Source organism: Cetorhinus maximus, chromosome 1 (genome assembly GCF_964194155.1).
Source record: "Cetorhinus maximus chromosome 1, sCetMax3.hap1.1, whole genome shotgun sequence".
NCBI lineage: Eukaryota > Metazoa > Chordata > Chondrichthyes > Lamniformes > Cetorhinidae > Cetorhinus > Cetorhinus maximus.
Genome location: NC_135879.1, coordinates 239,151,316 through 239,295,494, shown reverse-complemented (window position 1 = coordinate 239,295,494; position 144,179 = coordinate 239,151,316). Strand labels below are relative to the sequence as shown.

General features: G+C 44.2%; 1 protein-coding gene across 2 annotated transcripts; it reads right to left on the bottom strand.

The window, feature by feature from the left end:
* Nucleotides 1-27,279: 27,279 nt before the first annotated feature.
* LOC144688219 (nucleophosmin-like) lies at nt 27,280-125,893 on the bottom strand. Of its 2 annotated transcripts, none has more exons than XM_078554712.1 (10): nt 125,790-125,893; nt 117,460-117,542; nt 108,513-108,632; nt 105,281-105,374; nt 96,884-97,005; nt 90,835-90,980; nt 89,471-89,567; nt 34,441-34,551; nt 29,023-29,097; nt 27,280-27,882 (listed from the first exon to the last, which is right to left on the bottom strand). In XM_078554712.1, the coding sequence occupies exons 1-10, from the start codon at nt 125,845-125,847 to the stop codon at nt 27,832-27,834; spliced, it is 957 nt and encodes a 318-aa protein (XP_078410838.1). In that variant the 5' UTR covers nt 125,848-125,893; the 3' UTR covers nt 27,280-27,831. The 2 variants fall into 2 exon arrangements, with proteins under 2 accessions (XP_078410838.1, XP_078410837.1); XM_078554711.1 differs by having other exon boundaries at nt 108,513-108,635; nt 125,790-125,887.
* Nucleotides 125,894-144,179: the final 18,286 nt, after the last annotated feature.

Below are 144,179 nucleotides of genomic sequence, written 5' to 3'. Positions count from 1 at the left end.
CACCCCACCAGCCTCCGCATTCAAAGGATCATCCTCCGCCATTTCCGCCAACTCCAGCATGATGCCACCACCAAACACATCTTCCCTTCACCCCCCCGGCGGCATTCTGTAGGGATCGTTCCCTCCGTGACACCCTGGTCCACTCCTCCATCACCCCCTACACCTCAACCCCCTCCCACGGCACCTTCCCATGCAACCACAGAAGATGCAACACCTGCCCCTTTACTTCCCCTCTCCTCACCGTCCAAGGGCCCAAACACTCATTTCAAGTGAAGCAGCATTTCACTTGCACTTCCCTCAACTTAGTGTACTGCATTCGTTGCTCCCAATGCGGTTTACTCTACATTGGAGAGACCAAACGCAGACTGGGTGACCGCTTTGCAGAACACCTTTGTTCTGTCCGCAAGCATGACCCAGACCTCCCTGTCGCTTGCCATTTCAACACTCCACCCTGCTCTCATGCCCACATGTCCGTCCTTGGCCTGCTGCATTGTTCCAGTGAAGCTCAACGCAAACTGGAGGAACAGCACCTCATCTTCCGACTAGGCACTTTACAGCCTTCCGGACTGAATACTGAGTTCAACAATTTTAGATCATGAACTCTCTCCTCCATCCCCACCCCCTTTCTGATATTTCCCATCCTTTTTGTTTTTTCCAATAATTTATATAGATTTTTCTTTTCCCACCTATTTCCATTATTTTTAAATGTATTTCCATCCATTGTTTTATCTCTACCTTTTAGCCTTTTTCGATTACTTCACCCCACCCCACCCCCACTAGGGCTATCTGTACCTTGCTTGTCCTGCTTTCTACCCTTAATTAGCACATTCCTTAGATAATATCACCACCTTCAACACCTCTTTTTGTCCTTTTGTCTGTGACACCTTTTGGTTATCTCCACCTATCACTGGCCCTCTGTCCAGCTCTTCTTGTCCTAAACCCCCCCTCCCCACCCCTTAAACCAGCTTATATTTCACCCCTTTTCTATTTTTCCTTAGTTCTGTTGAAGGGTCATTCGGACTCGAAACGTTAACTGTGTTCCTCTCCGCAGATGCTGCCAGATCTGCTGAGTTTTTCCAGGTATTTTTGTTTTTGTTTACTTATTAATGAGTTGGTTTAAAGGGCAAAAAAAATGCATCCAAAAATTCCTGAGCGATATTTAGATTTGTACTCAGAGTTTAGCACAATTAAAGAGCTTATTGCAGGCTATTTAACACTGGATATGTTAAATATTCAGATTAAACAGGTTGTTTGAACAGATTAACATTTACAAGAACTCTAAACACTACTGTCCCTCACCTTGATTGAGAAGAAATATTAAGATTAACATTTGGAAAGGGTAAGAATGGCACTGCTAATCTGCTTTTAAAATGAGCATTGTGTACGGAGAATGGAAACAATTAACTGAATAAAAATAACCTGTGGGGGGATGTTATTTACAGCACATGCAGCAGGCATCCAAAAAATCTTGAGATATACCTTATATTCATACTAAACATTTAGCACAATTAAAGAGCCTATTGCAGGATATTTAACACTGGATGGTTTCTAGAATATGTTAAATATTCAGATTAAATAGGTTGGTTTAACTGATTAACATTTACAAAGACTCCAAACACTACTGTCCCTCACCTTCATTGAGAAGAAATATTAAGATTAACATTTGGAAAGCCTAAGAATGACACGCTAATCTGCTTTTAAAGCAAACAATGTGTACGAAGAATGGAGACAATTAACTGAATAAAAATGACCTATCGGGGTGGGGTGGGGGGGTGGGGGGGGGATGTTATTTACAGTGACGTGCAACAGGCTTGCACAGAAATGAAAAATTGTATTTTGTTAGAAGCAAAATACTGTGGATGCTGGAAATCTGAAACAAAAACAGAAAATGCTGGAAAAACTCAGCAGGTCTGACAGCATCTGTGGAGAGAGAAAAATAAAGTTAACGTTTTGAGTCCGTATGATGGACATATTTCCAGTTTTTTCTGTTTTTGTTGCCTTTTTTTGAAGTTTGCTCAAGCAAGATCATCTTTCATTTAGTAAAACATGTACAGGTACTTCACAGGAGTGTAATCACTCAGATAATGTTTGACACTAAACTGCGTAAGGCAATATTGGGACGGGTGACCAAAAGCTTGGTGAAAGATAAGAGTCATAGAGTTATCGAGATCTACAGCACAGAAAAAGGCCCTTTGGCTCATCGAGTCTGCGCCGGTCAAACAAGTACCTAACTATTCTAATCCCATTTTCCAGCACTAGGCCCATAGCCTTGTATGCCATGGCAACGCAAGTGCACATCCAAATACTTCTTCAATGTTATGAGGGTTTCTGCCTCTACCACCCTTTCAGGCAGTGAGTTCCAGATTCCCACTACCCTCTGGGTGAAACAATTCCTCCTCACATTCCCCTAAACCTCCTGCCCCTTACCTTCAATCTATGCCCCCTGGTTATTGATCCCTCCACCAAGGGGAAAAGTTCCTTCCTGTCTACCCTATCTATGCCCCTCATAATTTTAGACACCTAAAAACCATTAGACTTATAACTCCGGATTTTTATTGAATTCAAATTCCACCATCTGCCATGGCAGGATTCAAACCCAAATCCCTGGATTACTAGTCCAGTGACAATACCACTACCTCATCTTCACTACCGCTTCTTCAGAGCTCTGAAGAAGAGTCATGCAGACTCGAAATGTTAGCTTGGTGAAAGAGGTAAGGTAACAGGCCGGGAAGGATCCTGCTCTCTGCACTCAGTAGAATTCTGCAGGGACAGATGATGACATAGTGGTAATGTCACTAGACTAGTAATCCAGAGGCCCAGGCTAATGGTCTGGGGGCATGGATTCAAATCTCCTCCATAGCAGCTGGTGGAATTTAAATTCAATCGATTAAATCAATTTACAAATTTGGAATTAAAAGCTAGCCTCAGTAATGATGACCATGAAACTATCATTGATTGTCATAAAAACCCATCTGGTTCACTAATGCCCTCGAAGGAAAGAAATCGGCTGTTCTTACTTGGTCTGGACTTTGTAACTCCAGACCCACAGAAACGTAGTTGATTTTTAACTGCCCTCTGAACTGGTAAGCCACTCAGTTCAACGGCAATTAGAGCTGGGCAACAAATGCTGGCCCTGCCAGTGACGTGCATATCTCAAGTAAGAATAAATACAACTGGTCCCAGGACTATTGAGAAGTTAAAAGTCAGCCAGGCTTCATGCCTGGTATCAGTGAAGTAAAATATAGCTGTCATTGTCATTAAAACACAACTTCCTTTAGGGAAGGAAAGACCAGAGGTCCTTATCTGCCTGGCCTCTAATTGACCCCAGTTCCATAACAATGAGTCAAAATGATCAGGATTACAGAGTTGGCAACTGTGGAGGGAGCAGATTAAAGAGTAACTTTCAAAAGGAAATGAATAAATAATGCAGGGGGAGAAAACCACAGGGCTATGGGGAAACAGCAGGTGCGTGGGACTCATTAGATAGCTATTTCAAAGAGCTGGCACGGGCAGGAGTGGCTGAATGGCCTCCTTCCGCGCCGAATGATTCCATGATTCTTAAACGCCTGGCAAGTCACTCAGTTGCATCATAGAATCACAGAAAGCTTACGGCACAGAAAGAGGCCACTTGGCCCATCATGTCTGACCAGCCGAAAAACCAGCCCCCCAGCCTAATGCCACTTTCCAGAATTTGGTCCATAGCCCTGCAGGTTACAGCGCTTCAGGTGTATATCCAGGCATCTTTTAAATGAGTTAAGGGTTTCTGCCTCTACTACCCTTTCAGGCAGTGAGTTCCAGACCTCCACAACCCTCTGGGTGAAAAATGTTTTTCTTATCTCCCCTTTAATGCTCCCACCAATCACTTTAAATCTATGCCCTCTAATCACTGACCTCTCTGCTGAATAGGCCCTTCCCATCCACTTTATCCAGGCCCCTCATAAGCTTGTACATCTCAATCAAATCAAGAAACTAGGAAAGCTAAAAGAATATTATCATTTATTTGCAAGGGGAATTGAATACAAAAATAGGGAGGTTATGCTTTAGTCGTACAGGGCACTGGTAAGGCCACATCTGGAGTACTGTGTACAGTATTGGTCACCTTATTTAAGGAAAGATGTAAATGCATTAGAAGCAGTTCAGAGAAGATTTACCATACTAATACCAGAAGTGGGCAGGTTGTCTTCAGAAGAAAGGTTGGACAGGTTAGGCTTGAGTAAGAGGTGACTTGCTTGGAATCTTTAAGATCCTGAGGGGTCTTGACAGAGTGAATTTGCAGAGGATGTTTCCTCTTGTGGGGGAATCTAGAACTAGGGGTTACTGTTTAAAAATAAGGGGTCGCTCATTTAAGACAGAGATGCGGAGAGATGTTTTCTTTCAGTGGGTCGTGAACTTTGGAACTCTCTTCCTCAAAAGACAGTGGAAGCAGGGTCTTTGAATATTTTTAAGGCAGAACTAGATAGATTCTTGATTAACAAGAAGCCGAAAGGTTATCAGAGGTGGGCGGGAGGGTACAATTAGATCAGCCATGATCTTATTGAATGGCGGAGCAGGCTTGAAGCGCCGAATGGCCTACTCCTGCTCCTAGTTCGTATGTTCATATGTAGCTTTGTAGGCCTTGATAGAGTGGATGTGGAGAGGATGTTTCCTCTTGTGGGGGAATCTAGAACTAGGGGTCACTGTTTAAAAATAAGGGGTCGCCCATTTAAGACAGAGATAAGGAGAAAATTTTTCTCTCAGAGGGTAGTGAATCTTTGGGACTTTTTTCCTCAAAAGGCAGTGGAAGCAGAGTCTCTGAATGTTTTCAAGGCAAAGGTAGATAGATTCATATGGTTATTGGGAATAGACAGGAGTATACTGTCAGATCAGCCATAATCTTTTTCAATGGTGGAGCAGGCTGGAAGGGCCACATAGCCTATGCTTGATCCTAACTCGTATGTTCATATGCTATTTTTCTGCCCACCCAACCCATCCACTGATAGCTTCCTGCAGTCTACAGCTATCCTCCTCATTATCAACCATACAGCCAATTTTTGAGTGATCTGCAAATTTCTTGATCATAATCCCTACATTTACATCCAAATCATTAATATGTATCAAACTGCTATAAAAGCAACCCAAAAACTTCCATGCAGACTACAGTGGTTAAGGAGACTCAGGGCAACTAGGGATGGGCAATAAATGAGAGTTTGCCAATGATAACCTTGTCCAGAGAATGATTCAAAAACAAGGAAAATTAATTAATTGATTTTTTAAAACTTCATCACATCTCAGAAATATCCCCAAGTCCTTCATGTGCATATGTATTACATTATCTCTTAATACCCCAACTAACATTCCTCCTTACAAATAGTCATACAAATAGTACAGAACTTGAGTATTGCTGATAAGAGTCATGCTGTTGAAGCTTGTTGTCTTGCATTCATCAGGACAGACTCAAGAATGCGAGATTTCAAATTTATACCACATTAGAATAACTCTGCTGATTGGTTGGCAATTCAGCTCTGATTGGTCAAGGTGTTGCCATGGTGAATGTGTCGGGAGTTATTGTCCCCCATGATTTTGTTTGCTCAAAAAAGGTACAATGTCTGGACATATTGCAGCATTACGGGGGTAAGAGTGAGGCAGTGGGACTAAAAATCTAGACGTGATTCTCTGTTTGGGCAGCAACTGCTGAACAATCCTGAGTGTGCTAATAGCGACCCTAATTTGCAAACAAATGGAATATGTTCAAGCCTTGTGCCTTTTTGAATTTCCCAGGAGCTTGGGGAGCCTATAGTTTCCCATCGCGTTCTCCATGGCAACACCTCAGCCCATCAGAGTTGACTTGCCAACCAATCAGCACCCCTCTTTTCCTATGGTGTAAATTGTGATCATTTGAAATTTGGCATTCTTGGGGTTGTCCTGATTGGCAACATGTCTCTCTTTTCAGCAATAAAACGATAGTTCAGCTGCGGCTGAGGTATTGAATCCAATTCTCGGCATTACAGGAAAGAAGTGAAGGATTTAGGAACATAAGAACATAGAACTGTGTCTCCTAGTTCTAGTCTCTCCCACAAGGGGAAACATCCTCTCAGTGTCTACCCTATCAAGTCCCCTCAGGATCTTAAATGTTTCAATAAGGTCATCCCTCATTCTTCTGTTCTGTAAGATTTTATGATAACTGTGACTATACCCTAAAAGCAACTCAATGGATATGAAGCACTTTGAGGCATCCAGAGAGCTATGAGAAAGCACAATATAAAATTTAAGGAGATCTAAATCTAGTTGCACTTTCAATTTTTGGTCAATCTGTAATCTGCCTTAAACATTCCTAATTTTTATGGAGAAAAACCCTGAAGTTTTAGAGCAATGAATGTCCATTATTTTTTAGTGCATGTTTTCTGGATTCTTACTTAAGCACTATACCTATTATTACTAAAGATTGTCAGCTGTGGCTCAGTTGGTAGCGTTCTTGCCTCTGAGCCAAAAAGTTATGGATTCATGCCCCACTGCAGGACTTGAGCACAAACATCAAGGCTAACACTCCAGTGCAATATTGAAGGATTGCTGAACTGTCAGAGGTGTCATCTTTCAGATGAGATGTACCTGTTCTCTCAGGTGGATGTAAAAGAGCTCAGGGCACTACATCGAAGATCAGAGGGAAGTTATCTCCGGTGTCATGGGCAGTATTTATCCCTCAATCAGCAACACAAAAAGATTACCTCGTCATTATTACATTGCTGTTTGTTGGAGTTTGCTATGTGTAAATTGGCTGCTGTGTTATCTATGTTGCAACGGTGGTTAAACTAACTGCTTTGGCACATCCACTGGCTGTGAAAGGAACTACATAAATGCATTTTTTTTCTTTTTTCAAAAAGCAGCAGTCTGATGGTCCTTGCTTGACCAGTCCAAAATAAACCCTCAGAGTTACAGAAATTTACTAAGCCATTCAGCCCATCATGCAATTTGCTAAAGCAATCTAAAACCAATGTTTGCCTCTTCCATTGCCCTGCATCAAAAGTTTATCCATTTTTACCTTGAAATATTCAATGGTCTCACCTCAATTATTCCCTGTGGTGAAGCTTTTCATGCTTCAAATAATCCTTAGTGCAAATAAATTTCCCCTAATTTCTCGCCACACTCTTAGTGATAATTGGTGGCCTCTTGTCATTGACTCTCTAACTAGGAAAAATTATCATTTTCTAATTACTTTATCAAAAAGCCATTCATAATTCAACAAAATCTCAAATTACTCCTTGCCTTCTCTGCCCCAGTGGAACTGGTCTCAATATCTCAGGTTTACATAGGATATACGGCACAGAAACAGGCCATTCGGCCCAACCAGTCCATGCCAGTGTTTATGCTTCAGTCCATCTTCTCCCATCTTTCTTCATCTAAATCTCCTCGCTGTATTTTCTCATTCCCTATAAAACAGCCTGGTGAATTATCATCACCAAAACCGCAGACCATATGTTCATTATCACATTGCTATTTTTGAGACTTTGCTGCAATCAAATTAGTTGCTACGTTTTGTGTGTGACAACAGTGATCTGTACATTATTGGCTGTAAAGAGCTTTTGAATGTTCTGAGGTTGTGAAAGGCACTATAAATGTAAGTCTGTCTTTCTTACTTCTTTACTCCTGAACTCAATATTCATTAGTGTTTAGCAGAATGAAAAGTGGCCTTATTGAAGCGGGGACTTGACAGGGTGGATGCTGAAAAGATGCTTCCTCTCATGGGGGAATCTAGAACTAGGGGGCACAGGTTAAAAATAAGGTGTTTCCCATTTAAGATGGAGATGAGGAGGAATTTCTTCTCTCAGAGCACCTTTAGCCTTGTGAATTCTCTTCCCCAGAGAGCAGTGGGGGCTGGGTCATTAAATATATTCAAGGCTGAGTTAGACAGATTTTTGATTGAGAAGGGAATCGCTGGTTATGGGGGACAGGCAAGAAAGTGGCGTTAAGGCCACAATCAGATCAGTCATCATCTTATTGAATGGCTGAGCAGGCTCGATGGGCAGAATGGCCTTCTCCTGTTCCTCTTTCTTATGATCTCTACAATTGTAATGGCAAAATTGCAAAATTAAAAGGCCTGTACGTATCATCCTTCACTTGTCAATTGTCTCGCTGATTTCTCAGTCATCCAAGAAGCACTCAAGCACTTTAGCAGATTAGCAAGAGTTAGCCTGAGGCAATTCTGAGGATAACTGAGCAGACTGTGGGATTCTGCACTTGGCACTTGGATTATGCATTGCAAATCGTACTCAACCGCAGCTACTGCCAGGAAACTCTTCTTAAATCAATGTTTTGGTTGAGTAAAATTATTACTTGAGGCAAAGCTAAACTTTCATCGGTGTTAGTTGGTGTTGGGTTCACCTTCTTGGTCTGGCTGGGTGTAGGGGTCAGTCAACACTTGTTATTATCCTGTGCCAGACCCCCATGTTTTTAAGACAGGTTAGGGACCAATAATGTTTCATTTAAAGTAGACAAAGTTTGAGACCCAAGTCACTTGCTAAGAGAATAAAGCCACAAGATTGCACAATTCTTGAACAAACAACAATAAACTTTACTATACAAGGTCAGAAAAATAAAATAATTCACAATATTTATCTTATACTCTAACATTCAGGGTTAGTATGCAGGTACATGTGAATTAACAGACAAACTGTGGTTGAACACACCACGCTGCACAATAAATGGCAGACACGACCAAGACAGTTCCCTCGGATTTCTCAACAACCCACTCAGATGTCAAAATACTGAGAGTCAAACGATTTTGTTGAAACTCTATCTCTCTCACGAGGGATTCCAGACTTCACCTTTGAAGTTCTAGGCTTGGAATTCTCTCCAAAAGTCACTCTGAATTGGAATGCCTCAACGATGGCCCACCTCGCAGGGTTTCACTCTCATGGCCCGAGACTCCATTCCCCTGGATTCCCGAATCTGCACTCCACCACCAAATCACAGGCACAACTTTTGCTCTTCAGCCACTCTGCACAGAGCACTACTGCTCCAAAGGATTACCTTTGCCCCAGTGGTCCGCAGCCTTCTGCTATCTTTTCAGATCTTCAGGGCTTCTTACAAGCCCTCATTAAAGTCTGCCAATCACAGCACTTCTACTACTCTTTCTTAGCTCCTCTCTCTCTCTCTCTCTGTAACTGGGACCTCTCCCTGTCCTCTGTCAGGGACTCTTCTCCGATTATGGCACGCTCCTGGGTCACATGATTTGGTTTTCACACCGTCCTTCTTTCTTTCCTTCACGCAGGAGCACTGGCTCCTTGTCCTCGGCCCAGAGAAGTTCAAACGCCGGGCTGCGCATGCTCAGCCGGCTACTGATCCTCGCATGGGCGGAAACCCCCAGAGGGTCTTTCGGGACTTGCAGTTCCCGGCCCCCCACGCGATGTTATGGTAAGTCAGATCTCGTAACACACCATCGGTGTCCTGTAGGGGCCATATCCCAACAATAGGGAAGGTTGGGGAGAGACTATCAAAGCTGAGAACCTCACTACGGGAGCACTTGAGGTGGTTTCTCTTATGATTAAAGGTGGCTCCAAGGTAATGTGCCTAAGGCAAGTATAAACTGTGGAAAGCTGATAACACTCTCACCGCTGAGTCCCGTTATGCAGTGCAAAAGACAGCGTACTTCTCACCTTGCTCATTATAGTACAGTACAACAGTGTCCAAAGAGGAGTTTCACAGTTCATTCACTGCTCTGCTGAAACTGTATTAAGAGTTCTAAAATAAAAGCAAAATACTGCGGATGCTGGAAATCCGAAATGAAAACAGAAAGTGCTAGAAAAACTTTTCCAAAGAGGAGTCATATTTATCTCAAAACGTCAACTCTGTTTCTCTCTCCACAGACGCTGCCAGACCTACTGGGTTTTTCCAGCACTTTGTTTTTATTTAAGAATTCTAAACTTCACTCACTGGGAGACTTCTGGCCTTAATAACACGACTAACTAAAAAAAGGGGCCTACAATGCCCAACTCAAACTGCAGCCATATGGGAAAATTGAGCCCCTGGCCTTAATCACAGGGGTAGACATCACCGAATTACATTGAATATAAAGCACAGAAAGAGTCCTTTCAACCTAACCAGTTTACGCCGGTGTTTGTGCTGTACTTCTTCCTTCCATCTTCTTTATCTAAGTCTATCAGCATAACCTCTCTCCCTCATATACTTATCTAGTTTCCCCTTCAATGTATTGATCTTATCTATGTTAAGCACTCCTTTTTGCAGCGAGTTCCATATGCTCACCACTCTCTCAGCCATGCTTCAGTGGGTTCTGATGAAGAGTCATACGGACTCGAAATGTTAACTCTGTCTTCCTCTCCGCAGATGCTGTCAGACTTGCTGAGTTTTTCCAGCAATTTTTGTTTTTGTTTCAGATTTCCAGCATCCGCAGTTGGTATCACTCTTGCATCTGTGTCAGAAAGTTGTGCGTTCATGTTTCACTCCACGACTTGAGGAATGCAGGCTGACACTCCAGGGAATGCTGCACTGTTGGAGGTGCTGTCTTTCAGATGGGATATTAAACCGAGGCCCAGACTGCCTTCTCAGGTAGATGTAAAAGATCCCCCCAGCACTGTATTGAAGAAAAGCAGGGAGTTAACCCTGGAGTCCTACCCAATATTTATTCCTCAAGTAACATCACTAAACCGAGAAGAGTGCAGAAGAGTCGTATTCGACTCAAACGTTAACTCTGTTTCTCTCTCCACTGATACTGCCTGACCTGCTGAGTCTCTCTAGCATTTTTTTATTCCAAATTTCCAGCATCTGCAGTATTTTGCTACTATTTATCACTAAAGCAGATTATCTAGCGATTTTCTTTATTCATTTATAGGAGTGAGGGTTGTTGGCAAAGCCAGCATTCAATGTGCATCCCTGCCTTCATGAACAACTGCAGTCCATGTGGTGTAGGCACACCCACAATACCGTTAGGGAGGGATTTCCAGGATTTTGACCCAGCGACAGTGAAGGAACGGCAATATAGTTCCAAATCAGAATGTGGCGTGACTTGATGGGAAACTGGCAGGTTGTGGTGTTCCCATGCGTCTGCTCCCTTATCCTTCATAAGGATTGCAGGTTTGAAATATGCTGTTAGAAGAGGCTTGGCAAGGTACTGCAGAGAATTTGTAGATGATACACGCTGCTGGTGAAGGGAGTGAATGTTTCAGGTGGTGGATGGGGTGTCAATCAAGTGGACTGCTTTTGTCTTGGGTGGTGTTGAGTTTCTTGAATGTTGTTGGAGCTGCACTCATCCAGGCAACTGGAGGTTATTCCATCACATTCCTGATTTGTGTTTTGTAGATGGTAGACAGACTTTAGGGAGTCAGGTGAGCTATTCACTGCAGAATTCCCAGCCTCTGACCTGCTCCTATAGCCTTAGTATTTATATGCTTGTCCAGTTCAGTTTCTGGTCATTGGCAACCTGCAAGGATGTTGTTTGTGCCATGAAACTAACATTTATTCATTATATTATTGTGGCTTATTGTAAAGTGGGTTTATGGGTGTGAGTGTAGAGGGTTCTGTCTGTGTGATGTAATTGAATTGGAGTCAGATAGACTGCAAGCTTGAAATTATCCAAATATGTTCGGAGTAAAAGACATTTGAAATGCTAATGAGTAAGCATGGATGAGGGCAGCATGCAGGGTGCGAAGGAAATTTACATTTTTAGATAAGTGAATGGGTTGTTTGGGTTTTAAACGGGTGATAGGATGTTTACAACTAACAAGAATGCAAGGCCAAGCAATATGTTTATTTTTTCCCAAAGGTACTGACCATATTGGCAAACTGAAAGATTTTTATATAACGGGAAAAGTAAATTTGCAAAGACATATAGAACAAAGGCATTTACAGATTAAAGAGAGAGAAACACATATAAAGAAGTAGGGGAAGTTATGTTTTGGGGACACGTGAGATTAAAAGGACCATATAAAGCAGTCTTGGGGAAGCCTCCAGCCACTTTTGCAGAAGTCTGCTGTATCCAATGACCAAAGGTGGAGGAAAGCCTATGAAATTCCACTGTCAAGTGGGTGCTGTGGTAAACTTGTTGGCTTGCCTATCTAAATTTAAAATCTATTTTGGACTGTTGCCTTAAAGGGGGTGTGTATTTGGGAGTCAGATTAATTAGAGATTTTGGGATTTGTTATAGTATAAAGTAACTGTAATGTTATGTATGTGCTTAAAATCTTGTCTTTTGTTAATAAATGTTTTAATTTAGTTTTTAAAATCTCTAAAGGTGTTAGTGGGCTCATTACTTCAGAATTTAGTACACAAATCTTCTCGTAATAAATACCAATTAGAAAACCGTTGTGATAGAGTCTCAAGTTTCCCTTGTGGATTTGGTCCGCCTGGCACATGTCACCTGTCACGTCATAACATTTGTAGGAACCTGCAGTGTGAAAATTGGTAATCGTGCTTTAAAATATTGACTACATTTCAAAGGTATTAAATTTGTGGTGAAGTGCTGAGGTCAAGAAAGGCACTATTAAGGCACATCTTTCTTGAACACCCACTTGTTTGTCTGCTTGGCCATCCATGACACACATAATATCCATCTGAGCCCTTTCATTTCAAATTTGCTTATTCGAGCCTCATCACTCTTCATCATGGTCTAAATTTCACAGCCATACATTGTCACCGGTCATACATGGGCTTTCAGATGAATTTCCATTGTAATCGAGATGCTGTGGCCACTCCATACTCTTGAGTTCACAATGTATTGACCCTTGTTAAGTCTAACCCACATTTCTTTGGTAGACTCTGCCTCTTCCGTGATGAGTGACCCAAGATTGTGGAAGGCATCAACCTGTTCAAACTGAACACTGTTAATCAGAATCTTGCAGGTCTTCCCACCCATCCCCATCACCTTTGTCTTGTCAACACTGATCAGGGTTTAGGACTTCTAGGGGAGTCCTGAGTATGAAAATCACTAATAAATCCAATAAGGAATTCAGGAGAAATTTCTTTACTCCGAATGATGAACTGGCTACTCAAGGTGAACAGCATCACTGCATTTAAAGGGATGTTAGATTAAGTACTGAACAAGAGAGTAGAAGGGTATACTGATAGTAGATAAATTAGGATGGGAGGCTCCTGGGGAGCACAAACACCAGTTTAGAGCTGATGGACCAGAATGCCTGTTTCTGTGCTGTAAATTCTAAGTGAAATTCTTGCTTTATTCATTCCTGGAACTTCAAGAACATGGAGCTCCTGTCAGTGTTCCTCTCTCCCTACAATCTATCACTGGTATTATTTCATTATTTTCAAAATATCTGTTTTCTCTTCTATATTCAACAAAGGTTTACCCTGCTATTCAGGAGTAGTTTTTTTAAAATATTTAAACAGGTGGAGGAAGGGAACTGGATGAAAGTCTTTTCATCAGGAGCTATTACACAAATGACTGGATGATAGAAACAAAGGTCCTGGATGCAGAGCACCTGCTGAGTAATCCAGTGTAAAATGACAATGATTACAACACAAAAGGAAACCATTCAGCCAATTTCTCTGTCCTGTCCCTCTGCAACACAATTTACACAATCCCACTTCCTCACCTTTTGCCTGCAGCCCTGCAATTTCTTTTCTCTTCAGATAATTATCCAATTCTCCTTTGAAAGCCACAATTGAATCTGTTGCCACCACACTCTCCGGCATTGCATTATTCGTATGTATGTAACTTCAACATCCTGGGGTTTACCATTGACCAGAAAATGAACTGGACTAGACATGTAAATACTGTGGCTTCTTCTTATCATGTCCACGGACAGTCTATACATGGCCCAGCCAGAACTGGACACATTTTTGCGCCTTGTTGTTGAATTCGGCAAGATCTGCAACAGTGCAGGGTTCCTCTAGCGATAGACATTGCAGGAGATGTTGCATAGTCTGTGGCTCAGTTCCACATTCACAAGTTTTCGGGCTGGTTGTATATCCCCATCTGCTTAGTGACACCTTTGAACGACCTATACCAGTCCTAAGTCTGTTAAGGCACTTCCAGGTTGTCCAGTTGCAATTAGCTCCTGGGGGAAGGCTTTCATCCGGTAGAATTTCCATTGCTGGGGGTTGTTCGAGACTGGTGAGCCGGTCTTTCCACAAGGCGATGCGGGCTTCAGATGGGGTTGATTGTAATGGAACAACACTGTTCATGAAGCTCTTCCTTGACTTTACATAGTCATACACCTACACCCAGCCGCCTAGAGGGCGCCTCTCATCTGATATTTGACGGAGTCGCTCTTTCTTGCTGGCTACCGTTCTTATATCAGGGGGAGCGATAACTGCCAAGGTAGAAGTGTTCATGTCGCGGGCCTGTTTCAACCAATTCTACCACCACCACGCACAGCAAGTAGTGTACACTGTGGCTACTAGAGCAGTTCAGAGGCTAGGAATTCTGTGGCGAGTAACCCATCTCCTGACTCCCCAAAGCCTGTCCACCATTTACAAGGCACAAGTCAGGAGTGTGATAGAATACTCCCCACCTGCCTCAATGAGTTGCTGTAAATTTATAAAGCATATTATTTTTAAAAGAAGTAACTATACTTGGATTTAAGTGAGAAACACCAGGAATAAGGGAAAGCCAGGGCCAGTATAATAAAATAATGTAAATAAACCAAAGTGAAATAAAGTTAAGACATGGCAGGGCAGTTCGGTTGAGTGGAATGTGTGTCCCATAATATGTGGGAAGTCATGAATGCTACTGCTGTCCGAGACAACCACATGTGCTTCCAGCTGCAGAACCTTCCAGGTTTCAGAGCTCGAGTGGCAGCTGGAGTCACTGTGGCGCATCTGTGAGGTTGATAGCACGTTCAGAGAGGTAGCCTGGAGGCAGAAAGGGAATGAGTGACCACCAGGCAGTGCAGGAGTCCCCTGGGGTCCCGCTCACAAATTGGTTTTCCATTTTGGAAGCTGGTGAGGGCACTGGTTCTTCAGAAGAGTGCAGTCAGAGCCAGGTTTGTGGCACCACGAGCGGCTCGGCTGTACAGGAGGGGAGGAAGAATGAAGGAAGAGCTATAGTGATAGGGGATTCATTAGTTAGGGGAACAGACAGGTGGTTCTGCAGCCGTAGATGTGACTCCAGCATGGTATGTTGCCTCCCTGGTACCGGGGCCAAGGGTGTCACCGAGCGGCTGCAGGACATTATTCTGGGGGAGGGTGTTCAGCCAGAGGTCATGGTCCACATTGGTACCAATGTCTTAAGTAAAAAGGGGGATGTGGTCCTGCAATCAGAATTTAGGGAGCTAGGTCAAAAATTAGCGAGCAGGACCTCAAATATAGTAATTTCTGGATTACTCCCAGTGCCATGTGCAAGTGAGTGCAGAAATAGGCAGATTAATGTATGGCTGGAAAGATGGTGCAGGAGGGAGGGCTTTAGATTCCTGGGACACTGGGGCTGGCTTTGGGGAAGATGGCACCTATACAAGCCAGATGGGCTGCACCTGAACAGAGCTGGGACTGATTTCCTTGTGGGGCGTTTTGTTAGTGCTGTTGGGAGGGCTTTAAACTAACTTGGCAGGGCTATGGGAACCAGGAGATAATATGAGAAAGGAATACCAGGGTGCACAAAATACTGAGAGGGACAGATAGCACTAGTATAGAGAGTAGTAAGTTAATAGGTAAAGTCAGGGTGAGGGAGAAAGTAACAAAATCTAAATCAGGGTTACTGTGCATGTATGTGAATGCACGGAGTATAGTAAATAAGATTGGGGAGTTACAGATGCAGATTGCCATGTGGAAATATGATGCTGCGATGATAACAGAGACCTGTTCAAGGAAGGGCAGGACTGGGTGTTAAATATTCCTGGGTACAAGGTGTTCAGAAAATATAGGTAAGGAAGAAAAGGAGGAGGGATAGCAGTATAGGTTAACGAGAACATTGCAGTGCTGGAGAATGGATGTCCCAGAGGGTTCAAGGACAGAATCAATTTGGCTGGAGCCAAGGAACAAAAAGCATGCAATTGCATTGCTCAATGTAACCTATAGACCGCCAACTAGTGGGAAGGATGTAGCGGAACAAATCTGCAGGGAAATGACAGAGAGATGCAGACATTATATAATAGTTATAATGGGGGACTTTAATTACCCAAATGTAGACTGGGGCAGTGGTAGTGCAAAGGGTGGAGAGGGGCAAGAGTTCCTAGATTGTGTTCAGGAGAATTTTCTACAGTGGTATGTCTTCAATCCAACAAGAAAGGATGCACTGTTGGACCTGGTTCTTGGAAATGAAGTGGGGCAAGTATATCAAGTGTCAATGGGGGAACATTTAGGAGTCAGTAACCATTATATCGCAAGGTTTAGGATGATGGTAGAAAAGGACAATGTGCAATCCAGAGCAAGAATAATTAACTGAGGGAGAGCCGACTTCAATGGATACAATACTTGGAAGCATTGTAAACTGAGAGTAGTATAGAGCTTCAAAAGGACAGAGACAAGTTGATGGAGTGAGCAGATAGATGGCTTGTGAAGTTCAATGCAGAGAAGTGCAAGGTGATTCACTTTGGTAGGAAGAACATGGAGAGACAAGGCAATATAAAATAAAGGGTACAATTCTTAAGGGTGTGCAGGAGCAGAGAGACCTGGGTGTATATGTGCATAGATCACTGAAGGTGGCAGGACAGGTGGAGAGAGAAGTTAATAAAGCGTACAGTATCCTGGGCTTTATTAATAGGGGCACAGAGTACAAGAGCAGGGAAATTATACTTAGCTTATCTAAGACACTAATTAGACCTGAGCTGGAATATTGTGTACAATTCTGGGCGCCACAATATCGGCAGGATGTGAACACATTGGAGAGAGCGCAGAAGAGGTTTACAAGAATGGTTCCATGGACGGGGATCTTCAGTTATGAAAATAGATTGAAGAGGTTGGGACTGTTCTCCTTGGAGAGGAGAAGGCTAAGAGGAAATTTGATAGAGATGTTCAAAATCATGAGGGGGTTGGATAGAGTAGAAAGGGAAAAGCTGTTCCCACTTGTAAAAGGATCGAGAATGAGGGCACAGATTTAAAGTGATTTGTAAAAGCAGCAAATGTGATGTGAGAGAAAAGTTTTTCACACAGCGAGTGGTTCGAGTCTGGAGTGGACTGCCTGGAAGTGGTGGAGGCAGGTTCAATCGAGGCATTCAAGAGGAAATTAGATGATTATTTGAATAGAAACGATGTGCAAGGGTACGTGGAAAAGGCAGGAGTATGGCAGTAAGTCATTTGGGTGGCCAGTGCAGACGCGATGGGCCAAATGGCCTCCTTCTGCTCCGTAACATTGTGATTCTGAGTGCAGCTCCAGCAACACTCAAGAAGCTTGACACCATCCTGGACAAAGCAGCCCACTTGTTTGGCGCCCCATTCACAAACATTTACTCCCTCCACCACCGACACACAGTGGCAGCAGCTTGTACCATCTACAAGATCCACTTCAGAAACTCACCAAGGCTCCTTAGGCAGCACCTTCCAAACCCATGGCCACTACCATCTAGAAGGACAAGGGCACAGATATATGGGTACACCACCACCTGGGAGGTCCCCTCCAAGCCACTCACCATCCTGACTTGGAAATATATTGCCATTCCTTCACTGTCGCTGGATCAAAATCCTAGAACTCCCTTCCCTAACAGCGCTTTGGGTGTACCTACACCGCATGGACTGCATCGGTTTAAGAAGGCAGCTCACCACCACCTTCTCAAGGGCAATTAGGGATGGGCAATAAATGCTTGCCTAGCCAGCAAAGCCCACATCCTGTAAATAAATTTAAAAATGATACACCAACTCCTGTAGCTCCATCACTGAGTTAGCAAGCAGAATATGTCATCAGCATCTCTAAGATTTGAAACTCGCCACACACTAATCGGTATCCCACTTTTGTATCCATCAAGTGACTTCTCGTAACATAAAAGCAAAATACTGCGGATGCTGGAAATCTGAAACAAAAACAAAAGTAGCTGGAAAAACTCAGCAAGTCTGACAGCATCTGCGGAGAGGAGGACAGTTAACGTTTCGAGTCCGTATGACTCTTCATCAGAACTAAAGAAAAATAGAAATGAGATGAAATATAATATTTTTATATTTCAGCTTATATTGCAGCTTATATCTCACCTCATTTCTATTTTTCTTTAGTTCTGATGAAGAGACATTCGGACTCAAAACGTTAACTGTCTTCCTCTCCGCAGATGCTGTCAGACCTGCTGAGTTTTTTTCCAGCTACTTTTGTTTTTGTCTTCTCGTAACAGTTCTGCTTGGATGTTGAATAAATATGGTGAGAGGACGCACTCCAGTCTAACACTCCTTTTGACTCTGAACCATTCTGAGACAATGCCAGCAACTCTGACCCCAAGTTGAAAGCAAAATACTGCGGATGCTGGAAATCGGAAACAAAAACAGAAAATGCCAAAAAACTCGGCAGGTCTGGCAGCATCCACGGAGAGAGAAACAGAGTTAATGTTTCGAGTCCGCACGATCCAAGGAGGTTTCAGTTTTCTGTTTTTGTTTCTGACTCTAAGTCATTGCTTACAAAAAAAGCCTAGCTAGCAAATTGATTAAATGCGGTGGGTATCCCATATTTAACATTGTCAACAGGAGTTCCGTGTGTGAGACCAAATCAAGTGTCTTCTCAAAATCAATGAAGCACACGTATATTGGCTGCTGATGTTCTCAGATTAGTGGCTTGATCTCTGGTTCCACTTCCGTGTTGAAATCCAGCTTGTGTATCAGCAATCTCAATCTGTCTTTATTTCAAATCTGTTCCAGGATGATCCTGAGCAAGGTTTATCTGAGCAAGATTGTACTGGCATGGGAAATCAAAGCAATTGTTCTACAATTTGTGCAGTTTCAAGACACCTTTCTTTGGAAGAGGGATAAAGGTGGAATCAGTCCAGTCCTGCAGCCAGTTGCCGGTCTCCCACAGTGCCAGACATATTCTCTAATATAACCTGTCCACTACCGATTCTCCTCCCACCTTAAGTAATTCTGCTGGTATATTCGTCTGGGCCCATGGTCTTATGGCTGGCCACCTGATGAATGGTTCGCTTTACCTCAGCTTGAAGTGGAGGAGGCTCACGTTCAACTTGGTCTTTAAATTGCGACTCGGTCATCCTTGTAAAGATACTCACAATATTCATGCCATTGTGCAGCACGAAGGGAGTGCCAGCTGATATTATGAAGAAATTTCAAGTTTTGCAGTACAAAAGGAACCAGACAGCGTACTTTGCACCTTGTTCAATATAGTACCTGTAGTACAACAGTAGCCAAGGTGGAGTTTCACACCTCATTCACTTCTCTATTGAAACTTGAAAAAGAATTCTAAACTTCATTCATGGGATGACTTCTAGTTTTAATTACATTACCAACTAATCCCCCTTGACTCAAATTAAAAACCCAAACTGCTGAATTTACAGAGAACTCTGAAAACTCAGTCTCTGAAAAAAAAAGTGGAACTGGTTTTATCTTCCACGGGCAGCCTGCTGATGGAAATCCTATGAAGGTTAGCTGCGATTGACGTGAATTAGTCCCAAGGCCTTAGCAGAAGAAAAAGGAGGAAGGTACAAAGCTCAATGCAACTTGAGCAAAGTTGAGCCCCAGGCATCTACACAGAAATAGACCTCTGCAAGAAAATGTTTCACAGGGGCTGAATTGCATAGACAACTCTACAATAATATTTATTCTATTCTGAATATGTATTTTGGGGCGATTTTTAAAAAAAAATCATTCAAGCGATGTGAGCATTGCCAACAGGCCAGCATTTATTGTCCATTTTTATTCTTATGAACAGGTGAATTTTTAGCTAGTGGAATAATATAAAAATGGCAGTCAAAGCAAGATCATTCTTTTGAGCAATTAAATTAGCCAATGTCTGTTAAGAGCATTAGAAATTGGAGGAGTAGACCAAATGCCCCTTAAGCCTGCTCCAACATTCATGGCTGATCTGATTGTGACCTCAACTCCACTTTGCTGCTAGTTCCCCATGGCCCTTGACTCCCCATTAGTTCAAAGATCTGTCAAATTGCTTTAAGATGTTCACAGATTTGTTAACTTATTTGCCAGCTGTGGCTCAGTTGGAAGCACTCTCACCTCAGTTGGAAGGTTTTGGGTTCAAGTCCCACCCCAGAGATTTGAGCACAAGATCTAGGCTGACACTTCAGGTGCAGCACTAAGTCGAGTGCTGTACTACCAAAGATGTCGTCTTTTAGATGAGACAATAAACCAAGGCCGCGTTCTGCTCATTGGTGGGCATATGAGATTCCATTTTGAAGAGAAGGCTTGGAAAAGAGTGCAGTTTTACAGGAATGGTTTGAGAGATGAGGGATTACAGCTGGGATTGTGTTCTTTAGGGCAGAGAAGGCCAAGAGGAGGTTTGACTGAGGGGTTTAGATAGAGGAAATAGAGAGAAGCTATTTACAAAGGCTGAAGGGTTGATGAGAAGGCACAGAGTTAAGGTAGTTGGCAGAGTTAACATAAGGAGAAAACATTTTTACACAAGTGGATAATTTGGAATGCACTCCCCGATTGGGTGGTGGATACAGGCTCAATAGAAGCCTTCAAAAGGAAATTGGGTAAATATCTGAAGAAAAAAAAACTGCAGGGATATTGGGAAAGAGTGGGAAGTGGGACTAACACGATTGCTTTGAAAGAGCTGGCACAGACTCAAATGGGCTGAATGGACTCTTTCTTTAGACTTAGTTCCTCTGATCCCATGTGGGACAATGGGCAGCAAGACTCCACCACCAGCCCTGGTCCATCACAATCTCTTTCTCTCCAACCCAGATGGTGTCCCACTCTTGAAGGTCCTCCTTAAATGTACTTCACCAGGTCTTCTTTATCTTCTTTTTTCCATCTGGTGGTGTCCATTCTACTGCCACGTCCCAGAGGTGAAATTCATGTCCTGCCAGCTGGAGTCAACTGTCACGATACCCCACAGGCATCTCTGACTAGTCCTCTGTGGCACCACTTCATTGGTGGTATTGGCTCTCCATGTGATGCCCATGATCATATGTAGGCAATGCTGGTGAAAGACATCCAACTTACTTTGCTATTCTCTTCCATGTCTTGCTAGCATTGATTGCAGTTGGTATTACTAAGGACATGTAGAGTTGCAGCTTTATGGCTGTGTTGATGGTGTGGATGCCCAGACCATGTGGAGCCACTGAAAGACCGATGCTGCTTTGCCGATTTGTGTGTGAACATGGATCTCTACATCACCCTCCCAGGAGATGTTGCTTCCTAGGTAGGGAAGTGGTCTATATCCTTGATGTTCTGTTGCCCAATGGTGATGGGAGGGCCTTGTTACCATCCAGTCATCATTGTCTTGGTCTTCTCACAGCTGATGTGTAGACCAACCTAGGTGCCGCTACTCTCAAGACTGGTGGCCATCGAACACGCACGATTCTTTGGCCAGTAAGGCGAAGTTGTCTGCAAAATCCAGGTCTGTGGACCGGTGGCGAAGTTACAGAGTGCCAAAGTCTGCACCCACCATCGTCTTCCTCATGATGAAATCAATACCAAGAGGAAAAGGAACGGGGAGAGTATGCAACCTTGTTGTACTCTGTGATGATGTTGAAGGAGTCTATGGTGCCCTTGCTGGTCTGGATGCAGTAGTTGGAATCACGGTTATAAGGCTTTGAAGATGTTAATATATCACTGCAGGATGCCGTACTGTCTTGTGATGTGCCAGAGTGGCTGCTGGATGCTATTGAAAGCTTTCTTGAAATCAAAGAATTTGAATACAAGTGGTTTCAGATACTCTAGACTCTGCTCTATGATGTTCCTGGGCATAAAGATCTGTCACCCCAGGAACCTGCCTATTCTTCACAAAGGGTACTCTCTCGTTCTGGTTTCAATCTATTATATGATTCTATGAGTGTTTTCTGCTGTCAACATTCAAAATGATAGTCCATCCAAGCAACAATGATCAAGTTATTCTCGCATTCCTCTTTTTGGGATATTGCTGTGCGTAAATTGGCTGCCACGTTTCCTACAACCATGACTGCACCTTGAAAGTGCTTCTTTGGCCAAAAAGCACTTTGTGATGTCCTGAGATTGTGCTCTCCTGGTTGAACCAGGGTTCTTCCCTTTCTTGATGATAATTGTCGAGTAAGGGATGTCAGGCCATGAGGTTACAAACTGTGGTCAAATAAAATTCCTCTGCTGTTGGCCCAAAGCACCTCATGGACATAAATTCATCACAAGGGCTAAGTGGTGGTCATTCCTACCAATTAGTGAGTGAGAGGTCAAGTAGGTTTTCCCCTTGTATTGGTTCTCTGGGCATCTGATGCAGGTCCATTCTGGCATATACACCCTTCAGGACTCGGCCAGTCGTGGTTATGGACATTGAAGTTTTCCCAGCTAAAGTACACTGTTTGTCCTTGCTATCCTCAGTGATTCTTCCAAATGATGTTCAACATGGAGAAGTACTGATTGAGGGCAGTGGGCAGTAGATGTTTCCATGCCCATGTTTGACTTGATGCCATGAGACCATAGAGTCCAGAGTCAGTGTGAAGGAGTCCTAGGGCCACTCCCTCCTAACTGGTATCTACCACTGTGCCATCACCTCTGGTGGGTCTGTCCTGACAGTTGGAAATGACATACTCAGGGATGGTGCCAATGTAAGGTGGCTGAAAGGTACGACTCATTGACTATGACTATGTCAGGCTGACGCTCGACTAGTCTGAGAGACAACTCTCCCAATTGTGGCACAAGTTCCCAGATGTTGGTGAGGTGGACTTTGCAGGTCGACTGGGCAGTGTGTACCTTTATCGTCTCCAGTGCTTAGGTCATTGCTGGCTAGTCCTTCCAATTTTATTCAACTTTTCTGTGGCAGTTTGGTGCAACTAAGTGGCTTGCTAGGCATTGCAGGGGGAAGTTAAGAGTCACCACATGGCTGAGAGACTGAAGTCTGCAGATTTTCTTCCCTAAAGGACATAATGGGAGGATTTGACTCCCAGATGTTCGACTACATAGACAGAAATGAACACATTATAAGTAAACAAGTCTGTTCTTTATTCAGAGAACTACATACGGAATTAAACTTGTTATCCTATTTACAAAGATACCTTGCGTTCAGACATGGAGCAATGCACAAGAGCAAACTATTTATAGCGGTGACACCTAGCACTATCAGAGAACCACATTCTCTTGGTCCCGTTGCTGTTGTTGGCTCTCCATTCGCTTAAACAGTACTGTAATATTTATTTCAGCATTAACATAAACAAATGTTACACAGAGGGCTGAGTGTCTAAATTTAACTGGTACTCTCGAGGATACATTTATAGAATTATAGAATAACTATAGCACAGAATGGGGTCATTCAGCTCGTTAGGTCTGAGTTGGCTCCAGTTAGTCCCAATTCTTGACTCCTTTTCCATATCTTTAATTTTTTTCTCCTTCAATTAATTTAATGTCAAATCACCTCTAGAGGCAGGATGGGGCTTTAAGGGGATAAGAGACAAAATGACAATTGAGAGTATGCCAACATTATATATCACACTTGTTCTACTCTACAATTGAAGTCATCTCCATAACCTTCAGGACAGAAGTTCTGAGACAGGCTCTACATTGACTGTTGACAATTAATTTTCATTCTGATGAACGGTCCACGAGCCAACTGTAGACCGCCTGTTCTCTCCGTAGATGCCCATTTAACTCTTTTGTGTTTGCTTCTCTTTCAGATGCTGACTGACCCACTGCAATTTTGTTTCTGGTCTCGATTTCAGATTTCCAGCTGTCATCTACCCTTTTTTAAAATTCATTCATGGGATGTGGGCATCGCTGGCTAGACCAGCATTTATTGCCCATCCCTAACGTGGTGGGATTCTAATCTGGGTCCCCAGAGCATTACCTTTCACTCCCTTTTAATGTGCAATATTTTGTTTGGTATATAAGAGCTAAAGGATAAGGCAAAAACTGTAAGTCATTTGAATTACAAACTTTTTTTTATGCATTCATAGGATGTGAGTGTCAATGACCTATTCCTAATTGCCCTTGAGACTGAGGCCATTTCAGAGGGCATTTAATAGTCAACCACATTGCTGTGGGTCTGGAGTCACATGAAGGCCAGACTAGGTAAGCAGATTTCCTTCCTAAAGGACATCAGTAAACCAGATGGTTTTTTTTTTACAGCAATTAGCAATGGTTTTATGGTCATCATCAATTCCAGATTTTTATTGAATTCAAATTTGACCATCTGCCGTGGTGGGATTTGAACCCAGATCCCCAGAAGCATTACCTTGGGTTTCTGGAATACCGGTCCAGTAACAATACCACTATGCCACAGCCTCATAGGTAAAAGCCTGAAATAATAAAAAATACACAGTACCTTCATCCAAACCCCTAAAGAGAAAAGCAATATTTTGGGTATAACTCAAATAGGAAAAGTATTAGAGTTAGGACAATTCAAAATGACTGCAAACATTTTCACTTCATGCCCCTCATTCTGTAATCCACTTTACTGTCTTTTCACCAATTAACTGATTTAGTCTTTGTAGATCAGCGAGTACCTTACTGCTTCTTTTCAACTTTATTTTTACATATAAAAAACGACTCTCAGGCCATTAAACCCTATGTACTCAGTAAGAATAAGCTTCCTGTCTCATGTGAAAAATGACATGACTCTGCCAATAACTACATTGAAATATCAACCTGGATTACTGCTGGATTTTGGGGCAGGCTTGGATTGACCAGCTGGTTTTTCCCTATCCCTCAACTTAAACGCTTATGTGTGCTAATGTCCACAGTGGGGCTTGAACCCACAACCTTGAGTGACACAGTAGAGCCAAAAAAAAACCTGACACCAAAAACAGTTGGATGCTGTGATTGGAGATCAGGGGATGAACTGTAATGCGCTTCTAAATGAATGAACAAAGACAGAGCTACTGGCCTCTCTGAGCCAGCAACTCTCATCTCATGAAAGATACAAGGAAAGAGCAGAGGAGTGCAATGAATTGGATAGCTTTTTCAAAGAGCTGGCATAGAAACTTTGGGACGAATGGTCTTCTATGATTCTGAGGAGTAAACTGGAGGGATATTTCACCCGACATCCTACTTTTAATCACTTATGTCATGATTGACTAAAATGGTGTAACAGATCGAATGGATGAATAGGCTTCACCCATTCCTTCTCCCCTACTGATCAGAGTTAAACATTATGGCAGCAGGTCTCCTTATACTCGGGTGAGGGAGTTGCAGAGGGGAAAATCTTCCTACCTCTGGATAATAGTCTGGCAATTCCGGCTGGGAAGCTCATATGAACTGATTACAGGCAGAATCAGGCCAGGCAATGATGTTATTCCACTTTCATGGCCAAATCATGATTGCCAGCACTCTATGTCGAAGCTCAGGTATGACAAATGATGATCAGAGTGAGATATCAAGGGGCAAAGGGTACTTTCAGGCCAATACCTTCAAGGTGGAAGGGGAAGAAAATGCATCACCGGGTGACTACAGCTGTGGGATCTCTTATTTCCACCCGAGGGGGCAGCAACAGAACTACATTATGGGATGAATTCTTGTTGCAATGCTCTCTGACATTGCTAGTTACTCCATTGCTATCACCTGCAAGTCACTTATGCATAATGATAAGTATACAAACTTTTTGTTTTGCAAAAACACTACAGCAACATAAGAGAAAACTACAAGTTTGAAGTAAAAAAAAAACAAGGAAATGCTAGAAATACACCCAGCAGGCCAGTCAGATAAATGGAAAAGGTAAATGGGAAAGGGCAGAGATAGACTGTGGCCACAGTCTGTGGTCTGAAATCTAATTGTCTCGATCCTCATTTTATGTACGTGACGCTGTTGGCTTTGAAACATTACGATTTTTTCTGGGCACTTCCGCAGTGTTAACGTTCTTCCGTATCAAAGCCTTTCGAGGTGCTGCCTGGTAATCTGATCATAGCCTTCTCTTTTTAAAAAGAAACGCTAATTCGAAGTAATTATTCTCAATAAAGTAAGAGGATTTACCATGCAAAAGCACAGTAATCAGACAAGCTTAACTAGTCTTTGTGCTGGCATTAAGATGCCACACAGGCTGTCTCCAAACTATTAAAGGAGTGGTATCCTCAATATTTCTCTCTCAAGATTACGTTGAAGGAAAAACTTATAGCTGAATCAAAAAAAAACTGCTTCACTTGGCACTGAGTTGCTCAGCTATAAAGACCATGATGGGCTCAAGGTTCAATCCTACGGTCAGTGCTAAGTCAGCTGATATCAGCTACATTATAGGAGCACTACAATCGGCATCTGCTCCCTGTGCTAAGGTGCAGATTCCTGTGCCTGACAACCATCTGATAATCTGTGCCAAAAGAGTGCCCATGTGTAAAGCTCAGGTTAGGATAGGGGAAATTTGAGTTCCACTATGATGCCCCCTACAGCGGAACAGCCTGCCAGCTGATGCCATCAAGACGCAAACAAAGAATAGCCACAGGGAACAAGCACTGGAGGATTTCCAGTCCCATGAGTTTGCATCTGCGGGGTGAAGGGGATGGAAGAGAAAGAAAGAGTGATAAAAACTAGCAGAATAAAAAGGAAAGGACGTTTAAAGCAGTGCAATTCAAAACACGGAGACAAATATTCCAGGCAATAGGCCTTTGACAGATTAATAATATCATTTTTGTTTCCATTGCAGAAGTGTCAAAAGCGAAGTTGATCCAGGCCTCAATGAATGGGCACACACATACACTGTGCAGCAAGACACAGGGCGAAGGGAGAAAGGCAGGCTTGCATTTTTATAGCGCCATTCATGACCTCTATCAAGACAATGTCTAGAAAGGAACCGCACTAGCTTCCCAACTACCTGATACTGCCGACAGACTTCTTGAAGCGAAAACATTGGTGTTTTCTCCAGGCAAAATATGTTTCACCGCAGATCCTTCAACAAGCTGCTTTAGGAAAAGAGAGCTCCAATTATTCAAAGGTGGTAAACAAGTCACTTGAAATCTCAAACGCATCTTTTAAGCGTAGACAGTCAACAGCAGGAACTTGGCCAATTTTCCTCCATCCCTTGATTCCATGGTTCGAGCCATGTGTTGCAACCCAGCAAAGATTAACCAAGCCAACAGAGCAGGGTCACATGCCTTTTTTTAAAAAAAATTCATTCATGGAATGTGGGGATCGCTGGCCAGTATTTATTGCCCATCTCGAATTGCCCTTGAGAAGGTGGTGGTGGTGGTGAGCTACCTTCTTGAAGCGCTGCAGTTCATGTGGTGTGGGTACACCCACAGTGCTGTTAGGGAGGGAACCTGGGACTTACCTTTCTACACCACGCTGGGTGATCTATGTGAATTGGGGCAACATTTATACTGAGTTATAATTGTGACATGGAGAAAATTTTAAGTGGAGTTCTGAATAGTTTAATTAAAGAAAAAGTTACTTTGAATTTTTGTTAGGTTCCACGGAGTTTATTGGCTGCTGAACTACATAACCAATGAGAATAAAAAAAGAAGGAAAACCGCAAATGTTAGACATCTGTAATGACAATGCTGAAAATATACAGCAGGCATTACAGCATTCATAGGAGAGATAAGGGAGGTTAACGTTATGGGAGTAGATTCTTCTCAAAAGGTCTGTAATGTTAAACTACCATTTTACACACACTACACACCTGCTGTACATTTCCAGTGTTTTCGGGTTTCAAGTCGTTGTGAATGGACTCAATCAAGGCAATCTTTTAAAAGGATTGCACAGGCTCACTATCTACCAAGCCTCACACTATGCTGTCAACAGGCTTCTTAAAATAAAGAAACACTGAGGCTGTCAACTCGAAACAAAATACGTTCAGAAGACCTGACAAGAAAATAAACATCTTTTAGGAAAAAGAAACTCCACCGACTACTCCAAATGATCCATTAGAAAAACTCATTGGCAGCTTTCAGGTGCCCCTCATTTGGTCTGCTTCAATGTCTGTCCCCAGGTCCACAGCTCTCCAATTACCTGCAAGCAAAGAGAATGATGTTAAAGTAGAAACATATTCCACATTGCATTCCACATGCACTGCTGTAAAGTACAGCACATGACAGCAAATGCAGAATGTTTCCACACTGAATTGATATTGCTAAGAGTGGAGTTCAGAGATTAACGTATCAACATGTCTAATTACTGCACAGCAACCAACAGAGCAAACTGAATGCTGAGCTACGGAGCCTATAACAGTAGAGTACAAGAGAGAGGAAGTAAGTCGTGTTTAAACTGTACAGTGTACGGTGGAGACCCATCTTGAATTCTGTTCAGTGTGATGCAGGAAAGAGCCATAGGACTGATTCTCATTACCAGGGTACTTGAGGGAAGAGAAAAGATTGGAGAAGTGTATTTGTTGCAACCTGGCAGAGATGACTGAGTGGTACCCTTGTATCAGCAAGTGATCACTGCTTCAAATATACTGGGACAGTAGGACAAGGGGCACAGTTCTTGTCTCATTGCACATGAAAGCTTGCTGGATTGGTTCCTGGGAATAAGAGATCTGTCCTATGAAGAGAGATTGAGTACAATGAGCCTATATTCTCCAGAGTTTAGAAGAATGAGAGGTGATTTGATTGAAACACAAAATTCTTCAAGGGTTTGTCAGGATAGATGCTGAGGGGTTACTTCCACTGACGCCTATCAGTGATGGGACAGGAGGGAACTCTATGGGTCAGTGCCTGTCTGTGATAGGACAGGAGGAATTCTATGGGTGATACCTAGTGGTGAATTAATTACCCACAGATGTCATTTTGGTGACAAGCCAAATTGTCTCCCTAATTCTCCTTAAGGAACTGATTGCTACTGGGATTAAAAAAATACCAGCAGCTATCTGGAACCTTGCTCATGCCCATTCTGTGTGTTAGACTAGACAGCGAGCATTATTAGGCTATCTGGCTGTATGGGAAGAGGCATCACAATCGAAGTCTTATTCTGTCCTCATGTCCACACACATATGTATAAGGAGCGCGAACGTAGGCTGCTTGCTCCCTTCCTGAACCCTAGTGTGCTTCGGCCCACTGCAGCACCCATACCATGACTAGCTAATACACAGGAGTCCATGGCTATGATCTGGGACTTTCTTCAAATTTTCATTTAAATGCTTCAGGCACTCACTTTTAGGTCTTCAAATCGTAATGAGCTTTTTATAAAGTTTTGAAACTTCTGTTTCGTCTTCGGTAAGTGCTGCCCCTAGGAAACAAGAATACACCAGCTGAGTGTTGCAGAAAGGAAATTTTTTTCCACATTTTATTGAATGTCATAAGATTTGCACTAAAATACAATCAAAGATATATATATACTTTGTCAAAAAAAAAGCAGAAAGTGCCAGACAGCATGTGGGCAAGAGAACATACGAGCATTCGAATTAGGAGCCGGAGTAGACCACTCAGCCCCTTGTGCCTGCTTCGCCATTCAATATCATGGCTGATCTGATTGTAACCTGAACTCCACGTTCTCTCCTACCCCCGATAACCTTTCACTCCTTTGCTCAACAAGAACCTTTCCACCTCTGTCTTCAAAATATTCAGACTCTGCTTCTACCACCTTTTGAAGAAGGGTGCTCCAAAGACTCATGATGCTCAGAAAAAATGTCTCCACATCTCTGTCTTAAATGAATGACTAATTTTTAAACAATGACCTAGTTCTCGATTCTCCTACAACAGGAGACATCCTTCCCACGTCCACCCGGTCAAGACCCATCAGGGTCTTACATGTTTCAATGAAATCACCTCTTGCTCTTCTAAGTGCCAGCGAATACAAGCCTAGCCTGCCTAACCTTTCCTCATAAGGCAACCACCCCCCACCCCATTCCAGGTATTAGTCTAGTAAACCTTCTCTTGAACTGCTTCCAACGCATTTACATCCTTCCTTACATAAGGAGGCCAATACTGCACACAGTATTCCAGATGTGGTCTCACCAATTACCTGTATAACTGAAGCATAACCTCCCTACTTTCCTAATTATTTGCTGTACCTGCATACTCGCCTTTTGCGATTCATGCACTAGGACACCCAGTTCCCTCTGAATCTCAGAGCTCTGAAGACTCTCATCATTTAGATAATACGCTTTTTTATTCTTACTGTCAAAATGGGCAAGTTCACATTTTCCCACATCATGCTCCATTTGCCAGATCTTTGTCCCCTCACTTAATCTATCTATCTATATCCCTTTGCAGCCTCATGTCCTCTTCAGAATTTACTTTCCTACCTAACTTTATCCCTTCATCAAATTTAGCAGCCATAGGTTAAGTCCCTTCATCCAAGTCCATTTATGTCGACTGCAAAAAGTTGAGGCCCCAGCACTGATCCAGTGGCACACCACTCGTCACATCTTGCCAACCAGAAAATGACCCATTTATGCCTAATCTGTTTCCTGTTAGCTAGCCAATCTTCTATCCATGCTAATATGTTACCTCCTACGCCATGAGCTTTTATTTTCTGCAATATCCTTTGATGTGGCATCTTATCAAATGCCTTCTGGAAATCTAATCTTTATGCACAGGGGGAGGCAATGGCTGTCGCTGGCCTAGTAATCCAGAGACCCAGGGTAATGCTCTGGGGACCTGGGTTCAAATCCCATCATAGTCGAATAATGACCATGAAACCACTGTTGATTGTTGTAAAAATCCACCTGGTTCACTAATGCCCTTTAGGGAAGGAAATCTGTCGTCCTTACCTGGTCTGGCCTACATGTGACTCCAGGCGCACAACAATTTTGGGCACTCAGCCACCCAGTTGTATCAAACTGCTACAAAGTCACAAAAAAGGAATGAAACCAGACCTAGGCATTGGCATCGATCTAGACACTGGAAACAACAATGGCAAAGTCCTGCTAACGTGTGCCAAAATTGGGAGAGTTGTCTCACTGACCAGTCAATGACATAATCAGAGCCTGACACTGTCTGTAAGATATGATTCCGTGACTATGTCCCAGACACCACCATCACCATCCCTGGCTATGTCCTGTCCCACCAGCAGGACAGACCCAGCAGAGGAGGCAGCACAGTGGTGTACAGTCGGGAGAGAGTCACCCTGTGAGTCCTCAACATCGACTCCGGACCCCTAGCATCAGGTCAAACAAGGGCAAGGGAATCTACTGCTGATTACCATGTACCGCCTTTCCCCCACCACTGAGGGTGGCAAGGGCACAGAACGTACTCTGGATGTGGGGACTTCAATGTCCATCACCAAGAGTGGCTCAGTAACACCACTACTGACCAAGCTGGCAGAGTCTTAAATGACATAGCTGCTAGACTGGGTCTGTAGCAGGTGGTGAGGGAACCAGCAACGGGGAAATATATACTTGACCTCATCCTCACCAACCTGCCTGCCGCAGATGAATTTGTCCATAACAGTATCAGTAGGAGTGATAGTTGTGGAGACAAAATCCTGCCTCACATTGAGGATACCCTCCATGGTGTTGTTTGGCACCACCACCATGCTAAATGGGACAGATCTCGCAACTCAAGAATGGGCATCCATGAGGCACTGTGGGCCACCAGCAGCAGCAGAACTGTACTCAAACACAATATGTAACCTCATGGCTCAGCATATCCCCTACCCTACCAATATCATCAAGCCAGGGGATCAACCCTGGTTCAATGAAGAGTGCAGGAAGGCATGCCAGCAGCAGTGCCAAGCATACCTAAAAATGAGGTGTCAAGCTGGTGAAGCTATAACACAGGACTACTTGCGTGCCAAACAAAATAAGCAACAAGCGATAGACAGAGTTAAGCGATCCCAGAACCAACAGATCAGGTCAAAGCTCTGCAGTCCTGCCACATGCAGTTGTGAATGGTGGTGGGCAATTAAACAACTCACTGGGTGAAGAGGCTCCACAAATATCCCCGTCCTCAATGATGGAGGAGACCAGCACATCAGTGCAAAACATAAGGCTGAAGCATTTGCTGCAATCTTTAGCCAGAAGTGTCAAGTAGATGATCCATCTTGGCCTCCTCTGGAGGTCCCCAGCATCACAGATGCCAGTCTTCAGCCAATTTGATTCACTCCACATGATATTAAGAAACGGCTGAAGGCACTGGATACTGCAAAAGCCATGGGCCTGACAATATTCCAGCAACAGTACTGAAGACTAGTGCTCCAGAACTTGCTACACCCCTAGCCAAGCTGTTCCAGTACAGCTACAACACTGGCATCCACCCGGCTATGTGGAAAATTGCCCACAAAAAGCAGTACAAATCCAACCTCGCCAATTACTGCCCCATCAGTCCATTCTCAATCATCAGTAAAGTAATGGAAGGGGTCTTCAACAGTGCTATCGAGCGGCACTTGCTTAGCAATAACCTGCTCACTTGACGCCCAGTTTGGGTTCCGCCAGGGCCACTCAGCTCCTGATCTCATTATAGCCTTGGTTCAAACATGGGCAAAAGAGCTGAACTCCCAAGGTGAAGAGAGAGTGACTGCTCTTGACAACAAGGCTGCATTTGACCGATGTGGCATCAAGGAACACTAGCAAAACTGGAGTCAACTCTCCACTGATTGGAGTCATACCTAGTGCAAAGGAAGATGGTTGTGGCTGTTGGAGGTCAGTCATCTCAGTTCCAGGACATCACTGCAGGAGTTCCTCCAAGTAGTGCCCTCAGTCCAACCATCTTTAGCTGCTTCATCAATGACCTTCCTTCATCATAAGGTCAGAAGTGATGATTCCACAGTTTACTTTCGCGACTCCTCAGATACTGAAGCAGTCCATGTCCAAATGCAGCAAGACCTAGACAAAATCCAGCTTGGGCTGATAAGTGCTAAGTAACATTCGCACCACACAAGTGTCAGGCAATCATCATCTCCAACAAGAGGGAATCCAATCATCAACCCCTTGATGTTCAATGGCATTACCATCACTGGATCCCCCACTATCAACATCCCGGGGGTTACCATTGATCAGAAACTGAACTGGACTAGCCATATAAATACTGTGGCTACAAGAGCAGGTCAGAGGTTAGGAATCGTGCAACGAGTAACTCACCTCCTGACTCCCCAAAGCCTGTCCACCATCTATAAGGCACAAGTCAGGAGTGTGATGGAATACTCCCCACTTGCTTGGATGAGTGCAGCTCCCAAAAAACTCAAGAAACTCGACACCATCCAGGGCAAAGCAGCCCGCTTGATTGTTTGTGGATGTGGTGCCATTCACTCTCTCCACCACCAACGCAGAGCAGCAGCAGTATATACCATCTACAAATTGCACTGCAGGAATTCACTAATGCTCCTTGGATAGCACCTACCAAACCCACGACCACCACCATCTAGAAGGACAAGGGCAGCTGATAGATGGGAACACCACCATCCGCAAGTTCCCCTCCAATCCACTTACCATCCTGACTTGGAAATATATCGCTGTTTCTTCGCTGTCGCTGGGACAAAATCCTGGAACTCCCTCCCTAAAAGCACTGTGGGTGTATCTACACCACATGGGCTGCAGCGGTTCAAGAAGGCAGCTCATCACCACCTTCAAAGGTAACTAGGGATGGGCAATAAATGCTGGCCCAGTCAGCAAAGCCCATATCCCGTGAATGAATAAATGTTAAAAAACATGTTACTTCTTCAAAGAATTCCAATAAATTGATTAAACATGATTTCCCTCTCACAAAACCATGTTGACTCTGCTTGATTATCTTTAATTTATCTAAATGCCCTGGTATAACATCTTTAATAATAGCTTCTAACGTTTTCCTTATGACAGATGTTAAGCTAACTGGATTGCAGTTTCCTGCTTTCTGTCTCTCTCCCTTTTCAAATAAAGGAGTTACATTGCCTATTTTCCAATCTAATGGATCCTTCCCTGAATCTAGGGATTTTTGGAAAATTAAAACCAATGCATCAACTATCTTACTAGACACTTCTTTTAAGACCCTAGGATGAAGTCCATCAGGACCCAGGGATCTGTCAGCCTGCAGCTCCAACAATTTGCTCAGTACCACTTCCCTAGTAACTGTAATTTTGAGTTCCCCCCTCCCTCACAGCATCAAGAAGAACGCCAGGGAATACACGGGTGGGAGAGCATCGGGGTGGGGGGGGGGGGGGGGAGTGTACAAGCGGGAGAAGGCTGAGGGAGCACATAAGTGGGAGTGTGCCAAAGCACACCTGAGAAAGGAAGAGCAAAAGAAAAAGCAAAAGAGAAATGGTGATGAGGGGGTGGGGGTGAGGTTGGCAGAGGAGAAGGATGTGTTTATATATTTTGACTATCACAGGATGACCAAGGACAGCAAAACAAAAGTCTCTCATTGTCAATGTTAACATATCAAACACCAAAAAGTTCAGCAATGAAAGGAAATATAAATCCTGCTATCAATCATTAATGTTATGGAAAATAAAAACAGAAAATGTTGGAAATATGCCTGGCTGCATATGTGAAGAGAGAAACAGTTAACATTTCAGGTCTTTCCAGCATTTTCTGCTGTGATTTCAGATTTCGAGCATCCACAGTATTTGCTTTTGGATGAATGTTACAGATTCCAACAAAACAAAATAAAATAAAATAAATGAATAACAGGTCTGAATAAAACAGCTGATTACCTTCTCAACCATGGTCTTCAGTTTGGTTTTTATTTCATCGACAGTGGGTGCAACTTTGGCAGATTTCTGTAGCTTTGATTTGTCATCTTGATTTCTGTTTTTATCTGGAGTCTGCCAAACGAAGAGATAAATGGCATTGATTTACTTCACATAGAAATAAATAGGCAACCGTTCATCACTGTACCCCATGAACCATAACTCTATCAGCTATCCGGTTCTCTAGATGCATAGAAAATATATCATTCAGAATGTGCCAAATTTGTAGCCTCCCACATTAAAACAACAAATCACAACTAAGCAATCATAATTCCCAGCAACAATTGACCTCTACTTGTCCTCAGAACATGATTTAATTTAAATATAGTTTAAATTTAGATATAATTTAAAGCTTTTCCCGACTTTTTGTGGGCCTAAAAAGACCGGCTTGGTTATCAGAAAGCTTTCCTCAAAGCAGTCTCCTATATTTCTCAGGATCATGCAGCAGAGAAGGAGGCCATTCAGGCCATTGTGAATGAACATAAGAAATAAATACTGGAACAGGCTATTGGATTTACGATAATGGTTCCAGGGATGAGGGACTTCAATTATATGGATAGATTTGCAGAAGCTGAGGTTGTTCTCCTTCGAGAAGATTGAAAGGAGATTTGATAGAGGTGTTCAAAATCATGATGAGTCCAGATGGAGTAAATAGAGAGAAAAGACTGTTCCTATTGGCAGAAGGGTTGAGAACCAGAGGACACTGATTTAAGGTGAATGGCAAAAGGAACCAAAGGCGATTTGAGGAAAAACTTTTTAACACAGCAAGTCGTTAGGATCTGGAATTCCCTGCCTGAGCATGTGATGGAGGTGGTTTTCCGTGGGAATCAGATAATTATCTGAAGAGAAAAATGTGCAACAGGAAAAGGGCAGGGGAGTGGGACTAGCTAAGTTGCTCTTGGAAAAGCTGGCACAGAATTTTTTTTATTCATTCATAGGATGTGGGCATCGCTGTATAGGCCAGCATTTATTGCCAATCCCTAATTAACCTTGAGAAGCTGATGGCGAGCTGCCTTCTTGAACTACTGCAGTCCATGTGGTGTAGGCACACCCACAGTGCTGTTAGGGAGGGAGTTCTAGGATTTTGACCCAGTGAAGTGAAGGAACGTTGATATATTTCCAAGTCAGGATACGGGCCAAATGGCCTCCTTCTGTGTTGTAACCATCCTACGATATATGATTTGGACCCTCTAGCCTAGTCTGCCACTCTACAAGATCATAACAGCTCTTCTACCTCAATACCTTACTGCACTATCCCTTAGTTCAGTTTGTACCTAAAAATCTATCGACCTGTGTCTTGAACATACTCAACAATGGAGTATCCACAGCTTTCAAGGGTAGAGAATGCTATACTTCACAACCCTCTGAGTGAAGAAAATCCTCCTAGTCTCAGTCCTAAATGGCCTACCTCTCATTCTGAGGCTATGATCCCATGTTCTAGCCTTTCCAGCCAGGGAATTCCTCCTTTAGTCATTCTTCATTCGCCCCTTTATTGCCTTTGGAACATAGGGAGTTGAGTAGATATTTCTTCCTCTCCAGTGATCCCCGCGTTGATATAAAAAATCAAAATTCCTTCTCCTACTCTGCCCTGGTCTTTTTTTTAAGCATCTCAAGATTTTGGTGCTCTTCCTAGTGCAATCTAAACCAAACCTCAACCATAGTATCAATAAACTCTAACATATTCTCTGTTCTTTTCAACCTTGATGGTGCCTTGCACCACTGCTCTCTAGCCCTTCATCTAGGTTCTCAATAATAATTTATTGAAAGAATCACATTACTTTTGGAGTTTAGAAGTTAGTCTGCAATTCATTGTGGCTTGTATTATACCTGACCCAACAAAAACTCTCGTCACTGGATGCAAGGGGACAAAAGGCATTCCATTCCCTAATATGGTCATCACTCACCTGAACAAGTAAATTAATGATGCTTTCCCTTTTAAAAAAATACTAAGTAATGGAGAGCCTTGAGAATTAACAACAAAAAAAATTCCAGTTGTAAATGAATGCATCACATCAATGTCTTCTTACATCAGTCAGATCAAAGGCAATGTTATTATAGGATACAGAAACCACATTCAAATCCCTTGGAAGCTGGCTTATGGCCAGAACGGTAGATTTTGATTCTTCAAAGAACTGTGACATGGACCGCTACATGACCAACAGAAATAGATTTTTTTTTGGCTTTTCCACAGGGGTTCAAGCTCATTGCAACGTTTCCTGCTTTTGTCTCTCCGGGATTCCTTTGCATGGCAGAAGATCTGTGGAAGGCCAAGGCATTTTCGTTGAAAATCTGCAGGCTGCTATCCCAGAATTCCAGCTGTTATGCCAGAATTGTGCCTACTCCCATCACCCAGCACTGAGTGCGAGAGATAAATGCTCGCCTGCAGAGTCATAGCCTGTGGGGGAGGCAGGGGGGCAGAGGAGCAGGCACCTGTTAGCCCTATAATGCTGGAAACTTTGGCGCCAGGCCACAACCTGATTGGCGAGGATGGTTGTCAATTGCTTTCCCTTCCATCAGCGCCAGCCATGTTGTAACAGGACCAATCCATTGAATTAAAAACTTAACCAGATTTCAAAATTCGAAACAGACTGCTTTGTTTAGATTTAGGACCCACTTTCACTCTTCTAAAGGCTTATAGTTACATGATGTACCAGCCTTTAGCATTAGGCCAGGTTCTTAAGGCCATGGGAAGCATGAAGATCCAGCCCTTTCTGAAAGTAGCTTCTAAAGGAGTGAACAGAGATCCCGCTTTTTACAAGGCTAAATGGAAATTCTGAACCAAGGTTGGTGTCTTCGGGTTCTGGCCAAAACCAGGGCCTCAACCAAACCATTCTTGCTAAAGCTACAGCCAGAGTCAAACAGAATGGTTAAAAAAAAAAGTAACCCCATTTAGCAAAGGGGGAGGGTTACAGGTTCAGCGCACGAACAACTCAAAATTAAGTTCTGTTGAAGAGTCATGCGGACTCGACACGTTAACTGTGCTCCCTTCCACAGATGCCGCCAGACCTGCTGAGTTTTTCCGGGTACTTTTGTTTTCGAACTCAAAATTCCAGTCAGTCTTAGTCTTGCCTCATAGCTGTGCTGCCTAACAGCCAAACTCAACACTCAAACTTAGGTCAGATTCAAGAAATGATGCATACAGTGGGGTTGTGCTTGCCAATTCACATGGGAGGGAAAAAAAAACACGTTCTGACTTAAGTCAGATTCCAAAACAAAGTGTGCACACACTTCTCTCTTTGATATCTCATTTCCTCTAAGGTGCAGTTATTTTTTCCAAAAAAAAATTATAATGCAACAGTTAACACTCAATTCACAGGCTGATGCTTCTCCTGTCCCATGTCATGTGGTAGTAAAGACAAGAGGCTATGCTGTGACCACTGATTATTGCAAGTTAACAGAAACCCTAGACAATGAGGGTAAAAATATATGAAAGAGAAGGGAGGGCAGAAAGAAATGGAAATCAGTTCACTTGGTCGGAATTCTTCTTTAAAAATTCATTCATGGGATGCGGCTGTCACTGGCATGGCCAGCATTTATTACTTGTTCCCAATTACCTTTGAGAAGTTGGTGATGAGCCACCTTGAATACAGCTGAAAAGCTTGCTAGGCCATTTCAGAGGGCAGTTAGGGATCAACTACATTGCTGTACATTTAGAATCACATACAGGCCAGACTGGGTAAAAGTGAAACATTTTCTTCCCCAAGGCTAAAGCAGTTGGGTTTTTACGACAATCGGGTAGTTTCGTGGTCACCATTGCCGATACTAGCTTTTTAATTCCAAATTTATTTATTCAAGTGAATTTAAGTTCCTCAGCTGCTGTAGCGGGATTTTAACGTATATCCACAGGTTGTTAGTCCAGGCCATGAATTACTAAAACAAAAACAGAAAGTGCTGGAAATACTCAGCAGGTCTGGCAGCATCTGTGGAGGGAGAAACAGTTAATGTTTTGAGTCAAGTATGACTCTTAACTGAATTTAGAATAGTTCTAAAAAAGTCATACTTGACTCGAAAAGTTAACTCTTTGAAGCATCACTCTCTACAGATGATGGCAGGCAGTATTTCCAGCACTGCTTTTATTTCAGATTTCCAGCACCCACAGTATTTTGCTTTCATTCCCCTGAATTGCTAGCCCAGTTACATAACCATGATGCTACTGTACCCTGATTAGTGTCCTTTAAACACATTTGATTTGCCTGAGCATGGTAATGATTCCCACTTCTACTCCCAAACAGCCGAGGTTATCTAAAGCCTTGACGTAATAGTCCACTGATGCGCACTGTTTGGGCGACTTGAGTGAGAAGGAGACTCCAAGAGAAAATTAGAGGGAAATTAATAAAAATAAGGAATTGTGGCTCCTTGAAATAGTGTTGCCTATTTTACCCAGTTTGAACACAAAATCATCCCAAATTCATTTGATAACCTATACAAGCCTTTTCGGTTTTTCATGATATTCTATGCGTTAAAAAAAACTTTCCCTCCTCATTCTTCGCTACCTGTCATTCTGCCTTTGACACAGTTGACCACACCATCCTCCCCCAATGCCTCTCCACTGTCATTCAGCCGGGTGGGCCTGTTCTCATCTGGTTCCATTCATATCTATCTAATCTTATCCAGAGAATCACATACAATGGCTTCTCTTCCTACTTCCTCACCACTACCTCTGTTGCCCCCAAGGATCAATCCTTGGCCCCTCCTATTTCTCACCTTTACGCCAGAGGGCTGTGGAAGCTCAGTCATTGAGCATATCCAAGGCAGAGATTGATAGATTTCTGGATACCAGTGTCATCAAGGGAAAATGGAGATAGTGGGAAAAATGGCTTAAGAGGTAGATGATCAACCATGACCTGTTTGAATAGCAGAGCAGGCTCGAAGGGCCAAACTCCTGCTTCTATTTCCTATATTCCTATCTGCGTTCTATCACTCAGCAACATCACCCGAAAGCACAGTGTTAGTTTTCAAATTTAGCTCGACGACACCCAGCTTTACCTCACTTGACTGTTGCTAAATTATCAGACTGCTTATCTGACATCCAATACCGGATGAGCAGAAATTTCCTCCAGTTAAATATTGGGAAGACTGATGTCATTGTTTTCAGTCCCTGCTCCAATCTCCATTCCCTGGCCTCCATCCCTCTCCCTGACAACAGTCTGGGATTAAACTATTCTGCTCACAACCTTCGTGTCACATTTGATCCAGAGATGAACTTCTGACTTCATATTCGTGCCATCACCAAAACAGTTTATTTCCACCTCAATGACATAACTGATTTCGCCTGTCTCAGATCATCTGCTGCTAAACCCTCATTTCTGCCTTTGTTACTCTAGACTCAACTATTCCAATGCACTCCTGGCTGGTCTCCCACATCCTAGCCTCCATAAACTTGAGGTCATTCAAAACTCTGCTACCCAGGTCTTAACTCTCAGCAAGCCCCATCACCTCTGCACTTGCTGATCTACATTTTCCGCCGGTCATGTAACATCTTGATTTTCAAATTCTCATTCTTGTTTTCAAACCCCTCCATGGCCTCACCCCTCCCTATCTATCTCTAATCTATTCCAGCCCCAATCTTCCAAGATATCTGTGCTCCTCTAATCTGGCTTCTTGTGTATCCCCAATTTGAATTGTCCCACCATTGGTGGTTGTGCCTTTCAGTTGCTTATGTAGGCCCCAAGCTCTTGAAAACTCTCTCTAGCTCATTTTTCTCCTTTAAGACATTCCTTAAGACTCTTTGACCAAATTTTTAGCCATGTGACCTAATTACATGGCTCAGTATCATATTTTGTTTTATTATGCACCTAAGAAGCACCTTGAGATGTTTCATTACATTGAAGGTGTTCTGCGAGTGTTTGTTATGATGAAAACTGATTATGTGGTCAATATGGTATTGCTGTTTGTTGGAGCTTGCTGTGTTTTTTTTATTCATTCGTGGGATGTGGGCATCGCTGGTTAGGCCAGCATTTATTGCCCATCCCTAACTGCCCTTGTTCAGAGGGCAGTTAAGAGTCAACCACATTGTTGTGGGTCTGGAGTCACATGTAAGCCAGACCAGGTAAAGACAGCAGATTCCCTTCCCTAAAGGACATTAGTGAACCAGATGGGTTTTTACAACAATCGGCAATGGTTTCATGGTCATCATCAGACTTTTAATTCAGATTTTTATAGAAGTCAAATTTCACCATCTGCCATGGTAAGATTCGAACCTGGGTCCCCAGAGCATTACCCCTGGGTCTCTGGATTACTAGGCCAGCGACAATTACCACGATGCCATCACCTCCCCGATGGTGTAGTGGTAGTGCCAATTGTGCAAATTGGCTACCGCTTTACATTACAATAAAGTCCTTCATTGGCTGCAAAATGATTTGGGGCATTTTGCGGAAGTGAAAGCTGCTCTATAAATAAAAGTTCAGGAGGGCAAAAGAGCAAAAAGGAATTAGTAAGAAAACATTTGCTAACTTTTTCTTGTTTTTACATTGGAGAAATGGCACACTCCAAACTTGAGCTGCAGAAAATTTTGCACCGTAATATGGCCTATTATATATTGCGATTGTGTGCTGGCTTGGCCACAGTTTCTGAAACTCCACATACTATTACAGTGGCTCTGAAAGGCAATCTTCCGCCCCCCCTGTAGCAAGACTAACCAGGCAGTCACGCTCTGATTAGTACATAGTTATTAAGGTAAGAGACATCTGAACACTGTGGTTTGGGAACTAAAAGAAGCATTATTCCGCAATTTGTCTCGCATAATCATGCCAAACTTAATTACATGATGCTAAAGGCTGGAATTCATTTCATGTGGTAAAAGGCTAAATACTGTGATGTAAGCCCATGTAAGTAGTAATTCAATACAGTTGATTCCTGTTCAGTGAATAACCCCTGCTTGCCATGAAATATTTCTCTTCTGCGAGAAACAAAATAGCTGACTTAACAAGGGATTTAAAAACTATAACACAAACTTGCGTGTATTGTAAAAACATGACGTCTTCTCTGCTAATCTGTTTTAACTGCAATAAAAAAGGTTCTATAAATAAATAACTGGGAATATACCAAGGCCAGCAAAGAGGGATGACAGACGCTGCAGCTAAGTGGAAGATGAAATGCACGAATAGGTGGCCTTTAATGAACTTGTGTCTGAAGCAAAATAAAAACAGAATTACCTGGAAAAACTCAGCAAGTCTGGCAGCATCGGCGGAGAAGAAATCAGTCAACGTTTCGAGCCCTCATGGCCCTTCAGCAGAACTGAAGCATAGTTTCAACAAGGGAGAAATATAAATTGGTTTAAGGTGGGTGGGGGGGAAGAGACACATTGAGGGTGTGGTGTGAGCAGATAATCAAAAGATGTCAGAGACAAAAGGGTCAAAGAGGTGTTGAAGGTGGCGGTCTTTGTCTGAGAAAAGTGCTAATTAAGAATGCAAGACAGGATATTCAAAGTACAGCTCTAGTGGGGGTGGGGTGGAAGGACTAAAGGTTTTAGTTTTAGATTTAAAAATAATGGAAATAGGTGGGGAAAGAAGAATCTATATAAATTATTGAAAAAAAAGGCGGGTGGGGGGGGAAAAGAAACGGGGTGGGGATGGGGGGAGGGGGGTTTAAGATCTAAAGTTGTTGAATTCAATATTCAGCCCAGAAGGCTGTAAAGTGCCTAGTCGGAAGATGAGGTGCTGTTCCTCCAGTTTGCGTTGGGCTTCACTGGAACAATGCAGCAAGCCAAGGACAGACATGTGGGCAAGAGAACAGGGTGGAGTGTTAAAATGGCAAGCGACAGGGAGGTTTGGGTCTTTTTTGCGGACAGACCGCAGGTGTTCCGCAAAACGGTCGCCCAGTTTGCGTTTGGTCTCTCCAATGTAGAGGAGACCGCATTGGGAGCAACGAATGCAGTAGACTAAGTTAGGGGAAATGCAAGTGAAATGCTGCTTCACTTGAAAGGAGTGTTTGGGCCCTTGGACGGTGAGGAGAGAGGAAGTGAAGGGGCAGGTGTTGCATCTTCTGCGTGGGCATGGGGAGGTGCCATAAGTGGGGGTTGAGGAGTAGGGGGTGATGGAGGAGTGGACCAGGGTGTCCCGGAGGGAACGATCCCTACGGAATGCCGTCAAGGGGGGTGAAGGGAAGATGTGTTTGGTGGTGGCATCATGCTGGAGTTGGCGGAAATGGCGGAGGATGATCCTTTGAATGCGGAGGCTGGTGGGGTGATAAGTGAGGACAAGGGGGACCCTATCATGTTTCTGGGAAGGAGGAGAAGGCGTGAGGGAGGATGCGCGGGATATGGGCCGGACACGGTTGAGGGCCCTGTCAACGACCGTGGATGGAAAACCTCGGTTAAGGAAGAAGGAGGACATGTCAGAGGAGCTGTTTTTGAAGGTAGCGTCATCAGAACAGATGCGACGGAGGCGAAGGAACTGAGAGAATGGGATGGAGTCTTTACAGGAAGCGGGGTGTGAGGAGCTGTAGTCGAGGTAGCTGTGGGAGTCGGTAGGCTTGTAATGGATATTGGTGGACAGTCTATCATCAGAAATTGAGACAGAGAGGTCAAGGAAGGGAAGAGAAGTGTCAGAGATGGACCATGTGAAGATGATGGAGGGGTGGAGATTGGAAGCAAAATTAATAAATTTTTCCAGGTCCCGACGAGAGCATGAAGCAGCACCGAAGTAATCATCGATGTACCGGAGAAAGAGTTGTGGGAGGGGGCCGGAGTAGGACTGGAACAAGGAATGTTCCACATACCCCATAAAGAGACAGGCATAGCTGGGGCCCATGCGGGTACCCATAGCCACACCTTTTATTTGGAGGAAGTGAGAGGAGTTAAAGGAGAAATTGTTCAGTGTGAGAACAAGTTCAGCCAAACGGAGGAGAGTAGTGGTGGATGGGGATTGTTGGGGCCTCTGTTCAAGGAAGAAGCTAAGGGCCCTCAGACCATCCTGGTGGGGGATGGAGGTGTAGAGGGATTGGACATCCATGGTGAAGAGGAAGCGGTTGGGGCCAGGGAACTGGAAATTGTTGATGTGACGTAAGGTGTCAGAGGAATCACGGATGTAGGTGGGAAGGGACTGGACAAGGGGAGAGAGAAGGGAGTCAAGATAACGAGAAATGAGTTCCGTGGGGCAGGAACAGGCTGACACGATCGGTCTGCCAGGACAGTTCTGTTTGTGGATTTTGGGTAGGAGGTAGAAGCGGGCCGTCCGAGGTTGGGCGACTATCAAGTTGGAAGCTGTGGGAGGAAGATCTCCAGAGGAGATGAGGTCAGTGACAGTCCTGGAAACAATGGCTTGATGTTCTGTGGTGGGGTCATGGTCCAGGGAGAGGTAGGAGGAAACGTCTGCGAGTTGACGCTCAGCCTCCGCGAGGTAGAGGTCAATGCGCCAGACAACAACAGTACCACCCTTGTCAGCGGGTTTGATGACAATGTTGGGGTTGGACCTGAGAGAACGGAGTGCAGTGAGTTCAGAGAGAGACAGATTAGAATGGGTGAGAGGAGCAGAGAAATTGAGACGGCTAATGTCACGCCGACAGTTCTCAATGAAAAGATCAAGAGAAGGTAAGAATCCAGAGGGAGGGGTCCAAGTGGAGGGAGAATATTGGAGGTGGGTAAAAGGATCCGTTGAATGGGGAGAGGACTCCTGCCCAAAGAAGTGAGCACGGAGACGAAGACGGCGGAAGAAGAGTTCAGCATCATGCCGAGCCCGAAATTCATTGAGATGAGGGCGTAAGGGTATGAAACTAAGTCCTTTGCTGAGCACTGAACGTTCAGCATCGGAGAGGGGAAGGTCAGGGGGTATAGTGAATACGCGGCTGGGGCTGGGATTGGAAGATGGGGTGAGGACGGAGGGACAAGCAGGGGTGGAGGGTCCCCGATGGGTGTTGGAGTCGATGAGTTGTTGGAGCTTGCGTTCCTTAGCACTTGAGAGAAAGAGAAAAAGTTTCTTGTTGAGGCGACGGATGAGGCGAAGAATAAAATGAAACTGGGGGCACGCGCAGCTTTGAAAAAGGGTGCGGCGGTGCTGCTGGAGGGAGAGGTCGAGTGTGTTCATATGGCGGCGCATGGCACTGAGTGTGGATCTCAGAATGCGACGGGAACAGCAGTCCGAGAAACGTTTTATGTCCCGGAGATACCTGTAATCCTGGGTGGGTTCGAAACAAGAGGGATGGAATTTCAGTTGAAATCCACGTGGGGTGAGTCGGAGACGGAGACAGTCACTGAGAAAGGAGATATCTGAGGGCCCTTAGCTTCTTCCTTGAACAGAGGCCCCAACAATCCCCATCCACCACTACTCTCCTCCGTTTGGCTGAACTTGTTCTCACACTGAACAATTTCTCCTTTAACTCCTCTCACTTCCTCCAAATAAAAGGTGTGGCTATGGGTACCCGCATGGGCCCCAGCTATGCCTGTCTCTTTATGGGGTATGTGGAACATTCCTTGTTCCAGTCCTACTCCGGCCCCCTCCCACAACTCTTTCTCCGGTACATCGATGATTACTTCGGTGCTGCTTCATGCTCTCGTCGGGACCTGGAAAAATTTATTAATTTTGCTTCCAATCTCCACCCCTCCATCATCTTCACATGGTCCATCTCTGACACTTCTCTTCCCTTCCTTGACCTCTCTGTCTCAATTTCTGATGATAGACTGTCCACCAATATCCATTACAAGCCTACCGACTCCCACAGCTACCTCGACTACAGCTCCTCACACCCCGCTTCCTGTAAAGACTCCATCCCATTCTCTCAGTTCCTTCGCCTCCGTCGCATCTGTTCTGATGACGCTACCTTCAAAAACAGCTCCTCTGACATGTCCTCCTTCTTCCTTAACCGAGGTTTTCCATCCACGGTCGTTGACAGGGCCCTCAACCGTGTCCGGCCCATATCCCGCGCATCCTCCCTCACGCCTTCTCCTCCTTCCCAGAAACATGATAGGGTCCCCCTTGTCCTCACTTATCACCCCACCAGCCTCCGCATTCAAAGGATCATCCTCCGCCATTTCCGCCAACTCCAGCATGATGCCACCACCAAACACATCTTCCCTTCACCCCCCTTGACGGCATTCCGTAGGGATCGTTCCCTCCGGGACACCCTGGTCCACTCCTCCATCACCCCCTACTCCTCAACCCCCACTTATGGCACCTCCCCATGCCCACGCAGAAGATGCAACACCTGCCCCTTCACTTCCTCTCTCCTCACCGTCCAAGGGCCCAAACACTCCTTTCAAGTGAAGCAGCATTTCACTTGCATTTCCCCTAACTTAGTCTACTGCATTCGTTGCTCCCAATGCGGTCTCCTCTACATTGGAGAGACCAAACGCAAACTGGGCGACCGTTTTGCGGAACACCTGCGGTCTGTCCGCAAAAAAGACCCAAACCTCCCTGTCGCTTGCCATTTTAACACTCCACCCTGTTCTCTTGCCCACATGTCTGTCCTTGGCTTGCTGCATTGTTCCAGTGAAGCCCAACGCAAACTGGAGGAACAGCACCTCATCTTCCGACTAGGCACTTTACAGCCTTCTGGGCTGAATATTGAATTCAACAACTTTAGATCTTAAACCCCCCTCCCCCCATCCCCACCCCGTTTCTTTTCCCCCCCCACCCGCCTTTTTTTTCAATAATTTATATAGATTCTTCTTTCCCCACCTATTTCCATTATTTTTAAATCTAAAACTAAAACCTTTAGTCCTTCCACCCCACCCCCACTAGAGCTGTACTTTGAATATCCTGTCTTGCATTCTTAATTAGCACTTTTCTCAGACAAAGACCGCCACCTTCAACACCTCTTTGACCCTTTTGTCTCTGACATCTTTTGATTATCTGCTCACACCACACCCTCAATGTGTCTCTTCCCCCCCACCCACCTTAAACCAATTTATATTTCTCCCTTGTTGAAACTATGCTTCAGTTCTGCTGAAGGGCCATGAGGGCTCGAAACGTTGACTGATTTCTTCTCCGCCGATGCTGCCAGACTTGCTGAGTTTTTCCAGGTAATTCTGTTTTTATTTTGTTTTGGATTTCCAGCATCCGCAGTAGCTTTTAGCTTTTTGTTTTTATCTTTGTGTCTGAAGCAGTTCTATAACCTGTTGCTGCTGAATCTGCCGAATTGGCTTAGGGTGAATTTGGCAACAGTGCATGTGCAAGACAAGACGGAAGTCGCATTGCTGAAAATACTGTGTATGCGCAGTCAGTGCAAGGTCACATTGATGGCTCTGCTCATCCATCAGGAGCCTACCTCCCAGGTTGGGGAGGTGGGGGACCATAAAGACTAGCAAATGGCATCGCTGGTCTATATGGCGGATGCGGGGGGGGGGGTGGTGGTAGGGGTTGATGGGTCTTACCTTAGAAGATTGGCCCAAGATAATAGACCTGATAACCAGCTTTGCAAGTTAAAAAGATTCTTACCTTTTTAAACTAGATTTTGGTGCATTAGAAGGATCCTGAGGAACTGTAGGGTTTTACAGGGTAGCCCTTCATATTTGATTTGATTTTGCCCATATTTGGTTTCATTATTCTTGGTTGCTGATGCTAGTTACATTACATCAAACAGTACTTCACAAGGCACCTGTTACCTTGCTGGAATTCTCAACTGAGTGTGTTACATTTATGTGCTGCATAACGTTCTTGAGAACTGTCATTCACTAATGTATTTAGGAAGCACTATACCTGTTCACCCAGATTTGACCCCAATTGCATACTACATGATAGACCCTGAAGGGCCCCGAATGTCACTCAGTACCAGGCAACCGTAAAATGAGCAATAAATCAGGCCTTGCCAGTATCACCTTTATCCCAAGAGCAAACATAAAAAAAAAGGAAGAAATTAGTGCCTTGAGGATATCAGGAGGAATAAAGTTGACAGAAAGAACACCTGAGGAAAAATAAATTCCAGATGAATCATAACAGTAACGATGATCTAGTTAAAAATGGTTTCTGAATATAGTTTAGTGGAATATATTTCAGGTGACACTTATGAGCATTACATTTTTGAGGGTTTCGAGTACTTGGGATTTTGCAAACCATAAAAGTTTTAGCATACCTAATCCTCAGTGTTTTCTAAGCCCCTTATAGTCTGGGATCATTTAAATCTTTTCACCTACCTCGATATCCACCTACTGAGTCAGAGGATTATAGATTCAGGCTCCAATCCAACAGCACACTTTCTTAGCTGATATTGTAATGCTGTGCTAATGGAGTGAAAAGGGGTTCTTCTGAAGCCCTGGGCAACTGCTCTCCCTTAACCACAAAGAAGTAATTATCTGCTCATTCATCTCACTGATACTTGTGGGCTCTTACTGTGCGCATCTGGCTTTCAACATCTGCCTACATCACAAAAAGTAATTTACTGACTGTGTACTGAAATTTTGGAAGGATGTGATGAGGTACCCTGACCATTTCATGCTTTAAATATGACTGCCTGGCACCCAGGTCTTTTGATCTGAAAGGGTGGAATCAGACCTATTTCGGAGTAACCTCATTTGTCAAATATGATTTGATTAGTCAATCACATGACTTGACTTTATCCCTGCAGCGGATGTTGTAACATTACACACCTCAGCTAGGTGTGACGCAGACAAGATTGAGAGATTGTTGATCTCAATGCCACTGAAATGCACAATATTAAGATTACGGTCCACCTTGCTTATGAATCAGATTGTGATGTAATCTGTTCAATTTCTCAATGACTTGTTGCAATTTGTTTCTTGAACACAGGAAAGCTTATTGGGGTGCTGACAATCAGTGCCTCCACGAGCTTGGAGGTCTCTTCTTGCATCCACTCTTTGACTTGCATCCCATGAAAGAGAAGATCCTGTGAAAGAAGTGGCTGTACACAATATGAGACAGAGCAAATTATATTGCTGCACTCTAAGTTATGTTCATTTAAAACATCATTTTAAGGTGTCATGGCTTTAAATAGCAAAAGGCATCACAAGTACCAATGTACAAATTCTAACCGCTCGAAAGGAATCTTGCATCCATTATCAGAAAATCAACTGCAGCCGACAACATAAGAGTCTGTACTCCATAATGCTCAATATCACCCCCCCTTGCATGGAGCTGGCCACATTTAAGCCACACAATCTTGAAACTGTTGGTGGAATCCCAGTCTTACTAAAAAAACAATTTCAATCCTTACTGGACTATAGTCTTGTACAGAAGGTGCAACAACACTCTGACAAAGACATTGTGGGTCCAAATTTGAAGCTGTATCCCAGAACTTACTTCTGGTAATTGAATCCTTCTGCTAAATATCAACTACTGCCTAACAGACTCTGAAATCTCAATATGAAATTGTGCAGCCTTGATGTCAATGGTCACCTTGGGCACACCACATTAATGTTCATTGAAAGTGTTACCATCCATTGCCATAATTGTGTTGTCTCCTGTTACCTGAAGAGGAATGACTTAGCATTTCATACAAACCCTGTAAGACCGAGCATGAATGAGGTGATGGACTTAGAATGCCAATAGGCCGGGCTTTCTCTGCATTTATAGGACCTGCCAGCTGCAAGCTTTGTTGGCCAAACTTGCCCTCCTGCTGAACCTGCTCCTTCCACAAACTTCATAATCAACCTCAATCAGGAGTGAAACATCAATATGTGCCAACTGACTGCCCTTGCATCCCTGGTTAAGAGACAGGGAGGAAATAAACAGTGTAAATTACCATTACAGTTTTCTTTGTTTAAATGTGTGAATATTGACTTTATTCCCTGCCCATGAATGCCAGGTGGGCAAGGTAGCACAGGATGGCTACTGCTGAAGGAACTGCACCCCAACCCAAGGTCAGACCCTTCATTAGAGAAAAGTATGTGGAACATAGGAAGGTTTAAGTGCTTTAAATAATTATTTGTGCTCTGGCATCTCACAGGTATGGTATAATCAGAGCCATGAGTCGATTGGTGAGCAAGAACCATCCATGTGATTCTGTGTGCTCCACAGCATTTCAAGGCTTTCCCCATTGGATTCTGAATAGGGTCAGTAACAGTTTCTGATGATAAAAAGGAACCTAACCAATTACAGCCACTTTACATAGTATTACATAGAAAAAAACAGACCATTTGTCCCAGGGTTTATACTCCACGAGTCTCCTATTTGGCCTACTGCATCTCAGCCTTTCAGCATATCTTTCTATTCCCTTTTTTCTCATGGACTTGTCTAGTTCTCTTTTGAAAGCATCTAAGCTATTTGCTTCAACATTTTCCTATGGTAGCGAGGTCCACATTCTAACCATTGAGTAAAGATATTTCTCCTTGTTTATCTGCTAGGTTTATTAAATACCTTCGTATTTATGGTGCCTAGTGTTGGACTCTGCCACACAAATGCAAGCATTTTCTCAGCGTCTACCTTGTCCAACCCATTCATTATTTTAAAGACTCCAACAGGTCTCCTCAAAGTCTTTTCTAAAGAAAAAGTTTCAACCTATTCAATCTCCTGATCCACTGCAGTCTCTCAGTTCTGATACCATTCTTGGAAATCTTTGTGCAGAGGTTCAAGACAAACTGTTCACAATAAAATCTTTGGTTGAACTTGGAGTAGGTCTGTATTGTAAAAATAGGTGATGGAAATGAATAGGTGTCAAAAGGGAAGAGTAAGAGGGACAGCTTCCTAAACTAATTAAATCAGAGCATCCAAAAAATCTTGTTTCAATTAGTGCTAGATTGTCAATGCCAGCTAGATTGAAGATTAGGATTTTTAAAAAATCTACGGAGATTTCCGGAAAAGAAAATCAAACGTGAGAAATAAATTGCTCCTGCAAAGTGAATACTATTGATAACGGAAGGGAAAAAAGTGTCTTAAAATGAGACCATTACAGTGAATTACAGCTATAGGAGAAATCAGAACAATGGGACATAATCTTCTAATTACAGATAGGCCATTCAGTGGGGTGATGTCAGAAAGCACTTTTTCCACACAGGGCAGTGGAAATCAGGAACTCTCGTCCAAAAACTTGCCGAGACTGAAGGTCAATTGAAATTTTCCAAACTGAGATCAATGGATTTTTCTGAAGAGTCATACTTGACTTATTGTTTCCTTATTGTATCACATTGCTGGTAACTAGGAGAAGGTTGATAGCATAATCATTGGTAAGATTTGTTTTTTATGGTTAAGATCTGGAATGAACTGCCTGATATTGTGGTGGAGGCAGATTAAACTGTGGCTTTCAAAAGGCAATTGGATAATTATCTGAAGGGGAAACAAAATTGCAGAGTTACGGGGAAATGGCTGGGAATATGACTAGCTGAGCTGCTCTTGTAGAGAGCTGGCATGAACACAAAGGAATGAATGGCTCCTCTGCTGCTGTAACCATTCTATGAAATATTAACTCTGTTTCTCTCTCCACAGATGCTGCCAGACCTGCTGAGTATTTCCAGCACTTTGTTTTTATTTCAATGGATTTTTGTTAGACAAAGGTGTTAAGTGTTATGGAGCCAGGGAAGGTAGATGGAGTCAGATCAGCCCTGGCCTAATTGAAAGGCAGAAAGGAGTCAAAGGGCTGAATGATTCTCTCCTGTACCTACGTATTTATCATGATCCTTATCTGTTAAAATGACAATGCCCTAATTCTCACCTTTTCCCCTACTATACAAGGAGGATGAACAAATGAAGAGTCTAGGACACATCACTACAAGCTGAAAGAAAATGACACATTTAAATAGAATCTAAATCGTAATTTTTCCTACATTACGACTGTGACTACATTTCAAAAGTGCTTCACTGATTGTAAAGTGCTTCAGGATGTCTAAAGGCCATACAAGACACTATATACTGATATAATACACACACACACACACACACATATACACACACACACATATATATATATATATATATCACACAAATAAATAATACACATAAATATATAATATATATATATATCACACACAAATAAATAATACACACAAATATGTAAAGTATATAAAGATTTTTTTCCTCAAAAATCTCAACCGTACAACAAAGTGCAATAATGGCCATATGTGTAAGCTTAGTGACAAGAGGCAGGGAAAGAAAAACAAAATCTTTTGTCAATTTCTGCAGCAGCAAAAACAAAAATCAGAAGGTCTTTCATCTGCATCACATCGCAATGATCAGTCATTTCTTTGGTCGACTAGACAAATTCACAACACTGCAGGTTTGCCATTTCAAAGTATCTATTTTCTATAAATTCAGGTGTTCTTCAAATGTGGTATGGAATCATGCTTTGAGTAGGAACTTGGCACGGGGGGAGGGTTATGGGAAGGAGGCAGAATAGGGTGAACCTGCAAAGGACGGATTTCTAAGGACGGAACTGCAGACAGAGACGGCGCTTGTGATTTGCAGTCGGAAGCAGATGTTTGCTGATTACGGGGGTATACTTTTAGATAATAACAGGACAGCTTGTGCACTGTGAGACATTCTACTACTCTAAGAACAGCAGATTCCCATTCCAAGTGCTTTGAAAAAAAATCTTTTATTTAAAAGCTGCTGGCTGTTGGACAAGGCAGAATCTTTGTTCAAAAAAGAACAGTCACGCAAATTAAAGGTAAAGTTACTTATATTTATACATAAGCTGAGGTTAAACCCTCCCAAAGTTCTCACACAGTTTCATTTCTTTTGGAGTACAGGAAGCACATGCAACAATCAATCTGCACCAGCAACATCCTGTAAATAGATGTCAATATTCTTCTCTTTTAAATGTTTAAGGAAAGGACTTATAACTGCATTTAAGCAGCACCTTTCATGACCTCGAGGCATCCCAAAGCACTTAAGAACCAATGATATACTTTCTGAAGTGTAGTCAGGGTTGTAATGTAGGATAAGTGACAGCCAATTTGAACACAGGAAGCTCCCACAAATGGCAATGGGATAACAGTTTAACTAGGGACATTGTCATTATGGTACAGAAGGCATCCTTCAGTCCATGCCAGATCTCAGTAGAGCAATCTATTCAGTCCAATTACCCCACTCTATCCTCAAAGTCCTACAAGTTTATTTCCCTCAAATGCCCATTCAATTTCTTTTCAAATAATTTTAAAACGTTACATGAATTTTAATTAGATGCAACAAATCCTTAAATGCAACTTAAATCATTGGTTAGAATTATGTAGCAAATGATTAGCAGAAAATCACACTTGCACCAGTATGATTTAACAGACACAATATTCTTCTCATGAGCTGTCAGCATTTAATTCAAATCCACAGTGAGCAACCTGCAATTACCATCTTACTTTTTCCTAGCATTATAAAGCTACAAATCCTGTAGCCCTGGTTTGGAAGAACAAAATCTATCCTGTACTAACTTTGGCATTTTTTTTTTAATACCTGTTTACCACAGTTAAAGTGGGCAAGGCATAAAACATTTGCATGCCTATCATCACACTTTACTGAAACCTAAGTATCCACAGTAACTTTGGGTAGATCAGGCACGATTGGGTGGATTCAGAACATGTGTAAACATCCAAGTGGGATTAGGGATGCTGAAGGAAAGCAGATAAAATAACCATGAAGAATGCAAGGTGAAAAGGGAGGAAACCGTTGATTGGTTTTGTTTTTCAGCTCAGCTAATATGGAAAGGCAGACAGGGAGTGTGTCAGGTAGACACTGTCTCTTACTGCTTTAAGACTAGTTGTAAGGGCACAGATAGCACTCTTATTCAAGGAACATACAAATTGGCAATATTCAACCCAGTAGGGAATCACATTCAAGCCTGATCCTCTCCTCGCCCATGCTCTTCACCCTTCCCTCACACAATGGATGGAGATCAAAAGCAGGAAGCTTGGCTGATTTGTTTTTCTTTTTCATCTTCCTTATTTCAGGGGCACAAAAGGTCAAGTGAATTGTTTAGCACCCTGTGGTTGTGAAGATGAACCAACTCAGCACAGTGAACCTGGTGGGGCTCATCTGATTAAATAAACTACATGCCCTCATTTTCGTATCATTTAGGAGATAGAGTAAAGTGATAAAAATCCCCAAAGAGGTAGGTGCCTGTGAACTTTCACTCGTCATTGCTCTTCAATGTAGTTTAACGTGCTTATCATAGCCTTCTGATATCTGCGACCAAGCCCATTTTTAACACAGCTGGCTAATCTGTCATTAATTCCTTGCACCTTTACCTTGTTTAGATGCCTCAGGCAGGAACCTTTCCAAGTGTCTTCTGAAAATTCAGGTTTAATTACAGCCCTGACCTCTCCTCAAACTGGTAAATAACAGTTCTACCTGAATAAATCAGACCCAGTAGGCCGTCAAGTTTAGTGAGCTGCAATCACTTGCACTCTTCCAGACAGTCTGATCTCTGGGGTTAGAAATTGCTGGATGGAGCATAATCCATTTCTTGGTTCATCCTTTCTTAGTGCTTTCCAGGAGACATGACGACTTTCCTTTAAATGCTCCCTTATCACTCCGCTCAGAAACGTCTTAAAGCAATTCACAAAGGAATTAACTTTAATTAACCATTGTTAAGTAGGCCAGTGCAACAAATCATGTTGCAAATTTTAAAATATATATTCATTCATGGGATGTGGGGATCGCTGGCTAGGCCAGCATTTATCGTCCATCCCTAATTGCTCTTGAGAAAGTGGTGCTGAGCTGCCTTCTTGAACCACTGTAGTCCATGCGGTGTACGTACACCCACAATGCCTTAGGGAGGGAATGCCAGGATTTTGACCCAATGCCGGTGAAGGAACGGTGATATATTTCCAAGTCAGGATGGTGAGTGGCTTGGGGGGGAACTTCCAAGTGGTGGCATTCCCATGTGTCTGCTGCCTTTGCCCTTCTAGATGGTAGTGGTCGTGGGTTTGGAAAGTGCTGCCTCTGGAGCCTTGGTGAGTTCCTGCAGTGCATCTTGTAAATGCTACATACTGCTGCCACTGTGCTTTTGTGATGGAGGGACTGAATGTTTGTGGATGGGGTGCCAATCAAGCTGGCTTTGTCCTGGATGGCGTCAAGCTTCTTGAGTATTGTTGAAGCTGCACTCTTCAAGACAAGTGGAGAGTATTCCACCACACTCCTGACTTGTGCCTTGTAGATGGTGGACAGGCTTTGGGGAGTCAGGTGGTGAGTTACTCATCGCAGGATTCCTAGCCTCTGACCTGCTGTTGTAGCCACAGTATTTATATGGCTAGTCCAGTTCAGTTTCTGGTCAATGGTAACCCCAATGAGTCGCGAATAGTGAACATTGTTCACTGATGATTGGACATCCCCACTTCTGACCTTGTGATGGAAGGAAGGTCATTGATGGAGCAGCTGAAGATGGTTGGGCCTAGGACACTACCCTAAGGAACTCCTGTAGGGATAGACCTCCAACAGCCGCAACCATCTTCTTTTGTGCTAGGTAACAAAGATCCGACAAACAGCATTGAGTTAAAAGGTTGGTTAATTTGTCTTGGCAGAGACTCCAGACCTACAGGAATGAGGCTGACTCGAGTCTGCCTCCTGAAATAGCCCACAAGCCACTCAGTTCAAGGGCAATTAGGGATGGGCAATAAATGCTGGTCTTGTTAGTGATGCCCACATCCCATGAAAGAATAAAACTCAGGACATTCCAAACTGCCTCAAAGCCGATGAAATAATTTCTTTTGAACTGTACTGTTGTACCTTAGGCAAACGCAACAGCCATGCTATATGCATAGCAAGTTCTGAAACACAAGAACATGATATACATAGGTTGAAGGATAAATGTGATCAGGAGCAGGAGCACTGGCAAATATATCCGGAGTACAAGCCTTCTGTGTTTTGGAAATTGTCCTAGCACCATAAATCACTTCTCAATTAGAATTTTCCAGCCCCAGCATCATCCTGGTGAATTTAAGCTGTCCTTATGGCTTTTAAGACATTTACACAATTGACACCTGATGATCTGGATTGAAAATAGTAGCTGATAGCACTCCTCCTTAGCTCATGCACTGAGAGATGAATGGTTGCACCTCAAATAATACCATATCCGAGATTAACTGCGCGAGTGGGCAGAGACCATTCAGTTCGGTGTGACTCAGAACCGCAGCAGCTGCTATCTTTATGCACTAAGCAATCGGGAAGCACATTCTCCACCACGCTCCCCCACCCCCCACACCCCCCCGCCCCCAATAAGATGCACATTTCAGAGAAATTCTAAAGTATCTTAAAGCACAGGCTCCTTCTCCTTTTCCATAGAGCTGTATTTTTAAAAAAACGGCACAATGGCTCTTGACTGCAGCACCCACACAAGTAGCTGATCCCAGCTACATTTCCACAATTTAAATTTAGGTTTGGTTTTTAACTTGCTGTTATGTTCCAGCACACAGGGGCACCAATTTCAACTGAACTTGAGGGACAAAGTATTCAGGATCCGGAACAGTCTACCTGAAAAAATGGTGAATGCTCAGGTACATAGAAACTTTTAAAAGCGAGCTGGCCAGAAAGCAGGAATGTGGGATTAAGCTTGATCGCTCTTTCAAAGAGTCATCACAGACATGACGGGCTCAATGGCCTCCTTCTAAGGTTTCTGCGATTAATAAAGGGGGCTAGACCGTGCAGAAACTACCTTTCAAACCTATCTTGCGAAAGTCATGCAGCCTTTTTTCATTTACGCTTCGGTCCTTTTTTCTAGGGAAGGGGAGAACCACGACTGGATGAATCTGAAGAATGGAATGTTTTCTATATGGCAGATCCTAACCACGCTGATCAGCCCCATCTTTGTAAATGAGAGCCATGTATGAATGAACCATGAGTGATTGCAGGTCACTACAACCCGAACCACACATCAAACTCTGCACAAGTCACAGAGACCCAGTAATGTTTGTCAAAAGGTTAATAAGGGTCAAGAAAGCACACTGAGTTTAACTTACCGCATGCTAAGTGCCCCGTCACAGTGAGTAAAAGAGTGAGGCATCTCCAAACAAAACCAATCCTTCAAGGAGTCTTTTCACTAGCAAGGTACTTTTAAAAAAAAAAGAAAAAATTCATTTACGGGATGTGGGCATTGCTGGCAATGCCAGCATTTGTTGCCCATCCCTAATTGCCCTTGAGAAGGTGGTAGTGAGCTGCTTTCCTGAATACAGCTGAGTGGCTTGCTCGGCCATTTCAGAGGGCAGCCTCGAGTCAACCACATCGCTGTGGGCCTGGAGTCACATGTAGAGCAGACTAGGCAAGGATGACGAATTTCCTTCCTTAAAGTAACAGTTTAGATAACTGGTCATTAGTTGGAAATTGATTCATTGGGAATACAGAAATTGACATCACAGTAGAATAATCCTCACATTCATTTAGTCAAATACTGTAAATATATACATCACTTACTCTCCCCCCAGCCAAGTTTCCCCCCATCTCTCCTGAAAGTTCAAACTGCTTAAGAAAAACAGCCAGATCTCCAGTCAGCTACCCGAGTGGATGCTCCTTCATGTGAAGCTGGGCACTTAATGCTGAGACTATTTAACTGTGGAAGACATCACATCTGAACCTGACCAACACAGTTGGAAAAACAGACAAAGACATAAATCACGAGCTAGCAATCTGGAGCAACAGTGGAGCCAGATTTTAATTGTTCTTCCCAGGCCCAAACGAGCTGGGGCCAACTACACTGTCCTTTCTGATGAAAGGTGATTGACCTCTCTCCACAGATGCTGCCTGGCTCACTGAGTATTTCCATAATTTTCTGCTTTGTGTGTCCTAACTGAACAATGTGAGCACAGGTAAATCAACACTGAAAGTGAGGCTTACTGGTCTGCACAACATGGTGCTTATGATCATCCAAGAGGAGAACTGCGGACAATGTTTTAACACATTTTAAAAATGTTATTAAAAACCCACCTTCCAAAACATTCACAAGCAACAGCTGACCACCATACTAGAATAACATGTCACATAAAATTGGAACCAGGCACCCAAACATTAAATTCTGCTAATGCTGCCCTAACTGTGATCAACTGGTACAGCATTGGCCAGCAATCAAACCCTATTACTTCCTTGGTCATGTGGCTTGCTGGCACTATATTTCTTTCACCCAGTAAACTGGGATTGTCCAAACTGCAGTCAGACCTCTGGAAATCCAGTCCTCCATGACAAGACAACTGTCATATTGTGCTTTTATTTCTCATTTTCCGCACGTAGCCCGAAAGAAAAACAGTAAAACTTGGGAAATGACTGGCACTGGTCTGAACTGGTCTTGTATACCTTAAAATGGAATTCCAGTTGGGACCAGTACTAGTCATTTCCCAAGTTTTACAGGACAAGGAGGAAAAAACAGTAAAACTTGGGAAATGACTAGTACTGGTCCCAACTGGAATTCCATTTTAAGATATACAAGGCCAGTTCAGACCAGTACTAGTCATTTCCCAAGTTTTACTGTTTTTGCCTTCTTGCCCTGTTTGAATTTCATGGACCTGGAACTTTGAAAAGTTAAAGCTTGGTTACCTTTACTAGTGGAGAACTCCAAGATCCATTCAAGGGTATCAGCCATGGCTCACTGGGCAACAAGCTCAGCTATGAGTCAGAAGGTCATGTGTTCAAGTTGACACTCCTAATGCAGTACTGAAGGCGTGCTGCACTGACAGAGGTACCTTCTTTCGGATGAGACATTAAACACTCTCACGTGAATACCATAGATTCAATGGCACTATTTCGAAGGGCAGCAATGTAGTCTGTGTCCTACCAATATTTATCCCTCAACTGACATCACCAAAGATTATTTGGTCATTACTTCATTAGATTACGAGACCTTGCTGTTTGAAAATTGTCTGCTGCATTTCCTACATTATAACAGTGATTATGCTTCAAAAAGCTATATAATTGGCCATAACATGCTTTGGAATGCCTGGATAGGTGCAGCTCCAACAACACTCAAGAAGCTTGAAACCATCCAGGACAAAGCAGCCCACTTGATTGACACCCCACCCACAAACATTCACTCCCTCCACCACTGACGCACAGTGGCAGCAGTATGTACCATCTACAAGATGAAGTGCAGGAACTCACCAAGGTTCCTTAGACAGCACCTTCCAAACCCACTACCACTACCATTTAGAAAGCAGAGGCATGGGAGCACCATCACCTGGAAATCCCCCTCCAAGCCACACACCATCCTGGCTTGGAAATAAATCACCATTACTTGACTGTCGCTGGGTCCCTTACAGCACTGTGGGTTTATCTACACGTGGGCTGCAGCCATTCAAGGAAGTAGCTCACGACCACCTTCTCAAGGGCAATTAAGTGTGGACAATAAACGCTGGCCTAGCCAGCGACGCCCACATCCCATGAATGAATTTTTTAAAATGCCCTAAGGTTGTGAAAGGCGCTATATAAAGACAAGCCTTTCTTTAAAATAAAATCAACTTAAAATATATGAAAAATAACGAGAGCATGAATTTAAACTTGAAATGTTCCCTCCCTCCCTCCATCCTCAATGGCCAAAGAAAAGACTCTTGTACATCCTTACAATAAACAAACTAGCTATTTTTTTTTTTGAAAACAGGTTTCAGAATAACACGGTTCTTCCAAGTCGTGGTAATCATTCTTTTCTTTCTTGGCTTTCACGCAGCTTAAAAAGATTTCAGAACAGTCAACACGTGGTTTAGCCTGCAGCCAGCTTCCCACAACCTCTCGGCACACAAAAAAAAACTTCTCAAACTGGATTAAATACCGGATGGCAGTCACAACCCTGTAACGTATTTTGTTGTTACTTGATGACACATCGCACGAGCCACTGCTTTATTTTAAAGTTACAGCAGCTATATCAATGCTATAGGAAATTTATAAAAACAGACATTTGCATCTATGTAGCACCTTTCATGACCTCAGGACATTCCAAAACATGTCAAAGCTATTTAAAAGGAAAGAAAGATTCCCCTGCTGTTCTTTAGTATAGTGCCATACATCCACTCGAGCAAGCAGATGGAGCCTCGTTTTAATATCTCATCCGAAATTTGGCACCTCTGACAGTGCACCACCCCCTCACTAGAGTGCCCATCTTGATTTTTGTGACCCACAAAAATGTTGGCACTGCTCAGGTGTACAAAATGTGGCAGCCAATTTATGCACAGCAAGCTCCCACAAACAACAGTCATGTAACTTATTTTAGTAGCGTAAGTTGAAGTACAAACATTGGCCAGGACACGGGTGAGAACTCACCCGGTCTCTTTTGAAATAGTGGTGCAGGATCTTTTCTGTTCGCCTGAGGCAGCAGACAGGGGCCTCAATTTAATATTTCATCTGAAAGACAGCACCTCAGATAGTGCTGCACTGCCTCAGTACTGCACTGCCTCAGTACTGCACTGCCTCAGTACTGCACTGCCTCAGTACTGCACTGCCTCAGTACTGCACTGCCTCAGTACTGCACTGCCTCAGTACTGCACTGCCTCAGTACTGCACTGCCTCAGTACTGCACTGCCTCAGTACTGCACTGCCTCAGTACTGCACTGCCTCAGTACTGCACTGCCTCAGTACTGCACTGCCTCAGTACTGCACTGCCTCAGTACTGCACTGCCTCAGTACTGCACTGCCTCAGTACTGCACTGCCTCAGTACTGCACTGCCTCAGTACTGCACTGCCTCAGTACTGCACTGCCTCAGTACTGCACTGCCTCAGTACTGCACTGCCTCAGTACTGCACTGCCTCAGTACTGCACTGCCTCAGTACTGCACTGCCTCAGTACTGCACTGCCTCAGTACTGCACTGCCTCAGTACTGCACTGCCTCAGTACTGCACTGCCTCAGTACTGCACTGCCTCAGTACTGCACTGCCTCAGTACTGCACTGGAGTGTCACTTTGGATTAAAGGAATGCTGCTGAGGAGAATTCTTTCAAGTTTTAGCATTAAAATACAAATATATGAATGACAACCTAAGAGAGGAGACTTGACATAGAATTGACATTGTAGATTGGCTGCAGTGAAAATTAAAATCAAGTAAGCCTGGCAGGTTGAGATGAGCAGTAAAAATCAGCCAGGTTACCCATTCTTGATCATCACTCATTCTTGTGCTGGATAATGTAAATATTGTTCTTGGGTGAGAGCAGAATAAACATCCACAAAAATCAAAGTGTCCTCTGACACTTGGGCCTAGAAATTTGGCAGTGCCCAGACTTGGCACTGTGCGACCAGCGAGCGCCTGAGCTGAAATGCCCGAGAAATGGAAATTGCTCTTCAGGCCTGATTCACATACAAGGCGCTGATCTCACTTCAACAGGCAGCACACTCGAGTGGCGACCTTGATGTTGGGTTACCTGCCTCACTTGCAGCAGCACTCGGATAAGTTCCAAGAAAGGTGGAGGGGGTCTGGAACAGGTAATGGGCTTGAGGCGGGAGAAGGGGATTGAAACCCACTGAACCAGGCCCAATGACCCAAAATGGAAGGGGCCTCGTGAATTAATAACAGGACCAACCTGCACAGATCGAGCACACTGCCGAATGAGTGCGTGTTGTACCTATCTTGTACTGAAAAGACTTTCGACCCTCAGCGTCAAAGCTCACTAGTGAACGATGTTTGCTTGAGTAATGCAGCAGAGGGCAACTGCGAGGAAAATTACTCAGTGTCACTATAGTCCAAGCTTGCTTATAAACATTTTGCATTCACTAATTTGCCAGAGACCTGACAGTGCTTGTGGAACTATACCTCTCAACAAGAATCAGTATCTAACAGAGGAAGTGGGGAGAGTAGAGAGAGAGAGAAGAAAATGAGAAATGAGCAAACGTAAATATTTATTTAATTCCCACTGGGATACTTTGCGCCTGATAGCTTATGTTAAACGAGGGTTAGGAACAAAGTCACAGACAAATACTGGAGGCTTATTTATACTTATTTTATGCCCACTTTAAAGAGAATTCATCAAGAAAGTAGCCATGGGAGATTGGGGAGAGGGACAAAAACATAAAAAATGCAAGGGAAAAAAAAAGGACGAAAATTAGGGAATTCTGCTGCATTTACCTAGCGCTGTGCTTTGGCAGTGGGTGTGCCTGCCTGCCCAGGTGTACCATTCTGTTTCGAATCAAGCTTAGGCTCAGCTTTGACCTTTGCTGGTATCTCCTTTAGAAAGAGTTGATTTGAAAAGAAAGAAGATTAAAATAAAAAGATCAAAACACCTTTTTTGGCATTTGGGGGGAGGGGGTGGTGGATAGGTGGATTACTGCAAACACTTGTGTGAGGATTAACTTTATAACTAGATATTTTTTAAATACTTTCACGAAGCATAAAAATGTGTTTATAAACCCTCCTCTCTCATTTACTTGGGCTGTAATCTGGATTGAATAGAATGGGTTTGTCAAAGTAGCCAAGAGGTGGATCGGATATCAGATGGTGTACTGTACATTTTATAAATCCCAGTTGTTTTTCTTAAAATAAAATTCAAGAGTTTGACACAGGGTAGAGATATAAATTAAAGTTTAAAATGTGTGCAGATTTCAAACCTCCAATTTTTAAAATCTCAACAACTAGCATAGCAAATCTAATAAAACATCCTAAAGCACTTGTTAGTTTGACACCAAGCCACATAAGAAGATCGCCCTGATCAAAGAGGTAGGTTTAAGGAGCGTCTTAAAGCACAAGAGAAAGGTAGCAAGGCAAAGAGATTTAAAGGAAGGAAATCCAGAGCTTAGGATCAAGGTAGCTGAATGCTCCTCCATTAGCAGCCATGCAAAGGGAAAAAAAAATCAGGGATATGCAAGAGTCAGAGTTGAAGGAGCAATGGGATCTTAGGGGTACAGAAGGGTACAGAGATAGAGAAGGGGGAAGCCACGGAGGATCTCTATGCTATTCTCCCCTTTGCTTCTCGCTTGAACATACTGACTCTTTGCTGGGACATGCCTGCAGTATTGCATCTAACTAGTCATTTGTCACTTGCAAGCCATGAGTTTGAATTTATTATTGCTTCATAAGCCTCACCCTGTCCTTATTCCATGCCCACATTTATTGCAGGAGTTATTCAGTAGTGATCAAGACTTCCCCACTCTAACCCAAGGCCACTGCTGCTTCAGCTAACAGAAACTGTGGCCTGAAACCAAGGCCTTCTTGATCTAGGTAGTTTAGTATTACACCAGGCAGTGCATTAAGTCACTAGGTCATCAACTTCAGGTTTTGTTGAAACTCAAATGTGATGAATGCTTGGGACAGTTTGCCAAGTGGCGTAGCAGTGACAATGCATTAGTGAGACTCAAAGTAAGGGGAAATGCTGTATTTAGAGGCTTCACATTCAGGTAGTCATCTGCCTGTTTAGGTATAGACAAGATCCCACAGTGCTTTCTCAGAGTAGCAGTGACAAGTTTTGTTGGGAATACCATCATATGGCGATGAGATTCGATGGAAGAATTATGTTACTATAAGAGTTGTGATGGGTTAAATAGCCTCGCCTCAGCCTTGATGTTTATGTTCTTACAACAGTGATAATAAATACCATTTAAACTTTATGTTGATTATTTCTTTGAGTGCTGTTTCCAAGTAGATACCAGTGTCTCAAATACAGAAGTCAAAGTACAGGTCTCCCATCTGCCTCTCTTTTGCAATCCTTCATTTAAAGTTATCCTTCAATCTTTATAAAGTTGTCACCTTAGCTCAGCTGGGAGCACTTCTGCCTCAAAGTGTTGTGGGCTCAAGCCCCAGTCTAAGATCTGGGCTGAAAATACAGCGGTGCAGAGGGAGCCTTAGAGTTGGAGATGCAATTTCTGCAGCTGAGACATTAAACTGAGACCTCGTTTCCTTGAACCCAGAAGAGAAAGTTTCCTAGTATCCTGGGAAACATTCACCCTTCAATGAACTGATCAGTTATCAGTTTGTGGGATCCTACAATGCGCAAACTGGCTGTCATGTTTGTCTACAAAACAGTGACTACACTACAAAACTAATTCATTAATTTTGACCACTTTGGGGCATCCTGGGATCATGATAGGGAAAATGCAAACTTGAGTGTTCAATTTCTGTTCTACTTTCAATCAATACTTGTGCTGTCACTTCCTGGCTTACTTCTCATCCTCCCTGCATCCACCAATTTGAAATCATGATGCAGCACATCTGCTCTAACTTAATGTCTGACATTTTACCTCACTGAAAACCCATTCATTTAGGAGTTAAAAATCAGGCACTGTATTCCTCAAAACTGCAAAACAATGGCACTCCTTAACAGTCTCAGTTCTTTCTCCCTGCTACAGCCAGACTCTTCTACGACATACAACCTTGGTATCCCCAAATGCTGCTTTTCTCTCAAATTATCTCTTCTCTCCTACTTTGTTCAACCTATTGGGCTGAATTTTTCCCCCGTCGGGGGGGGGAGAGTTGATGGATGGGCGCACTGCCAATTGGAGGCGTGGCGCCATTTTACGTGGGCGGGTCAATTAAGACCCGCCCAGCGTGACGTCCGCAGGGAAGAGCTATGCACTCCCTGTGCAGGGGGGGGGGGGTGCCTAAAATCAAGAGTGCGCTTTTTCGCGTATGCGCACGAAAGAGCACATTCATCTCCCTGAGGCTAAGTGCAGCCTCAGGAAGATCAGTTCTACGTGCAAAAATATTAAAAATAGAAAAAAAAAATCCCTTACATGTCACGAGTTGGGACATGCTCATAATTTCCAAAAAAACGTTATTAAAATGTTTAAAACCCGACATGAAACCTCATCCCGCCTGTGGATGAGGTTTCATGTTTTTCCTACTTCCCACCAGGGCTCCTGGCCTGTCTGCTAACCTTAAGGTTGGACGGGCAGGTCCACTAATTACTTTAATTGATCTGTCAATGGCCTCAATTGGCCATTGACAGGTTGGCGAGCCCGCAGATGATTTTGCTGCGCCCCCGCCTTCCTGAAAATTTAAATGGGGCGGGGTGGCGTCAGGAGTTCTGCCCAACGTCATCCCGGGTCATTTTACGCATCAGCGAGCAGTAAAATCTTGCTCATTGTGTCCTACGTAATGAGCCTTGACCTTTCACCTGAAAAATATGTCAGGAAGTGTGACAGGTTGTACATGGGGCAAGAAAGAGAGGGGATAAGTAAATTCAGTGCTGTTTAAATTCAAATCAGTCCAAATTTGAATTCATGTTGATAGCATTTTGTCTTAAACACCCAGTCATTGACAGGGAAATGATCAACAGCTACTGAATGAAAATTGTGAGGTCTAGTAGTAATATTTACATTATTTTTTGTCCAGCACTAACTTTTACTGTAATCTAATAACTCCCCAAGTTTAGCTGGAAATCCACTTTCTTTTTACGTGAAATACATGTTTAGGTTAAATATTCCAAGATTTAGGATAATTAATTGGATAATTTATTGGTATATATTCCAAATCTCTCACCCAGCTTTAGGCAACACAATGGAAAACAAGAATGGGAATTCCTTCGGTGTTGCAGCTGATGCATTAAAGCTGTCTGTGCACGATATCAGGCAAAGTTTGAATAACGGGAATGTGCAGACTCTGGAATCTTGCTTGATCTGGGGTATCTGCAGACCCTTCTTAGAGAGAGAAAATTATGGAACTCATGTTTGTTTAAATTCATTCATGGGATGTGGGCGTTGCTGGCTAGGCCAGTATTTATTGCCCATCCTTAATTGCCCTTGAGAAGGTGGTGGTGAGCCACTGCCTTGAACCGCTGCAAACCCTGTGGCGTAGGTACATCCACAGTGCTGTTAGAGAGTGCATGCCAGGATTTTGACCCAGCATCAGGGAAGGAACTGTGATATATTTCCAAGTCAGGATAGCGAATGGCTAGGAGGGGAATTTCCAGGTGGTGGCGTTCATATGTCACTGCTCCCCTTGCCCTTCTAGGTGGTAGTGATCGTGGGTTTGGAAGGTGCTGTCTAAGGATGTTAGGCTGGTTCGTGGGAGAGTAGACTGCGGAATAATGAATACCCTGGGCTGCTGATTTGGGATATTCCAGACAGCACACAGAATCAATCTAGCTGGTTCAGCTTGCTAAGGAAGTTGGAATGAGCAAAGGAAAAGAAAGATTTCTGGACTCTAAAGGCGACAAGGGGTATGGAGAGGGGGAGTGTGGCATTATGATAGAGGATCAGCCATGATCATATTGAACAGTGGAGCAGGCTCGAAGGTGTGAACGACCTACTCCTGCTCCTATTTTCTATGTTTCTATATACAGCATCCATCTTGGAGGATAAGGTCATACAATCATATATCATTTACAACACAGAAGAGGCCATTTGCCCCAGTGAGTTTATGCGAGATTTCTGTGGAGTAACCCAGTCAGTCCCATTTTGCTGCTCTAGCCTCGTAGCCCTGCAAATTTATTTCCTTCAACTGTCACCTAATTTCCTTTTGAGATCACTGCTTCCACTACCCTCAAGGACGAGTTCCAGATAATTAACTATTTCTGCATAACAATGTTCTTCCTCACATTCCCTCTGCAAATTTGCCAAAAATCTTAAATCTGTGTCCCCCAAGTCCTAGTATCATCAGCCGATAGAAACAGTTTTTCTTTGTCTATCCAATCCTATCATAATCTTGTACACCTCTACCAAATCTCCCCTCAATCTCCTTGGCTCCAAGGAGAACCCCACCAGCTTTTCTAAAGTAACCTTGTATCTAAATTTCCCCAACTCGAACTATTCTGGTAAATCTCCTCTGCACCCTCTCAAAGAGAGTGGCATCATCGGAACAGACGCGATGGTGGCGAAGGAACTGAGAGAATGGGCTGGAGTCCTTACAAGAAGCAGGGTGTGAGGAACTGGAGGTAGCTGTGGGAGTTGGTGGGCTTGTAATAAATATTGGTGGATAGTCTATCACCAGAAATGGAGAGAGAGAGGGAGGCTGAGGAAGGGAAGGGAAGTGTCGGAGATGGACCATGCGAAGGTGATAGAGGGGTGGAAATTGGAAGCAAAATTGATAAATTTTTCCAGGTCTAGATGAGAGCATGAAGCAGCACCAAAACAGTCATCAATATACCAAAAAACAAGTTGTGGGAGGGGATCCCGAGTAGGACCGGAACAAAGAATGCTCCACATACTCCATAAAGAGACAGGCATAACTGGGACCCATGTGGGTATCCATTGCCACACCTTTTATTTGGAGGAAGTGAGACAAGTTTTAGGAGAAATTGTTCAGTGGAGAACAAGTTCAGCCAGGCGGAGGAGAGTGGTGGTGGTGATGAATGTTCGGGCTTCTGTTCACAGAAGAAGTGGAGAGCCCTCAGGCCATCCTGGTGGGGGATGGAGGAGTAGAGGGATTGGGCATCCATGGTGAAGAGGTGGTGGTTAGGGCGAAGAAACTGTCAATTGTTGATATGACGTAGGGCATCAGTGGCATCATGGATGTAGGTGGGAAGAGATTGAGCAGTGGGGGTGGGGGGGGGGGGGGGGGGAGTGCAGGGAGAAGAGAGAATGGTGCCTAGATAGGAAGAAATGAGGCAGGAACAGGTTAACACGATCAGTATCAGTCCGCTGGTACAGTTATGTTTGTGGATTTTGGGAAGGAGGTAGAAGTGGGCTGTCCGGTGTTGTGAGGCTGAGGTTGGAAGCTGTGGAGAGAAGATCTCCAGAGGAGATAAAGTCAGTGGCAGTCCTGGAAACAATGGCTTGATGTTCGGTGGTGGGGGCATGGTCCAGGGGAAGGTAGGAAGAAGTGTCTGAGAGTTGGCACTCAGACCCTGCAAGATAGAGGTCAGCAGGCCAGACTGCAACAGCACCACCCTTGTTGACAGGTTTGATAACACAGTCAGGTTTGGGCCTAAGAGGACGGAATGTGGCAAGTTCAGAAGGAAACAGGTTAGAGTGGGTGAGAGAAGCAAAGAAATTGAGGCAGCTGATGTCACGCCGTCGGTTCTGAATGAAAAGATCAAGAGCAGGTAAGAGGCCAGAGGGAGGGGTCCAGGTGGAGGGCGAATACTGGAGGCGGGTGAAAGGATCTGTTGAACAGAGGTGGGGGAAGGACTCCTGTCCAAAGAAGTGAGCACGGAGACGTAGGTGGCGGAAGAGTTCAGCATCGTGCCGAGCCCGAAATTCATTCATTTTTTAATCCACTTATTTTCATTTTTATTAATTGATTTATCCCTTTTTTATCCCCTTTTACATCCTTTTTCCCCAACCACTGCCCTCTACCCCCCCCCACCCCACCCCAAAAGGGCCATCTGTTACTTGTTCCATGTTATTCTTTCACAGAGTGCTTACCCTTGTACTGCTATTAACACATTCTGCTTTCTTACCTTTCATACCACTTTCAGCGCCTTCTTTAGCCCTTACCATTTCCATTAACACTCCCTTTCTCTTTTTGTCCATGACATCTTTGTCAACCTCACCTTAGCCCCACCTATCGCTGGCCTTCCATCCAGCTTCACCTGCTCCACCCCCCCTTAAACAGTATAAATTTCAGCACATTTCTACTTCTCTTTAGCTCTGAAGAAGTGTCATGTAGACTTGAAACGTTAACTGTTTCTCTCTCCACAAATGCTCTCAGACCTGAGTTTTTCCAGCATTTTCTGTTTTCATTTCAACCAATACTCTTGTTGTGACTTAACCAGAGGTTTATAAACATTCATCATAACTTCCCTGTTTTTGTACTCAATGCCTCTATTTGTGAAGCCCAAGATCCCATATGCTTTTCTAATCACTCCTTCAATATGTCCTAACACCTTCAAAGTTCTATGCATGTGCACCCTAGGTCCTCGGCCCCAGCACATTCTTTACAACTGTGCCCTTAAGTCTATTCCTTCTTCCCAAATGTGCATCCTCACACTTCTTTGCATGAAATTCCATCTGCCACTTGTCTGCCCATTCGGCTAGCCTATTTATATCCTGATGCACTCGATTAGCACCATCCTCACTGTTTGAAACTCTCCAAGTTTGGTATCATTGAAATTTTACTCTGTATTTCAATATCCAAGTTGTTTATATCTAGCAAAAAAAGCAGTGGCCCTAGAGCTGACCTTTCTATCTACCTATCTACCATCTTCCAGTCTGAAAAATAACCATTTACCACAACTCACTGTTTTCTGCCCTTTTTTAATCCAAGCTGATGCTGACCCTCCTATTCCATGAGCTTCAATTTTATTAACCAGTCTTTTATGTGGCACTTTGTCAAAAGCTTTCTTAAAATCAATGCAGACAATAGCCATTGCATTCCTTTCATCAAGCTTCTCTGTTACTTGATCAAAAAATTAAATTAGATTAGTCAAGCACAATGTCTTTTACAAATCCGTGCTAGATTTCCTTAATTAACTCAAACCTCTCCAAGTGCCTGCTGATTTTTGCCTGATTATTGTTTCTAAATCTTTACCCACCATTGATGTTAAACTAACTGCCCTGTAGTCGCTATACTTTTTTGTGATTGCCACTCTCCAATCCTCTGGCACCTCCACCGTATCTAGGAATGATTGGAAGATTATGGCAAGCCCTTCCGCTAGCTCTACCACCACCTCCTTTAGCAAGCTGGGATGCAAGTCATCCGGACCAGGCGACTCATCCACTTGAATCATTGCCAGCCTTTCCAGTACCCCCTGCCCCACAATTTTCACCCCATCCATCAACTCTACTATCTCCGCTTCTACCAATATTTTGTCAGATTCCTCTTCCTTTGTAAACACCAATATTCAGGAAGCATTCTAGTCTTGCTCTGCCCTCTTTGTACTTAACATGACCCACTCCACCTCTTCCTACTTGCTTGCTATTGACACGCCAGTGGAAGATTTTTGGTTCCTTTTAAGCTGACTACCATTCTATTCTCATATCCTCTCTTTGCCAATCTTTTTTATTCTTAATTTCCTCTTGCAGCCTATTGTATTTGAACTGGTTCTTACATGAAGAATGCACCTGACATGCATCACACCCCCTTTTTTTTTGCTTCATCATAATCCCCATCTCCCTCAACATCCAAGGAGCCCTGTTTTTGGCTTCCTTACCTTTCACTCCATCTCCCTTTTTTGCTTCCCGATCTTTACTGAACACTTTCAAAACTTGAATATTAAGCGCCCAGTCAATACAATTATTGTCACAACATCATATTCCAGCTATTTATGCTTGTAGCACTATTTGTGCACGCATGTGCACCATGGCTGCGGGATGTACAATCTACAGAATACACTGCAACAACTTGCTAAGGTTTCTTCAACATCACCTTCTAAACCCGAGGTTTCTACCACCTACAAGGGCAAGAGCAGCCTGGGAACACCACTACCTGCAAGTTGTCTTCCAAGTTACACACCAACCTGACCATCACCCATTTGTTCATCATCACTGGATCAAAATCCTGAAACTCCCTACCCAACAGCACTGTGGGACTTCGCCACACAGGCCACAGTAGTTCAAGGCGGCAGCTCACCATCACCTTCTCGATGGAACATAGGAACAGGAGTAGACCATTCAGCCCATTGAGACTGCTCCGCCATTCAATTAGATCACGGCTGATCATCTACCTCAATGCCACTTTCCCACCTTATCTCCACATCCCTTGATGTCATTAGTCTCCAGAAATCTATTGATTTTCTGGTTTGACCATGCTCAATAATTGAGTTTCCACAGCACTCCGGTGTAGAGAATTCCAAAAATTCACTACCCTCTTAGTGAAGAAATTCCTCATCTCAGTCTTAAAATGGCCTACCCCTTATCCTGAGATTATGTCCCTGGATTTACTCACCAGCCAGAGGAAACATCTTTCTTACATCCACCTGTAATGAATGCCCTGTAAGAATTTTGTAAGTTTCAATGAGGTCACCCATCATTCTTCGAAATTCTAGAGAATACAGACCCAGTTTCCTCACTTTCTCCTCATAAGACAATCCCGCCATCCCAGAGATTAATTAATTGGAATGGATGCCAATCAAGCAAGCTGCTTTGTTCTGGATGATGTCAAACTTCTTGAATATTGTTAGAGCTCCACTCATCCAAGATAGATTATCACAGAATCGTTACAGACAAAAGGAGGCCAATTGGCCCATTGCGTCTGCACCAGCTCTCCAAATGAGCATCATGACTTAGTGCCATTCTCCTGCTTTTTCTCTGTACCCTTGCACATTGTTTCTATTCAAATAATCATCTCATGCCCTCTTGAATGCCTGGATTGAACTTGCCACCACCACACTTCCAGACAGTGCATTCTAGACCCGAACCGCTCACTGTGTGAAAAAGTTTTATCTCACATCACGTTTGCTTCTTTTGCAAATCACTTTAAATCTGTGCCCTCTCATTCTCGATCCCTTGACAAGCAATAACAGTTTCTCCCCATCTACTCTATCCAGCCCCCTCATGATTTTGAACACCTGTATCAAATTTCCTCTTAGCCTTCTCCTTTCCAAGGAGAACAGTCCCAACCTCTCCAATCTACCTTCATAACTGAAGTTTCTCATCCCCGGAACCATTCTTTTAAACCTCTTCCGCACTCTCTCCAATGCAATCTCATCCTTCCTATAGTGTGGCGCCCAGAACTGTACACAATACTCCAGCTGAGGTCTAACTAGTGTCTTATATAAGCTTAGCATAATTTCCCTGCTCTTGTACTCAATACCCCTATTAATGAAGCCCAGAATGCTATATGCTTTATTAACTGCTCTCTCCACCTGCCCTGCCACCTTCAATGATCTATGCACATATACCCCAGGTTTCTCTGCTATTGCACACCCTTAAGAATTGTACCCCTTATTTTATATTGTCTGTCCATGTTCTTCCTACCAAAATGAATCACCTCACAATTCTCCACATTGAACTTCATCTGCCACCTAACTGCCCATTCCTCCTTTTGAAGCTCTACACTGTCCTCCTCTCAGTTTACAATGCTTCCAAGTTTTGTATCATCCACAAACTTAGAAGCTGCCCCCTGCACACCAAGGTAGAGATCATTAAAATATATCATGAAACGCAAGGGTCCCAATACCAACCCCTGGTGAACTCCAGTGCAAACCTTCCTCCAGCCTGAAAAATATCCATTGATCATTGCCCTGTTTCCTATTACTCAGTCAATTCTGTATCCACATTGTTACTGTCCCTTTTATTCCATGAGCTATCACTTTTCTCATGAGTCTTTTGTGTGGCACTGTGTTGAATGCCTTTTGGAAGTCCATGTACATCACATCAACAGCATTACCCTCATCAACCCTCTTACCACTTCAAACAACTCCAGCAAGTTAATTAAACACAATTTTCCCTTTAGAAATTATCCAGGGGAAAACTCTATTGCTTTCCACAGTTGTGTCCTGTAGATCCGATTGTCTAAAACCTGCCCATCGTCGACAAGGCACAAATCAGGAGGGTGGTGGAAAACCCTCTTCTTGCCTAGATGAGTGTGGCTCTGAGACTCAAGAAATTTGACACAATCCAGGGCAAAGCAGCCCGCTTGATCAGCACCCCACCCGCCCACCCACCACCTTAAACATTCACTCCCTCCAGTGGCAGCAGTGTGTAGCATCTCCAAGATGCATTGCAGCAACTCGCAAAGGTTCATTCAAAAGCACCTTCTTCACCTGCAACTTCTACCACCTCAAAGTACAAGAGCAGCAGATACATGGGAACACTAGCATCTTTTCCAATTCCCCTCCAAACCACACACCATCCTGACTTGGAAATATACCGCCGTTCCTTCACTGTCGCTGGTTCAAAATCCTGGAACTCCCTTCCTAACAGGACTGTGGGTGTACCTACACCTCATGGACTGCAGTTGTTCAAGAAGGCAGCTCATCACCTTCTCAAAGGCAATTCAGGACGAGCAACAAATGCTGGTCCAGCTAGTGATGCCAACATCCCATGAAAGAATGAAAAAAAATTGGGATGGGCAATAATGCTGGCCCTCATCAGTGACACCCACATCCTGTAAATGAACAAAAAGGAAAAAGTCTTCATTTGGACGGGCAGAATCTACAATTGCATTAAAGGACAAACATTCTCGAACATTTCACACCTCAGGACATTCCAAATCACTTCACTGCCAATAAAATGCTTTTGGAACGATGTCAGTGCTGTAATCTACTTGTAACACATTTCAAAAGAATCGGAATTTTATAGGAGAGACATGGCCATTCAGTCCATCATGTCTGTATCACCTCTCAGAAGAAATATCCATTTCATCTCATTCCCCATCCCATATCCCTGCCCTTCAAATGTTATTTTTCAAATACATATTCACTTCTCTTAACTAGAAATTGTGGCAGAAGCAAAATCCATGTTCAAACAGACCTCTGCACAAGATTTCTCCAAACATTTTCCTTTCCTACATGAAGAGAACTTTGCCAGGGTAATGCCAACTACACATCTGTGTTTGCCTGACAGCACTCGGCCTGAAGGTTCTAGGTCTGATCCTGGTCATGGCAACTGAACTGATACTCGAGAGCAATTGTGTGGTATTTAGTTGCATTGTTCTCCTGATTAAGTCAATATCTTTACGTCGATCAGATGGTTCAAACGAACTTAAGGATTCCATGGCAGTGCTGAAAATATGGAGTTATCACAGTATCCTCTTCAAAATTGCTGTTAAGTAATCCCTTCAGGGAATGAAACCTGCTGTCCTGGCCTATTTATGAAAGCCTGCCCACACCAACATGCTTGACTCTTAACTGCTATCTTGGAGTAAGCTGGCATGCAGGCCTATTGTTACCATTAGAAAGGCAATTAGGGGTGTTAATAAATGTTCACAATGCCAGTGATGTCCATACCCCGACAATGAAAAAAAGAGAATAAGAAATCTCAATATAATATTTTCAATGAGATCAACTCCACTTTTCATACTATCCCAAATCTACCGGTCTTAGTCTTGAATATGCTCAACAGCTGAGCAGCCACAGCCCTCTGGGGTAGATGATTCCAAAGACTCACAACCTTCGTGTGAAGAAACTTCTCCTTCTCCCTGTCCTAAATGGCCTACCCCTATCCTGAAACCATGGCCCCTCGTTCTACAGGCAAGGGAAACAGCCTCTCAGCAACTACCTTGTGAAGCAAGCCAAGAATATTACGTCTCAATGAGATTATCTCTCATTCTTCTCAATTCCAGAGAGTACAGGCCATTTCTACTCAATGAATCCTTACTGTTTATTCATCTAATGGCAGGTGGTGGACCATTTCTTGGTGCAGGTTAGCTGCTGTATGTTTACCTTAATGACGAGGACCGCACCTATAAAAAAGTCTCTGATTGAGTGAAGTTCAATTTGTTTCTACACAAATGCAAATATTGTTTGTTTAAAATTAGGAGGATGCATAAATTTAACAGCACAATACAATGCCTGTAAGTATTTAATTTACAACCCCTGTCCCCCTCCCACTGCTGATCAAAGTGCCAGGCAATGACCATCTCTTTCAAGAGAGAATCTAACCATCTCCCCTTGACATTCAATAGCACTACCATCGCCAAAATCCCCATTATCAACATCCCTTTTGGGGGGGGGGTTACCATTAACCAAAAACTTAACTGAACCAACCATATAAATACAATGTCTAAAGGGGTCAGAAGTTGGGAATTCTGCAGCGAGCAACTCACCTCTTGACTCCACCATTACAAGCAAAAGTTAAGAGGAAGCTTGACACTATCCAGGAAAAAGCAGCAGGACTGATCAGCAGCAGTGTGCATCATCCACAAGATACAATGTAGTATTCTAGGTTCCTTCGACAGCATCTTTCCAAATCCATGACCGTTACCTCCTACAAGGACAAGGGCAGCGGATGCATGGGAACGCCACCACCTGGAAGTTCTCCTCCAAATCATCTACCATCCTGGCTTGGAACTACACCACCATTCCTTTACTGTCAGTGGTTTAAAATCCTGGAACTCCCTTCCTAACAGCACGGTGTTACACCTACACCATATGGACTGCAGCAGTCCAAGAAGGCAGCTCACTACCATCTTCTCAAGGGCAATTAGGGATGTGCAAGAAATGCTGGTCTTGCCAGAATGAATGAATAAAGAGCAACAATAATTGGCAAATGCGTTGCCTGATGTGGTACTAAGCCGTGCATACCAGAGGCTAAGTTTTATCAGTGAGTTAGCTGATCTTATCGTTGGCAGCAAGTGGACTGGTACAACACTTTCATGCTAGAAGGGGGCCAGGATTCCATCCTTTGATTGCTGTCCAGTGAGCCTTGCTGTACAATACCCCTTTGGGGTCACTGAGTTAGGTTAAACTGTGATGCCCTCCAAAGGAGAATAATGCACCAGCATCCATTGTTCAGGTTTAATGTGATGAGGTCAATATTGTCCAAAGCACTAGAGAACTCCATTACTCTTTTGTGAATATATAGCAACAGGTATTTGGCCGAGCCATCCAAAGTTGGTTGGCATCAGTCAAACCGTGCGTCTGTCAGTGCTTTGAGAAGATGGTAGAAATGAGAAGCAGAAAAGGAAAGAGGGCCACCCATACAAAAATGGATACAATCTAGCAAAAAACAAAGAGACTGTAAAAGCTTCAATAGGTATGTAAAAAGGAAGCGTTTGGCTGAGACAAATGTGGGCCCATCACAAGCAGAGTCAGGAGAATTCATAATGGGAATAGAGAAATAGCAGAGAAGTTAAATGATTATTTTGTGTCTGTTTTCACTGAGGAAGATACAGAAAATCTCCCAGATTTAGAGATCCAAGGGGCTAGGGAGAATCAGGAGTTGAAGGAAATTAGTACAAGTAAGAAGGTTGTATTGGAGAAATTAATGGGATTGAAAGTTGATAAGTCCCCGAGACCTGATTCTATAGATTCTGGAATGGTTCCTGAAGATTGGAAGGTAGCAAATGTCACCCCACTATTTAAGGGAGGGAGGGAGAGAGAAAAACGAGAACTACAGTTACTGTTAGCCTTACATCAGCAGTAGGGGAAATGCTAGAATCTATTATAAAGGACGTGATTAATGGATACTTGGATAACCATGATCTGATTGGGCAGAGTTGGCCTGGATTTGCAAATGGGAAATCATGTTTCACGAACTTAACATAAATAGGAGCAGGAGTAGGCCATTCGGCCCCTCAAGCCTGCCCTGCCATTCAATACGATTATGACTGATCTGCCCCAGGCCTCAACTCCTCTTTCATGCCAGCTCCTAGCCCTCAACTCCCCGATATTTTAAAAATCTATCTACCTCCTCTTTAAATACTTTGTGATCTAGCCTCCATAACTCTTTGGGGTAGAGAATTCCAGACATTCACTACCCTCTGAGAGAAGAAATTCCTTTGAATCTCAGTTTTAATTGAGTGTCCCCTTATTCTGTAACTATGACCCCTAGTTTGAGATTCCCCCACTAGTGGAAACATCTTCTCAACATCTACCCTGTCAAACCCCCTCAGAATCTTGTACGTTTCAGCAAGATCATCCCTCATTCTTCTAAACTCTAATGAATAAAGGCCTAACCTGTTTAGTCGTTCTTGATACATCAACCCCTTCATCCCAGGAATCAGCCTAGTGAATCTCTTTTGAACTGCCTCCAATGCCAGTATATCCTTTCTTAAATGCGGGGACCAAAATTTTATACAGTACTACAGGTGTGGCTTCACCAACACCCTGTGCAGTTGTAACAAGACTTCCCTATTTTTAAACTCCAACCCCCTAGCAATACAAGCCAAAATTTCATTTGCCTTAAGTACTCGCTGCACTTGCATGTTAACTTTTTGTGTTTCATGCACAAGAACACCCAGATCCCTCTGTGCTGCACTTATTTGGAGTGTCTTTCCATTTAAATAATAGTCTGCCTTTTGATTCTTCCTACATTAAACTCTATCTGCCAAGTTTTTGCCCACTCACTAAACCTATTTATATCCCCTTGCAGATTCCTTATCAAAACATGCCTTCCCACCTATTTTTGTATCATCAGCAAATTTGGTCATTAATATAGATAGTAAATAATTGAGGCCTAGGATTGATCCTTGTGGCACTCCACTAGTTACGTATTTCCAACATGAAAAAGACCCATTAATCCCGACTCTGTCTTCTGTATGCTAACCAATCCTCAATCCATGCTGATACATTACCCCCAATACCGTGAGCTACTATCTTGTGCAATAAGCTTTTATGTGGCACCTTATCAAAAACCTTCTGGAAAGCTAAATACCCTACATCTACCAGTTCCCCTTTATCAACTCTGCTTGTTATATCCTCAGAGAACTCTAGCAAATTTGTCAAACATGATTTCCCTTTCACAAAATCATGTTGCCTCTGTTTGATTGCGTTAAGCTTTTCTAAATGTCCTGCTATTTCTTCCTTAATAATGGATTCTAGCACTTTCCCAACGACAGATGTTAGGCTGACTGGCCTATAGTTTCCTACTTTTTGTCTCCCTCCCTTCACGAACAGGGCTGTCATATTAGCGGTTTTCCAATCCGCTGGAACCCTCTCGGATATTTTGACCAATGCCTTCACAATCTCTGCAGCCACTGCCTTTCAAACCTTTGGATGCAGGTCATCAGGTCCTGGCAACTTGACTGCCTTTAGTCCCATTAATTTGTCAAATACTTTTGTCCTTCATGATAGAGAGACTGTTACAAGATCTTTCCTCCCATTAGTTTCTTGCTAATCTGATATCTTTAGGATGTTTATAGTGTCCTCCACTGTGAAGACCAATGCAAAATATTGGTTTAAGTTATCTGCCATTTCCCTGTTATCAATTCTCCAGTTGCATCCTCCAAAGGTCCCACACTCACTTTAGCCATTCTCTTTCTTTTTACATTCCCATCAAAGCTCCTGCTGTTTGTTTTTATATTTCTTGCCAATGTACTTTCGTAATCAACTTGGGAGATTTTTGAGGATGTTATTAACAAAATTGATAAAGGAGAGTCGATGGGCGTAGTATACTTGGATTTTCAGAAGGCTTTTGATAAAGTCCCTCACAGGAGGTTGATTAACAAAATAAAAGCACATGGGGTAGGAGGCAATGTACTGGGTGGATTAAGGATTGGCTAACAGGCAGAAAACAGAGTAGGAATAACTGGGTCATTCTCACATTGGCAGGCTGAGAGTAGTGGTGTACCGCAAGGATCAGTACTTGGGTCCAAGCTGTTCACAATATATATCAATGATTTGGATGTGGGGACGAAGTGTAATATTTCCAAGTTTGCGATGATACTAAGCTAGGCTGCAATGTGTGTTGTGAGGAAGATGCAAAGCGACTTACAGGAGGATTTGGGCAGCCTTAGTGAGTGGGCAAGAACATGGAAGATGGAATATAATGTGGAAAAATATGAGGATATCCACTTTAGTAGAAGGAACAAATGTGCAGAGTATTTCGTAAATGGTAAGAGAGATTAGAAAGTGTAGATGTACAAAGGGGCCTGGATGTACTTAGCCATAAGTCACTGAAATCTAACATGCAGGTGCAGCAGGCAATTGGGAAGGCTAATGGAATGTTAGCCTTTATTGCAAGAGGATTTGTGTACAGTAGTGAAGACTTGCTTCGATTGTATGGGAACTTAGAAGTCAGATCGCACTTGGAATACTGTGTGCAGTTTTGGTCTCCCTACCTCAGAAAGGATATTATTACCCATAGGAGTCAACAAAGGTTCACCAGACTTGTTCCAGGTATGGTGGGACTGTCTTAAGAACAGAGGCTGGGGAAACTGGGCCTGTATTCTCTGGAGTTTTGAAAAATGAGAGATGATCTCATTGAAACCTACAAAATACTTAAAGGAATAGACAAGGTAGATGCAGGTAAGATGTTTCCCCTGGTTGAGGAGTCTAGAATCAGAGGACACAATTTCAAAATAAGGGGAAAGTCATTTAGGATGGAGATGATTGTGAATCTTCGGAATTCTCTACCTTGGAGGGCTGTGGAAGCTCACTAATTGAGTATGTTTAAGGTAGAGATTGGTAAATTTCTGATTAACAATAACGTAAAGGGTTATGGGGATAGTGTGCGTAATAGGCACGGTGTTCAATCAGCCATGATCATATTGAATAGCGGAGCAGGCTTGATGGGTTGAACGGCCTTCTCCTGTTCCTATATGGTTTCCTGCTTTCTGTCTCCCTCTCTTTTTGAATAAAGGAGTTACATTTGTTATTTTCCAATCTAATGGATCCTTCCCGGAATCTAGGGAATTTTGGAAAATTAAAACCAACGCATCAATTATCTTCTTTGAAAACCCTAGGATGAAGTCCATCAGGACCCGGGGACTTGTCAGCCTGTAATTCCATCAATTTGCTCAGTACCACTTCCCTGGTGATTGTAATTTTCCTGAGGTCCTCCCACCCTTCCATTTCCTGAGTTACAGTTATTTCTGGAATGTTACTTGTATCCTCTATAATGAAGACTGATGCAAAATACCGGTTCAATCCATCTGTTATTTCTTTATTTTCCATTATTAATTCCCCAGACTCACTTGCTAAAAGACCAACGCTCACTTCAACGTTCAATCATATTATGATCACTGCTACCTAGAGCTACCTTCACTATGAGGTCATTAATTAATCCTATCTTGCTGCACAATACCAGGTCAAGTATAGCTTGCTCTCTGGTTGGTGCCAAGTTGTGCTGTTCTAAGGAACCATCCCAAAAAGATTCTATGAATTCCTCATTAGACTATGTTTGCCCATTTGATTATCCCAGTCTATGTGCAGATTAAAATCACCATAATGATTGCTATACCTTATCGATCTTCCTCCAGGTGCCCCTTCTGCTTAAGGAGTCAGAGAGAATGTGTTGGGCCCCACAGGGAAGAGTGCCAGTCAGGCATCCGGAGGAATCCTCCCAGGGCACTCCAAGAGTGCCCTGCAGCTCCAACTCTCCTCTGCCAATGATCCCACCTCCTCCAGCTGGTCAAGCCGAGGAGGGCACACCTGCCCCAGAGCAGGAAAACCTTAGCAGGCCAGGGCCCTCAAGGCCTTGGGCCTTTAGAGGATGCCCGCCAAAGGCATCTGAGACAACAAACACAGCAGTCAGTAGGCTGCCTCCACCTCCGCTGCAGATGTCAGGGCTGAATAGGGTTAGAAAAATCAAAATGTATTGAATGCACACTGGTGGCACGGGTGTTGAGTCATTGTATATACTTTGCACTTTTGTAAATATATCCTGCTTCATTCCTTCTCCAAGTCTCATGGGTTCAATGGATATTCCAGTGATGCGATGTTCCCTGTGCACTCAGATGTCAAACATGTCCTCTCAAAGGACTCCCAACTGGAACTTTTTTTTTTATACAAGGGATATGGGTGTCACTGGTTGGCCAGCATTTATTGCCCATCCCTAATTGCCCTTGAGAAGGCAGTGGTGAGCTGCCTTCTTGAACCACTGCAGTCCATGTGGCGTAGGTATACCCTCAGTGCTGTTAAGGGAGGGAGTTCCTGGGTCCTGGCACAGCAACAGTGAAGGAACGGCGATATATTTCCAAGTCAGGATGGTGAATGGCTTGGAGGGAAACTTCCAGGTGGTGCTGTTCCCATGTAGGTTTGGACGGTGCTGTCTAAGGAGTCTTGGTGAGTTTCTTCTGTGCATCTTGTAGAGGCCACTGTGTGTCAGTGGTGGAGGGAGTGAATGTTCGTGGATAGGGTGCCAATCAAGCGGGCTGTTTTGTCCTGGATGGTGTCGAGCTTCTTCAATGTTGTTGGAGCTGCGCTCATCCGGACAAGTGGAGAGTATTCCATCACACTCCTGACTTGTGCCTTGGAGATGGTGGACAGGCTTTGGGAAGTCAGGTGGTGAGTTACTCGCCGCAGGATTCCCAGCCTCTGACCTGCTCTTGTAGCCACAGAATAATTAAATGGCTAGTCCAATCCAGTTTCTGATCAATGGTAACCTCCAGGATGTTGATAGTGGGGAATTCAGTGATGGTAACACCACATTGTCAAGGGTCGATGGTTAGATTCTCTCTTGATGGAGATGGTCATTGCCTGACACTTGTGTGGCCACAAATGTTACTTGCCACTTGCAAGCCCAAGCCTAGATATTGTCCAGACGCTACTGCAGTTGGACATGGACTGCTTCACTATCTGAGGAGTCACAAATGATGCAGAACATTGTGCAATCATCAGCGAACATTATCACTTCTGACCGTATGATGGAAGGAAGGTCATTGAAGAAGCAGCTGAAGATGGTTTGGCCTAGGACGCTACCCTGAGGAGCTCTTGCAATTATGTCCTGGAACGGAGATGATTGACCTCCAACAGCCACAACCATCTTCCTTTGGGCTAGGTATGGCTCCAACCAGCAGAGCGTTTTCCCTCGATTCCCATTGACTCCTGTTGTGCTAGGGCTCCTTGATGCCACACTCGGTCAAACGCTGCCTTGATGTCAAAGGCAACCACTCTCACCTCACCTCAGGAGTTCAGCCCTTTTGTCCATGTTTGAACCAAGTCTGTAATGAGGTCAGGAGCTGAGTGGCCCTGGCAGAATCCAAACTGAACGTCAGTGAGCAGGTTATGGGTAAGCAAGTGCCGCTTGATAGCACTGTTGATGACCCCTTCCATTACTTTACTGATGATCAAGAGTAAACTGATGGGGCAGTAATTGACTGGGTTGGATTTGTCCTGTTTTTGTGTACAAGACATACTGCGCAATTTTTCACATTGCCAGGTAGATGCCAGTGTTGTAGCTGTACTGGAACAGCTTGGCTAGGGGCATGTTAAGTTCTGGAGAATGAGGAGTTGAAGAAAATTAGTATAAGTAAGAAGGCTGTATTGGAGAAATTAATAGGACTGAAAGTTGGTAAGTCCCCAGGACCTGATATGCTGCATTCCAGAGTGTTGAAACAGTTTGCTATAGAGATAGTGGATGCATTAGTGATCATTTTCCAAAATTCTATAGATTCTGCAATGGTTCCTGAAGATTGGAAGGTAGCAAATATCACCCCACTATTTAAGGGTGGGAGAGAGAAAACAAGGTGCCTGTTAGCTTTACATCAGTAGTAGGGAGAATGCTAGAATCTATTATAAAGGATGTGAGTAATGGATACTTGGATAATCATGAAGTGATTGGGCAGGGTCAGCATGGATTTGCAAATGGAGAATCATGTTTGATGAACTTGGAGTTTTTTGAGCATGTTACTAACGAAATTGATAAAGGAGAGTCGATGGATGTAGTATATTTGGATTTTCAGAAGGCTTTTGATAAAGTCCCCCACAGGAGGTTGATTAGCAAAATAAAAGCACATGGGATAGGAGGCAATATATTGGCATGGGGTAAGGATTGGCTAACAGGCAGAGAACAGAGTAGGAATAAACGGGTCATTCTCACGTTGGCAGACTGTGAGTAGAGGGTTACCGCAAGAATCAGTACTTGGGCCCCAGCTGTTCACAATATATATCAATGATTTGGATGTAAGGATGACATGTAATATTTCCAATTTCACGGATGATACAAAGCTAGGCAGGAATGTGTGTTGCGAGGAAGGTGTAAAACGGCTACTGGAGGATTTAGACAGACCTGGTGAGTGAGCAAGAACATGGCAGATGGAATATAATGTGCAAAAATGTGAGGTTATCCACTTTGGTAGAAGGAACAGATGTGCAGTATATTTCCTAAATTGTAAGAGATTAGAAAGTGTAGATGTACAAAGGGACCTGGATGTCCTTGTCCATAAGTCACTAAAATCTAACATGCAGGTGCAGCAAGCAATTGGGAAGGCTAATGGAATGTTAGCCTTTATTGCAAGAGGATTCCTGTTCAGGAGTAGTGTAGTCTTGCTTCAATTGTATAGAAGCTTGGTTAGACCACACCTAGAGCACTGTGTGCAGTTTTGGTCCCCTTACCTCAGAAGGATATTATTGCAACGAAGGTTCACCAGACTTGTTCCGGGGATGGCGGGACTGTCTTATAAAGAGAGGTTGGGGAAACTGGGCCTGCATTCTCTAGAGATTCGAAGAATGAGAGGTGATCTCATTGAAATCTACAAAATATTTAAAGGAATAGACAGGATAGATACAGGTAAGATGTTTCCCCTGGGTGGGGAGTCTAGAACCAGGGGACACAACTTCAAAATAAGGGGGAAGTCACTGAGGACCGAGATGAGGAGAAATTTCTTTACTCAGAGGGTTGTGAATCTTTGGAATTCTCTACCCAGAGGGCCGTGGAAGCTCAGTCTTTGAGTATGTTTAAGGTAGAGATTGAAAGATCAACAATAACGTAAAGGGTAATGGGGATAGTGTGGATTAAAGTAATTGAAGTGTTCGATCAGCCATGATCGTATTGAATGGCGGAGCAGGCTTGATGGACTGAATGGCCTTTTCCTGTTCCTATGTTTCTATTGAGGATGCTGGAAATCTGAAATAAAAACGGAAATTCTGGAAAAACTCAGCGGGTCTGTGAGCACACCTGTGGAGAGAGAAACAGAGTTAACATTGCGAGTCCGTATGACTCTTCTTCAGAGCTTTTAAAAATGAACCTGCCCCTAATTGGAAGGCTAAAATTAAGTCACTTGTTTCAGAATCTAGCAACCAGATGCAGAGCTTCACAACTCTTGAACCTAACTGTATAAGATCTTGGGTTCAAATTGCAATCCAGAGAATTGAGCACAAATCTTGGCTCACACTCCCCGTACAGTACTGAGGGAATCTATTCTCTCAGATGAGATTAAACAAAGGCCCCGTTTACCCTCTCAGATGGATGGAAAAGATCTCATGACACTATTCAAAAAATTGAAGGGGCATTCTCCAGCATCGGATTGCTGTTTGAGGGAGCTTGCTGTGCATAAATTGGCTGCCTCATTTCCTATATTACAACAGTGACCACACTTCAAAAGTACTTAATTAGGTGTAACGTGTTTGGGATATCCTGAAGTCATGAAAGGCACTATATAAGTGCAAATTATTGCTTTCTTTCTTTACGCATTCAAAAATAACAAAGCTAAAATTAAATTTAAGTTAAAATATTATCAATTTTATTTTTAAAAATTGTCTGAAGTAAAAAGTATATAGCAAAGAAATGGTTATTAGAGTATGCAAAGAAAAAAAGTTAATAGCATGCCCTGCAGAGTCTAAATTGTATGTTTCAATCATTTAACTTGAGACAAGCTCTCAACCTGTTGAAATATGTGGTTTTGAATTTAATCATATGGGCCCAGCTTTGTAATCTCTCCTTTGCTTTCAGTCAGTAATTCCTCAGTAGTTCTCCATGCCAAGAAAAAAAGGTCCAACTGAACAAAGGATGTTTTCTTTTCCTTCTCCCCAGCTGATGACATGGCTACATTCACTTCCAACTGGTGCTTTTGTTGGCCTCTCTGTGCACCTGGGCTTTTTATTTTCAACTCAAGAGATTAACGCACGAATGTAGCAGAAAGAAAGAGAAAAAAAAAGGTGCTCTGTGTTGCAGCAGAGCCAACCTTAGATCAAAGCGCTCCCTCCGACCCCTCTTATTTGTTTGTGTGCGGGATTCCATCTTTTGGGCGAGTGGGGGGATAAGGGAGGGAAACAGAAGCTGCAAACATAAGCGCTACGCTTATTCATTATATAATCACCCTGGAAGTTTTTGGAATCATGTTTCAGCCTGAGAACTAGGGTCACCGTGAAGCTTCAGAAGAATGGCAAAGCTGAAGAGAGATGAGCAATAAGCTTTTCTCACCTCTCTTATTGACACAATAACTGTTGATGTTCATCTGAACTTTGCTGTCTTGTTGCTCCTTGACTCCAAGTGCTTCAACCCACAAACGCTTGCCTCTCACTTTGCTGAGACTGACACTTACCATTCTCTCCGATGCTAATTCAGGCACCAGTCTCGACTCACGGGTAGAACTCATCTGAGTCACAAGATCATATGTTCCTCCGTTCCAGACACTTAAAATAATCCAGGCCAACAGTCAAGTGCAGTACTGCAGGAGTGCTACGGTGTCAGGGGTTCTGTTTTTCAGATAAGGTGTTAAGCTAAGGTTTGGTCTGCCTTCTCAGGCATAAAAAACTCCACAGCACTATTCAAAGAGAGAAGGGAGGTCTCCTGTTGTCCTGGTATCCCTCAGCCAACAGCTAAAAACAAGCGCATGAGTCAATTATTTCATTGCTGCTGCTTTGGGACCTTGCTGTATGCAAATTAGCTGTCATGTTTCTAACATTACAACAGCGACTACACTTCAAAAGTAATTATTTGGTTGTAAAGTGCTTTGGGCCGTCCTGAGGTCAGAATCTCAACACTACCGAACTCCCCATCTCCCTGCTTCTTCACTTCCTCCTACATTTAACACCAAAGCTTACACAAGAACATGAGCCCAAAAGGAGACAAAAGGCCATAAGGAATTAAGTTGGCTCTAGCCAGGTTATTATACAATATATTTGTCACATTCTATACAACCTGCGTGTTTCTTAACCAAAGACAATTAAGTTCCCTGCCTTCCCCTAAAAGAAAATAAAAATTAAACAATGCTAAAATTCATATTACCACTTGGCATTACTTAAATGATTATTAGATTCACTTTTGCACATTTGCAGTCTCCTGTTTCCAATTTGGTGGTGCTCTCTTAGTTGCCTGCTGGTTGGTCTCCCACCTTCCATAAATTTCAACTCATCCGAAACTCTGCTGCCCGTTTCCTGACTCACACGAAGTTCTGTTCAGCCAGCATCCCAATGCTCACTGGCCTACACTGACTACAGCTTAAACAATGCCTCGATTTTAAAATTCTCACCCGTGTGTTCAAATCCCTCCATGACTTCCTTCCTTGTTAGCAGTGTAACCTCCTCCAGCTCCACACATTGTCAAGATCTCTAATTCGGCCATGATGGGCCAAACAATTTCCCGTGATGTCAAATTTTACAGCATTCCTGCAACGCACTATGTTAAAGACAACGTGGAAGTACAATTTGTTGTACTGCACAGAGCCTATGTATTCTAGAGAAATTCCTCTGATAGTTAAAAGCAAAAGACATTTTTAAAAACTAACAGTAGGAAAATATTGTGGATGCTGGAAATCTGAAATAAAAGTACAAAATGCTGGGAACGCTCTGGAGGTCAGGCAAAGGATTCAGATTGTACCATCAGCTTTCAGGTTTCCCTCCCTGCTCCTCTTCATCCAGAGATCAGCGCATGCTCAAATCCTACAGCAGTCATTTTGCCCACTCTTCCCCTCCACACATCCTCCAAGAAGAATGGACTATCACATCTCTTCCCAAGATGTGCACGCATGGCAAAACATGCTTTTCTTCTTTACAGCCAGAATTGAAACATAATGCAATGAAGCTCATTTTTAAAAACACAAAGAACACCAGATTGGTCTTCTGTGCTCTTTGTGTTGTATACAGCAATAGCAGTGTCAGAACAACTATTGTATCCATATAATGTACTGGCATGGAAATGACAGAAGAGATCAGGCTAACTGATAGGTAACTATACACGGTACAGGTTAGCCATTTCCCCACAGAAAGTGGGGTGGGGGGAGGTGCGATTTGAAGGGGGAGGTGGACGCAAGTTGGACATTCGTGTAAGTTCACTATAGGATAGCAGAAACAAAAACCTGCCAGCTCAAAGAGTCACTTTGAAGGGATGTAAGTTAGAGCAAGCGGTTAAAACATAATTTTTTTTTTTGATATGGAGGTAGTTGGAAAGTAAGGATTTGCATTCATATAGTATCTTTTGCAACCTCAGGACATTCCAAAATGCTTTGCAGCCAATTAAGTATTATTGAAGCGTCGTCACTATGCTGCTGCAGGAAACGTGACAGTCATTTTGTGCCCAACTTAGCTCCATATAGACAGTTATGTGATAATCATCAAACAGTCTGTTTTACTAAGTTGCAGGATAAATAAAATCGGGCAGGGCACAGGGGAAAAACTCTTGCACTTTTTCAAAATAGCGCCATGGGATCTTTTATGGCCATCTGAAAAGGCAGCAGGAACTTGTGTTTAACATCTCACCTGAAAGACAGAACCTCCGACAGTAATGCACTCCCTCAGTACTGCAATGTAGTGTCAATGTGAATAATGTCTCGAGTGGGGCTTGAATCCAGAAATTTCTGAATCAGAGGCGAGAGTGCTACTCACTGAGCCACGGCTGGCAAATGAAGGACATGGGCAGCAGACTACATTATCGGGTGCCTAAATGCGTACATTTTCAGGATGGCTGCATGATGTGACCAATCATTTACCTTAATGATGACCTGACTGCCCTAAGCTACCTGCTCAGGGAATTTAACCTATGACGAAGTCTAAAACAGTTAAAATAATCAGGCGAGGGAAGAGAAAGGAGAGAGAAAAACAAGTTTTTGCGAATTTCTAAGTGACCCGGACTGAAAAAATTCAAACAAATCTGAGCAGATGCGTCCTAGACAAACTCAGATCCCTTGAAATGGCTTTACAGAAAATTCCTGATGTCACACACACCTTCAGATCTCCTGTCAGACATGCAACAGGTGGTTTCAGAGTCAGACTGCACAACCTAGTGGCAGTATGGTGCAAAACAGTGTACTGAAAATCAGGGTCATGTTAAGCCCAATGATATCAAATTAGTTGTTTCCTTACAGTTAAAGTTATAAATAAAATGACTGGCTAAATATGCAAATCCTGTTTTTCTCCCTAAACACACACTTAAGGAACAACCTACATTTCATATAGCTCCTTTACTTCAGCCAAAAGTCCTGAAGCGTGTCCAAGAGGCATAACCAAAAAAGAACAAAGGCTTTCAAACTTTGGTCAGCGAGAGGATCCTGAGGAACTCTGCAATGTTCCTCCATCTGATTTCTATATTTTCCTGTTTTTGCTGACTTGATAGCATATCATTTATGTTGGTGCATATCCTAGAAGCCATTACAAGTACATAATTAGGTCCAACCCCATCCCCTGCTCCTTTCCCTTAGCCTGGAAAACTTAGTCAGAGTCATTATTACACATGCAGAAGAGGGCCATTTGGCCCATCGGATCCATGCAGCTCTCTGTAGAGCAATCCAGTCAGTCCCAAGCCCCCACTCTATCCCAGCAGTCCTGGAAGTTTATTTCCAAGATTCCTGATCACAGAATCTCTCAGTGCAGAAGAGGCCCTTCGGCCCATCGAGTCTGCACTGACACGTGAGAAACATCTGACCTACCTACCTAACCCCATTTGCCAGCACTTTGCCCATAGCCTTGAATGTTATGACGTGCCAAGTGCTCATCCAGGTACTTTTTAAAGGGTGTGAGGAAACCGCCTCCACCACCCTCCCAGGCAGTGCATTCCAGACTATCACCACCCTCTGGATAAAAAAGTTTTTCCTCACATACCTCCTAAACCTCCTGCCCCTCACCTTGAACTTATGTCCCCTTGTGACTGACCCTTCAACTAAGGGGAACAGCTGCTCCCTATCCATCCTGTCCATTCCCCTCATAATCTTGTACACCGCGATCAGGTCGCCCCCCAGTCTTCTCTGCTCCAACGAAAATAACCCAAGTCTATCCAACCTCTCTTCATAACGTAAATGTTTCATCCTAGGCAACATCCTGGTGAATCTCCTCTGCAACCCCTCCAGTGCAATCAGATCCTTCCTATAATGTGGTGACCAGAACTGCACACACTACTCCATCTATGGCCTCACCAAGGTTCTATATAACTCCAACATGATCTCCCTACTTTTGTAATCTATGCCTCGATTGATAAAGGCAAGTGTCCCGTATGCCTTTTGCACCACCCCACTAACATGCTCCTCCGCCTTCAGAGATCTATGGACACACACGCCAAGGTCCCTTTGTTAGAACCAATTTCCTTTTGAAATCATTGACTGTGTCTGTTCCCTTATTGACAGCGAATTCCAGGTCATTAAAAAAATTCTTCCTCACATTTCCCCTGCACTTCTTGCCCAAAACCTTAAATCTGTGTCCCATGGTACTTGCATTATCAACTAATGGGAATAGTTATTCTTTGTCTACCTTACATAAACTTGTGGTGAAATATATACTGTTTAAGGGGGGTGGGACAGGCGAAGCTGGATAGAAGGCCAGTGATTTGTGGAGGCAAAGGAGAGATTGCGAAAGATGTCATGTACAGCAAGTAAAATATGACATCTTTCGCAATCTCTTCTTTGCCTCCACCTATCACTGGCCTTCTATCCAGCTTCACATACCCCATCCCCCTTAAACAGTATATATTTCACCACATTTTTACTTCCCTTTAGTTCTGAAGAGTCATACAGACTCGAAACATTAACTCTGTCTTTCTCTCCACAGATGCTGTCAGACCTGCTGAGTTTTACCAGCAATTTTTGTTTTTGCTACGTTTCCTACATGTGCCTGAATTTCAAAAGCACTTCACTGGCTAAGCATCCTGAGCTCACGAAAGGCGCTATATAAATGCAATTTTTTTTTTACGTTTGTGCACACATACATAATGCAGTGGACAACCTGGAGTAAGGGTAAAACGCCTTTGCCTCTGGTGCATTGGAGGGGAGAGGGGGATAAGCAATGAGCAGAGATGAGGTGCTTTCCAAATTGGGAGAACAAACCAGGCAAATTGATCTACAATCTAGACTCCTAGAGAGTGTAAGTTCAAGAACATCAAATGGCCTTGCCAACGACATTCATATCCCTGAACCAATAAAAACGGCAGAAGGCTAGTGGCTCAGTTTTTCATATTCCATGGTAACAGCAAGTAAAATAATATAAATGAAATTACCAAGAGTGACAAAGTAATAGATTCTAATAGTGTGGTAGCAGGGTCTAAGAGAAAGAGTATAATAAACTGTCACAATTTCATGATGGATGGGGTGCCCGTGTTGCATATTACAAATCTTCTGAAAATCCTAGAGCACTAGGTATTTAATAAAATTATTTTCTTTGAGAAAACAGGAAAAAAAGCAGGTCCAACAAAACTGCATTTTCTATATCCCTTTCCTTCCACCTCACTAGGAACCTCTCACAAAGTCATCTCTAACACTTCAACAGTCTGACTTGGCAACATATTGCACAACTCCATTAGAGGTTGGTTGGAAAACATTTTCTCCAACTTCCCGTCCTCCCCCTAATGGCACTTAAAAAAAAAACTCATGCCTCCTTGTGTCTGGACTCTTCAACCACAGCAAACACAATTCGCCTGGATCAATCTTATCAAACCCCTTCATAATCTTGAGAAATTGTAAAAGACCTATGGGAGTTACACTGCTTTTGGGTTTAACCTTGTTTTGGGGCTTTCTTTTGCTCCAACTGGAAAAGATTGTATCCTGCCATGTTAAAGGCTCCACGCTCAAAATCAGCTGTACTATCACGCTGGACTGTAATCCTCAATCTTTTCTTCTCCCTCAGTCTTTTCTTCTCCCTCAGTCTTGTCCTTTGATGCACGAGGAAAAGGTAGGGGCAGCATTAACTACTTTTCTTAAATAAACTACCCAAAGAGTGATTTTAACTCACTTTAACTGGCGTTCTGACAGGAGTCTTTGTAACCTCATCTTCCTCGTCCTCATCATCATCATCATCATCGTCATCCTCTTCCTCATCCTCCTCTTCCCTAGGACACAACATATAAAATTCAAAAATTTTCAGTAAATAAATGCAGTAAACTGCATTTAGGAGCACTAGTACTGTTTAAATTGAATTAACAGAAAATGCTGGAAAAACTCAAATCAGACAGCATCTGTGGGGAGAGAAACAGATGGACGAACATCCTCAGAATTGAAACATTATACTGTTTCTCTCTCCACAGAAGTTGCCTGAACCTGACCATTTCCAGCATTTTCTGTTTTCCTTTCAGATTTCCATCAACTGCAGCATTTTTCATTTAAACTGCAAAACAAAAAGTAAGTTTGTTTTTAGCAAGTCTCAAGTAATTTCTCTAATGTTCCTTCTTACCCTTCCAAAGTTGAAGACACAACCATCCAATCCTCTTGCTCTAACAGCATGCAACCCCATGACATTCAAATCAAGGTTCCTGGCACTGTCTCCTGACTCCAAATCATTCTCTTTCAAGTTGTCAAAACTGTGGAATTCTTCATCTCTTGCAGAAACTAACCTAGTAGATGTGACCCAATCACGGTTTCCTGATGTAGTGGTGCCCTTCACCTATTTTACTCAATAACTATTAATAGTTTTCTCAATAACTACTGGCTGTTTAATAATTAAACACCACTCAAACATTAACTTGTATCCATCTCAAATAAAATCATGCCCTCAGTTTCCTTACTCCGTGCACATTCCACTTTGCAATATTAAAAATAATAACCAAAAGGAGCTACTTCCAGGTTGAAATCTGACCTTGGGGCTCAGAAGGAATCTGTAAATTGCCCCTGTTTCTATCTTGCACAAAATGTGAAGTTGGTCACAGCCCTCCATTTAATTCAAACCTATTTCTTTGTCCTGAGAATTCAATGCATTCTAAATATAAACAGGTTGCCAGTCCAAGTCCTTCATGAGTTCTATATCCAAACCGGCTGGCCTTTGCCAATTTCATATGTTTGTATGCTCAGGACTAGAAAACGTTCAATTAGATTCCGGCTCACAACACACCTGTGCATCTGCTCAATCTGGAAACAAATTTTTCTTTGGTCAGCTTTAGCATCTCTACTATCTGCTACTGAATGCTGCCCATGTGAGAACCAATGTAGTGGCCATCAACAGAACTCTGCAAGGCTACACACCACAAAACCGTTGTCCTTTTGACAATAAATGTACTCTAGGATAATTATATTATGTTACCATTTGAACTTGCTTGCTCTGAAAGGAGCCACATTAGTTCAGTTTGTCTATTTAGGCAAGGAAGGGTGAAGGGACGAACTTACTCATCTTCATCATCGTCGTCGTCGTCATCATCATCGTCATCTTCGTCTTCATCATCTGCGTCTTCATCTTCATCATCATCTTCATCATTTTTACCTTTATCATTCATTGTTTTATCTTTTGTTGACTCCTCTAACTTTGCCTTTTTCTACAAACACAAAAGAGAAGACAGCCAGAGCTGACAGCAGCTTCAAGAATGGAAAAATGTATTAAATGGAAGGTGTCTGGGCTTTGGGGAGGGTGGGCGAGAAGAACGAGAAAGTTAGGGTCAGCAGCAGCTTCAGTAACTGAGAATTAATTATATAATAATTACACCTTATATGATAGGCTGAAAAGAGTGGGGCTCTTTTCTCTCCAAAAGATTGAAAGGTCACCTCATAGAAGTCTTTAATATTATGAAGGGGTTCGACAGGATAGACAGATAAAATGTTGCCACTTTTAAAAAAAATTCTTTCATGGTTCGTAGGCGTCACTGGCTAGACCAGCATTTTTATTGCCCAACCCTATTTGCCTTCAAGAAGGTGGTGGTGAACCGCCTTCTTGAACTGCTGTAGCCCATGTGTTGTAGGTACACCCACAGGGCTGTTAGGAATGGAGTTCCAGAATTTTAACCCAGCGACAGTGAAGGAGCAGTGATATGGTTCCAAGCCAGGAAAGTGCGTAGCTTGGAGGGGAACTTGCAGGTGGTAGTGTTGTGCTTCCTCCCACCTGTTAGGAAATCGAGATAGCTTAAGTAAGTTACATTGGTATTTGTGGGTGTCAGGAATGAGCTTTAGCTTGATTGGGAAGCTGTTTGAAGTCAGTTGAGTTTTTGAAGACAGCTGCCAAGCAGAAGCAACCTAGAAGGGGCATATAGCCAGTCGCAAGCTAAAGTTGGTTGGAAGTAGCTGCCAGAGACAGACTGGAGCAAAAGGGACAAATAGCCAGTCCCAATCTAAAGAAGAAAGCCCCCAAATCCAGGAGAGTGGAACAAGAGAAAGTCCCAAGGCCACCTTCTAGTCAAAAGAAGGGCAGGAACCTGGAAAAGGTCCTGCTAAGTGAAGTTAAGAGTGAGGGGCAGAGAAAAGCTCCAAGCTGCAGGAAGCAGAGTCAAAATGATATAAAGGCTTGTGAGCTGTCAGAACGTCCAAAGAGGTAACTAAAGGTCTGTGTAACTCTTTGCTATGGGCATGTGCAGCAGTGATGTACTGTTGACTGCTGAGTCAGTGAGGCAGAGTGCGTGGAAGAAAGCTTGAATGCATGTGTGATCCAGGGGAGAGGAACATCAGAAAGAGAGCTTGAAACCTTGGAGGCGAACTCCTGTGGACGGGGTCTGAGAGAAAGTTTGGGAGAAGATTCCAAGGCGAGTTCTTGGAAAGTAGAGATTAGAAACCCTCATGTGAAAGACGGAGTTCAGCGAGACTGGTTGGCTTACGGTGTAACAAACGTCTGGGGGTGGGGGTGGGTGGGGAGAGCTGAGGCGAGATCCATAGCATTTGTCTGGGGTGCAATCTGTCACTTGGTTTCAGATATGGTGTGTCTGACCTAAGGTCGCCAAATGGCTTACATGGACTGCACTTACTGTGAACATTAGAGTACATGTTGGCTTTTGTAACTTGTGTTATCCTTACAAATCTGTATATATCTGTAAAGGTACAGTTGTGGGTGAAGGATTATTGTAATATAGCTCATCCTTTCTTGTTTAATAAATGTTTTGTGCTTTTGGTAAAAGTTCATTAGGTGACTCCGATAACTCTGTTCAGTAGCCCCTCCTCATGTATCTAAACAAACAAATAAAAGTTAGGATCTATCAAGCTGAATTCCGCCCTGGGATCAGGCTACCTTATATTCTTGGTCCTTCTAGGCGGGTTTGGAAGGTGCTGTCAAAGGGGAGGTGAAAAAACTAGGTACTAAGAATATAAGGTAGTCACTAATAAATCCATTAAGGAGCTCAGAAGAAACTTCTTTTCCCAATGATAAGAATGTGGGTCTCGCTACCACATGGGGAGGTTGAAGTGAATAGTATAGGTGCATTTAAAGGAAGCTAGATAGCTCTCTGAAGGAAAAAGGAATAGAAGGTATGCTTATAAAGTTAGATGAAGTAGGGTGGGAGGAGGCACAACAACTTACAACACGTAGCACCTTTAACATAATACAACAACCGAAGGCACTTCAAGGGAGTGAAATAAAACAAAACTTAACACTGAGTTACAGAAATTAGGGAAGGTGACCAAAAGTTTGGTCAAAAGAGTAGATTTTAAAGGAGCATCTTAAAAAGGAGGAAAGAGAAGTAGAGAGGCAGGGAGGTTTAGTGAGTGAATTCTAGAGTTCAGGACCCAGATAGCTGAACAGCCACCAATGACGGTGGGATTGAAATCAAGGGTGTTCAAGATGCTAGAAGTAGAGGTGTGCAGATATCTTTTGGGCGGGGGGGGGGGGGGAGAGAAGCGAGAAAGAGCGTAGCTGGAGATTACAGTGATAGCGAGGGTCAAGGCCTTGGAGAGGTCAGGGAACACGGATGATGGGTGAACTTGACTTGGTGGGAGTTCAGATAAAAGCAGCAGAGTTTTAGATGACCTCAAGCTTATGGAGGGGAGAATGTGGGAGGCTGGCCAGGAGTACATTGTTATCTCTAGACTTGTTCCAAAGGCATGAATGAGGGTTTCAGCAGCAGATGAGCTGTAACAGGGTTGAAGTCTGGGGTTTTTATGGAGGTGGAACTAGACTAAGTGATGGGGCTGACGTGTGGTTAGAAGCTCATCCTTTGATCAACCATGACATCAAGGTTGCGAACAATCTGGCTCAGCCTCAGTCAGTTTCCAGGGAGGGGGATGCAGCTGGTGGCTAGGGAACAGAGTTTGCCGTGGGAACTAAAAACAAAGTCTTCTGAGTATTTTGTTGGAGTGAATTTTTGTTCTCCAGTGCTGGGTAGGCAGGTTGAAAGAGATGGCGGTTAAATAAAGCTGGACGTTGAGCTTGCATGTAGACACTGGTGCTTTGTTTTCAGATGATGCCAAGGGGAAGCATGTATTTGAGGAATTTTTTTTAAAGAATTCGTTCATGGGTTGTGACCACTGCTGGCTAGGCCAGCATTTATTGCCAATCCCTAACTGCCCTGTTCAGAGGCCATTTAAGAGTCAACCACATTGCTGAGAGTCTGGAGTCACATGTAGGCCAGACCAGGTAAGGGCAGCAGGTCTGCTTCCCTGTAGGACATTAGTGAACCAGGTGGGATTTTACGACAATCGGCAATGGTTCCATGGTCATCATCAGACTTTTAATTCCAGGTTTTTATCGAGTTAAAATTTCACCATCTGTCATGGTGGAATTCGAACCCAGGTCTCCAGAGAATTATCCTCGGTCTTCTGGAACACTAGTCCAGTAACGATGCCGCTATGCCACCACCTCCCCCAATACTAGGGGGCCGTGGATAGATCCCTGGCAGCAACCGGGGGTAATGTTTCAGAAGTGGGAAGAGAAGCTACTGCAGGTGATTCTCTGGCTACGATTAGAGAGATGGTACTGGAACCAAGGGTCCAGTCCCAGCCAGCTGGACAACACACAGGTGTTGGAGGGTGGTATAGTCAACTTGGAGAACACATTGAGAAGGATGAGGAGGGACAACATACCTTTGTCACAGTCACATAGGATGTCATTTGTGACTTTAAGAGTAATTCCGGTACTGTGGCAGGATCGAAAACTTGATTGCAGGGGTTCAAGCACTGACCTCCGGGAAAGATGGAAATGGGTTTGGGAGGCTTCAACTCGTTAAAGGACTTTGGAGAGGAAAGTGAGATTGGAAACGGGGCTGGTAGTTTACAAAAAGAGGAAGGAGTCAAGGTTTGACTTTTTTTTTTGACCACAAGAGTGACAACTGCAGATTTGAAGGAGAGGGGAACAGTGCGTGAAGAGAGAACCAATACCAGCATCAGTTAATGTGAGAGCCAGGAAGAGAAGTTTGGTTGTCAGCAACTTAGTGGGAACAGGCGGTGAGTCTCATGGAGAAGAGGAGCTCGGAGAGGACATGAGGAGAGCTAGAAGAGAAACTAGAGTGCGATACGAGTTTAGGATGGATGGGAGTTCACATACGGAGCATAAACATCTACACAGACATGTTGAGGTAAATAGCATGCATCTGTGCTACATAATTCACTGTAATTCTATGTAATAAGAAGGGATGGCTGCACTGACAGCAAATAGAAAGGCAACTGTTAATGGTTTCTCTAATTATACCACAAGACGTAGGAGCAGAACTACGCCATTTCAGCCCATTGAGTCTGCACCGCCATTCAATGAGATCATGGCTGATCTGATAATCCTCAACCTGACTTTCCTGTCTTTTCCTCATTACCCTTGATTCCCTTAATAATGCCTGAGAGTTGCAATGCTGTACTCATCACCCATCCCTAATTGCCCAGATAAGATGGCAGTGGTCATCTCACAATGGCATTAGGTAAGTACTTACAAGATATTGACTGAGCCACATTGAAGGGATAGGGATTTATATTCAAGTTATGATGATGTGAGACTTGGGGTGGGATTTAAAGGTGTTGCTGTTCCCATGATTTTGCTTCTTTCATCTTTCCTCAATTGTGTGAATCACGGGGCATGGTGACTCGCTGCAGTATAACCTGTGCATTGTACATACTGGAGCCACAGTGTGCCAATATTGGAGAGAAGAATAGCGAGTCCAATGGCAGGGCCACCAATCAAGCACAGGTATAAAGATATCAGCAAAGAGCCAGAGGAGTAGATGTAAAGGATCGCTTCTCTTATTTTAAAGCAGCAATCTGTTACGATCTGGAATGTACTGCCTGAAAGGCTGGTGGAAGCAGCTTCAATAGTAATTTTCAAAAGGGAGTTGGATAAATACTTGAAGCAAAAGTAATTACAAGGCTACGGGGAAAGAGCAGGGGAATGAAACTTATCAGGCAACTCTTTCCAAGGCCAGCACAGATACAATGAGTCATGTGGCATCCTCCAGCACTGTATAACTACATTTAAAAACACCCATAAAACATCCTGCAATTTAACCAAAAACCAATGCCACTGCTCATCCCACATAGGAAATAGCCTATCAAAACAACACAATACTATGGTTCATATCCAATGTTCCATGTCCAAGTGCAGTGAGACCTGGACAATATCCAGGCTTGGGCTTACAAGTGGCAAGTAACATTCGCAGCACACAAGTGCCAGGCAATGACCACCTCCAACAAGGGAGAATCTAACCTCTGATGTTCAATGGCATTACCATCACTGAATCCCCCACCATCAACATCCTGGAGGTTACTACTGACCAGAAACTGAACTGGACTAGCCATATAAATAATGTGTCTACAAGAGCAAGTCAAAGGATAGATTCCTGTAGTGAGTTACTCACCATCTGACTCCACAAAGTCTGTCCACAACCTACAAGGCACAAGTCAGAAGTGAGATGGAATACTCCTCACTTGCCTGATGTGTGCAGACCCAACAACGTTCAAGAAGCTTGACACCATCCGGGACAAAGCGGCCCGCTCGACTGGCACCCCATCCACAAACATTCACATCCTCCACCACCAATGCACAGTGGCTGCAGTGTGTACCATCTACAAGATGCACTGTAGGAGCTCACCAAGCCTCCTTAGACAGCACCTTCCAACCCTACGGCCACTACCGTCTAGAAGGACAAGGGCAGCAGACACATGGGAACACCACCGCTGGAAGTTCCCCGCAAAGCCACTCACCATCCTGACTTGGAAATATATTGCTGTTCCTTCACTGTCGCTAGGTCAAAATTCTGGAACTCCCTCCCTAACAGCACCATGGGTGTAGCTACACCACATGGACTGCAGCGGTTCAAGGCAGCAGTTCATTACCACCTTCTCAATGGAAATTAGGGATGGGCAATAAAATGCTGGCCTAGCCAGCGATGCCCACATCCCATGAATGAATAAAAACAAGTCTTGGCATTGCATTTATAAATCATTGGAAAGTTCAGATCTTGCACCCAGAGATTTGAAGTGAACATTTATCACTGCGTCAGAGTGAGGATCCAGACATATTTCTAAATTCTCTCCTGCTCCATACCTTTGCAGGGTGCAATGCAGTGGGAGGCGATGCAAGCTTAACAGGTTGCTTCTTCAGGGGAGATTTCACCCGATGATTGTCTTCAGATTCAGACTCGGAATCAGAGTCAGAGTCGGGCACACCTGTAAAAATTTCAAAAAAAGCATTTATAAAAGGTTGAGATCTATGCAATACGATATCATTCAAAAGACATCCGCACTATATTGAAATCAAGTTATAAGGGTGATACCACAACTTAGAAGTTACATCAGGAAGGAGAATTTACCAGGAGGGAAAAAGATGGTTGAGCTGACTGAAGTCAGTAAAATTACGAAGGGATTTACATGGTAGCCATAGAAAAAAAAGTTTCCACTTATGGTGGTGTCCAAAGCTAGGAGTCCTAAATATGAAAATCACTAATAAATCCAATAAGGAACTCAAGGGAGATTTCTTTATCCCAAATGGTGAACACGTTACTCAAGGTGAACAATATAGCTGCATTTAAAGGGGTGTTAGATTAAGTACGGAGGACGAAAGAGTAGAAGGGTATACTGATAGGAGTAGATAAAATAGGGTGGGAGGAGGCTCATGAGGAGCACAAACACCAGTTTAGAGCTGATGGGCCAGAATGCCTGTTTCTGTGCTGTAAATTCTAAATGAAACTCTTGCTTTATTCTTTCCTGGAACTTCAAGAACGTGGAGCTCCTGTCAGTGTTCCGCTCTCCCTACAATCTATCACTGGTAATATTTCATTGCTTTTATAATATCTGTTTTCTCTTCTATATTCAACAAAGGTTTGCCCTGCTATTCAGGAGTAGTTTTTATAAATTTAATCAGGTGGAAGAAGGGAACTGGATAAAAGTCTTTTCATCAGGGGCTATTACACAAGTGTCTGGATGGTAGAAACAGAGGTCCTGGATGCAGAGCTCCTCCTGAGTAATCCAGCATAAAATGACAATGATTACATGTGAAGACCATTCAGCCAACTTCCTTGCCCTGGCTCTCTTCATGGGCAATTTAATAATTCCTCCTTCCCACCTTTTCCCTGTAGCCCTGCAATTTTTCACTCTTCAATTATCCAATTCTCCTTTGAAAGCCACAATTGAATCTGCTTCCACCACACTCTCGGACATTGCACTACAGATCCTAATCACTCGTCGTGCAAAACAGCTTTTCCTCATGACACCACTGCTTCTTTTGCCAATCACTTTAAATCAGTGTCCTTTGGTTTGCAACCCTTTCACCAACAGGAACAGTTTCTCCCTAACCACCCTCTTCAGGCAACTCCCGATTTTGAATGCGTCTATCAAATCTTCTCTCAACCTTCTCTTCTCCAAGAAGAACAGCCCCAGCTTCTCAAATCTATTCATGTAGCTCAAGTTCCTCATCCCTGGAAGCATGATGAATACGTTCTGCACCCTCTCTAATGTTCTTAAATCCTTTTTAAAATGTGGTGCCCAGAACTGGACGCAATACTCCAATTCAGGCCGAACTAGTGTTTATACAAGTTCATCATAACTTCCTGCTTTTGCATTCTATGTCCTTATTTTATAAAACCCAGGATCCTGTATGCTTTATTAACCACATTCACAATCTGCTCTGCAACCTTCAATTGTTTGTGCACATATAACCCCGGGTCCATCTACTCCTGCAACCCTTTCAGGATTGTACCCCTTATTTTATATTGCTCCTCCTCATTCTTACCAAAATGTGTCACTTCACACTTCTCTACATGAAATTTCAACTGCCGCTTGTCCACCCATTCCACCAGCCTAGGTTCTCTTGAACCTTAAACACCATCCTCCTCACAGCTCACAATGCTTCCAAGTTTCACGTCATCTGCAAACTTTGCAAGTGTGCTCTGTATACCCAAGTCCAAGTCGTCAATTTATATCAATTAAATCAGGGGTCCTAACACCAACTCCGGAAGAACCACAGTATAAACATTCCTGCAGTCTGAAACACCACTAATCCATTTCCTATCACTCAGTCAATTTTGTATCCATACTGCTACTGTCCCTTTTATTCTGACCTCTAACTTTTCTCACAAGCCTGTTAATGTAGCACTTTATCGAATCCCTTTTGCAAGTCTACGTACACCACATCAAATGCAGTCTCAGTACTGGTGACAATGAAACTCTGATTGTCATTAAAAAAAAAACCATCTGGTTCACTAATGTCCTTTAGGGAAGGAAATCTGCCATCCTTCCCTGACCTGGCTGACATGTGGCTCCAGACTCTCAACAACGTGGTTGCCTCTTAACTGCCATCAGTTCAAGGGCAATGGTTAACAAATGTTGGCCTTGCTAGAGACACCCGATTCCATGAAATTAACAAAAAAAAAATCACCTAACCTCCTTGTGTCCCTTATACAAACTGGAGTTAGGTTACCTGCTTAACCTCTTTGTCAAGATGATCTCCAACATCAAAGCTGCAGTGACAAGAGATTAAAGTGGAGCAGCTCATTCTCTATAAAATCATGAATTATCAGCTATCAAAAGTATATCTATGGGCAGCAATATCAGCTACAAATCAGTAACAGAGTGAGGAGTGCTGACAACACCAAGATATAAGTGAAACTCAATTTGTCTTTATCACAAGGTTAAAGTCATTGAAATACTTTACAAAGTGTTTACTGTTTACATTATATTTCCTGATGGACAGTGCAGAGCATGATGGAAATACAGCCTCGTGAAGGCGAACACTTTTCTTTTTAAAGGACTGCTGCATCCTGTATATTGCAAATCTGCATTAATGCAGTTAACAGGAAGCAAAGATAAATGGATGAGCAGGAAGCACAAAAAATACCTTAGAACAAGACCGCTGTTGGATGGGTATTTTAACGACAATACACAGAATTTATTAATAAAGTGCAACGAACACCGCCACATTCATGAATGAAGGCCAGTGTAATAGACAAGGGAATATAGGAGCCAGGTATACTGAGGCATACCAACATTCTCTTTAATAGCACTGTATCTGCAAAAACATGAAGAGGTTGGAAGTCATTCATAAGATAAATCAATTAGCTACAAAAATGCAATTTGTCAAACATCACTATTTTTAATTTAGAGCAACTTAAAATGAAAAGAACCAATTGCCTTTAGTAGCTTACTTTAAAATAACAGAAGGTCATTAAGAAAATTGGATTCAGACTCGATAGCAGGGCAAGCAGAAGTAGACCAAAGGCACGGTTGAAGAAACAGATTTTAAAAAGGCTTTGAAAGGCAGGAGAAATTCAAATGAAGGTTGTACCACAGAAGAAGGTAAGTCAGCCCATCGAGTCCATGCCCGCTCCACATACGAGCAATTTAGCTCGTCTCACTCTTTTCATTCGTTTGCAGGATGTGGGTGACACTGAAAGATCCAGGGTTGTCCAGACCCCTCATTGGGGAAAACTCTCCGCTGGTTGGAGTCATACCTGGCACAAAGGAAGATGGGTGTGGTTGTTGAAGGTCAATCATCTCAATCCCAGGACATCACTACAGGAGTTCCTCAGGATAGTGTCCTCAGCCCAGCCATCTTCAATTGCATCATCAATGACCTATCCTCATCATAAACTCAGGGGTGGGGATGTTCACTGATGATTGCACAATATCCAGCACCATTCATGACTCCTCAGATATTGAACCAGTCTGTGTCTATATGCAGCAGAAACTAGACAATATTCAGGCTTGGGCTGATAAGTGGCAAGTAACACTCACACCACACAGGTTCCATCTCCAACAAGAGGGAATCTAACCATCGCCCCATGACATTCAATGACATTATCATCACAATTGACCTCTAACATCATCCTGGGAGTTACCATTGGCCAGAAACGGAGCTGGACCAGCCATATAAATACTGTGGCAAGAGCAGCAGATTAGAGGCTGGGAATTCTACAGTGAGTAACTCACCTGCTGACTCCTCAAAGCCTGTCCACCATCTACAAGGCACAAATCAGGAGTGTGATGGAATACTCTCCACTTGCCTGAATGAACGCAGCTGCAACAACACCCAAGAAGCTCGACACCATCCAGGACAAAGCAGCCCACTTGATTGGCACCCCATCCATCACCTTCAATATCCACTCACTCCATGACCACACAGTGGCAGCAGTGTGTACCATCGACAAGGCGCACTGCAACGACTCACCAAGGCTCCTTTGACAGCACCTTCCAAACGCACGGCCTCTACCACCTACATCGCATGGGCTGCAGTGGTTCATGGAGGCAGCTCACCATCACCTTCTCAAGGACAATTAGGGATGGGCAATAAAAATGCTGGTCCAACAAGCGAGGCCCACATGCCATGAAAGAATTTTTAAAAGAATGATTTTGAATACCTCTATCAAATCTCCTCTCAACCTTCTCTTTTGCAAGAACAATCCCAGGTTCTCCAATCTATTCATGTAGCTAAAGTTCCTCATCCCTGGAAACATTTTTATGAATCTTTTCTGCACACTTTCTAAAGCCTTCAAACCCTTCTTAAAACGTGGTGCCCAGAACTGGACCCTGCTGGAAACATTCGATAGAGATACTGGGTATTAAGTGGAAAAACATTTCATCTTGCAATACAGACACCCCTCACCTTGTAAACGATCTACTGTATATTCTAGATGAAAAGGTTCATTACACTCTGGTCGGGTTAGTTAACCCACAGTAAAGCTTCTCCACAGTAAATCCCTATTTGGGACTTGTTTAACGCCTTGTCCCTTACAACAACAAAAAAAACTGGTGCATCCAGGCTCCAGGGTTGAAATTTCTACTTTCCAAAATCCATCCCCAGTACTACAAGAAGCTTGTACATCGCTCCTGTCCTTGCTGGCTCACCAGCAGCTGGTGTTGACCAACTTGTACATTCTAAGCATTTTATTTTTGTTCTACAAGAAACTAGATCAATGGTGCCAAAACATCTCAAACACGGAAGCCTCACAGACAGCACGGAGGATGGTTTGATTATATCAATCAGCCTGCATCTGGACTTGGGTATGCGATGTGAAAAGACAGTGTACAAACCCACTTCATTAACCAGCTCAACAGTTTCTAGCCAACCTATTACAGAAGTATGCATGGCTTTTAGAAAAGCACTAAAATGAAAGAACATGTATTAAGTTAAGGGTGATGATTCAAGGAGTATTGGCTCTTTCACTAACAAAAACCCTCCCAAACCAGTGGCCTCCAATACAAGAACAAGAGAGATAGCTGCATGGGAGCAGCACCACATGTTCCAACTTGAAATATATTTCCATTCCTTCATCATTGCTGGATCAAAATCCTGGAACTCCCTACCAAATAGCATCATTGGGACACCTTCACCATACAAACTGCAATAGTTGTAAAACTCTCCACCTTCTAAAGGTTAACTAGGGTTGGCCTTAATGGCGCCCAAATTTTGAGAATATTAAAAAACTCTCACATCAACCACACTTTCTCCAATTACGGCTCATCTAGAAATAGCTCACAAATATGCAAATATGTGTTGAAGAAACAATCACCTTCCCTCCACACTCTACCCTTCGGGTGAAGATGTTCTACCTGCTTACCCCTAGCTTTCTCATTTAAAAAAAACTCAAGTTCCCTGGTGTCTGAATACTCCACCAGAGAGCATTCAAACGCCAGGAAACAAGTTGCTTTTTTGGCTGGATCAATGTGGTCAACTCCTTTGTAATTCATAAGCTTATACGAACTTTGGAGAATACTCCTCAAAATATCTACAAATTGCGTCTACTCTACAAACTGTTCCTGAAACGTATGATCTACTGCACCATCTGAAGACGAGAAGGCACATCTCAAGCTGAAATGCAACATGTACTTAGTGCTGTAATGACCTTTATGTAACAATGTCCTTTTTACCCTTATTCCTGCATCTTAAAAATATCATTGCATTTTAGTATATTAGCTACTTCTGCCAAGTTTGGTTCAGTTCGTAGCAATTACCTTGAGATCAGATTGCATTCTCAAGACCCGTTACAGGATGCAAGCTAGGGTATCAAAAGTAGCAATCATTTGCATTTATCTACAGTACCTTCAGCATAAAACAGCCAAAGGCACTTCATAGATCTTCAATCATAAAACATTGACATCAATGCTGCAGGAAATTAGAAATAGACAGCAACAAGGTTATGTAAACAAGGATTAGAATCATATAAAAAAAAAGGCATCACCTAACTAAAAAGTTGCTAACCCATATGCCAAAATTATATCCATCTAAGTATACCCATATAAACAAAAGGGCAAATGCCATTATTCAGGAAAGTGAAATTTACACAAGGTCTTGCCCATCATTCTTACAACCAACATCTACAAATAAGACACCAAGTGAGCTCTTACTATGTGCATCCAGATTGCCAAATTTCACTTACATAACACATTTCACAATATGTCTCCGTAGCTGAAGTGATATAAAATTTTTGAGAGAAGATGTAAACGCAAAGTTGTTTGTAAAAAAGCATCTTTACAACTAACTTTTTCAATCTTTTTCCTATTCAAGAGCTCTTTCTCCTCTCATCATCCAAAACTTTAAAACAAAAAGCACTGTTTCCCGGCTCTACTATTTCCAAAAGTATAACTAGCCCTTCCATTTCAGACAGTCACTGCAATGCAGTTCTAGGGTTTTGTATTCTTTATATACATACAGCAGAACTTCAGCACTCCTGTCCTGGGCCAGTTCAGGTGAAAGGTAGGAACCGGTGTACTGTACCTTGGCTGACCAAAACCCCAGATTTACTAAACACCTTAACCTGATGCAGGAAATGCTACTTTTATATTCACCAGGATGTGGTTTATACCAGTAATGCTGCTACGTTCAAATGGATTACACAGACGGGAATGGATAAGTTCCTTTGGTCAGTCTTAAGATATATGGCATCTTGCACTGGAATAGAAAACTGCCTCAAAAATTTGCATTTTCTGCGCATTCAAAACATTTATAGTTTGAATCAATTCTACAGAATAATGAAACCATCAGAATATTTAGTGCAACAATGTTTATTTATAAATATTTTGACATATTTTAGTACTTCTGCTTCAAAACCAATGCACTGACTGCATTAGTGTTCAACTGTTTTTTATTTTGGTCCTTGTAATAAAAAATGGTATAGCAGAAAGTAGACAACCATTCTCCAGAATGGCTGATATATCAGATTCTGGTGTACTTGTCTTTCTTCTGTTTAGTTTAACAAACACATGGCTTGGTGGTGATGCAAGATTGGCCAAGTTGCTCTGAGGCTTTCTCTGCTGTAGTCTGAAGAACAGAGAAAAACCTGAATGATAACCAACACACAAAACCCATAGGAACCATGGGCCCCAATGACAGTCATGGAAGCAGAACAAAGTCCAGTTAGGTTTGACTTTAAAACTCCATCCCTATGATGTCTGGCAGTTCTTGCGTTCTTCAGTGACCACCTTACCATGCAGTGCAGTTTACCTATACTTCAGTGTAACAAAGTCCATAGTTTTCTAAAGCTTGTACCTAGATCCCACTGATGGCTTAAAGTCATTCTCCGAAGCCAGCTCATCTTCCACCCGTGCAAGTGCCCTTCAGATCTTAAAAGACGCTGAAATACATCAGCTTTCTCCACTGTGCATGCCACATCTTCATAACTAAGTGCTCGTGTTGAAGTGGGTCAGGCTGGTGCAAGTTTCTCCAGTAATGGCGCTAAGTATGGCCGATGCACTGGGGCCAACTGCTCCTCGTCATGTGTTTGCATCACATCCAGTCCAATCTGTAGCCAGAAAATAAAAGTCCATAATTACATAATGAACTTGTATTACCAAGACATTTGTTACTTGATTAATATTCACACGGACAGAAAAATGCATAGGCTTCAATTATACAGAGTTTTCATATCCCGTCATGAAGCAACATACCCCAATACTTTATATGATATGCACAAACACACACTTACCAAGATTATTCCCGATACTATCAAAATCTGAGGCAACATTTCCCTCCAGGGTCTCAGTTGTATGAAGTTCTCCTCGCGTATTGGGGTCTTGAGGCGAAGGGCCCTGCTCCTATAGCATCTCTTCGAGCCTGGAGGTCGAACGACAAGACTTTCATCCTAAATCTATCGGTGCTGGAATCTTAAGCATGTTCCAGGGGTAACAGGTTAACTGCTAATCCATTGTTTAAGTGAGTCTTCTCCACTGTTTCATCAAGTTATTGAAACCGCGTTCAAGATGATCAGCGTTGAGAAAATAAATAAAGCACTTTATTTCATTCTAAAAACGACCATAGCCTCACACCCTTTAAAAGGGCTTAGCCCAAATAAAAACAAACATTGAATATATAAGAGGCATGCAAGTTTCAAAAATGCTCAGCTCATTCAGCATTTGTTTTGAGCTTCGTCTCTGCACAATGAGATTTGCAAAGACAGTTTAACCTTATACAAGTTTACACTGGTTTTGGAACACATGCGTTGTGGAAACTCACCGACAATGTGCTCTCCACTGATGTAGATAGGGCCAGAACCAGTCTTCAGACGTAAACAGACCGGTGGAGACACCTCAAACCCTCCCAGAACAGTCTGGAACATAAGACAGGTGTTCAACATTTTGCTTTGTTTCAGCTGGCTGTTCATTTACCCAAAATACCACCAGGGCCACATTACACATCCGCCTTGGGCTCACCAATGACTAAATTCACACTGATGCAGTGTTTAGAACATTGATCATATTAGGATCAATTTGGGCAAGTGCATGCATATAATATATATTCAAGTATTGAATCATATCGGTCTACACATAATAATTTCCTCTGCACAATACAAAACAGGAAGTTGCTAAATTTGATCCCTGGTTTGTGCCAAATTAACTGATTAGCAATTTTAGGAGCACTGCAATTAGCCTGTGTCCTAAGGTAGTGGGGAGGAATCCAGAGTTGTCATATGTATAAGATTACATGGGGTATACAGCACACAAACAGGCCATTTGGCCAACCAGTCCATTTATGCTCCATTCGAGCCTCCTCCCATCTTTCCTCAGTTAAATTCATCATAACCCTCTATTCCCTTCTCCCTCATACACTCATGTAGCTTCCCCTTAAACACATCGATATTATTCACTTCAACCACTCCTAGTAGTAGTTCATTCCACATTCTCATCACTCTCTGGGTGAAGAAGTTTCTTCCCGAATTCTCTATTGGATTTCTTGGTGACCGTCTAATGTTAATGACCTCTAGTTATGCTCTTCTGCAAAAGAGGAAATATTCTCCCCATATCCACTCAATCAAAATCTTTCATAATTTTAAAGAGTTCTATGAGGTCATCCTTCAATTTTCCTGTCTCAGAAAAGGACCCAGTCTCTACAAATATGTATACCCATGCATTTCTGCCAGTATTATTGCAAATCTTCTCTGCACCCTCTCACAGGTCCACTATATTCTTTTTATGACATGGTGACCAGAATTATACGCAGTACTAAGTGTGGAATAACCAAGGTTTGATATAAGTCTAGCAGAACTTGCCTATTTTACAATTCTAATCCTCTAGGCCTAAAGCCTAATATTCAGTTTGCTTTTTTAATGGCCTTGGTTACATGTAAAGCAACTTTTAGTGATTGATGTATTTGTGCTCCAAGATCCCTTTGTTCCTCGACCCTACCAGGACTTGCACCTTCCAAGTCACCTCCCTTATTCTTTCTACCAAAATCTATGACTTCACATTGTGTATGACATCATTTGCCAATTACTTGTCTACAAATTTATCAATGTCTTTGTGTAATTTGCTGCAGTCCTCCTTAATATTGACCATCCCCTTCCACCACCCACACCCCAAATTGTCATCAGCAAATTTAGAAATTGTGCTTTTGACTCTAAAGTCCAAATCGTTAATGTAAAGTGTGAACCGCACTGATCCTTGTCAAACACCATTTCACATCTTCTGTCATCCTGAATAACTGCCATATATTCCAAGGGTTCCCAAACTGTGGGTCGTGACCCCCAGTGGGGTCACAGACCAAGCAATTGGGGTCACGAGATCCAAGGCAGCAATGGCAACTGTGGAGAGAAAGGTTCGACAATCCTGGGATCAGCTGTAAGTCCACCTTAAATGTGCACTTTAAAAAAAAAATTCATTCACGGGATGTGGGCCTCGCTGGCTAGGCCAGCATTTATTGCCCATCCCTAGTTGCCCTTGGGAAGGTGGTGGTGAGCTGCCTTCTTGAATCGCTGCAGCCCATGTGGTGTAGGTACACCCACAGTGCTATTAGGAAGGGAATTCCTGTGGGCGCGGCGTAATCCATTGAGCTCCAAAGACCAAACACCAGTGCCTGCAAAATGGAAAGTATCTGTACCCCTGGTGTTTGAAACCCACCCCACTCAACAACTCTTCCACCCGCCCCCCCACCCCACCTCACACAATTTTCACTCTAGGATCACACTAAGTGTGAAGCCTTAAAATGGCGTCACAGCAGAAAAAAATGTTTGGGAAGCACTGCTTTACTCCCATGTAGCTTTTTGTCTTTTTTTTTTATTAATTCATGGGGGATGTGAGCTTCGCTGACCGGGCCAGCATTTATTACCCATTCCTAGTTGCCCTAGTGAGCTGCCTTCTTGAAACGCTGCAGTCCCTGTGGTGTAGGTGCACCCACAGTGTTGTTAGGAAGGGAGTTCCAGGATTTTGACCCAGCAACAGTGAATGAACGGCGATATATTTCCAAGTCAGGATGGTGAGTGACTTGGAGGGGAACTTCCAAGTGGTGGCGTTCCCATCTATCTGCTGCCCTTGTCCTTCTAGATGGTAGTGGTCATGGGTTTGGAAGGTGCTGTCGAAGGACCCTTGGTGAATTCCTGCGGTGCATCTTGTAGATGGTACACACTGCTGCTACTGTGAGTCGGTGGTGCAGGGAATGAATATTTGTGAATGTGGTGTCAATCAAGCGGGCTGCTTTGTCCTGGGTGACACTTTTCTTCGGTGTTGTGGGAGCTGCACTCATCCAGGCAAGTGGGTTGTATTCCATCATACTCCTGACTTGTGCCGTGTAGATGGTGGATATGATTTGGGGAGTATATACATACAGTATAAATTGTTGTTTTCCACTTGCATTGGTATTCTTCTGAAGTGTACTGATGCGTGCAAGACGAAAAGCTTCGACATGTCTCTTTTTTTTTCAGCAATACAAGTGCTTTTTAAATACAGAAAACCTGATCAGCCTTCACATAGCAAGGCCCCGCAAGCAGCTAGAGAATGAATAACTAGTTAGCTTGTTTTCAATGGGGTGTATTCAAGAGCAACTACTGGCCACAACAGCACGAAAACTCTCCCAAGCTTGTTCACCCAAGGCCTTTTTGCAGCCGTCTCAACAATCAGACTGGTGCCATGTTCAAAAGATAACCCTGTCCAACAATGCAGTACTTCCTACGCAACGCATTGAATTGTCAGGCTATATTGCCATCAAGTGGAGTTTGAATCCGTGACCTTCTGGCCCACAGGCAAGCTGAGCCAAGCGAACAATATGCTTTAGTTACATGTAATCTATTCATTCCAAAGACCAACCACAGATATCAAATAGGTTCCCGGGAGGCAAATGTAATTGTTAGTGTACTCTATTCTAAACTAATAAGTTGCTGTTGAACGAATATCATGGGACATGCAAACTTCCCCTCTCCACAAGTTTGTTTTCCTTTGCAAACACCCTGTGCCTGCACATATATTAAGGCACTTACTGTGGTTAGAATGGATGGTTTCAGAGACGTCAAAGGCACCTTGATCATTTTCCCATTCGGGTTCAGAGCCTCCAGCTCAATGACGTGCAGCTCATCCTTCGTTTCAGGACCCACACATACCTGCTGCCAAAAAACAAAAAAAGGTGATACTGACTTTTCATTGAAAAGCGATACAAAAGGTATTTCAAATGATGTCTACAAGCTAATTTCTTCCAACTTCACCTTTGAGACAACAAAATACAGGAAATATTCTTCAGGCACAAGATCAAAGCAGACAGATCTCCAGTAGATTTACTCTGGAGGCCAGAACGTCCAACCTGCTGTTCAGGACCCCATCTAGTGGTATCATTTAGTTATGACATTTGTAAAATAAAAGAGTCCACCGGAAGGAAAACACATCAGTCGACCTCGGGCCAACACTATTCACCTGTGCCAGCTGCAGAAGAGACTGCCACTCACGAATCAGCCTCTGCAGGCACAACAGATGATGTTCAATCCAGAAGTGACATACACCCTGGCCGCAGTTCATCGTCTCCCAAGACGAAAAAGTGTGCCAATAAATCCATAGCAAAATAATTTGCAGAACACCAGCTAATGCTCAACACAGTTGGCCACTTGGTGCAAACTATCGTCTCATGAGTTGGCAGGCTGCCACACACCCAGAACTGCTTTGTAGCCAATAAGTCATTTTTAAGGTGCAGTTGCTCGTTTTTGCGTACATCAACACAGCAGTCAATTTGCAAGATTCTGTGAAGAGCAGATGTGATGAGCGACCAGTTAAATCGATTTCTGGTAGTGTCGGTCAAGGGAGAAATGACAGGCAGGATACTGGGAAAAACAATAATTTTCTTCAAATAGTATCACGGAATTTGTTACATCCACCTGAGCAGACACCTCTGGTAATACAACTCTGTCAGTACTGCACTGCAAGTGTCACCTTAGATCAATGTTTCCCAAACTTTTCCTGGTGTGACCCCATCTTAAAAAACAGAACAAAACAAAAAAGGTGTCCATTTCAGGAGTCCCATCAGTGTAGATTCCTGATCAACTGCAATTGCCTCAGCTCTTTGCTTCATGGTGTTGTTTCAGAGGGGGACCGTTGCAAGTGCATTTGCCTCTGCCTCCCCAAACATTATTTTAACCACTTTGACTGCAGCAGATAAAAATAAAATTTCTACAATCTGAGGCTGCTTGGCCTGTGCAATCAGATAGCTCACATCAAAAGATGCTCTTTGAGCTCTGTCCGAGGCAGGATAAGGAACTCAAAGTGAAATGGTTGGTGTGAAAGCTCACCTTTCCGATGTTGGAAAAGTGACTGCGATTTCCCATTATATTCCTTGTTAATGGTCTCAGTGTCACTTAAGCTTATTTAGCTTGATGCTTTTGCTGGACAGCACTTGGAGACAAGCGAGGCATTTCGTCCTTTCGTTGGGTTTGACCGAAACAGTCAAGGAAAGTATCAGTGTATTTACAGACACATTTCTTACCTTCTTGTTTTTCGACAGGCAAAATTGGCTGCGTGGGTCATGGGACCTCAGAATCGGTCCCAGGCAGAGTTTCCGCTCCATAGCCACCAATACAATCTCGGATTTTGCAACCCCAAAATCTCGTCTCATGATCCCACCATGGGGCCACCTATGGTTTAGAGTTTAGAAGAATGAAAGGTGATCTCATTGAAGGGTGCAAAATTCTTACAGGGTTTGACAGGGTGGAGCAGAAAGGATGTTTCCCCTGGCTGAGGGAGTCTAGAACCAGGGGACAGAGTCTCAGAATAAAAGGCAGGCCACTTAGGACCAGGATGAGGAGGAATTTCTTCAGTTAGAGGGTGGTGAATCTTTGTAATTCTCTACTCCAAAAGGAAGCGGAGATTCGTCATAATTGACTATGCCCAAAGCAGAAATTGATAGTTTGAAATACCAATGTCATCAAGGAATATAAAGATAGTGCAGGAAGATAGCATTGAAGTAGACCAGCCATGGTCTAGTTAAATAGCAGAACAGGCGCGAGGGGCTGAATGACCTACTCCTGCTCCCATTTTCCAATGTTTGGGAAGCCATGTTTTAGATTCCTCAACCAGCAGGAACCACCTCTGTGTCTACCCTGTCAAATCCCTTCAGAATTTTCCATAATTCAATGAGGTCACCACTCATTTTTCCAAACTTAAGGGAATTTGCACAGCCACTCATCATAGGACAACCCTCACATCCCAGGGACTAATTCAATGAACCTTCACTGTACCGCCTGTTATGATCCCAGCTGATGTTACTACTGGGCAAGCCAGATCCCCAGGGTGGAACCCGGCTTGATAAATCTTAACTTATTTTTTGTTTAGATACGTGGAGAGTGGCTACTGAACAGAGTCACAGGAGTCAGCTGGTAAAATTTTAACAAAAGAATTATTAAACAAGAAAAAATATACTATATTAAATACTCCTTCACCCATGACCAAACCTTACAGGCATATACAGATTTGCAAGGATAACACAGGTTACAAAAGCTCCCTTATACTCTAATGTTCACCTAAATGCAGAGTCCATGTGAACCAATAGGCGACCTGTGGTCAGGCACACCATTCTGAAACTAAGTGTCAGATGCCACTCCAAACAGATGCTATGGATCTCTCTTCAACTCCCCCTAGATGCTTGTTACACTGAGCCAACCGGTCTCACCGAACTCCATCTTTCACATGAGGGCTTCCAATCTCCACTCTCAAAAGAACTCACTTTGGAATCTTCTCCCAAACAATACTTTCTCTTGGGCGCCTTCCACAAGGGTCCACTGCCAGGGTTTCAAACTCTCCTTCTGGTGTTCCTCTCCCCTAGATCACCATTTGCATTCAAGCTTTGCCTTCCACGTACTCTCTCTTAAACGCTCAACCGTGCCAACAGAACACCACTGCTTCGCATGCCCATAGTAAAGAGTTACAGACCTTCAGCCTGTCTCCTTGGATTCTCTGGCTTCTCGCAAGCCTATTTCACTTTAAGTCTGCATCCTGCATCTTTAAACTCAGAGCCTGTCTCTGCTCCTCACTCTTAACTTCACTAAACAGGATCTTTTCCACATTCGTATTCTTGTCCTTTGACTTAACTGTCCTCTTGGGTGATTTTCTGTTCCATTCCCTGGTTTTGGGGACTTTCTCCTTTACTTTTTGGAATTTGCTCCTGCAGTTCCCTCTCTGGAATCCTGGTTTCAACTTAACTAAAAATGGCTTTTCTGGGGTTTTCTCTGTCCCCGTGTGAAGCCCCTCTCGCTGGACCTCTGTGGCTAGGCAACAGCACAGTTGTTTCTACCTTGTTAATTTAGGTGACGACGTAGTGGTATTGTCGCTGGACTAATAATCCAGAGACCCGGAGTAATGCTCTGGAGACCCAGGTTCGAATCCCGCCACGGCAGATGGTAGAAGTTAAATTAAATAAGAATCTGAGCAAGCCAGTTGTAACAAACCGCTACAAAGTCACAAAAAATGAACGAAACCGGACAGCCCACCCGGCATCGACCTAGGCACCGGAAACAACAACGGCAGTTCCAGCCCTGTCGAGCCTGCAAAGTCCTCCTTACTAACATCCAGGGGCTAGCGCCAAAATTGGGAGAGCTGTCTCACAGACTAGTCAAGCAACAGCCTGACATCGTCATCCTCACAGAATCGTACCTTACAAATACCACCATTACCTGCCTGCCGCAGATGCATCTGTCCAAGACATTATCGATAGGAGTGGCCACCGCACACAGTCATTATGGAGGCAAAGTCCCGCCGTCACACTGAGGATACCCTCCATCATGTTGCCTGGCACTACCACCGTGCAAAATTGGGGAGATTTTGAACAGATCTAGCAACTCAAGAATAGGCATCCATAAGGCACTGTGGGCCATCAGCAGCAGAATTGTACTCGAACATAATCTGTAACCTCATGGCCCGGCATATCCCCAACTCCACCATTACCATCAAGTCAGGGGATCAACGCTGGTTCAATGAAGAGTGCAGGAAGGCATGCCAGCAGCAGCACCAAACATACCTAAAGACGAGGTGCCAACCTGGCGAAGCTATCACACAGGACTACTTGCGTGCCAAACAGCACAAGCAGCAAGTGATAGGCAGAGCTAAGCGATCCCACAACCAACGGATCAGATCTAAGCTCCACAGTCCTGCCGCATCCAGTCGTAAATGGTGGTGGACATTTAAACAACTCACTGGAGGAGGCGGCTCCACAAATATCCCCATCCTCAATGGTGGAGGAACCCAGCACATCAGTGCAAAAGATAAGTGTCAGGCAATGACGATCTCCAACAAGAGAGAATCCAACCATCACCCCCTAATGTTCAATGGCATTACCATTTGCTACAATCTTCAGCCAGAAGTGTCGAGTGAATGATCCATCTTGGCCCTCCTCCGGAGGTCCCCAGCATCACAGATGCCAGTCTTCAGCCAATTCCATTTGCTCCACATGATATCAAGAAACGGCCGAAAGCACTGGATACCTCGAAGGCTATGGGCCCTGACAATATTCCAGCAATAGTACTGAAGACTTGTGCTCCAGAACTTGCCACGCCCCTAGCCAAGCTGTTCCAGTACAGCTACAACACTGGCATCTACGTAGCTATGTGGAAAATTGTCCAGGAATGCCCTGTACACAAAAAGCAGAACAAATCCAACCCGGCCAATTATCGCCCCATCAGTCTACTCTCCATCATCAGTAAAGCAATGGAACGGGTCATCAACAGTGTTATCAGGTGGCACCTGCTTAACAATAACCTGCTCACTGACGCCCAGTTGGGTTCCACCAGGGTCACTAAGTTCCTGGCCTAATTACAGCCTTGGTTCAAACATGGACAAAAAAGCTGAACTCCTGCGGCAAGTTGAGAGTGGTTGCCCTTGACATCAAGGCCGCATTTGACTGAGTGTGGCATCAAGGAGCCCGAGCAAAACTGGAATCAATGGGAATCAGGGGGAAAACTCTCCACTGGTTGGAGTCATACCTAGCACAAAGGAAGATGGTTGTGGTTGTTGGAGGTCAGTCATCTCAGCTACAGGGCATCACCGCAGGAGTTCCTCAGGGTAGTGTCCTCGGCCCAACCATCTTCAGCTGCTTCATCAATGATCTTCCTTCCATCATAAGGTGAGGAGTGGGGATGTTCATTGATGATTACATGATGTTCAGCACCATTCGCGACTCCTCAGATAATGAAGCAGTCAGTCCATGTCCAAATGCAGCAAGACCTGGACAATATCCAGGTTTGGGCTGACAAGTAACATTCGCACCAGTGTCAGGCAATGAATCTCCAACGAGAGAATCCAACCATCACTCCCTGATGTTCAATGGCATTACCATCGCTGAATCCCCCACTATCAACATCCTGGGAGTTACCATTGACCAAAAACTGAACTGGGCTAGCCATATAAATACTGTGGCTACAAGAGCAGGTCAGAGGCTAGGAATCGTGCAACGAGTAACTCACCTCCTGACTCCCCAAAGCCTGTCCACCATCTATAAGGAACAAGTCAGGAGTGTGATGGAATACTGCCCACTTGTCTGGATGAGTGCAGCCCCCACAGCACTAAAGAAGCTTGACATCGTCCAGGACAAAACAGCCCACTTGATTGGCACCACATCCACAAACATTGACTCAATCCACCACCAACACACAGTAGCAGCAGTGTGTACCATCTACAAGGTGTACTGCAGGGCTTCACCAAGGCTCCTTTAACAGCTCCTTCCAAACCCACAACCACTACCATTTAGGAGGACAAGGGCAACAGAAAGGTGGGAACACCACCACCTGGAAGTTCCCCTCCAAGTCACTCGCCGTCCTGTCTTGGAAATATATCGCCGCTCCTTCACTGTGGCTGGGTCAAAATCCTGGAACTCCCTTCCCAGCAGCACTGTGGGTGTACCTACACCACATGGACTGCAGCGGTTCAAGCGGCAGCTCACCATCTCTCAAGGGCAATTAGGGATGGGCAATAAATGCTGGCCCAGCCAGCGAAGCCCAAATCCCGTGAATGAAAAGAAAAATACTTCCCTAAACCACAACCCCGCCTTGGTAACACAGCTCTCCACTTCAAGGGCATAAAACTCATTAAAAATGCAAGAATACAAACAGAACTCAGGCTTGCTGCCTCCACTCTAAAAATGAAACTAAACCCCAGGCTTTTTAAACCACTAATGGAAAAAATATAGATTAAACTTAAAGCTACAGCTTATGCCTAACACACACAATCTATAACCTACTTAAACTCTCTCTATTTCCAAACACACCTCCAATGCAGGTAGATCCTTCCTTAAATATGGAAACTAAATCTGTACACAGTATTCCCGGTATGGTATCACCAAAGACCTGTACAACTGCAGCAAGATTTCTTTATTCCTGTGCTTCAATCCCCTTGCAATAAAGCGTAACCAATTTGCCTTCTTAATTGCTTGATGTACCTGCATGCTAGCTTTCCAAGATAAAAACAAAAAGCTAAAAGCTACTGCGGATGCTGGAAATCCAAAACAAAATAAAAACAGAATTACCTGGAAAAACTCAGCAAGTCTGGCAGCATCGGCGGAGAAGAAATCAGTCAACGTTTCGAGCCCTCATGGCCCTTCAGCAGAACTGAAGCCAACTGAAGCCTTCAGTTCTGCTGAAGGGCCATGAGGGCTCGAAACGTTGACTGATTTCTTCTCCGCCGATGCTGCCAGACTTGCTGAGTTTTTCCAGGTAATTCTGTTTTTATTTTGCTAGCTTTCCAAGTTCATTTATTGAGGGCGACCAAGTCTCTCTGAACATCAACATTTACAAGTTGACATTTCTGTGTACTCCTCAACTTACATTTCCACCTAGATTTGTATTGTCAACATTACTCTCTTTGTCCAAGTCATCCCTCCTTTATTTATTGGACACCAGTGAAAGGCACTTTCCCAATTAAATAAGCTGATTCACAGCTTCAGTGTATCCACGTATCTCGGACAATAAAGCAATAATATGATTTCCAATAACTCCATGAAATGCATCCTGATTATTATTGAGCAGATGCTTGTCAGAAAGGCAATCAGCTTCTTAAACTCAACAGTTTAATCTGTAGTTTCTTCAGCTGACCTTGACTCACAATGGAGAGGTTCAATGCTTCAAGCCTGGCATGCTTCTCCTCCCTCAAGGAGTTATATTAAGGATGCACAGTGACCTATAACCCTATCACAAATAATTGCAAAGGCCTGGCCTTCCACGCTGTTCTGCTTGGGTACGTGGATCTGTCAGAGCATCTGGTTTTGACAGCACTGCAATTCCCTTGCATAGAATTTCCAGCAGAAAAAAAGAGGCCATTCAGCCCAGCCTCCTCCTTTCCTACTTCATCTAATCCCACTAGCACATTCTTCTATTCCTTTCTCTCTCAAATACATCTATTTTGTTATCCTCAATTACTCCATGTGGTATTGAATTCCACATTCTCACTCCTCTCTGGGTAAGAAGTTAATAAACTTCCTTTTCAATCCCTTACACTACCATGATTCCAGCTCCTTCACAGAAATACTATAGCATTCAAGGCCGTCAGTGCATCCATAATAATCTGTTCTGCTGAAGGGTCATGAGGGCTCGAAACGTCAACTCTTTTCTTCTCCGCCGATGCTGCCAGACCTGCTGAGTTTTTCCAGGTAATTCTGTTTTTGTTTTGGATTTCCAGCATCCGCAGTAGTTTTTTGTTTTGATAATATTCTTGTTGATGCTTTGAAGCTACCATGTTGCTGGCTGGATCTGCTCCACTTCTGTTTGCTCCTTATTTTGGCTGCATTTTTGGCTAGTCCATTGGTCCTTATTAGTATTTTCACTAATGATTGCAGACATAACTAAAGGAGGAATTCCCACCATTAACATTCTGTTTCAAAACTGAAAGGAGCTGAGAGGTTGCCACACCCATATTGTATGGTTTCGATAGACAAGGCTAAGTATAAGCCACAAAGCAAGACCCTGAAAGCTGAACAGTAACATTACCATTAATATTGTCGCTCAATAAATTTGAGCTCATCTAAAACATTGTAACCTGCACCAAGTCCTGCTCCTTCCTCCTTCAAGACTCTCCTCAAAACTTTCCTCTGACTAAGCTTGTAACCCACCTATTATAATATCTCCTCCTCGGTTCAATTTTTTCTTCCCCCTCAAACGAAATGTCTTGCATTGTTTTCCTACATGAAGGCACTATTGAAATGTAAGTTGCTATAAGATTTGATTTTACAAATAAAATACGTAGCGAGCTTGTGGGAAATATAGTGTTAAAAAAGTTAAAACAAACTCCACAGGATGAATGAGAGCAGCATTTTATTTTCAGTAGTAGCGCTGATATCATCTTTGAAGTGCAAGATTTCCACTGTATATGATCTATTTCCCTTCATTACCTAAAATGCTATCCCACAAGTATCTTTTAAAATCATAAAATTAAAGAGTGTGCTGCAAATTTAAGGTTTCAGAATCGGAGATGGTGAGTCAGAGAATCAATGGTAGTTAATGTCTAGCCAGAAGAATGACACAGCCCCTGGCTAAAAGATAAATAAGTGCTAAAAAGAATAAAAAAGAGACGGAGTCTCTAATTAAGCAACGTGAAAGGTTCTTGCACAAAATTGCTGGTGAAAGACAAAATGAGCCAAGAGCGGCGGCAGAGAAACCTCTCAGCCCACAGAACAAGGGGGCAACAGAATGCAGCCTTGGCGAAGAAAGCGAGGGTGAGCAACAGGGTCAGTCTCAGCAGCATTTACCTTGGTACGACCGGGCATTAATCCGACGTTCAAGTCTCGTGGCTGGGCAGCGCCAGGTTCAAATTCGATACTGTTGGTCGTTTGTCAAAGTTGTTGTCAGATTCCCACGGTGGTGAAACTGGCAACACACATCTGCCAGCATGGCACGGTTTTAGGAGTACCCACCACTAAATTTGTACAGGTCTAGACTTACGACATACACCACAGCTCAGGACACTCACCGTCCTCAGAATGAGTTGATGTGCCATCCGATCATCATGTACCTGGAATTTGTATTCCTTCTTTCCTTCCTCCAACACACATCCTGAACAATCAAAAAAGGAAAAAGAAATTTTACAACTCATTTCCAACACACATGCAAAATGTTTTAGTTGATTGCAAAATTTCGAAAATGCGGTTGGGGAAGTGAACGGACACATTAACAATCAAGCTAAGTATTTATACGTTACTTGTGTAAGTGGGTTTGGAAAAGAAATTAGCATTTCTATAGCACCTGTCATAATCTTAATAAAATTTTTTTACAGCCAATGAAATATTTTTGAAGTGCAGTCACTGAGGTAAGCTGAGAAACATGGTAGCCAATTTCACAAACAGCAGCGTGATGATCATCAGATAATCTGTCTTAATGGTGTTGGGCAAAACGGAAATGTTGACCAGGACATTGAGGTTAACGTTTTAAGTCTGTATGACTGAGTTTATCCAGCATTTTTCGTTTTTGTTTCAGATTTCCAGCATCCGCAGCATTTTACCTTTACCTTTAGAGCTGTTTTACATCCAATCTGAAACTGAGCCAATGACATCATGGTAGAAATGAAAGAAGATACGCCCACGTGATCTGTAACCAAAGCCAACTGAAAATAAAGTGAAAGGGCTCACGCCTGGGGAGCTGTTTGGTGAGCCTGCGAGGAGAGAGCCAGCCAGCCAGCCTGCCTGCGAGGAGAGAGCCAGCCAGCCAGCCAGCCTGCGAGGAGAGAGCCAGCCAGCCGGCCAGCCAGCCTGCGAGGAGACAGCCAGCCAGCCAGCCTGCGAGGAGACAGCCAGCCAGCCAGCCTGCGAGGAGAGAGCCAGCCAGCCGGCCAGCCAGCCTGCGAGGAGACAGCCAGCCAGCCAGCCTGCGAGGAGAGAGCCAGCCAGCCAGCCTGCGAGGAGAGAGCCAGCCAGCCAGCCTGCGAGGAGAGAGCCAGCCAGCCAGCCTGCGAGGAGGGAGCCAGCCGGCCAGCCAGCCTGCGAGGAGGGAGCCAGCCGGCCAGCCTGCGAGGAGGGAGCCAGCCAGCCAGCCAGCCTGCGAGGAGACAGCCAGCCAGCCAGCCAGCGAGGAGAGAGCCAGCCAGCCTGCGAGGAGAGAGCCAGCCGGCCAGCCTGCGAGGAGAGAGCCAGCCAGCCAGCCTGCGAGGAGAGAGCCAGCCAGCCCGCGAGGAGAGAGCCAGCCAGCCTGCGAGGAGAGAGCCAGCCGGCCAGCCTGCGAGGAGAGAGCCAGCCAGCCCGCGAGGAGAGAGCCAGCCAGCCAGCGAGGAGAGAGCCAGCCAGCCAGCCTGCGAGGAGAGAGCCAGCCAGCCAGCCCGCGAGGAGAGAGCCAGCCAGCCCGCGAGGAGAGAGCCAGCCAGCCAGCGAGGAGAGAGCCAGCCGGCCAGCCTGCGAGGAGAGAGCCAGCCAGCCAGCCCGCGAGGAGAGAGCCAGCCAGCCCGCGAGGAGAGAGCCAGCCAGCCAGCGAGGAGAGAGCCAGCCAGCCAGCCAGCCAGCGAGGAGAGAGCCAGCCAGCCGGCCAGCCTGCGAGGAGAGAGCCAGCCGGCCAGCCAGCCTGCGAGGAGAGAGCCAGCCGGCCAGCCAGCCTGCGAGGAGAGAGCCAGCCGGCCAGCCAGCCTGCGAGGAGAGAGCCAGCCGGCCAGCCAGCCTGCGAGGAGAGAGCCAGCCAGCCAGCCTGCGAGGAGAGAGCCAGCCAGCCAGCCAGCCAGCCTGCGAGGAGGGAGCCAGCCGGCCAGCCAGCCTGCGAGGAGGGAGCCAGCCGGCCAGCCAGCCTGCGAGGAGAGAGCCAGCCAGCCAGCCAGCCAGCCTGCGAGGAGAGAGCCAGCCGGCCAGCCAGCCTGCGAGGAGAGAGCCAGCCGGCCAGCCAGCCTGCGAGGAGAGAGCCAGCCGGCCAGCCAGCCTGCGAGGAGGGAGCCAGCCGGCCAGCCAGCCTGCGAGGAGAGAGCCAGCCAGCCAGCCCGCGAGGAGAGAGCCAGCCAGCCAGCCTGCGAGGAGAGAGCCAGCCAGCCCGCGAGGAGAGAGCCGGCCAGCCAGCCTGCGAGGAGAGAGCCAGCCGGCCAGCCAGCCTGCGAGGAGGGAGCCAGCCAGCCAGCCTGCGAGGAGAGAGCCAGCCGGCCAGCCAGCCTGCGAGGAGAGAGCCAGCCGGCCAGCCAGCCTGCGAGGAGAGAGCCAGCCGGCCAGCCAGCCTGCGAGGAGAGAGCCAGCCAGCCAGCCTGCGAGGAGAGAGCCAGCCAGCCAGCCTGCGAGGAGAGAGCCAGCCAGCCAGCCCGCGAGGAGGGAGCCAGCCGGCCAGCCAGCCTGCGAGGAGAGAGCCAGCCGGCCAGCCAGCCTGCGAGGAGAGAGCCAGCCAGCCAGCCTGCGAGGAGAGAGCCAGCCAGCCTGCGAGGAGAGAGCCAGCCAGCCAGCCCGCGAGGAGGGAGCCAGCCGGCCAGCCAGCCTGCGAGGAGAGAGCCAGCCGGCCAGCCAGCCTGCGAGGAGAGAGCCAGCCAGCCAGCCAGCCAGCCCGCGAGGAGGGAGCCAGCCGGCCAGCCAGCCTGCGAGGAGAGAGCCAGCCAGCCTGCGAGGAGAGAGCCAGCCAGCCAGCCAGCCAGCCCGCGAGGAGGGAGCCAGCCGGCCAGCCAGCCTGCGAGGAGAGAGCCAGCCAGCCAGCCAGCTTGCGAGGAGAGAGCCAGCCAGCCAGCCTGCGAGGAGAGAGCCAGCCAGCCAGCCAGCCAGCCTGCGAGGAGAGAGCCAGCCAGCCAGCCTGCGAGGAGAGAGCCAGCCAGCCAGCCAGCCTGCGAGGAGGGAGCCAGCCAGCCAGCCAGCCTGTGAGGAGAGAGCCAGCCGGCCAGCCAGCCAGCCAGCCTGCGAGGAGACAGCCAGCCAGCCAGTCGGAGAGAAGGGAGAGACACAAAGGACTCTGTGCCATGTGGAGCAGGAAGCAGCCACTGCTATGAAGAGCCACGTGAACGGTGTCTGTGTTCACAACAAAACAGGATGCTTGTAAAAGCTGATTTTCTTTTTGTAAGGAAGGAAACAGGACTGATGGGACGTTGAGTTTTAAGGAACGAGGTGCCCCAAGGCGTGCTATGCAAGGCCCTGGGACACTCAGTCTGCATGAAACAATTTGAGGAACATGGGAAAATTCAACACGGTGTGACAGCGAGAAGTGTGCCTGCTTGAAGCTGGGAGTGCTTTGAGACTTAATCTTGTGTTGCTACAAATCTGCCAGTAGCGTGGCGTAATGTAAAAATGTGTCATACGCCGTACTTTTTTTAATTGAGTTAATTAGATAATGCAAAAGTACCTTTTCCTTAAGTTGGTGTATTAGTTGCCTATTGTGTAGTATTTTTCTATGATTGACTTTGGTTTATTTGTTGCAGTAAAAGTCTTAAAATGTGAAATCTTGTCCTCGGTCATTTCCATCTACTTGCAAATGCGCCACACTGCGAGCCCAACTGACAATCTTAAATTGGTTGTCAGCATAGTTCTCAGCACATTTGAGGATTATCTAGCAACAACCAGCCTGTGCTTGCAAACTCAAAACAGTGCCCAACATTAGGTGTGATTCCACGAATGGGCAATTGCTAAATAATCCCGAGTGCGCTAAAAATTACACTGACAACCAATTTAAGGTTGTCAGAGGGGCTCACAGTGTGCCACATTTGCTTGTACTGAAGCTACATATATTAATACACAAGGACCTGTTCTTTGCAGGCAGAAAGGGCATGTACACACACTACGTCTGTTTCAGCCAAACAAAATAAGTGACAGCCATTCGCTGACTCATTCCTCAGGGACCAATCAGGGTCAAGCTGACTGGTTTAAATTTCAAACAATGCATGGCAGTTATCTGTCAATCACCATCACTGGTGCATTCTCAACACCAGAGACCACTCGCCAACCAATCAGCAATCTCTTCTCATACAGTCTAGATTGTCGTTTTCCCCTTATATTGGTGTTCTTGTGACGCGTACTGATGAGAGCAAGACAAAAAGCTTCAACAGCAAAACTTTAAATTAGATAATGGAGGAGGGTGAGAGATCATGCCAGAGGAGATTTGGTAAATTAACAGGAAAACGAGGTAATAGAGCAGGATAGCGTTTTGGATAATGATAGCCAGAATGTGGCAGGCAGGGACAGTGTACCAACATTAAGAGTGCACCAGCAGATAAGGCCAGAGATTGCAACAACAGTAAAAAGACAGAATGCACGCAGCATTCGTAACAAATTGTTGGCACAGAAACGGCTTTTGCTGGTCCTCCATTTGGAATCAATAAACCAGCTTATATTTCACCCCTTTCCTAATTTTACTTAGTTCTGTTGAAGGGTCATGAGGACTCGAAACATCAACTGTACTCTTCTCCGCCGATGCTGCCAGACCTGCTGAGTTCTTCCAGGTATTTCTGTTTCTGTTTTTGATAAAAATAGGGAGGTTTTACTGCAACTGTACAAAACCACACCTGGAGTATTGTGTACAGTTTTGGTCTCCTTATTTGAAAATGAATACAACTCCGTTAGCAGTTCAGGTTCATTCCTGGGATGAAGGACGTCATGAAGAAAGGTTGAACAGGTTGGGCCAATACCCACTGGAGTTTAGAAGAATGAGAGGTGATCTTATTGAAACACCAGATCCTGAGGGGACTTGATAGGGTGGATACCCAGAGGATGTTTCCTCATGTTAGGGAGCCTAGCACTAGGGTACATAGTTTAAGAATAAGAGGTCTCCCTTTTGAGACTGAGATGAAGAGAATTTTTTCCTCTCAGAGGGTCATTAGTCCATGAAATTCTCTTTTGCAGAAAGCAGTGGGGGCTGGGTCATTGAATCTATTCAAGACAGAGTTAGGCAGGCTTTTGATAAACAAAGGAGTCAGAAGTTATGGAGTTATGGAAGATGGAATTCAAACCACAATCAAATCAGCATGGTCAGAATAGCCTATGTTCAGATGACTATCTTAGTTAGTTAACACTTTTAACCACACTGCTTACAAAACCACCTATCCTTAAGTCACGAGCAAATTTGGATCTGTGGCTTTCTATCCCATATCTAAGTCATTTAATGAATACAGTGACACACTAAGATTTCATCACAGATTCTTGCAGAACATCACTACCCCTGCCTTTTCCCATAGCCCAGCAAAGTTTTTTTTAAATTCATGGGCCAGCATTTATTGCCCTTGTTCAGAGGGCATTTTAAGAGTCAACCACATTGCTGAGTCTGGAGTCACATGTAGGCCAGACCAGGTAAGAACAACAGGTTTCCTTCCTTTCCTAAAGAACATTAATGACCCAGATGGATTTTTACAACAATCGACAATGGTCTCATGGTCATTAGATTAACAATTCCAAATTTTTATCTGCCATGGCAGGATTCGAACCCAGGTCCCCAAAGCATTACCCTGGGTCTCTGGATTACTAGTCCAGTGACAATGAAACACTATGCCATCGCCTCCCTCTCTTCAGATAATTATCTAATTCTCTTATGAATGCCACAATTGAATCTGCTCCACCATACTGTCAGGCTGTGCATTCCAGATCTTAACCATTCACTATGTTAAAAAAGCTTTTCCTCATGACACAATTGCTTCTTTTGTCAGTCATCTTAAATTGGTGTCTTCGGGTTCTCGCCCCTTCCACAAATGGGAGCAGTTTCTCCCCATCTACTCTGTCCAAGCGCCTCATTATGCTGAGCACCACGATCGAATCTCCTCTCAACCTTTTCTTCTCTACGGAGAACAATCACAACTTCTCCAAATTATCCAAGTAACTTAAATCCCAAGCCACTGAAGCCATTTTGGTGATTTTTTTCTGCACCCTCTCCAATGAATGACTTCACATCCTTCTTGGAAATTTAATGCCCAGAATTTGACAATACTCCAGTTGAGGCCGAACCAGTGTTTCCTAAAGGCTCGTTATAACTTCCTTGCTTCTGTACTCTGTGCCTCTATTTATAAAGCCCAGGATCCCATACGCCTCATTAGCCATTTGCTTAACCTCATCCTCTAGATAACACCTCTTAGATTAACACCTCCTTGCATAAGTCACTGAAGGTGGCAGGACAGGCTGAGAATGTGGTTAATAAAGCAGACAGTATCATAGGCTTATAACAGGGGCATAGAGTACAAGAGCAAAGAGGTTATGTTGAACTTGTATAAGACACTAGTTGGACCTCAGCTAGAGTATTGCATCCAGTTCTGGGCACATTTTAGGAAGGATGTGAACGCATTGGAGAGAACGCAGAAAAAATTCAGAACGGTTCCAGAAATGAGGAACTCCAGTTAAGATTGGAGAAATTGGGGCTGTTCTCCTCGGAGAAAACACAGCAGAGGAGAGGTGTGATCGTGGTATTCAAAAAATGAGGGGCCTGGATAGAGCAGATAGCGAGAAACTGTTTGCACCCGACAAAGGACTGAGAACGAGGGGGCACAAATTTAAAGTAATTGGCAAAAGAAGCAAAAGCGATATGAGGAAAAACTTTTTCACACAGCAAGTGATTAGGGTCCAGAATGCACTACCTCAGTGCGGTGGAGGCAAGTTCAACTGAAGCATTCAAAAGGGAATTAAACCATCAGAGAGGGAAGAATGTGCAGGGTTATGTGGAGAAGACAGGGGGATGGCACTAGATGAGTTGCTCATTTGCAGCTCAGGTACAGACACAAAGGGCAAAAAGGCCGCCGTCTGCGCTAGACAAGTGGATGGGAAGGGAGGGGGCTGGGCGAACACACGAGGTGGACGGAGGGGACGACACATGAGGTGGGCAGGGGGGGCTGGGCGGAGGGGACGACACACGAGGTGGGCGGGGGGGGGCTGGGCACACACGAGGTGGGCGGGGGGGGCTGGGCACACACGAGGTGGGCGGAGGGGGGGCTGGGCACACACGAGGTGGGCGGGGGGGGCTGGGCACACACGAGGTGGGCGGGGGGGGCTGGGCACACACGAGGTGGGCGGGGGGGGCTGGGCACACACGAGGTGGGCGGGGGGGCTGGGCACACACGAGGTGGGCGGGGGGGGCTGGGCACACACGAGGTGGGCGGGGGGGGCTGGGCACACACGAGGTGGGCGGGGGGGGCTGGGCACACACGAGGTGGGCGGGGGGGCTGGGCACACACGAGGTGGGCGGGGGGGGGCTGGGCACACACGAGGTGGGCGGGGGGGCTGGGAGGGGGGGCGCACCAGGTGGACGGGGGGGCTGGGGGGGGGGAACGCACCAGGTGGACGGGGGGCTGGGGGGGGGGGGACGGACGGACGCACCAGGTGGACGGGGGGCTGGGGGGGGGGGGGGGGACGCACCAGGTGGACAGGGGGCTGGGGGGGGGGGGGCACGCACCAGGTGGACGGGGGGCTGGGGGGGGGGGGGGGACGCACCAGGTGGACAGGGGGCTGGGGGACGCACCAGGTGGACGGGGGGCTGGGGGGGGGGACGCACCAGGTGGACGGGGGGCTGGGGGGGGGGACGCACCAGGTGGACGGGGGGCTGGGACGCACCAGGTGGACGGGGGGCTGGGACGCACCAGGTGGACGGGGGGCTGGGGGGGGGACGCACCAGGTGGACGGGGGGCTGGGGGGGGGGGGGGGACGCACCAGGTGGACGGGGGGCTGGGGGGGGGGGGGGGAACGCACCAGGTGGACGGGGGGCTGGGGGGGGGACGCACCAGGTGGACGGGGGGCTGGGGGGGGGGACGCACCAGGTGGACGGGGGGCTGGGGGGGGGGGACGCACCAGGTGGACGGGGGGCTGGGGGGGGGACGCACCAGGTGGACGGGGGGCTGGGGGGGGGACGCACCAGGTGGACGGGGGGCTGGGGGGGGGGGACGCACCAGGTGGATGGGGGGCTGGGGGGGACGCACCAGGTGGACGGGGGGCTGGGGGGGGGGGACGCACCAGGTGGACGGGGGGCTGGGGGGGGGGGGGGACGCACCAGGTGGACGGGGGGCTGGGGGGGGGACGCACCAGGTGGACGGGGGGCTGGGGGGGGGGGACGCACCAGGTGGACGGGGGGCTGGGGGGGGGACGCACCAGGTGGACGGGGGGCTGGGGGGGGGGACGCACCAGGTGGACGGGGGGCTGGGGGGGGGACGCACCAGGTGGACGGGGGGCGGGGGGGGGGGGGACGGACGCACCAGGTGGACGGTGGGGGGGAGGGGGGGGTGGAGGGATGGAGCGGGGGGAGGGGACTGGGTGGGGGGGGCCGTGGAGGGACATTGGCGGTAGGGAGATGGGGGGAGGGGTGAATACAGGGATGGACGGGAAGGTGTTTTTTTGCACAGCCATTATCCCGAGGCCGGGCTCGATTCCACCTCCCACCGAGTGCAGACCCCCGCCCCCTTACCGAATAAATAGACGCTCGAGTTGAGCAGCTCCGACACCGAAACCTTTCGCTCCTCCATCAGCCACCGACGCTCAGACCGCCGCCCGGAATGATTGACAGCGGCGCCAACCAATCATAACGTCGGCCCTCCCCCATTACCCAATCGTGTGGCCGGCAGGCGTTCAACCAATCGACGAGACGATTGACACCCGTAGCCGACCAATAGCTGCGTGCCGACGGTCAATGTGCGTAAGACCCCAGCCGGCGCGAGGCCATTTGATTGACGGCGGGACGGTCCTATCACCTCGAGGGGCTACCCGTCAATCAAAGGCGTGATTGACAGATTCTGCAAACGCTGTTGTGATCCAGAAGCAGCATTGCAATGTTTCATGCTCTTTAAATTATGGTGAACTTTGTGGCCACCGTTGGCAATAGGGTGGTGGTGTAGAGGAGTAATGTCTCTGGGCTCCTCATCCATAAACCCCGGCTCATGCTCTGGGGAATAAAAATAGAAAATGCTGGAAAAACCCAGTAGGTCTGGCAGCATCTGTGGAGAGAGAAACAGAGTTAATGTTTCCAGTGAAATATGATTATTCTTCAGAAAGTTTAATGCTCTGGAGACATGGGCTCAAATCCCACCACAGCTGCTGGTGGAATTTAAGTTCACATTCATAAAATCTGGATTGAAAGTGAGTCTCAGTAATGGTGACCATGATAAATGGCAACTTGAGGGACAACTTTTTCACACCAGTGGTTCAGGTCTAGAATGCACTGCCTGAGAGTGTGGTGGAGGCAGGTTCAATTGAATCATTCAAAAGGAAATTAGACTATTATCTGAAAGGGAAGAATGAGCAGGGTTACAGGGAGAAGGTGGGGGAATGGAACTAGGTGAGTTGCTCATTCAGAGAGCCAGTGCAGACACAAAGGGCCAAATGGCCACCTGCACCATAACAATTCTGTGACAACTATCATTGATTGTTGTAAAACCCATATGGTTCACTATTGTCCTTTAGGGAAGGAAATCTGCCATCCTTACCTAGTCTGGCCTACATGTGACTCTGGCAACCATGGCAATGTGGTTGACTCTTAACTGCCCTCTGAAATAGCCTAGCAAGCCACTCAGTTGAAGGGCAATTAGGGTTGGGCAACAAATGCTGGCCTTGCCAGTGATGCCTACATCCCATCAAAAACAGAATTTTTTTTAAAATGCAGCAGTGTCTCATATCCCAAGGTGCTCCATGGAAGCATTATCAGTCAAGATTTGACGTTGAGCCTAGAAATTATGCCAGTTAAAAAGGAAGTAAAATAATGGAGATTCTGGAAATCTGAAACAAAAATAGAAAATGTTGGAAATGCTCAGTAGGTGAGGAATCACAGAATTGTTACAGCACAGAGGAAGGCTATTTGGCCCATTGCATCTGCACCAGCTCCCGAAAGGAGCAATTCACTTAGTGCCTTCTTCCCATAAGCCTGCACATTCTTCCTTTTTAAAAATGTATTCTTTCATGCGATGTGGCAAGGCCAGCATTTGTTCCCATCCCTAATTGCCCTTGAACTGAGTGGCTTGCTAGGCCATTTCAGAGCCAACCACATTGCTGAGAATCTGGAGCCACATGTAGGCCAGGCCAGGTAAGAACAATAAATTCCCTTCCCTAAAGGACATTAGGGCTTTTATGACAATCAATGATAGTTTCATGGTTACCATTACCAAGGCTAACTTTATATTCCATGTTTTATTTTGATTAATTGAAATTAAATTCCACCAGCTGCCATGGTGGCATTTGAGCTCATGTCCCAGGAGTATGAGCGTGGGTCTCCAGATTACTAGTCAGCCGACATTACCACTATGCCTCCGCCTCCCCCTCCTTTTCAAATATTAGTCAAATTCCCTGAGAAATTAAACTATCAGCTCAACGGCCTTACATCAGAAACATTGGAACAGGTTATAGAGTCTTATGGCACAGAAGGATGCCATTCAGTCCATCAGTCCATGTCGGCTCTTTGTAGAGCACTCAAATCAGTCACATTCCCCGCTCCATTCCCCCTGCAAGCTTATTTCCCTCAAGTGCCCATCTAATTTCCTTTTGAAATCATTCATTATCTCCGCTTCCAGACCCTTGTGCAAAGCAAATTCCAGGTCATTACCATTCACTGCATAAATAAGTTCTTCCTCACAACTCCCTGTACCTCTTGCCCAAAACCTAAAATCTGTGTCCCCTGTGCCGTCAACTAACAGGAACAGCTTTTCTGTTGAAGGGTCGTGAGGACTCGAAACGTCGACTCTTTTCTTCTCCACCGATGCTGCCAGACCTGCTGAGTTTTTCCAGGTAATTCTGTTTTTGTTTACAGCTTTTCTTTGTCTGCCTTATAAAAAAAATTAAATTCTTGTATACCTCTATCAAATCTCCCCTCAATCTCCTTTGCTCCAAGAAGAACAATCCCAAATTCTCCAACCTAATCTTGTAGCTAAAATCCCTCATCTCTGGAAGCATTCTGGTAAATTTCCTCTGCCACTCTCCAAAGGGCCCTCACATCCTTCCTAAAGCATAGTGGCCAAAACTGGATTCAATACTCTAGTTGAGGCCTAATCAGAGCTTCACAAGTGGTCAACGTAGCTTTTGTACTCAATAGCACTTTTTATAAAAACCCAAGATCCCATAAACTTTGTTAACTACTCTCTCAATATGTCCTGTCACCTTCAAAGATCTATTGCGAATACACCCTCAGGTCCGTCTGTCCCTGCACACTCTTTAGATCTGTGCCATTTAGTCTACATTGCCTCTCCCTATCCCTTCTGCCAAAATGCATCACCTCACACTTCTCAGTATTAAATTCTATCTGTTACTTGTGATATCTATTCTGCTAGCCTATCTATATTCTGTTGCAGCCGATTAGTATCATCCTCACTGTCTGCCACAGTTCAAGTTTGATATCAAACTGAACACTCTGAAGTAACAGAAAAGGTTGATCTGGCTAAAAAAAAAATCTTGCCTGTATATAGGGACTTTCACAACATCCATAGGCATTTTTCAGTCGATGAAGTACATGTTTTGAAGTGTAGTCACTGTTGTAAAGAAGGAAATGCAGCAGCCAATTTGGACACAGCAAGCTCCCACAAACAGCATTATAACCATGACCAGATCATCTGATTGAGGGATAAATATTGGCAAGGACACCAGGGATAACTCCTGTTAGGAGGAAATTAAAAATGCTAAAAGAGAATACAGTAAGAATTTTCTGAAAAACCCTTAAAATCTCTAGGCAGACATGGCTGCTAAACATATTAAGAGTTGAAGATTACCAGATGAACATTGCACAGCCTTGAGAGTCAGACTGGAGACAAAAGTATGATATAAATTAGATTAAGTGTACTCCCCTCTCACATAGGGAAGGGGCAGAAGGTTTTAGCTTAGATGTGGGAAGACGAACAATGGACAAAGAGGGGGCTTTGAGGAAACACAAACAGTCTTGAGTTGTGGGAACCAAGGTCCTTGTGTACGTGTTTTAATTTTGATTGGATAATATAATTATGCATGCGTCCTTTAGAATAATTGGTTAATAATCACCTGTTTATGTACTCAATAGGATAGAGTTAGCATGGGACCGGTGTATCAGTTACCGATTGGATGTATTCAAATGCACTCAAATGTATTATGATAAGAAAAAGTACAAAAGTAATGAAATGTAATCAACCTGGGAGCTGGGTCTTCAGTTCTTAGGAATGATTGCAGCTCCCTTGCATATGCTTGAATAAAACCGGTTAAAAGGAAGCCTGAGTCTCTGTGGTCGTGGGATTGGAGAGTGTAACTTCTCCTCTTCAACTGGCCTATGTGGTCGTTGCGGGATCTGAGAGTGTACCTTCTTCACTCCCTTGAACTTCTTCAAAATAATGTCGGGGGCCTTTTATGTCTACATGAGAGGGCAGACAAGATTTGGATTAGTGTTTCATGTAAAAGGCAGCTCCTCTGAGTGCCAGTTTAGATTTTTGCATTCAAGCAGGATACTCTCCATTGGCTAGGATGATTGCATCTCCAAAGACACTCAAGTCCGACACCATCCAAGACAAAACAGCCCACTTGATTGGCACCTGATCCACCACATTCAACATTCACTCCCTCCACCACCAACACATAGTGGCAGCAGTGTGTACCACCTGCAAGATGCACTGTAGCAACTCACCAAGGCTCTTTCAACAGCACTTTCCAAGCTCACAGCCTCTCACAGAAGGACAAGAGCAGCAGATACATAGGAACACCACCACCTGCAAGGTCCCCCCCAAGTGACACACCATCCTGACTTGGAAATACATTACTGTTCCTTCTCTGTCGCTGGGTCAAAATCCTGGAACTCCCTTCCTAACAGCACTGTGGGTGTACCTACATCACAAGGACTGTAATCGTTCAAGAAGACAGCTCACCACCACTTTCTCAAGCGCAATTAGGGATGGGCAATAAATGCTGGCCCAGCCAACAATGCCCACATCCCTTGAAAGAATAAAAAAATTGAATGAACAATTTTCTGACTCAAAGGTGAAACTGCTACCAATTGAGCCATGGCTGACTGTAGTAAAGTAGATAAATATATAAAAATAAGTATATATAAATATGAATTTTTGGAAGGCATTTGGCAGTGTGTTACACAGGAGGCTTATGAAGAAGATAGAAGACCATAGAATTAAACGGCTAAATGGGTGCTAAATTGGTGACAAGAAGCAAAGGATGGTGTTGGATGTGTGTTTTCCTACTTGTGAGGTGGCTTGCAGTCGTGTCCCCAAGTTTTGGGTCCAATGCACTTCAATGTTTTAATAAAAGACCTAGGCCAGAATATAATGCTCGTCGGGCAGGCGTGTGCCCAACCTGACCAAGTGTAAAATGACGCGCAGTGACGTAGGGCGAGGGTCCCCATGTCATTGCGCGATATTTCGGTCGGCGGGGTGCGCGCGGGGGTCGGCAACGCACCTACCAACAATTAAAAGGCCCTATTAAGGCCAATAAAGTTATAATTGAAAGAAATTTTTCGCTGCCCATCCAACCTTATGGTTGGCAGGCAGGCGAAAAGGCCAAGCGGCCTTTGCATTTTTTAGGAAATCTCATCCACGGGCGGGGTGAGGTTTCCAACAGCAAATAAAAATAAAATATAAATTTTAACATTTCGGAGAGCAGGGAGACTTTGGCGTCCACATATACAATTCCTTCAAGGTGGCAAGGCAAATTGATAAGATTATTAAGAAAGCACATGGCTTACCTGCATTTATAAATAGAGCAATGGAATATAAAAGAGGGGAGATGAAGAGAATTTTTTTTCTTTCAGAGAGTTGTAGGGATCTGAAGCACTAACTGAAAAGGTGTTGGAAGAAGATTCTATAAATAATTTTGAAAAGGAATTGAACAGATACTTGAGGATAAGGAACTTGCAGAGTTACGGTCAAAATGCAAGGTGTGAGACTTGGCACAGAACCATAGGAAAGTTAGGGTGCAGAAAGAGGCCATTCAGCCCATCGTCTCTGCACTGGACAGAGAAAAAAGAAAGTAGCCGCTCATTTTTAATCCCATTTTCCAGCACCTGCGCCGTAGCCTTGCAGGTTACAGCACTTCAGATGCAGATCCTTTTAAATGACTTGAACATTTCAGCCTCAGCCACCAACTTAGGCAGTGAATTCCAGGTGCCCACCACCCTCTGGGTGAAAAGGTTTTACCTCATTTCACCTCTAATCCTTCTACTAATCACATTAAATCTATGCGCCCTGGTAATTGACCTCTCAGCTAAGGGAAACAAGTCTTTCCTGTCTACCCTACCTAGACCCTTCATAATTTTGTACACCTCAATCAGGGCACCCTCTGTTCTAAGGAAAACAACTCTAGCCTATCCAATCTCTCCTCATAGCTGCAATTTTCAAGCCCTGGCAATATTCTTGTCAATCTCCTCTGTACTCTCCCCAGTGCAATTATGTCCTTCCTGTAATGTGATGACCAGAACTGTACATAAAATTCCAGCTGTGGCCTAACCAGCGTTTTATACAGTTCCATCATTGCATCCCTGCTTTTGTATTCAATACCTTGCCCAATAAAGGGAAGCATTCCATATGCCTTATTTTACAACCTCACCCAGCTGTCCTGCCACCTTCAAGGACCTGTGGATATGCACTCCAAGGTCTCTCACTTCCTCAACCCCTTTCAATATCCTCCCATTTACTGAGTATTCCCTTGCTTTGTTTGTACTCACCAAATGCATTACCTCACAATTTTCCAGATTGAATTCATTTGCCACTTTTCCACACACTGAACAAAACCATTGATATCTTTTGGAGACAACAGCTATCCTTTTCACTATCAACTACACAACCCATTTTTATGTCATCTACAAATTTCCCCATCATGCCTCCCACATTTCAATCCAAATTATTAATATACACAACAAACAGCAAGGGCCCCAACACTGAACCTTGTGGAACACCACTTTCCATTCACAAAAATTTCCCTGGGCCATTACCCTTTGTTTCCTGTCACTGAACCAATTTTGGATCCAACTCACCACTTTCCCCTGTATACACTCGGATCTCACTTTCCTGACCAGTCTGCCATGTAGGACCTTGTCAAATGCCTTACTGAAATCCATGTAGACAACATCCAGTGCACTACCCTCATCAATCCTCCTTGTTTTTTTTTGAAAAATTTACTTTATTCATAAAATATCTGGAAGAACATTCCAAAACATTTCAAAATCACCATCACAAACATACAATCAGATTCAGTTTTTACACATGGATCACAAGGTGCATCAATACAATCAATGAATATTACAATCATTTCAATATGGTCAATGCAGACAATCAGACAATGGTATTGGAGTTATCAACATACATCATGTTGCACTCTGAGGTGCTTCAATACATTTATAATACAATTAGTACTCACTGCAGACATTCATTTTGAGCTGTACAGCCCGAGGGACTCTCAACAGTTCCCAGCCCCTCTGTGCACTATGGCAGAAAGGTCTTAGACAGCGACCTTTCCCCATTGCGCCTTTGCGGCGGCTGCCCCAAGCTTTAGTGCGTCCCTCAGCATGTAGTCCTGGACCGTGGAATGTGCCAGTCTGCAACACTCGGTCAGGGATAACTCTTTGCACTGTAAGACCAACAAGTTTCGGGCAATCCTCTTTGTTACTTCCTCAAAAAATTCTATTAAGTGAGTAAGGCACGATCTTCCCCTGACAAAACCATGCTGACTAACCCTGATCAATCCTTACCTTTGTAAGTCATAGTGACAGGCATAACTGCCCTTTCTAACAGCAACCACAGGCATGATGAACTGAATGGCTTCTTTCTACGCTGTAAGTTTCTATGATTCTCAGATTTGAGGTGACCAAAAAACTGGTAAAAAAAGAATAGGTTTTAAGAAGCGACTTAATGGACAAGCAACAACTAGAAAGCTTTAGTGAGGGACTTCTCAAGCTTAAGGTCCAGGTACACATATCAATGATGGAATGATTAAAATTGGGTAAAAGCAAAATACTGCGGATGCTGGAAATCTGAAACAAAAATAAAAATAGCTGGAAAAACTCAGCAGGCCTGACAGCATCTGTGGAGAGGAACACAGTTAACGTTTCGAGTCTGTATGACTCTTCATCAGAACCGAGGAAAAATAGAAATGAGGTGAAATATAAACTGGTTGAGGGGGGTGGGACATGTAGAGCTGGATAGAGGGCCAGTGATAGGTGGAGGCAAAGAAGAGATTGCCAAAGATGTCATAGACAAAAGCACAAAGGGGTGTTGACGGTGGTGATATTAGCTAAGAAATGTGCTAATGGTGACATTAAGGGTAGAAAGCAGGACGAGCAAGGTACAGATAGTGGGGGTGGGGTGGGGGTTTGGGATCGAAATAGGCTAAAAGGTGGAGATGAAACAATGGATGGAAATACATTTAAAAATAATGGAAATAGGTGGGAAAAGAAAAATATATTTAAAAAATATAAATAATTAGAAAAAGAGGGTGGGGATGGAGGAGAGAGTTCATGATCTGAAGTTGTTGAACTCAATATTAATTCCGGAAGGCTGTAAAGTGCCTAGTCGGAAGATGAGGTACTGTTCCTCCAGTTTGTGTTGAGCTTCATGGAACATTGCAGCAGGCCAAGGTCTGACATGTGGGCATGAGAGCAGAGTGGTGTGTTCAAATGGCAAGCGACAGGGAGGTCTGGGTCATGCTTGCGGACAGACCGGAGGTGTTCCGCAAAGCGGTTACCCAGTCTGCATTTGGTCTCTCCAATGTAGAGGTTTGGTGGCAGCAAATGCAGTAGATTAAAATCGGAGTTGTGCAAGAGGTCAGAATTGAAAGAGTACAGATATCTCGGAGGGTTGTCAGGCTGGAGAAGCCTACAGAGATAGGGGCAGATGAGGTAATTGATGGATTTGAAAACAAGGTTGAGAATTTTAAAATTGTGGTGTTCAAAGCGATGAGGGGTTTTGACTGAGCAAATAAAGAGATGCTGCTTCCACAGCTCCGAAGAAGAGTCATATTGGACTCGAAAAGTTTGTTTTTATTTCTGATCTCGAGCATCTGCAGTATTTTGCTTCTATTTTACTGTTTCCACTACTGTTTTTGAGGAATTGACATGCGTGCTTAATTCGGGCCCAAAAAAGACCATTGCAATGGAATAAGGTAAAAACCCAACAGCACTAAAGAATTCAAACAGAAAGTGCTGGAAAAACTCGGCAGGTCTGGCAGCATCTGTGGAGAGTGAAACAGAGTTAGCATTTCGAGTTGAATATGACTCTTCTTCGGAGCTGAAGAGGGGTAGAAATGTTGTGGGTTTTATGCTGTTGAAAAAGTCGGGGAGAGGCAGGTGGTGCAAAATAGAAGGTCGGGACTAGGTTAGAGAGCATGGGAGATTGAATGACAAAAATGTCATGGAACAAAACACAAAGGGAGTGGTAGTGATAGCATTATAGGCACAAAGCATTATCCAAAGCAGAGTAGGTGTTAAACGCAGAATAAAGGTCAGCACTATCTGAAAGCAAAATAGCAGACTGTGGTAACAGGAGAGAAATGGTCAGCGCTCTCCGAAAGCATGAGAACAAGGTACAGACTGGTACTTGGGGGCAAAAAATCGAAATGGAGTACAGAATACATGATCTGAAGTTGTTGAACTTAATGTTGAATCCAGAAGGCTATAAAGTGCCTAACCAGAAGATGAGGTGCTGTTCCTCCAGCTTGCACCAGGCTGCACTGGACCATTGTAGCAGGTCGAGGAAAGAAGCGTGAGCATGGGAGCATTTTAATTCTCTAACATTTATTTATTTTATAACATTGCAAACTATATACATTGCATTCAATACAATATAAATATCTACCATAGCAAATTAACGACAACACTCCACATTGAAATCCTTCAAAATCACTCTGATCATTATCTGATCTGAATCACTGAACTATTTGTCCCAATAACCTGGCTGTATAACATCATCAAATGGATCTTTCCTCATTTTCATCATCATTGGTAATACCAGTAACCTTGGCATCATTATTCCACAAGTAACCAGCCTCGGTACAGTATAGTACATTCGATATTCCACATTTTATAAATGATTTTTTTAAACAACATTGAGAATGACTTTATTCCACACATCTATGACCCATTGGCACAATGCTGCTAGTGAGGGTGCTCACATATTTTCATCTTTAGTGAATTATTTTGCCTTTCAACATCCAATTTTTCAAAATCTTTCAGCTCCTGTCCTTGAGAGGTTAATTTATAGACACATCCAAGGGCTGAACGACACTCATAAGACCACCAGGAATAACTGCCACATCAGCGTTGGTTGATCTCACATCGTACATCGTCGACAAGCATTTATTTGAACATGTCCCAGATGAGCAAACACTCTTCTTTGCAAACCCCTGCTGGTCTCAAATTCCATACTTCTTTGATCGATTTCTTGCAACCGCCTTCATCCATCTTACCTTTCTCGTGAACAAGAATGACAATACCTTTCTGAAGTTTCTCTTCGGGGAGGACTTTGTGCTTGATTGTCACCATCGGCTTGAGTGTTGTACCATTCACCGTGCAAGATAGAACCACTGTGAGCCGCGTCTTCTCGTGGCCAGGCGTCTTTACAAGGATGGCGTTTCCACCAATCTTCGTAACAGTCTTAGTTGCTGGCATGTCAAAGTTCAACGGTGTTTCATCCATTTCCAAAGCAGACCAATCAATTCACATTCTTCCCTCTCCTTTGGATGGTAAAATGGGGTAGTCTGATGATTTTTACCATTGCCTTCAGGTAGCAGATGTTGTGAAATTTTTGTTTTCTGATGAGGTATTAAATTGGGCTTTTTCATAAATCTTGTGCACCAACTGGCACTGACCTTGACTTCTGAAATACCATCTTTCTTCACTTCTCGGAGGGCATAGAGGTGGATGGCTCCATGGGGTGTGATCAGTTTGCCCGTGCATCCACTCTGCCACCTTTTGCTCCAGTTCAAATTGAGCTGCGTACTTTTTACCCTTTCTCGATGGAATTGTGATAGGTCATGTGGTACATATTAGTCTCGTCGATTGGACGCAAGACTGCCGCTAGAGTTAGTGGAGAGAAAAGGCTAAAGATTTCCACGTGTGCCTTTAAATTAATGAACCGTAGCAATTACCGATGAATAATTATTAATCACAACGTGGTTTGATTCTGGAAAATCTAAGATCAACTTTTACACAAGGTATATGAAAAATTATGTTTTTTCAGGCGAAAGGTCACGGAGTTAACTTTTACACGAGATTGACTTTTACACTAATATATACAGTAGTCATTGGGCTGATAATCAGATGACACAAATTTAAGATAATTGGCAAAATAAACAGAGAGTAGATGTTTTTTTTAATGCGGAGTTGTTACAATCTGGAACGTGCTGCCTGAAAGGATGGTGGAAACAGATTCAATGGGCGGAATGTTCCGTGCCCATTGGCGACGGGCGTGGTTGGCGGCATGAGCGGAAAATATGGCGAGAAGGCCAAAAATTGGTTTCACGACATTGTGAAACAAGTTTGCATCAACCGCTCTGCTGGTCAATGACGGGTCGCGTTTCCCGCCATCGGACGTCAGGAACTTCATTGTAATATATCTGCGTATCAGTATAAGCTCGTCAGAATCATCCCCCCCCACCCCACGCTGGATCATCCAAGCCCGACGTGTTTCACAACTGTACATAAGCTGGGTGGCGCGCCCCTGGCGAGTTGCACTTCACTCGGGACTTCGAGGTTTGTTTGCCCACCTTGCTTTGGGGCAGCACTTGCAATCATCAGCGCCAGGCATCGCAGGCAGCACCACATCACTTTTGGGGGGCCTCATGGGCAGGTCTCTGCCTACCACACTAAGTAAAAGGTGGGGGTGGCCTTTCAATGGCTGCAGGACTAGGGCTTGCTTGGGGAAGGGGAAGAAGTGGCTGCAGGCAAAGGAAGAGGCTGCAGGGTGAGGGCTGTACTGGGGAAGGGGGTTATCCCAGGGTGTGCGTGTGGGGGCACAAGGATCTGTGCAAGTGGCCTCAAGATAGTGAGGGCTGAGTAGGCAGCCTGCAGAGGAGATGAGGCCAGGTGGACATATGAGGGTATGTGTGTGAGAATGACGGTGAGTGAGCTGGCAGTGAGTGAGATGCCAGTGAATGTGTGGTGGGCTTGTGAGTGTGAGAGTTTAGAGCGATGAGATGGTTGCCTTACCCTGGCGGCACGGATGAGAACATTCATCCTCTTTCTGCGCTGGGTGGCCAACCTCTTCAGTGCAGCATTGGCACTGATCACCACTGCCATCGCCTACCAAGCCAGAGCGGTAATGTTGCTGCCCCTCCTGCAGCCAGAGTGGGGTTAGAGGACATCACTGCGGGCCTCCATGGCGTCCAGAAGGCATTCCAGGGATGCATCACTGAATCGGGGGCTGCAGTCTTCTTGCTGTTCGGGGCCATGTCTTTTCTGCAGCAGTCCTGGGCTGGAAGTGCTGAGAGGTGTGCGCATTTCAAGTATAGCACCCGGCATGAGGAAGCAGCGAGGTGACTACGTGGCGGGCAAACGAGAGCCCACCCGTCTTGGAAACGGCGTGATTCCCGGGAATGCACAGTTAATGAAGTGGGATTGGGACGATACGGCATGGAAAGCCGCCATTGCGGCCTGCAAGTGAAATGTTCTTTTTCCCGCCTGCTACTGCACTTAGTGCAAATCTGGGATGATTCTACCCAGTAATAGCTTTCAAATGAAATTGACTAAGTAGTTGCAAGGCTGTAAGACCATAAAACGTAGGAGCAGAAGTAGGCCTTTCGGCCCATCGAGTCTGCTCCACCATTCAGTGGGATCATGGCTGATCTGATAATCCTCAACTCCACTTTCCTGTCTTTTCCCCATAACCCTTGATACCCTTACTGATTCAAAATCTGTCTATCTCAGCCTTGAATATACCTAACAACCCAGCCTCTACAGCCCTCTGCGGTAAAGAATTCCATAGATTCACTACGCTCTGAGAGAAGAAATTCCTCCTCATCTCTGTCTTCAATGGGCGACCCCATACTCTGAGATTATGCCCTCTGGTCCTAGACTCTCCCACAAGGGGAAACACCTCTCAGCATCTACCCGGCCAAGCCCCTTAGTATCATATATTTCCATAAGGTCATCTCTCATTCTTCTAAACTCCAATGAATATAGGTGCAACCTACTCAACCTCTTCTCATAAGAAAATCCCTTCACATCTGGTATCAACCTAGTGAACCTTCTCTGGACTGCCTCCAATGCCAGTGTATCTTTCCTTAGATAAGTTGACCAAAACTGTTCACAGTATCCTAGGTGTGGTCTGACTATGGTGATAGAGCAATGGAGTCTGGATAATTGGGTAGCTATTTCAAAGAATAGGAACAGAAACAATGAGCCACTATGGCCTCCTTTTGTGCTGTACAATTCTATGATATCCAATTCCTTTTTGAAACTTGTGATTGAATTTGCTACTGTCACACTTTCAGGTACTGCAAATCACAGTGTATAAGTCAACATGGCATATAAGACGACCCTGTTTCTCTGGCCCTAAAAATCATGGTTTTCATATATTTGGCGTATATGCTGAACACCCACCCCACCCACACTTTCAGCCATGACCTGCTATACAAGCATACGAACCAGGAGCAAGAGTAGGCCATTCGGCCCCTCGAGCCTGCTCCGCCATTTAATAAGATCACGGCTGATCTGATAGTAACCTCAAACCTGCATCCCGCCTACCCCCTATAACCTATCACCCCCTTGCTTACCAAGAATCTATCTACCTCTGCTTTAAAATTATTTAAAGACTCTGCTTCCACTGCCTGTTCAGGAAGACAGTTCCAAAGACTCATGATCCTCTGAGTGAAAAAATTTCGCCCCGCCTCCATTTTAAATGGGCCACCCTTATTTTTAAAGGGTGACCCCTAGTTCTAGATTCTTCCACAAGAGGAAACATCGTCTCCACATCCGCCCTGTCAAGACCTCTCAGGATCTTAGATGTTTCAATCAAGTCGCCTCTTACTCTTCTAAACCCCAGCGGGTGCAAGCCTAGTCTGTCCAACCTTTCCTCATAAGACAACCCACTCATTCCAGGTGTTAGTTTGGTAAACCTTCTCTGAACTGCTTCCAATGCATTTATACCCTTCCTTAAATAAGGTGACCAATACTGTACACAGCACTCCAGATGTGGTCTCACTAGTACTCTGTATAGCTGAAGCATAACCTTCCTACTTTTGTATTCAATTCTCCTCACAATAAATGATAACATTCTGTTAGCTTTCCTAATTTTTTTCTGTAGTGGTATACTAACCTTTTGTAATTCATGCACTAAGACACCCAGACCCCTCCGCATCTCAGAGCTCTGCAATCCCTCACCATTTAGGTAATATGCCTCTCTTTAATTCTTTCTGCCAAAATGGGCAATTTTACATTTTCCCACATTATAGTCCATTTTCCAGATCTTTGCCCTCTCACTTATATCACTACCTATATCTTTTTGTAGCCTCCTTATGTCCTCTTCACAATTTACTTTCCTACCTATCTCTATGTCATCAGCAAATTTGGCAACCATCCCATCATCCAAATCATTTATATAAATTGTAAAGAGTTGAGGCCCCAGCACTGATCCCTGTGGCACACCACTCGTTACATCCTGCCAAACTGAAAAAGACCCATTTATACCTACTCTCTGCTTCTTGTTAGCCAGCCAATCTTGTATCCATGCCAATATGTTACCCACTATACCATGAGCTTTTACTTTCCGCAATAATCTTTGATGTGGCACCTTATCCTTCTGAAGATCTAAGTATAGTACATTCACCAGTTCCCTTTTACCTACAACACATGTTACTTCCTCAAAGAACTCCAATAAGTTGGTTAAACATGATTCCCCTTTCACAAAACCATGTTGACTCTGCCTGATTACCTTGAACTTATCCAAGTGCCCTGCTATAACTTCTTTAACAATAATTTCTACCATTTTCCCTATGACAGATGTTAAGCTAACTAGCCTGTAGTTTCCCACTTTCTGTCTCCCTCCCATTTTGAATAATGGAGTTACATTTGCTATCTTCAAATCTAATGGGACCTTCCGCTAATCTTGGGGGTTTCAGAAAATTAAAACCAATACATCAGCTATCTCACTAGCCACTTCTTTTAAGAACCTAAGATGGAGTCCATCAGGACCCGGGCACTTGTCAGACTGCACCTTTAACAATTTACTCAGTACCACTTCTCTGGTGATTATAATTTTCCTGAGTTCCTCCCTCCCTTCCAGTTCCTGATTTAGAGCTATTATGCTTGCATTAATAGTCAGCATCAAGTTTTCACCTCCCCCAAATACATTTTTACTTACATAGAAACATAGGAAGTAGGAGCAGGAATAGACCATTCCAGCCCTTGTGCCTGTTCCGCCATTCAATTAGATCATGGCTGTTCTGTTACTTCAATGCCTTTTTCCAGCATTAACTCAATATTCCTTGATGAATCTCGAAATTTATCGATCTCTGTCTTGAACACACTCAATGACTGAGCCTCCTTAGTCCTCTGGGGTAGAGAATCCAAAGATTCATCACCCTCTGAGTGAAGGCTGTTCCTCCTTATCTCAGTCCTAAATTGCCTACCTCTTATTCTGAGACTATGTCCCCTGGTTCTAGATTCCCCAGCCAGGGGAAACATCATTCCTGCATCTACCTTGTCAAGCCCAGTAAGAATTTTGTACGTTTCAAAGAGATCACCTCTCATTCATCACTCTAGAGAATGCCCAGTCTCCTCAATCTCTCCTCATAGGTCAATCTCACCACCCCAGGAATCAGGTTGGTGAACTTTCGTTGCACTCCTTCTATGGCAATTATATTCTTCCTTAGGTAAGGAGACCAAAACTGCACACAATACTCTAGGGCCTGAACCTTCTGGTCGGCGTGTGGGGGCGGGCCCTGCTCTCCGACATGTAAAATGTCGCGCGGTGACGTCAGGCGTGCATCCCGATGTCACCGCGCATCATTCTGATCCTCAGTTCGGCGGGCGTGCAGCAGAGATGGCTGCGCGCTGGCCAAACTGTCAGAGGCCTATTAAGGCCATTATTAAACTAATTGAGGTACTTGTCTGGGCTGCCTGTCCAACCTTAAGGTTATTGGGCAGGCGAAGAGCCCAGGCGGCCTTCGTATTTTTCATGGAACCTCACCCACAGGAGGGATGAGGTTTCATGAAGCGTTTATAAGATTAACAAACATTTTTATTAAAATTCATTGACATGTCCCAGCTCACATGACACTGTCAGATGAGGGAACATGTCTGAAATTTTTTTTTAATTCTCTTATTCAACTTTTCATAATCAAAGTAATCTTCCTGAGGCAGCTCTGCGCAAAATTGCGGCGTGCAACCGATCACAGGCAGCGATCAGCAACCCGCCTGGCCGTGCCTGTGCCCGCTCCTGAACCGCCCGCCTGATGGGGAGAAAATTCTCCCCTAGGTGTGGTCTCACCAAGGCATCTTTACTCCTGTACTCAAATCTTCTTGCAATAAAGGCCAACATACCTTTTGCCTTCCTAATTGCTTATTGCACCTGCATGTTATTTTTCAGTGACTCATGCATGAGCAAGGGACGCCCAGGTCCTTTTGGACATCAAACACTTCCCATTCTCTCACCATTTAAAGAACACTCCGCCTTTCTGTTTTTTCCCACCAAAGTAAATAAATTCACATTTTCCACATTATACTCCATCTGCTATGTTCTTGCACACTCACTTAACCTGTCTAAATCCCCTTGAAGCCTCTTTGCCTCCTCCTCACAACTCACGTTCCCACCAAGTTATGTGGCAAACTTGGAAATATTACATTTTTCCCCGCATTCAAATCATTGAATTTTTTAATTCGTTCACGGGATCTGGGCGTCGCTGGCAAGGCCTGCATTTGTTGCCCATCCTTGATTGCCCTTGAACTGAATGGCTTGCTAGGCCATCTCAGAGGACATTTAAGGGCCAACTACCCTGCTGTGGGTCTGGAATCACATGTAGGCCAGACTAGGTAAGGACGGCCTACCTAAAGGACATTTGTGAACCAGATGGGTTTTTACGACAATCGACAACGGATTCGTGGTCACCACTAGATTTTTAGTTCCAGATTTTTTATTGAATTCAAATTTCACCATCTGCCATGGTATAGATTAAACAGCTGGGGCCCAAGCATTGATATTTGTAGTACCCCACTATGTATAGCTGCCAACCTAAGGATGACCTATTTATTCCTACTCTTTATATTTTTCCCATAAAGTTGGGGAGGCGGTCACTGAACTAGTATCCCAGAAGGCCCAGGGTAATGCTCTGGGGGATCTAGGTTCAAATCCTCCCATGGCAGATGGTGAAATTTGAATTCAATAAAAATCTGGCATTAAAAAGTCTCATAATGAACACAAAACCATTGCTAATTGTTGTGAAAACCCATCTGGTTCACTAATGTCCTTTGGGGAAGGAGATCTGCTGTCCTTACCTGGCCTGGCCTATGTGTGACTCCAGACCCACAGCAATGTGGTTGGCTCTTAAATACCTTCTGAACAAGTGCAATTAGGGATAGGCAATAAATGCTGGCCTAGCCAGTGATGCCAACATCCCATGAACAAGTAATTTTTAAAAATTCTCGATCCATGCCTATATATTACCCACAATCCCATGTGCTCTCATTTTGTTCACTAACCCCTCGTGTGGGACTTTATCAAAAGCCTTCTGAAAATCCAAATACACCACATCGACTGGTTCCCCCTTATCTATTCTGCTAGTTACATCCTCAAAAATCTCCAACAAGTTTGTCAGTCATAATTTCCCTTTCATAAATCCATGTTGACTCTGCCCAATTGTACCATTATTTTCTAAGTGTCCAGTTATCACATCCTTTATAATAGATTCTTGCATTTTCCTTAGTACTGATGTCAGGCTAACAGGTCTGTAATTCTCCGCTTCTCTCTCCCTCCCTTCTTAAGTAGTGGGGGCTACCATATAACTGGGTACAAAGAATCAAGCAGGCAACACAGGCTCTGTTGCAAAGCTGCCCGGGATGCACGTCTATTGTTTGCATCAGAGGCTGCTGACATTTCAAAATGGCGACCACCCACACCCAGGCCAGTGGCTCACTTTCCTGCTCAGCGTGTAAGTCAACCTTTGTTTTTGGAGGGAGTTTTTGAGGCTTCAAAGGTCGACATATGCAGTAATGCATTTCAGATCCAATCATATCTGCAAATGCTCCAACCTCGCACCAGGTGGCAGTCTCTTCCACAAGTTAACAGCTCCGAGAAGTTTTTTTAAAAAAGTAATTTCCATGGTCTAAGAATGTCATTTGAATTTGCTTTGTTTACTTTAAGTCAACTGTTGAAACACAAGACAAGATTTTTCTTCCGGAATAGATAAAATACTCCAGTGAGGTGGATTGGAGAATGGGTTGGGAACCTATGCCATTCCCAGAGCTTTTTGAAGTGTTGACTCCAGCAAAAAATACCTCAAAAACACTGGGTGCTCAGTATCTGGTGTTCCAAGCCGATGGGATGTGGTGGTTAAACAGCCAAAGTTACTCCTCAGTTGGAGTATTGTGACCAATTCTGGCCACATTTTAGGATGTGAAGGTCTTGGAGAGGGCAAAAAGGAGATTCACGAGAATGGTACCAGGGCTGAGGGGCTTTAGTTATGTAGAAGGACTAATAGAAGCTGGGATCATTCTCCTTTGAGCAGAGAAGGTTAAAAGGAGATTTAATCGAGGTGTTCAAAATTATGCAGGGTTTTGATAAAGTGAGTAAAGAGAAATTATTTCCATTGCTGGGAGGAGGTTATTCACAATATATATTAATGATTTAGATGAGGGAATTAAATGTAATATCTCCAAATTTGCAGATGACACAAAGCTGGGTGGGAGGGTGAGCTGTGAGGAGGATGC

Excerpts from the sequence above, each read along its gene's own strand:
- LOC144688219 (XM_078554711.1), bottom strand. The coding sequence starts at position 125,847 with ATGGAGGAGCGAAAGGTTTCGGTGTCGGAGCTGCTCAACTCGAGCGTC. Across the intron at positions 117,543-125,789 it reads CTCGAGCGTCTATTTATTCG|GATGTGTGTTGGAGGAAGGA; the intron begins GTAAGGGGGCGG and ends TTGATTGTTCAG. Across the intron at positions 34,552-89,470 it reads CTGTCAGAACGCCAGTTAAA|ACTCCAGATAAAAACAGAAA; the intron begins GTGAGTTAAAAT and ends TTCGTTTGGCAG.